Here is a 143623-nt window from a genome sequence, read left to right on the forward strand (position 1 = left end):
ACCGAGACCACCTCACACACTCCTCCCAGCTTCACTTCTTTGATCAACACCACCGAGACCCCCTCACACAGTAATCCTAGCTTCACTTCTTTGATCACCACCACTGAGTCCACTTCACAGGGCCCTCCAAGCTTCACTTCTGTGATCGCCACCACAGGGATCACCTCACACAGTACTCCCATTTTCACTTCTTCGATCGCCACTACTGAGAGCACCTCACACAGTACTCCCAGCTTCACTTCTTCAATCACCACCACGGAGACAACCTCACAGAGTTCTCCCAGCTTCACTTCTTTGATCACCATCGCTGGGTCCACATCCCACAGTATTGCCAGCTTCACTTCTTCAATTACCACCACTGAGTCCACCCCACACAGTCCTCCAAGCTTCACTTCTGTGATCGCCACCACAGGGATCACCTCACACAGTACTCCCATTTTCACTTCTTCGATCACCACCACCGAGAGCAACTCACACAGTACTCCCAGCTTCACTTCATCGATCACCAGCACCGAGGCCATCTCACGCAGTACTCCCAGCTTCTGTCCTTTGATCACCGCCACCGGGACCACATCCCACAGTACTCCCAGCTTAACTTCTTTGATCACCATCACCAAATCTACCTCACAGAATCCTCCGAGCTTCACTTCTGTGATTGCCACCACAGGGATCACCTCACGCAGTACTCCCATTTTCACTTCTTCGATCACAACCACCGAGAGCACCTCACACAGTACTCCCCCCTTCACTTTTTCGATCACCAGCACCAAGACCGCATCACACAGTACTCCCAGCTTCACTTCCTTGTTCACCACCATCGAGACCACATCCCATAGTACTCCCAACTTGACTTTTTCGATCACTACAACCAGGACCACCTCACACAGTACTCCCAGCTTCACTTCCTTAATCACCATCACCGAGTCCACATCCCACGGTACTACCAGCTTCACTTCTTCAATCACCACCACTGACAACACCTCACACAGTATGCCCAGCTTCACTTCCTCAATCGCCACCACTGAGATCGTCTCACACAGTACTCACAGCTTCCCTTCTTCAATCACAAACACTGAGACCATATCACACAGGACTCCCAGGTTCACTTCTGTGATTGCCAGCACCAAGAACACCTCACACAGCACTCCCAGTTTGACTTCTCCCATCACCACCACCGGGACCAGCTCACACAGTACCCTTGGCTTAAGTTCTTCGACTGCCACCACTGAGACAACCTCACAAAGTACTGCCAGCTTCACTTCTTTGATTGCCACCACCGAGACCACGTCACACAATACTCCCAGCTTCACTTCTTTGATCGCCACCACCGAGATCACCTCACACAGTTCTCCCAGCTTCCCTTCTTCAATCATGAACACTGAGACCACATCACACAGGACTCCCAGCTTGACTTCTGCAATCACCACCACTGAGATCATGTCACACAGTATTCCAGGCTTCATTTCTTCAATCACCACTACCGAGACTACCTCACACCTTCCTCCCAGGTTCACTTCTTTGATCACCACCACCGAGACCACCTCACACAGTCCTTCCAGCTTCACTTCTTTGATCACCAGCACTGAGACCGCCTCACACAGACCTCCCAGCTTTACTTCTTCAAGCACCACCACTGAGACCCCTTCACACAGTACTCCCGGCTTCTCTTCTTCGATTGCCACCTCCAAGACCACCTCAACCAGTCCTCCCAGATTCACCTTTGCAATCGCCACCACAAAGACCACCTCACACAGTCCTCCCAGCTTCACTTCTCCAATCGCTACCACCGAAACCCCCTCACACAGTCCTCCCAGCTTCACTTCTTGGATCACCACCACAGAGACCACCTCACACAGTACTCCCAGCTTCACTTCTTCGATTGCCACCACTGAGAACACCTCACACAGTACCCCCAGCTTCACTTCTGTGATCGCCACCACAGGGATCACCTCACACAGTACTCCCATTTTCACTTCTTCGATCGGCACCACCGAGAGCAACTCACACAGTACTCCCAGCTTCACTTCATCGATCACCAGCACCGAGGCCATCTCACGCAGTACTCCCAGCTTCAGTCCTTTGATCACCGCCACCGAGACCACATCCCACAGTACTCCCAGCTTAACTTCTTTGATCACCATCACCAAATCTACCTCACAGAATCCTCCGAGCTTCACTTCTGTGATTGCCACCACAGGGATCACCTCACGCAGTACTCCCATTTTCACTTCTTCGATCACAACCACCGAGAGCACCTCACACAGTACTCCCCCCTTCACTTTTTCGATCACCAGCACCAAGACCGCATCACACAGTACTCCCAGCTTCACTTCCTTGTTCACCACCATCGAGACCACATCCCATAGTACTCCCAACTTGACTTTTTCGATCACTACAACCAGGACCACCTCACACAGTACTCCCAGCTTCACTTCCTTAATCACCATCACTGAGTCCACATCCCACGGTAGTACCAGCTTCACTTCTTCAATCACCACCACTGACAACACCTCACACAGTATGCCCAACTTCACTTCTTCCATTGCCACCACTGAGATCATCTCACCCAGTACTCCCAGCTTCCCTTCTTCAATCACAAACACTGAGACCATATCACACAGGCCTCCCAGGTTCACTTCTGTGATTGCCAGCACCAAGACCACCTCACACAGCACTCCCAGTTTGACTTCTCCGATCACCACCACCGGGACCAGCTCACACAGTACCCTTGGCTTAAGTTCTTCGACTGCCACCACTGAGACAACCTCACAAAGTACTGCCAGCTTCACTTCTTCGATTGCCACCACCGAGACCACGTCACACAATACTCCCAGCTTCACTTCTTTGATCGCCACCACCGAGATCACCTCACACAGTTCTCCCAGCTTCCCTTCTTCAATCACGAACACTGAGACCACATCACATAGGACTCCCAGCTTGACTTCTGCAATCACCACCACTGAGACCATGTCACACAGTATTCCAGGCTTCATTTCTTCAATCACCACCACCGAGACTACCTCACACCTTCCTCCCAGGTTCACTTCCTTGATCACCACCACTGAGACCACCTCACACAGTCCTTCCAGCTTCACTTCTTTGATCACCATCACAGAGACCACTTCACGCAGTGCTCACAGCTTCAATTCTTCAATCGCCACTGCTGAGACTACCTCACACAGTCCTCCAGGCTTCACATTTCCCATCACCACCACCGAGACCACCTCAGACACTCCTCCCAGCTTCACTTCTTTGATCACTACCACCAAGACCCCCTCACATAGTAATCCCAGCTTCACTTCTTTGATCACCACCACTGAGTCCACCTCACACAGTCCTCCAAGCTTCACTTCTGTGATCGCCACCACAGGGATCACCTCACACAGTATTCCCATTTTCACTTCTTTGTTCACCACCACCGAGAGCACCTCACACAGTACTCCCAGCTTCACTTCATCGATCACCAGCACCGAGGCCATCTCACACAGTACTCCCAGCTTTAGTCCTTTGATCACCGCCACCGAGACCACATCTCACAGTACTCCCAGCTTAACTTCTTTGATCACCATCACCAAATCTACCCCACAGAATCCTCCGAGCTTCACTTCTGTGATTGCCACCACAGGGATCACCTCACGCAGTACTCCCATTTTCACTTCTTTGATCACAACCACCGAGAGCACCTCAAACAGTACTCCCCCCTTTACTTTTTCGATCACCAGCACCAAGACCGCATCACACAGTACTCCCAGCTTCACTTCCTTGTTCACCACCATCGAGACCACATCCCATAGTACTCCCAACTTGACTTTTTCGATCACTACAACCAGGACCACCTCACACAGTACTCCCAGCTTCACTTCCTTAATCACCATCACCGAGTCCACATCCCACGGTACTACCAGCTTCACTTCTTCAATCACCACCACTGACAACACCTCACACAGTATGCCGAGCTTCACTTCCTCAATCACCACCACTGAGATCGTCTCACACAGTACTCACAGCTTCCCTTCTTCAATCACAAACACTGAGACCATATCACACAGGACTCCCAGGTTCACTTCTGTGATTGCCAGCACCAAGACCACCTCACACAGCACTCCCAGTTTGACTTCTCCGATCACCACCACCCGGACCAGCTCACACAGTACCCTTGGCTTAAGTTCTTCAACTGCCACCACTGAGACAACCTCACAAAGTACTGCCAGCTTCACTTCTTCGATTGCCACCACTGAGACCACGTCACACAATACTCCCAGCTTCACTTCTTTGATCGCCACCACCGAGATCACCTCACACAGTACTCCCAGCTTCCCTTCTTCAATCACGAACACTGAGACCACATCACACAGGACTCCCAGCTTGACTTCTGCAATCACCACCACTGAGACCATGTCACACAGTATTCCAGGCTTCATTTCTTCAATCACCACCACCGAGACTACCTCACACCTTCCTCCCAGGTTTACTTCCTTGATCACCACCACCGAGACCACCTCACACAGTCCTTCCAGCTTCACTTCTTTGATCACCAGCACCGAGACCACCTCACACAGACCTCCCAGCTTCACTTCTTCAAGCACCACCACTGAGACCCCTTCACACAGTACTCCCGGCTTCTCTTCTTCGATTGCCACATCCAAGACCACCTCAACCAGTCCTCCCAGATTCACCTTTGCAATCGCCACCACAAAGACCACCTCACACAGTCCTCCCAGCTTCACTTCTTCAATCACTACCACCGAAGCCCCCTCACACAGTTCTCCCAGCTTCACTTCTTTGATCGCTACCACTGAGTCCACCTCACACAGTCCTCTGAGCTTCACTTCGGTGATCACCACCACAGAGACCACCTCACGCAGTGCTCACAGCTTCAATTCTTCGATCGCCACTGCTGAGACTACCTCACACAGTCCTCCAGGCTTCACGTTTCCCATCACCACTACTGAGACCACCTCACACACTCCTCCCAGCTTCACTTCTTTGATCACTACCACCGAGACCCCCTCACATAGTAATCCCAGCTTCACTTCTTTGATCACCACCACTAAGTCCACCTCACACAGTCCTCCAAGCTTCACTTCTGTGATCGCCACCACAGGGATCACCTCACACAGTACTCCCATTTTCACTTCTTCGATCGCCACCACCAAGAGCACCTCACACAGTACTCCCAGCTTCACTTCATTGATCACCAGCACCGAGGCCATATCACACAGTACTCCCAGCTTCAGTCCTTTGATCACCGCCACCGAGACCACATCGCACAGTACTCCCAGCTTAACTTCTTTGATCACCATCACCAAATCTACCTCACAGAATCCTCCGAGCTTCACTTCTGTGATTGCCACCACAGGGATCACCTCACGCAGTACTCCCATTTTCACTTCTTCAATCACAACCACCGAGAGCACCTCACACAGTACTCCCCACTTCACTTTTTCGATCACCAGCACCAAGACCGCATCACACAGTACTCCCAGCTTCACTTCCTTGTTCACCACCATCGAGACCACATCCCATAGTACTCCCAACTTGACTTTTTCGATCACTACAACCAAGACCACCTCACACACTCCTCCCAGCTTCACTTCTTTGATCACTACCACTGAAACCCCCTCACACAGTCCTCCCAGCTTCACTTGTTTGATCACTACCACTGAGTCCACCTCACACAGTCCTCTGAGCTTCACTTCGGTGATCACCACCACAGAGACCACCTTACACAGTGCTAACAGCTGCAATTCTTCGATTGCCACTGCTGAGACTACCTCACACAGTCCTCCAGCCTTCACGTTTCCCATCACCACCACCGAGACCACCTCACACTCTCCTCCCAGCTTCACTTCTTTGATCACCACCACGGAGACTCCCTCACATAGTAATCCCAGCTTCACTTCTTTGATCACCACCACTGAGTCCACCTCACACAGTCCTCCAAGCTTCACTTCTGTGATCGCCACCACAGTGATCACCTCACACAGTACTCTCATTTTCACTTCTTCGATTGCCACCACCGAGAGCACCTCACACAGTACTCCCAGCTTCACTTCATCGATCACCAGCACCGAGACCATCTCACACAGTACTCCCAACTTCAGTCCTTTGATCACTGCCACCAAGACCACATCCCACAGTACTCCCAGCTTAACTTCTTTGATCACCACCACCGAATCTACCTCACAGAATCCTCTGAGCTTTACTTCCACGATTGCCACCACAGGGATCACCTCATGCAGTACTCCCATTTTCACTTCTTCAATCACAACCACTGAGAGCACCTCACACAGTACTCCCACCTTCACTTTTTCGATCACCAGCACTGGGACCACATCGCACAGTACTCCCAGCTTCACTTCCTTGATCACCACCATCGACACCACATCCCACAGTACTCCCAGGTTGACTTATTCGATCACTACAACCAGGACCACCTCACCCAGTACTCCCAGCTTCACTTCTTTAATCACCATCAGCGAGTCCACATCCCCCAATACTACCAGCTTCACTTCTTCAATCACCACCACTGACAACACCTCACACAGTATGCCCAGCTTCACGTCTTCTATTGCCACCACTGAGATCATCTCACACAGTACTCCTAGCTACACTTCTTCAATCACCACCACCGAGACACCCTCACACAGTACTCCCAGCTTCCCTTCTTCAATCACGAACACTGAGACCATATCACACAGGACTCCCAGCTTGACTTCTGCAATCACCACCACCGAGACTACGTCACACAGTTTTCCAGGCTTCATTTCTTCAATCACCACCACCGAGACTACCTCACACCTTCCTCCCAGGTTCACTTCTTTTATCAACACCACGAAGAGCACTTCACAGAGTCCTCCCAGCTTCACTTCTTTGAACACCAGCACTGAGACCACCTCACACAGTCCTCCCAGCTTCACTTCTTCAAGCACCACTACCGAGACCCCTTCACACAGTACTCCCAGCTTGTCTTCTTCGATTGCCACCTCCAAGACCACCTTAACCAGTCCTCCCAGATTCACCTTTGTGATCGGCACCACCGAGACCACCTCAGACCGTACTCTCAAGTTCACTTCTGTGATTTCCAGCACCAAGACCACCTCACAGAGTACTCCCAGTTTGACTTCTCTGATCACCACCACCGGGACCAGCTCACACAGTACCCTCGGCTTAAGTTCTTTGATCGCCACCACTGAGACAACCTCACGCAGTACTGCCAGGTTCACTTCTTCGATTGCCACCACCGAGACCACGTTACACAATACTCCCGGCTTCACTTCTTCAATCGCCACCACCGAGATCACCTCACACAGTACTCCCAGCTTCACTTCTTCAATCATCACCACGGAGACAACCTCACAGAGTTCTCCCAGCTTCACTTCTTTGATCACTGGGTCCACATCCCACTCTACTGCCAGCTTCACTTCTTCAATCACCACCACTGAGACCACCTCACAGAGTACTCCCAGCATCACTTCTTCAATCACCACCACCAAGAGGACATCCCACAGCACTCCCAGCTATACTTCTTCGATCGCTACCAGTGAGAAACCCGCACACACTGTTCCCAGCTTCATTTCTTCGATGACCACCACGGAGGGCACATCTCACAGTAATCCCAACTTGACTTCTGCCATCACTACGACTGAGACCAGGTCACACAATCCTCCCATCTTTAGTTCTTCGATCACCACCACAGAGACCAACTCACACAATACTCCCAGCTTCACTTCTTCGATCACCCCCACCAAGACCACCTCATGCAGTCCTCCATGCTTCACTTTTTTGATCTCCACCCCTGAGACCACCTCACACAGTCCTCCCAGCTTCACTTCTTCAATCACTACCACCGAAACTTCCTCACACAGTCCTCCCAACTTCACTTCTTTGATCGCCACCACTGAGTCCGCCTCACACAGTCCTTTGAGCTTCACTTCTGTGATCACCACCACAGAGACCACCTCACACAGTCCTCCCAGCTTCACTTCTTTGATCACTACCACCGAGACCCCCTCACACGGTAATCCCAGCTTCACTGCTTTGGTCACCACCACCGAATTCACCTCACACAGTCCTCCAAGCTTCACTTCTGTGATTGCCGCCACAGGGATCACCTCACACAGTACTCCCATTTTCATTTCTTTGATCGCCACCACTGAGAGCACCTCACACAGTACTCCCAGCTTCACTTCATCGATCAGCAGCACCAAGACCATCTCACGCAGTACTCCCAGCTTCAGTTCTTTGATCACCGCCACCAAGATCACATCCCACAGTACTCCCAGCTTAACTTCTTTGATCACCACCACCAAGTCCACCCCACACAATCCTTCAAGCTTCACTTCTGTGATTGCCACCACAGGGATCACCTCACACAGTACTCCCATTTTCACTTCTTCAATCGCCACCACCAAGAGCACCTCACACAGTACTCCCACCTTCACTTCTTTGATTACCAGCACCCGGACCACATCGCACAGTACTTCCAGCTTCACTTCCTCCGTCACCACCATCGACACCACAACCCACAGTACTCCCAGCTTGACTTATTCGATCACTACAACCAGGACCACCTCACACAGTACTCCCAGCTTCACTTCTTTAATCACCATCACCGAGTCCACATCCCACAATGCTACCAGCTTCACTTCTTCACTCACCACCAATGACAACACCTCACTCAGTATGCCCAACTTCACTTCTTCCATTGCCACCACTGAGATCATCTCACACAGTACTCCCAGCTACAATTCTTCAATCACCACCACCGAGACACCCTCGCACAGTACTCCCAGCTTCCCTTCTTCAATCACGAACACTGAGACCATATCACACAGGACTCCCAGCTTGACTTCTGTAATCACTACCACTGAGACCATGTCACACAGTATTCCAAGCTTCATTTCTTCTATCACCACCACCGAGACTACCTCACACCTTTCTCCCAGGTTCACTTCTTTGATCACCACCACCGAGACCACCTCACACACTCCTCCCAGTTTCACTTCTTCAAGCCCCACCACTGAGACCCCTTTGCACAGTACTCCCGGCTTCTCTTCTTCGATTGCCACCTCCAAGATCACCTCAACCAGTCCTCCCAGGTTCACCTTTGCGATCGCCACCATGAAGACCACCTCACACAGTACTCCCAGGTTGACTTCTGTGATTGCCAGCACCAAGACCACCTCACACAGCACTCCTAATTTGACTTCTCTGATCACCACCACCGGGACGAGCTCACACAGTACCCTTGGCTTAAGTTCTTCAATCACCACCACCGAGACAACCTCACAAAGTACTGCCAGCTTCACTTCTTTGATTGCCACCACCGAGACCACATCACACAATACTCCCGGCTTCACTTCTTCGATCGCCACTACCGAGATCACCTCACACAGTACTCCCAGCTTCACTTCTTCAATCACCACCACGGAGACAACCTCACAGAGTTCTCCCAGCTTCACTTCTTTGATCACCATCACTGGGTCCACATTCCACAGTACTGCCAGCTTCACTTCTTCAATCACCACCACTGAGACAACCTCACACAGTACTCCCAGCATCACTTCTTCAATCATCACCGCGGAGAGGACATCCCGCAGCCCTCCCAGCTACACTTCTTCAATCGCCACCAGGGAGACACCCTCACTCACTGTTCCCAGCTTCACTTCTTTGATCACCACCACCGAGACCACATCCCACAATAATCCCAGCTTGACTTCTGCCATCACCACCGAGACCAGGTCACACAGTCCTCCCATCTTCACTTCTTCGATCACCACCAGAAAGACCACCTCACACAGTACTCCCAGCTTCACTTCTTTGATCACCACCACCGAGACCACCTCACGCAGTCCTCCAGGCTTCACGTTCTTGATCCCTACCACCGAGACCACCTCACACAGTCCTCCCAGCTTCACTTCTTCAATCACTACCACCAAAACCCCCTCACACAGTCCTCCCAGCTTTACTTCTTTGGTTACCACCACCGAGTCCGCCTCACACAGTCCTCTGAGCTTCACTTCTGTGATCACCACCACAGAGACCTCCTCACACAGTACTCCCAGCTTCACTTCTTTGATTGTCACCACTGAGAACACCTCACACAGTCCTCCCAGCTTCACTTCTTTGATCACTACCACCGAGACCCCCTCACACGGTAATCCCAGCTTCACGTCTTTGATCACCACCACCGAATCCACCTCACACAGTCCTCCAAGCTTCACTTCTGTGATCGCCACCACAGGGATCACCTCACACAGTACTCCCATTTTCACTTCTTTGATTGCCACCACCGGGAGCACCTCACACAGTACTCCCAGCTTCACTTCATCGATCAGCAGCACCAAGACCATCTTACGCAGTACTCCCAGCTTCAGTTCTTTGATCACCGCCACCAAGATCACATCCCACAGTACTCCCAGCTTAACTTCTTTGATCACCACCACCATGTTCACCCCACACAATCCTTCAAGCTTCACTTCTGTGATTCCCACCACAGGGATCACCTCACGCAGTACTCCCATTTTCACTTCTTTGATCACCACCACCAAGAGCACCTCACAGAGTACTCCCACCTTCACTTCTTTGATCACCAGCACTGAGACCACATCGCACAGTACTCCCAGCTTCACTTCCTCCGTCACCACCATTGACACCACATCCCACAGTACTCCCAGCTTGACTTATTCGATCACTACAACCAGGACCACCTCACACAGTACTCCCAGCTTCACTTCTTTAATCACCATCACCGAGTCCACATCCCACAATGCTACCAGCTTCACTTCTTCCATCACCACCACTGACAACAGCTCACTCAGTATGCCCAACTTCACTTCTTCCATCGCCACCACTGAGATCATCTCACACAGTACTCCTAGCTACAATTCTTCAATCACCACCACCGAGACACCCTCACAAAGTACTCCCAGCTTCCCTTCTTCAATCACGAACACTGAGACCATATCACACAGGACTCCCAGCTTGACTTCTGTAATCACCACCACTGAGACCATGCCACACAGTATTCCAAGCTTCATTTCTTCTATTACCACCACCGAGACTACCTCACACCTTCCTCCCAGGTTCACTTCTTTGATCACCACCACCGAGACCACCTCACACACTCCTCCCAGCTTCACTTCTTCAAGCACCACCACTGAGACCCCTTCACACAGTACTCCCGGCTTCTCTTCTTCGATCACCACCTCCAAGACCAGCTCAACCAGTCCTCCCAGATTCACCTTTGCGATTGCCACCACGAAGACCACCTCACACAGTACTCCCAGGTTCACTTCTGTGATTTCCAGCATGAAGACCACCTCACACAGTACTCCCAGTTTGACCTCTCTGATCACCACCACTGGGACCAGCTCAGACAGTACCTTCGGCTTGAGTTCTTCGGTCGCCACCACCAAGACAACCTCACACAGTACTGCCAGCTTCACTTCTTCGATTGCCACCACCGAGACCATGTCACACAATACTCCCGGCTTCACTTCTTCGATTGCCACCACTGAGATCACCTCACACAGTACTCCCAGCTTCACTTCTTCCATCACCGCCACTGAGACCCCCTCCGACAGTACTCCAGTTTTCACTTCTATTTCCACCTCCAAGACAACCTCACACAGTACTGCTGGCTTCACTTCTTCAATCAGCACCACCGAGACCACCTCACACAGTACTCCCATGTTCACTTCTTCTGTTGCCACCACGGAGACCACTTCACATAGTACTCCAAGCTTCACTTCTTCAGTCACCACCACTGAGACCACCTCACACAGTACTCCCAGCTTCACTTCTTCGATCACCACCACTGAGATCATCTCACATAGTACTCCCAGCTACACTTCTTCAATCACGACCACTGAGACCACATCACACAGTACTCCTAGCTTGACTTCTGTGATCACCATCACTGAGACCATGTCACACAGTATTCCAGGCTTCACTTCTTCGATTACCACCACCGAGACCACCTCACACCTTCCTCCCAGGTTCACTTCTTCAATCCCCACCACCGAGATCACCTCATACAGTGCTCCCAGCTTCACTTCTTTGATCACCAGCACCACGACCACCTCACACAGTGCTCCCAGCTTCTCTTCTGTGATCGCCAGCACTGAGACCACCTCACACAGTACTCCCATCTTGACTTCTCCCATCGCCACCACCAAGAACATCTCACACTGTACTCCCAGCTTCAGTTCTTCAATCGCCACCACTGAGACCACCTCGCACAGTACTCCTAGCTTCATTTTTTCGATCACCACCACCGAAACCACCTCACACAGTATTCCCGGCTTCACTTCTTCAATCACCACCACTGAGACCACCTCACACAGTACTCCCAGCTTCACTTCTTCTATCACCACCTCCAAGACAACCTCACGGAGGACTCCTGGCTTCACTTCTTCGATCGCCACCACCGAGATCACCTCACGCAGTACTCCTGGTTTCACTTCTTCGATTGTCATCACTGAGACCACCTCACCCCATACTCCCGGCTTCATTTCTTCAATCACCACCACCGAGAGAATCTCACAGAGTACTCCCACCTTCACTTCTTTGATCACCACCAGCGAGATCACATCCCACAGTACTCCCAGCTTGACTTTTTCAATCACCACCACCAAAAGCACATCCTACAGTACTCCCAGCTTCACTTCTTCAATCACCACCACAGAGAGCACCTCACACAGTACTCCCCCCTTCACTTCTTCAATCACCACTAACGAGACCACCTCACACAGTACTCCCAGCTTCACTACTTCAATCACCAAAACCAAGACCACATCCCACAGTACTCCCAGTTTCACTTCTTCAATCAGCATCACTGATTCCAGGTCACATAGTACTCCCCACTTCACTTCTTCAGTCACCACCCCGGAAATGACCTCACACAGTACTCCCAGTCTCTTTTCTTCAATCATCACCACCGAGACCACCTCACACAGTACTCCCAGCTTCACTTCTTCAACCATCTACTCCACAGTCAGCTCATCCACAACTGCCATCACCTCACCTTTCACTACCTCAGAGACTGGGGTGACTTCCACACCTTTATCCCCATCTTCTCTGAGTACAGACATCCCGACCACATCCCTAAGAACTCTCACCCCCTTATCTTTACGCACCAGCACTTCATTGACTACAATCACAGACCTTCCCTCTATACCCACTGATATCAGTAGCTTACCAACCCCAACACACATCATTTCATCTTCTCCCTCCGTCCAAAGTACAGAAACCTCATCCCTTTTGTGCACAACCTCTCCCACCATGTCCACTGTGAGAGCGACTCTCAGAAGTACTGAGAACACCCCAGTCAGTTCCTTTAGCACAAGTATTGTTGTTATGCCTGAAATCCCAACACAGACCCCTCCTGTACTGATGTCTGCCACTGGGACCGAAACATCCCCAGTACCTACTACTGTCACCTTTGGAAGTATGGATTCCTCTATGTCCACTCTTCATACTCTTACTCCATCAACAGCCTTGAGCAAGATCATGTCAACATCACAGTTTCCTGTTCCTAGCACACATTCCTCCACCCTTCAAACAACTCCTTCAATCCCCTCTTTGCAAACTTCACTCACATCTACAAGTGAGTTCACTACAGAATCTTTCACTAGGGGAAGCACATCTACAAATGCAATCTTGACTTCTTTTAGTACCATCATCTGGTCCTCAACACCCACTATTATCATGTCCTCTTCTCCGTCTTCTGCCAGCATAACTCCAGTGTTCTCTACTACCACTCATTCTGTTCCTTCTTCACCATACATTTTCAGTACAGAAAATGTGGGCTCCGCTTCTATCACAGCCTTTCCTAGTCTCTCTTCCTCTGCAACTACCAGCACTTCTCCAACCAGCTCCTCCCTGACCACAGCTCTCACTGAAATAACCCCCTTTTCTTATATTTCCCTTCCCTCCACCACACCCTGTCTAGGAACTATAACAATTACCATAGTCCCTGCCTCTCCCACTGATCCGTGTGTTGAAATGGATCCCAGCACTGAAGCTACTTCTCCTCCCACCACCCCACTAACAGTCTTTCCCTTTGCTACCGAAATGGTCACCTGTCCTAGCTCCATCAGTATGCAAACTACTCGTGCTACATATATGGGCACTTCTTCCATGACGCCAGAAAGTGAGTCCAGCATCACACCCAATGCTTCCAGTTCCACTGGCACTGGGACTGTACCCACAAACACAGTTTTCACAAATACTCGACTGCCCACCAGTGAGACCTGGCTGAGCACCAGCTCTGTGGTCCCCCCACCTCTTCCTGGCGTCTCTACTGTCCCGCTCACCACAAAGCCAAGCAGTAGCCTTCCGACCATCCTGAGGACTTCAAGCAAGTCAACACACCCCTCCCCACCCACCACCAGGACTTCAGAGACACCAGTGGCCACTACCCAGACTCCTACCACCCTTACGTCGCGCAGGACAACTCGCATCACTTCTCAGATGACCACACAGTCCATGTTGACCACCACTGCAGGTTAGACCTTCTGCCTCTCTGTTCCCCTCCTTCCTCCCCTGCAAAATTCCTGTGTCGCTGAGGTCAGGCTTCATCCCGAGCTTCCCTTTCTTCCTGTGTTTTCCAGGCACCTGTGACAATGGTGGCACCTGGGAACAGGGCCAGTGTGCTTGCCTTCCGGGGTTCTCTGGGGACCGCTGTCAGCTCCAGACCAGATGCTATAACGGGGGTCAGTGGGATGGCCTCAAGTGCCAGTGCCCCAGCACCTTCTATGGTTCCAGTTGTGAGTTTGCTGTGGAACAAGTGGATCTAGGTGAGTCGCCAGAGCTATGCCTTCTGCACTTCCTCCCAGAGGGTGTCACTGACTCTCCCCAGACTTATCCCTCTGTGGGGCCTGGAGGCACCCATGCCTTTTTGCCCGGTCCTTCCCTCCCTGCCATCTCTCCCATGCCCTCCGCTGCCCTGTGTCATGCTCCTCTCCGTCCTCACCCTTAGGAGGTGGCTGGCACCACCCTCCCTCCTGGGGCCATCTCCTGACTTGGGCTGCTTGGAGCTGTATCAGTTTCCAACTGCTGCCGGACCAACAAACACAAACGTGGCTGCTGGAACAACACGACATTATCATGTTAGAATTCTGTAGATTAGAAGTCTGATGTGGGTGTCACTGGGCTGAAATCAAGGCATCACCAGGGCTGTGTTGTCTTTCAGAGGCTCCAGGGAAGAATCCATTTTTTTTGCCTTTTGCAGCTTCTGGAGCCTCCCACATTTCGTGTGCCAGGGCCCCTGGCTCCATCTTCCAAGCCAGCAAGGCTGCATCTCTCTGTGTCTTTCTCTCATAGCCTCATCTCCCTCTGATGAACTCTGGCCTCCTCAATTGCTTCTCCCACTGTTAAGGACCCTTGTGATGACTTTGCCTCCTCCCCAAATAGTCTATGTTAATTTTCTTAAGATCAGCTGATTAGGCCGGGCAGGGTGGCTCACACCTGTAATCCCAGCACTTTGGGAGGCCAAGGCGGGAGGATCACCTGGGGTCAGGAGTTCGAGACTAGCCTGGCCAACATGGTGAAACTGTCTCTACTATTAGTTGGGCATGGTGACAGATGCCTGTAATCCCCACTATTCAGGAGGCTGAGGCAGGAAAATCGCTTGAATCCAGGAGGCGGATGTTGCAGTAAGCTGAGATTTAGCCACTGCACACTAGCGTAGATGACAGAGGGAGAGCGAGACTCTGTCTCAAGAGAAAAAAAAAAAAAAATCAGCTGATTGTCTTATAATCCCTGCACTTTGGAAGGCCGAGGAGGGAGTATCGCTTGAGGCGAGGAGTTCAGGACCAGCCTGGGCAATTAAGCGAGACCCTCATCTCCACAAAAAATTAAAAAACTTACCTGGGCATGGTGGCTCATGCCTGTGGTTCCAGTTATTTGGGAGGCTGAGGTGGGAGGATCACTTGAGCCTGGGAGTTCAAGGCTGCAGTGAGCTATGATCCCCCTATTGCACTCCAGCCTGGATGACAGAATGAGACCCTATCTCAACAATAAAAAAAAGTTAGGCTGATTAGCAATCTAATTCAATCTGCACCCTTGATCCTCCCTTGTCATGTAGTATAGCATAGTCACAGTTCTGGGGATTAGGACATGGACATCCACCCACTATGGGGGTAGCCAGGAGGGACCACAGGCTGACCGCTGTCTTCCTGCCTGCTTTCACTCATCTCCACACAATTCATTCCTTCCCTCCTTCCTCTCTCTCTCTTCTTTTCTTTTGTCCCTCTTTCTTTTCTTTCTTTCTTTCTCTCTCTTTTTCTTTCTTTTTCTTTTCTTTCTTTCTTTTCTTCTTTCCCTCATCTTCACACAATGCTTTCTCCCTTTCTTTCTTTTTCTTTCTTTCTCTCTCTCTCTTTATCTTTCTTTTTCATTTTCTTGAGAGAGAGTCTCGCTCTGTGGCCCAGGCTGGAGTGCAGTGATGCAATCTCGGCTAACTACAACCTCCGCCTCCTGGGTTCAAGTGATTCTCCTGCCTCAGCCTCCTGAGGCATAATGCATCCTGGAATTCCTACATCTGTTCCTGCCTCTTGGCATCAGTCCTCAGGGATCTTGGAGGGGAATAGCAGGAGGAGCTTGCGGGTTGGGGTGGTGGTGGTATTGGCGGCTTCAGACAAAAGCAGACAGAGAAGTGACTGGGGACACGCATGCTCTGTGCAGCTGTGGTGGAGACCGAGGTGGGCATGGAAGTGTCTGTGGATCAGCAGTTCTCGCCGGACCTCAATGACAACACTTCCCAGGCCTACAGGGATTTCAACAAGACTTTCTGGAATCAGGTAAAGGGCAAAGAGAGGGGATTTTTTTTTTTTTTTTTTGAGATGGAGTCTCGCACTGTCATCCTGGCTGGAGTGCAATGGTGCGATCTTGGGTCACTGCAACCTCTGCCTCCCAGGTTCACATGATTCTCTTGCCTCAGCCTCCCAAGTAGCTGGGATCACAGGTGCACACCATGACACCCGGCTAATGTTTTGTATTTTTAGTAGAGACAGGGTTTCACTATGTTGGCCAGACTGGTCTTGAACTCCTGACTTTGTGATCCGCCTGCCTCGTCCTCCCAAAGTGTTGGGATTATAGGCGTGAGCCATGGCACCTGGCCGGGGAGGGGAATTGAAGGGTCTCCCCTGGAGCTGGGGTTGGGCATCTGGGTGCCCTCAGGTCTGCAGGTTCGGACGTGAGCCCAGGGATCTTTGGTTTTTCAGATGCAGAAGATTTTTGCAGACATGCAGGGCTTCACCTTCAAGGGTGTGGAGATCCTGTCCCTGAGGTAGGAGACCCATCTGGGGATGCGGAGGCAGTGTTGGGTGGGGGAAATGTGTGCACACAAAAAATCTATTCCTTTCTTTTGTAATCATCAGATTTTATAAAGAGACGGGTGGAGGGGTTACATAAGGAATCACTTCCTGGGTATTTTTTCGGATCGTTTTCTGGGGCCATTTATCTGGAGGAGGGGTGGCACCTCTCTTCTTCCGCACACTGGAAGGAGAGAAGTTGCAGGGACGTGTGGGAAGGTGGTGCCTGGATTGGTGACTTCGTCCCCCTCTGGCTGGGCCCTGCTCTACTGAGTGGGTCAGCGTTAGACAGAGAGAGAGAGAGAAAGAGAGAGAGGGACAGAGAGCGCATCCAGGGGCGCCTGGTGGATGATGGCTTGATGCAACACAAAGCGAATGTCAGGCCAGATGTGGTGGCTCACACTTGCAATCCTAGCACTTTGGGAAGGCTAGGCGGGTGGATCACCTGAAACCAGTTCAAGACCAGCCTGGGCAACATAGTGAGAACCCATCCCTACAACAATAAAAATAGTAATAATAATAATAATGATAATAATGATAATAATAATAATAGTAAAATGATTAGCCAGGCATGGTAGTGCACACCTGTAGTCCCAGATACTTGGGAGGCTGAGGAGAAAGGATCACTTTAGCCCAGGAGTGGGAGGCTGCAGTGAGCTATAATTATACCACTGCACTCCAGCCTGGGTGACAGAGCAAGACTTTGTCTCTGTAAAACACACAGAGAGAGGAAGTCAATCATGTCAGTCATTCCTTGTCCTGCCTTCCCAGGCGGACCAAGTCAGGAATGCTGGCAGCCCCTTCTGAAAAGGATGCACGTGGCATCCCAACTCATGACCTCTGCCCCCTTTCCCCCTTCTGGTGCACTTTGGGTTGCTTCTGGAGGTGCCCCTCCAAGGACCCATGTGTCCCTGGCTGGGGCACTCTCTAAGGCCGTGGACCCCTCAGGAATGGCAGCATCGTGGTGGACTACCTGGTCCTGCTAGAGATGCCCTTCAGCCCCCAGCTGGAGAGCGAGTATCAGCAGGTGAAGACCACGCTGAAGGAGGGGCTGCAGAACGCCAGCCAGGATGCGAACAGCTGCCAGGACTCCCAGAGTGAGCCCAGGCTGGAGGGAGGGGCCAGGGCCTGAGTTGCCACCCCAGCCCACTCCAGCTCAGCCAGGGGCCCACTGGGCTCAGGTGGCAGCCCTGTGGTACCTCTGGCAGGTTGGGAGAAGGGGAATGAGTCCACACACAACGGTGTCAAGGGTGGGGCTAGGGAGGGTCTCCCCCGAACCTCAGTACTGGGAAAGAGACCCCCTGATTGTCATGCTCAGCATCTCCTGGATGGCTGAAGACCTCGGATTATTCAGGGGAGATGAGGCAGGCAACAGGAGTCTTCCCTTGTGGCTCCTCCACACTCCCCCAGACGGAGAGAGCCGTCACTGCCCTCCCTGTGCCTATCCTGCTTCCTGGCGCTAACCCCTTGACCTTAACCCCTCGACCTGCCCTGCCCATTCCATCCGCGCCTGTGTTCCCGCAGCCCTGTGTTTTAAGCCTGACTCCATCAAGGTGAACAACAACAGCAAGACAGAGCTGACCCCGGAAGGTGAGGGTCGGGTAAAGGGTTGAGTGATCTCCCGTGGCTATGATCCGGGCTACCAGGGACGTTTGCCCATTGAAGCCGGGGGGCAGGGAGAGAACTCTGGGGGAGGCAAGTGATGGGGCCCAGGGCGGCCCTTCCTGGCGCTGGTTAGTGGCTTCCACCTGAGGACAGCAGGGGCCACCAGGAGAGGGTGAGGGTGCTGGGGCTGGACTCCCCTCATCGAATCCCAGGGTCTACCCGACAGCACCCCACCTCGGAAATGGAATCCACCTCGCGCATATTCAGAGGCACCATTATCAGGCCCCTGAATAGAATGGATGAGGTCCTTGTCTCTGTGCATCCCCCTCCCCAACCCCCAGCCATCTGCCGCCGCGCCGCTCCCACGGGCTATGAAGAGTTCTACTTCCCTTTGGTGGAGGCTACCCGGCTCCGCTGTGTCACCAAATGCACGTCGGGCGTGGACAACGCCATCGACTGTCACCAGGGCCAGTGCGTTCTGGAGACGAGCGGTCCCGCGTGTCGGTAAGGCCCCGCTCACCATCAGCATCAGCCGGACCCCGCCCACTCTTTCTAGGATGAAGCCCCGCCCCATGCTCCGCCCTGGCTCTGCCCCCAAGCCCTACAGTGGAGCCTCGTCCCCAGAGTCCCGCTTCAAGCCCATCTCCCTTGCCCTACGGTGGAGCCCTGCCCTGGAGCTCTGCTCCGTCGCCCTAAGGTGGAGCTCCGCCTCCTTGATGGGGTTGAGTCCCGTCCCCTGGTTCTGGGATAGAACCCCGCCCACTCATTCTAGGGTGGGTGGTGGGGCCCCGCCCCCTCGTTCTAGGGCTGAACCTCGCCCCCTCCTTCAGGGGTGGGGCCCTGCCCACTTGATCTAGGGTGGAATACCGCCCCTTGCCTAGGGTGGAGCCCCGCCCCCTTGTTCTAGGGTGGAGCCCCGCCCCCTCCTTCTAGGGTGAAGCCCTGCCCACTTGATCTAAAGTGGAATCCCGCCCCCTCACCTAGGGTAGAGCCCCGCCCCCTCGTTCTGGGGTGGAGACCAGTCCCCTTGTTCTACGGTGGATTTCGGCCCCTTGTCTAGGGTGGAACCCCCCAGCTTGCACTAGGGTGGAAGCCCCCGCCGCCCTAGGCTGGAGCCCCGCCCCCTCACCCGCCCCCGCGGGGCCCAGGTGCACGCGTGGACCCCGAGCTCGGAGGTGAAGAGAGTCTGACCCTGCGATCTCCCGCAGCTGCTACTCTACCGACACGCACTGGTTCTCTGGCCCGCGCTGCGAGGTGGCCGTCCACTGGAGGGCGCTGGTCGGGGGCCTGACGGCGGGCGCCGCGCTGCTGCTGCTGCTGCTCCTGGCGCTGGGCGTGCGGGCGGTGCGCTCCGGATGGTGGGGCGGCCAGCGCCGAGGCCGGTGAGCGCGCGGGGGGCGGGGCTGGGGGGCGGGGCTGGGGGCGAGGGCGGCCAAGGGGTCCCAGGCGGGCAGGCTCTGTCTGACCGTGCGGCGGCCCCACCTAGGTCCTGGGACCAGGACAGGAAATGGTTCGAGACCTGGGATGAGGAAGTCGTGGGCACTTTTTCAAACTGGGGTTTCGAGGACGACGGAACAGGTGAGTCCTGCCTCCTGGGGAAGCAGGCAGGGGCTTTCCTGGGCACCACTGCGAGGGCAGACGCCCTCCCTGCCTGCCTCGCGTTTACTCCGTTCCCCTCTCCCTTCCGTCCCCTCCCTCTCCCCTTCTCTTTCTCCCCTCCTCTCTCTCTCCAGACAAGGATAAAAATTTCCATGTGGCCTTGGAGAACGTGGACACCACTATGCAAGTGAGGGGCTAAAGAGGGGGACCCCAAGGAACTCTCCCAGTCTCCATTCCAGAATCCCTCCCCGACTCCCACCAGGGCAGGGAGAGGGCTGGGCTCGGATCAGCAGTGACCTCCCTGTCAGCCCAAACCAGTGGCTCCGCGTTCCCGTCCCTCACTGTGACTCTGTGACAGGTGCACATCAAGAGACCTGAGATGACCTCGTCCTCAGTGTGAGCCCTGCAGGGCCCCTTCACCACCCCCTCCGCCCTGCCCCAACACAAGGATCTGCATTGCGTCCATTTCGAGAGGTGGCCCCAGGACGTGGGCAGCCCAGGCTCCTGCTGTTCTTGGGCAAGTTGAGACTGTTCCCCCAAATCCCATCCTTCTCTTTCCAACTTGGCTGAAACCCACCTGGAGATGCAGTTCACGTGCAGGCTCTTCCAGTTCGTTACTGCAGGCAAGTCAGTAACGAGCCTCAGTTTCCTCACCTGCAAAACGAGTACAACATTCCTGTATGATATCTCACGCCGTTGTTGTGAAAACCACATAGACTTGGTCAATTCTCGGTCCTACGCTGCCCTCCCGTCTCAGCCCTCGTGTTGCCATTGCCTCTCTCGGATCCTCCAATCCTCATGTCCTTCGTCTGGTCTCTGGCCCTGGTTCCTATTTTCTCTCAATTCCCTACTGCCTGTTTCTTACTTTGAACTGGACGCAGCCTGCAGCCCCATCCCATCTCCTGCCCTCTCCTGATCTAAGTCCCTGCTGCATCTCTTGCTCTCATTCCTTAGACGTCCTCCCCTTCTGACCCCGTTCCTTCATCCATCCTGCCCCCCAGTCCCCCAGCCCTAAATCCTCCCTCCTCTCCTCACATCCTGGTCCCTAGCAAGGTATAGATAGCCTCTGTGTCTTAGGATACCCCAGCTGCTGTTCCCCCCATCACCCCGTTGCCCAGTTCCCCGTTTCTCTTGCTCTCATTCCTTGTATCTTCTCCCCTTCTGAGCCCGTCCATTCATCAGTTCTGCCCCCACTCCCCCAGCCCTAAATACCCCAGCTGCTAATCCCCCCCTCACCCCGTTGCCCAATTCCTCATTTCTCTTGCTCTTATTCCTTGTATCTTCTCCCCTTCTGAGCCTGTCCATTCATGGGTTTTTCTGCCCCTACTCCCCCAGCCCTAAATACCCCAGCTGCTGTTCCTCCCCATCACCCAGCCACCCGATTCTCCATTCTCCACCCCTTTCTCTCACCCCTGGAGCCCCGTGGGTGGGGGCAGGGCATGAGTTCCCCAGTCCCCAAGGAAAGGCAGCCCCCTCAGTCTCCCTCCCCCTCATTCCCTTCCATCTCCCTCCCCTCTCACCTCACCACTGCCTTTTAAACCCATCCCCTCCGTTTCCCCTCCTTCCCCCTCTCTCCCTGGTGTCAACTCGATTCCTGCAGTAACTCTGAGCCCTGAAATCCTCAGTCTCCTTGGCCGGGAAGATCAGATTTGGGGACAGGAAGTCGGCACATCTCTGGGTCTCCATGTGAACACAATATAGAGTTTATTGTAAAAAGCAGCTGCTCTCTGTCTGTCTCCTTTTCACCCCCCCCCCCCCCCCCGGTGGTCTCCACTTGGTTGGAGAACAGGGATTTCCAGAGGCGGCGTTGTAGGAGGATCCTGGGAGCACCCGTGTCTCCCAGGGAGGAAGGAGGGGGGTCTGTGGGCAGCCCTTGGGGGCCAAGACTTTCCTCATAGAAAACACAGAGGTTGGGGGGTCCCATTTTGTTGGAGAGTGACTCTGGGCAGGGGCCCCTTGGACTTTGTCATCTGTGCTCTCCCCATCCCCACCACTGCCCTGACCTTGACACTGGGGTCTTAGGGAGCAATTAGACCCCTGGTGTTGGGTCAGGGAGTTGGATGGCTCAGGGGCTAGGGCTGCCTGGTCCAGCCACCTTTTGCAAGGATGGGTAAAGCTGAGCCTCCCCAAAGATCTTGATCCCCCACAAGGCCCCCAAACCCTGATAGCAAACTCACACAGCACAGCCTGTCTATGCTGATGCGGGGCCCTTCTGTTCCTGCTGTTGCGGGCAGTCAGGCCTGCCTGAGGAGTCGAGAGCGATCAGAAATAATGTGTCCCTTTGGGTCTTTGGGTGCGGGCTTGGGAGAGGCCCCTGTGATCTTTGCCCTGGGCAGAGACAGGCCATGGCCTTTCATCACCTCTGTGTCTGGCCAGGGGTGGGGACCAGGACCATAAAGTCTCAGGTGTGAGTGGGCACCCCACCCAGGAGAAGGGCTGGAAACTGGGGACCCCAGGGAAAGCCCTGGACATTTGGCAAAGACCATGTTGAGGTGGGGGATAGGGAGGGATGGCTGGAAGAGAGAGGGGCTTCTCGGGGGTGGGAGTGGAGGGTCCTTCACTTGGTCTGGCCTGTTGCCAGCTGCCCCTTCCATGGTTCTGAACTTCTCCCTCCGTGGTCACCCGCTCCCCGGCGCTTCTTGGCCTCCACCTCTTGTCACCAGTGGTGTGCTCACACCTCTAGCCTCCGTCCCTCCCTCCTGCGCTGCCCCACCCCCAGTGGCTCTGACTTCCGCTGAAAGAGAGGGACCCTGGCTCAGGGCGGTCACTGCTCCAGGACTTATAAGGGAGGAGGGTGGACAGGCTGCCCTTTGTCCAACTCCCCGTGGTCACCACGCGCCACCCGCCCAACAGCATCACCTCACCTCTACCCTGGGACAGGCACTGCCCTGCTTCAAGGCAAAGTTCTCTGGGGTCCTTTTTATAGCTGATCCCTTCCTGGGAAGCTTTCATTTCTTGGTCCCTCCTGACGAGGGAAGACGGGCAGCCAGGGGCCCGTTCCCCAGGAGATGCTGGTGATCTGGATTCTGACGCTGGCTCTCCGGCTCTGCGCGTCTGTTACTACAGCGACACCGGGTGAGTGCTCCTGGGCTGATGCTCTGGGTCCAGTGCTCCCAGGTGGTCATAGTACACGCCCCTGCCTCAGGCAGCAGGGCTGCAGGTGGCCTCCTCCCCTTTGCACGGCAAGGGGCTGCCACAGGGCTGGAGGCCCGTGCTGTGACCCCATCTTGCCTTGGGGGTGCTGAAGGGGTCACTGTGGAGAACTGTGGGTGCCTGTGGTTGTGCAGGGTATGGTCTGCACACAGCTCCTGGCCGAGGGGCGGCTGAAATCCACAGCTTCTGCTCTCTAGGCTCCCCCTGGGAGGATGAAGGGGCTTTTGTCACATAGACAGTCATCTCTGCCTGCCCTCATCCTGGGGGCTTTATCTGCTGGAGGGATAGGTCTTTCCAAACCTCACGGAGGCACTGCACATGCTGCCAGCCCTGGTCGGGAGAGAGGGAGTCCAGAGGGGTGTGTGACAGTATCCTCCCTTGACTTGGAGTAGCCGCAGGTGCACCTGGGGAATCCCCACCAGTTAAATGGCTGACGGGGCCAGGCGCGGTGGCTCATGCTTGTAATCCCAGCACTTTGGGAGGCCAAGGTGGGTGGATCACCTGAGGTTGGGAGTTCGAGTCCAGCCTGGCTAACATGGTGAAACCCTGTCTCTACTAAAAATACAAAAATCAACCAGGCATGGTGGTGTGCACCTGTAATCCCAGCTACTTGGGAGGTTGAGGCAGGAGAATCACTGGAACCTGGAAGGTGGAGTTTGCAGTGAGGCAAGATTGTGCCACTGCACTCCAGCCTGGGCAATAAGAGCAAAACACTGTCAACAAAAAAAAAAAAAAAAGAGAAAGAAAGAAGGAAGGAAGGAAAGAAAGAAAAAAGAAAGAAAGAAAGAAAAAGAGAAAGAAAGAAAGAAAGAAAGAAAGAAAGAAAGAATATGGCTGCCAGTTGCGGTGGCTCGCCTGCAATCCTAGCACTTTGGGATGCCGAGGCTGGCAGATCACGAGGTCAGGAAATTGAGACCATCCTGGCCAACGTGGTGAAAGCCTAACTCTACCAAAAATATAAAAATTAGCTGGGCGTGGTGGCACACGCCTGTAATCCCAGCTACTCAGGAGGCTGAGGCAGGAGAATCACTTGAACCCCGGAGGCAGAGGTTGCAGTGAGCCGAGATTGCACTACTGCACTCCAGCCTGGCAACAGAGCGAGACTCTCTCAAAAAAAACACAAACAAACAGCAAAAAAACAAACAAAAAAATCAAACCATGGCTGAGGGGCTGTGGGAGGAGACAGAGGCTCGGGGATCCTTGCTCAGCCTGGTCGTGGCTGTGTCTGAAAGATGACTCTGACCCGCTGATTTCCCTCATACAGAACAGACTTTCTGATTCCTTTCTGGCAGGGGTGGACAGGGATGAGGAGAGGCGAGAGAGGGAGACCTTGAGTTGAAGGCTGTGGGGTGGGCAGAAGGGGTGGTGAGGGGGCAGGGGAGCTGGGGTGGGGGTCTCTGGAGCCCTGCAGGACACCTTCGAGGTAACCCACCAGAGAAGTTCCACCATCCTCCCAGCCAGGGACTCAGGCCCTCTGAGGCTGCCTCTGCCAGCCAAGCCTTGACAGATGAGACCTCTTTTACCCCACCCGGACATGTTGGGAGAGAGGTACAGGTAGGGAGGAGCTGAAGGGAGAGTTTCAAGGGCTGGAGTGATGAACTCTGTGGATTTGGGGACATTACGAGAGTTTGTTAATAACACATAGATTCCCTTTAAGTTCATATACAGGAGTGGGAAGCTGTGGGCCTGGATGGGTCTTAGGAGGGGTCCTCCCCATCCCTGCTCCCAAGGCCTGGCCCAGCGGATCTCTGTAGTCAGATTATTCAAGGAGAGGGTAATGGAGGTGATGACAGCGATGATGAAGGCCCCAGGAATCAGTAGGTGGCATTGCCTCTGTGTACCCAGCCGAGTGTTAGAGACGGCCCCCAAGCAACCAAAAGCCCCCGTCCCTTAGGTGCTTATAATTGTGTGGCAAAGATAACACAGGTGAATCCCTTTGTGTGCAAAACAGTCAGAAAAACATCTATCTATGGCCAGTGCAGAGAGCAGGAGGGAGTGAGGCCAGGCAAGTAGAGCCACTCTGGAGGGCTCCAGAAGATCTGATTAGATCCAGAGACCCCCTGCCCTCCTCTTGCAGAGGGCTCTGCTGTTCACAAAGCCATTGCCCGGCAGGTAGCTCATATGATTCTCATGAGATCTGTGTAAGGAAGTCGGGGCAGATGAGGATATGTAGAGACTCAGAGAGAGGATGAGTGATTTGCCTGGGTCCACACAGCAAATAATGAACACGGCCACCACTTGACAGTGGATTTGTGCCCTGCGCCTCTCCTCCCCTAGAAGACCCCAGTTCTCTGCACCTGCACCTCTCCTTCCCTAGAGGACCCAGTTCTCTCCACCAGCGCTCCTCCACCAGCGCTCCTCCACCCGTCTAGAGGAACCCAGTTCTCTGCAAATCATCCCCTGCTCTGGGAATGGATTCTGGGTCCTTGGGGAGCAGTTCAGATGTCAGATCAGAGACGACCAGTGGCATTTGTAGCATTTTCTTTTTTTTTTTTGAGACAGTCTCCTCCGTCACCCAGGCTGGAGTGCAGTGACATGATCTCCACTCATTGCAACCTCTGTCCCCAGGGTTCAAGAGATTCTCCTGCGTCAGCCTCTAGAGTAGCTGGGACTGCAGGTGTGCGCTAACATGCCCAGCTAATTTTTTTTGTGTGTTTTTGGTAGAACAGGGTTTCACCATGTTGGCCAGGCTGGTCTTGAGCTCCTGGCCTCAAGTAATCTGCTCACCTCGAACTCCCAAAGTGCTGGAATGACAGGTGTGAGCCACTGCACCTGGCCCAGCATCTGTAGCTTTTCTTCCTACTCTCTCCACCCTCTTCTGGGTACTCCAGGGCACACTGTGGACTGGTGAGGTTTCGGAGAATCAGACAGTCGAGCAAGGGAAGAGCAGTCTAAGAAGGTAGAAAAATCATTTCCACAGCTCTGCGGGGGAGCTACAGTGTAGGAATGCCCTGAAAGATGAGGGGGCATGTGCTGGATGGAGCATGATGTTTGCTGGGGAGAGTGTGGTGGTGCTGGTGCATTTGTGGATGACAGGAGCAGTAAGACCAAGCTGAGATGTTTAGACATCACAGGAACCTCTGTGGGCTGAGTAGGGCTGGGGATGCCTCTGTAGGGCAGACCAGCATCAGAGAGGCCATTGAGAGGCACCCAAAGCCATCCTGGGAGGAGGACATGAAGGCCCAGCTGAGAACCGAACTCCCCTGGAAATGGCTCCACCTGATGGTTGGCTGGGGGACACTGAGATAGATGGTCTAGGAGGCTGTGTTAACTGGGAGAGGAGCCTCTTTTTGCTGGATGACAAAGGTCTCCAGTTGAGGCTGTGGAGTTTGGGGTAATGGTGAAGTTTCTGGGTGGAGCTGTCCTGGGCTTCTAGGATGGGTCCAGTGCCATTGCCCCAGCCCCTACTACAGGCTGAGGTATGAAAATGTGAGTGCTCACCACGAACTAAATCAGCCGGCACCTTGGTCTTGAACTTTGCAGCCTCCAGAACTGTGAGAAATAAATCTTTCTACTTGTTTTAAAATTTATTTTAAGAGATGGGGGTCTTGCTTTGTTGCCCAGGCTGGTCTTGAACTCCTGGGCTCAAACCATCCTCCCACCTCAACTTCCTAAAGTGCAGGAACTACAGGCATGAGCCACCACACCTGGCCAATTTCTATTGTTTAAGCAATCCAGTCAATGGTATTTGCTGTGGCAGCCCAAGACGACTAAGACAGGCTGCCTTCAAGATTTTCTCTTCACCAGCTGGGTGTAATGGTTCATGCCTATAATCCCAGTGCTTTGGGAGGCCCCAGCCTGGGCAATGTAGACACCCCATCTCTAAAAAAAAAAAAAAAAAAAAAAAAAAATTAGGCTGGGTGTGGTGCTCATGCATGTAATCCCAGCACCTTGGGAGGCCAAGGCAGGAGGATCCCTTAAGCCCAGGAGTTCGAGACCAGCTTGGGCAACATAGGGAGACCCCATCTCTTAAAAAAAAAAATTAGCCAGTCATAGTGGTGCATGCCTATAGTCTTAGCTACTTGGGAGGCTGAGGGGAGAGGATCTCTTGAGTCCAGGAATTCGAGACTGCAGTGAGCTGTGATTGCACCATTGCACTTCAGCCTGGGTGACAGAGTGAGGCCCTGTCTCAGAAAAAGCTTTTCTCTATTTATCTTTGGTTTTCAGGAATTTGACCCAGACTATAATGTCTGTGGTTTGTGGCCCTTTGTTTATTTTTGGAAATTCTTAGTGCTTATTGTCTTCAAATATTTCTCCTGCCCTGTTCTCTCTCTCTTCTCCTTCTGAGACTGCAATGAGATGTATGTTAGACCATTCCGTATTGGACTACAGCTCTTGGATACTGTTCTGCACACATCCCCACCACCCCTTTCTGTGTTTCAGTTTGGGTAATTTTTATTGACTTATCAATTGACTGAAGATAAAAACTGACTTATTTTCAGTTTTTATTGACTTATCTTCACTAATTCTTTCCTCTACTGTGTCTTATCTGCTGATCATCCTGTTGAAAAGAAGTCTTTGGCCAGGTGCAGTGGGTCACACCTGTAATCCCAGCACTTTGGGAGGCTGAGGTGGGAGGATTGCTTGAGCTCAGGAGTTTGAGGCCAGCCTGAGCAACATAGGGAGACTCTGTCTCTACAAAAAATACCAGAAAAAAATTAGCTGGGTGTGGTGGTGTGTGCCTGTAGTCCCAGCTACTTGGGAGGCTGAGATAGGAGGAATGCTTGAGCCCAGGAGGTCGAGACTGCAGTAAGCTGTGATTGTGCCACTGCATTCCAGCCTGGGCAACAGACACCTTGTCTCAAATAATAATAATAATAATAAATTTAAAAATCAGAAAAGAACTCTTTATCTCTGATATTACGGTTTTTATTTCTACCATCTTCCTTTGAAAGAGGCCTCTTGAGAGGCACCGAGAGCCACCCTGGACTAGGAGATGGACAGTCCAGGACGCTGTATTGACCGGGAGGACAGGAGCCTCTCTTTGGTGGAAGACAAGGGTCTCCAGTTGGGCCTGCTGAGTGTGGAATGACCATGGGGTTTCTGGGAGGAGCTGTCCTGGTGGTCTGGGGCTCCTGGAATAGGGACACAGTCTAGAATTCTACTTTTCCAACTGCTGCAGAGGACACAAAAGCCAGAAAATGCCAGAAAAATGCCAGGGATCTACATGATGACTGGAACCGGTATCCTGTTTTATGTACATGAAGTTGCACAGTGTTCCCAGTAAGGGTCGGGGAGGGGATGGGCTAGGGGACAGGGACCAACTGTCTGCCCTGGAGGGGCGGGGCCAGGGGTCTGAAGGGGTCAGCGCTCTTTAGCTTAGAAAGGTGAAGCTGGGGGTGGAAATGGTTAACATCTATAAAATTGGGAAGAGAGCGGTGGAGGTGAGAACACATTTGTTCACAATAGACAAAGGGGCAACCTTTGAAACTCAAGTGATGTAAAAATTGACGCAATTACAAGGAATGCAGTTTTATACAAAGAGTAATAAACTTACTCATTCAGCAAACACCAAAGGCTGGCTCTGCTTGAGCAGGTGCTCTGGATGAGGCAGGGTGAATAAACAGTTTATAGTAGAGTTAATGAGATGGGATTGGGGCAGAAACGGCCACAGCCCAATCTGCTGCTGGAGCTACGAGAGGGGGCCTCCGGGGCCCTTCCACCTGGGCTGATGAGGGTGCAGGGAGAGGCAGTGTTTGAGTTTGGTGGCGGTTGAGTCGTACAGGAAGGAAGTATTACATTAACAGATGCTCAAAGGCCTTAGACAAATTCAGAACGGCATTGTCTGAACTTCCACGGAGCTAGGGAGAGAATTGGGATGTTGGTAATCAGATTCCCTCGGGAAGATCAAATCTTGGGGTGGTAGTGGGATGAGCTGGGGTCACCCATAGCTATTTGGGGTGTGGAAAGGCCCAGAGACCCCCACACCCCAGTTGGAGAAGTCAATAGAGACCCGATAGTCTGAGTATCATATTAATATTAAAAATGGGCCAGGCGTGGTGGCTCACTCATGCCTGTAATCTCAGCACTTTGGGAGACCGAGGTGGGAGGATCGCTTGAGGGCAGGAGTTCAAGACTAGCCTGGGCAAAAATATTTTTTAAATAAAAAAATTAGCTGGGTGTGGTGGTGTGTCTCTGTAGTCCCAGCTGCTCAGGAGGCTGAGGGGAGAGGAGCTCCTGAATCTAGCAATTCCAGGCTTCAGTGAGCTAGGATCACACCACTGCAACCCAGCCTGGGTGACAGAGCAAGACATTACCTCTTAAAAATAAAAATAAAAAATATATGTATTAAAAATTGCAAATATTCAGCCAGGCATGATGGCTCACGCCTGTAATCCCAGCACTTTGGGAGGCTGAGGCGGGTGGATCACGAGGTCAGGAGATCGAGACCATCCTGGCTGACACAGTGAAACCCCGTCTCTACTAAAAATACAAAAAATTAGCCAGGCATGGTGGCGTGTGCCTGTAGTCCCAGCCACTTGGGAGGCTGAGGCAGGAGAATGGCATGAATCCAGGAAGTGGAGACTGCAGTGAGCTGAGATAGCGCCACTGCACTCCAGCCTGGGTGACAGAGCAAGACTCTTTATCAAAAATAAAAAATAAAATAAAATAAAATAAATTGCAAATATTCATTGAGGGTTTGCTATGTGCTGGACACTTTTATAATATTATCTCATTTAACTTTCACAACATTCCTAAGAAGAAGGATGTGTTACTGATTTTGGGTTTTTATACACAGGGAAACAGGCACAGAGATGATAAATAATTTGCTCGGTGGGGCGTGGTATCTCACGCCTGTAATCCCAACACTTTGGGATGTCCAAGCAGGCAGATCACGTGACGTCAGGAGTTCGAGACCAGCCTGGCCAACATGGTGAAACCCCATCTCTACTAAAAATACAAAAATTAACTGGGCATGGTGGCAGGTTCCTGTAATCCCAGCTACTCCAGAGGCTGAGGCAGGAGAATCACTTGAACCCTGGAGGCAGAAGTTGCAGTGAGCCGAGATCGTGACACTGCGCTCCAGCCTGGGTGACAGACCAAGACTCCATCTCAACAACAACAACAAAAAAAGTAGGAATTGCTCAATGCCACCCATTCATCAGTTGGAGGAGCCAGGATTTGAACCTAAGCCTTCCAGCTCCAGGGTCCTCATTCTTTACCACTTGCTGTAATTGGGGATGCCTATGTGTATGCGTTCCCTAGGTCTGCCACAATAAATTAACAAACACTACTTGGTAGCTTCAAGCAACATAAATTTGTTCTCTTACAGTTGTGGAGGCCAGAAGCTTAAAGTCAAGGTCATCATGAGTGCCACATTCCCTTCAAACGCTCTAGAGGAAGATCTCTCCTTGCCTTTTCTAGCTTTTTTTTTTTTTTTGAGACGGAGTGTCTTTCTATTGCCCAGGCTGGAGTACAGTGGTACGATCTCGCCTCACTGCAACCTCCGCCTGCCGGTTCAAGCAATTCTCCTGCCTGAGCCTTCTGAGTAGCTGGGATTACAGGCACGCGCCACCATGCCCGGCTAAGTTTTGTATTTTTAGTAGAGACGGGGTTTCACCATGTTGGTCAGGCTGGTCTCGAACTCCTGACCTCGTGATCCACCCATCTTGGCCTCCCAAAATGCTGGGATTACAGGCATAAGCCACCATGCCTGGCCAGCTTCTTCCTTTTTAAAAAAATGTTTATCTCATTATTTAGAGGCTGGATTATGAGACTGGCTAATGTTTGTATTTTTTTTCTTGTAGAGATGGGGTCTTGCTATGTTGCCCAGGCTGATCTCAAACTCCTAGACTCAATCGATCCACCGGCCTCGGCCTCTCAAAGTGCTGGGATTACAAGCGTGAGCCACCGCGCCTGGCCAGCCTTTTCTAGCTCCTGTTGACTCCTGGTGTTCCTTGGCTTGTGAAAACATCACTCCGATCTCTGCCTCATTGTCTCTGGGCATCTTTCCTGTATGTCACACCTCTCTCTCTTTTCTCTGACAGGTATTCGGATTTAGGGCCCATCCTAAATCTGATCTTGAGATCCTTGACTTAATGACATCTGGAAAGCCCCTGTTTCCAAAGAAGGTCGAGTTCCCAGGTACCAGGAGTTAGGACTTGAGGATATATTTTGGGGTGATCTTATTCAATGTGCCATACCATGCTTTAGCCTCAACTGGTGGCTCTTGCTGTTAAGAAGCAGTGACTGCCTGCTGGCACTAGAAAGCCAAGAAGTCCATCCACCACCATTGGTGTGTGCATGGGTTGGGGTGGCCCCAGCTCTATCTCAACCTCCACAACTCAGCCAGGAGCCAGTGACCTTATGGAAAAGGAATAGACCCAGGCTACCTAGCTCTTGTGTGGCAGAGCAGAATGTGCACCTAGGACTGGGGGACCCCAGCTCATCCCAGTGCCTCCCATAACATTGTAGAATATTCTAGAGTGATCAGGGTGGCCAGAACAGGCATCATTTACTCTCATTTTCCAGGGGGAAATGGAAGTTCAGAGAAGTTCGCTGGATTGCACAAGGTCATAGAGCGGTGTACAGGTTGGTCTTGGAGACATAGCAAGGACCCTCCCTCCACACCCCATGGGGGCTCCCCACACTGCCACTGCCTCTTCAGGGGAGCTGCCACTATGGACTTCATTGACTGATTTTGTCACAAGCAGAAATATGTCCTGGAGGTGGCAGGAGGAGACAGTTTCAAAGCTTGGTGATGGTCTTCAGACTTGTCCTTGAAGAGCCTTCTAATGTGTGTCCCCAAGAATGCCACGATGTGAAAGATTTGCCTGAAAAACCAGCTGCCTTAATTAAATAATATCTATTTTATTTTAGAGACAGGGTCTTTCTCTGTTGCCCAGGCTGGAGTGCAGTGGCACAATCATAGCTCACTGCAACCTTGACCTCCTGGGCTCAAGTGAGCCTTTTGTGTCAGCCTCTTAAGTAGCTGGGACTACAGATGTGCACCACCATGCCCAGCTAATTTTTAAATTTTTTGTACAGGTGGAGGTCTCGCTATGTTTTCCAGGCCGGGGCTTGAACTCTTGGCCTCAAGCAAACCTCCTGCCTCAGCCTCCCAAAGTGCTGGGATTACAGGTGTGAGCCATTGTCCCCAGCCTTAATCTTTTTAAAGAAAAATCCAAATACATGTGGAATGTAGAAGCAGTAAACACTGTAAATGGGCAAGAAAGGACTCAACTTAATTCATTTAATGAGATACCATGTCATTACTTTCACACAGAAAAAAGCCACCAAACTTTACCTGCTTAGCAGGAGAGGGAGATGGCATCTTTAATGACCAGTGGCTGCAATGTAGGCAAATAGGCAATTTTTGTTAAGCATTTTGACTACAAAGGTCTGGGGAATCCCAGCTTGGAAATTGTTACCAGTGAATGATTTTCCATGGGTTCTCCAAGGGGTGACATAAGGCATACCTATAATAAAATAAAATAAAATAAAATAAAATAAAATAAAATAAAATAAAATAAAACAATAAAATAAAGTAAAATAAAATAAAATAAAATAAAATAAAATGTATATAGGCAGGGCACGGTGGCTCATGCCTGCAATCCCAGCACTTTGGGAGACCAAGGCGGGCAGATCACGAGGTCAAGAGATCGAGACCATCCTGGCCAACATGGTGAAACCCCATCTCTACTAAAAACACAAAAATTTAGCTGAGCCTGCTGGCAGGGGCCTGTAGTCCCAGCTACTCGGGAGGCTGAGGCAGGAGAATCGCTTGAACCTGGGAGACAGAGGTTGCAGTGAGCCAAGATCGCACCACTGTGCTCCAGCCTGGGTGACAGAGCGAGATTCCTTCTCAAAAAAATAAAAATAAACTAAAATAACGTGTGTGTGTGTGTATATATATATATATACAACATATATACATATACACACATACATTTATATATTGACACACATTTATTGTGTTTTACAAATTATAAAACGAGTTGTGGTGGTACACGTCTGTAGCCCCAGTACTCAGGAGGGAGGGAGGATCACTTGAGCCCAGGAGTTCCAGGCACAGTGAGCTAGGATCTCACCACCGCGCTCCAGTCTGGGGGCACATTGAGAACTAGCCTCTCTCTCTTTTTGTTGTTGTTGTTGTTGTTTTGTTTTTGAGATGAGTCTCACTCTGTCGCCCAGGCTGGAGTGCAGTGGTGCCATCTCTGCTCACTGCAAACTCCACCTCCCAGGTTCAAGTGATTCCCCTGCCTCAGCCTCCCGAGTAGCTGGGTCTATAGGCGCGCCACCACACTCAGGTAAATTTTTGTATTTTTAGTAGAGATAGGGTTTCACCATGTTGGCCAGGATGGTCTTGATCTCTTGACCTCGTGATCCCGCCCGCCTTGGCCTCCCAAAGTGCTGGGATTACAGGCGTGAGCCACCATGCCTGGCCAGAGACCTTGTCTCTTAAAAGAAAAATTATAAGATGAAAACATATTCATCTTGGAACATTTAGAAAATATAGACAAACACAAAGAGGAAAACCTTCCTTTTTTTTTTTTTTTTTTGAGATGGAGTCTCTCTCTGTTGCCCAGGCTGGAGTGCAATGGTGCCATCTTGGCTCACAGCAACCTCCACCTCCCGGGTTCAAGCGATTCTTGTGCCTCAGCCTCCCGAGGAGCTGGGATTACAGGCATGTGCCACCATGCCTGGCTAATTTTTGTATTTTATTAGAGACAGGGTTTCACCATGTTGGCCAGGCTGGTCTTGAGCTCCTGACCTCAGGTGATCCACTTGCCTCGGCCTCCCAAAGTGCTGGGATTATAGGCATAAGCCACCATGCCCAGCCTGAAAAAATACCCCCTTAACCTTAACATTCAGGTAAACATTGTTAACATTTTATTTCTATGTATTTAGATTTATTCTATGGACGGTTTATATTTTAATGGCTGATTACTATTCTGTTCTATGGAATACCACAGTCATATAACCAGTCCCCTATTTGTCTATTCTTGGACATGTGTACCTCTGTTTTTTACTATAATAAGTAACGAGGCAATAAACAGTCTTGTATAAATTTTATTTTATATCTGCATGAGATTAATTTAGGATGAATAACTAGAAATGTCATCGTTAAAATGATATCAGCAGCTGGGTGTGGTGGCTCATGCCTGTAATTCCAGTGCCTTGGGAGGCTGTGGTGGGACAATCACTGGAGGTTGGGAGTTGAGACTAGCCTGGGCAAGATAGTGAGACCCCCATCTCTACAAAATGTAAAAAATTAGCTGAGTATGGTGGGGCCTGTAGTCTCAGGTACTCTGGAGGCTAAGGTGGGAGGATCATTTGAGCCCAGGAGTTCAAGGCTGCAGTGAGCTAAGGTTGTGCCACTGCACTCCAGCCTGGGTTACAGAGTGAGACCCCCAACTCCTGAAAAAAAAATGGTATGACTCTTCCAATGGTCCCTGATGCATATTTTCAAATTATCCTTTAGAACTGTGATGCCAAGTCAACATCACATGAAAAGGCCCCAACCAACACCAGCTATTATAGTCATCTATCATCATGATGGGTGCAATTTGATAGACGAAGAAGAAATCATATTTTGCTGTATTTTGGATTTCTTTGCTTCCTGGTGAAATTTATATGCTTTTTCCTTCTCTTGGGCTTGTTGGCTATTTGAGTTTCTTTGGAGAAGAAGCTCAGTTTTCCTTTGCCCAGCTTCCTTGTGGAGCACCCTGACCCTGGAGGTTGACCTGGGGAAGGACCGCCACACTTGCTCCGTTACATCCTTTGGGGACACCGTTGCCACCAGAATCCCAGGCTGGGAGGAGTCTGAATCTCTTCACCCAGAGCACGGTTCCCTTGTCCCTCCTGCAGCGAGTGAAGAACCTTGGCTTGGTGGAGTTTGCCAGCTCGGGGGACGACGGGGAGGGCAGAGCCGAAGCCTTTAGCCTGGGGCTCCCACTTAGTGAGCAGGCAAGGGCTGCAGGAGCCGGAGAGAAGGAGCGTCAGGAGGTAAGGGTGTCCTAGGAACTGAATGTGAGATTTCAGAAAGAGGAAGGGCAGCTAGATGAGATGGATGGGGATTCGGTCACTTAGAGCTCAAGCTTGGTGTGACCTGCGAGGGCAACTGTTGTGGAGATGTGAGTGGTTAAGGACAAATTGAATGGTAACAAATCGGAGAAAATGGTATGAATCCAGGAACAAAGGCAAAAGAGAGCAGGAATGTTCAGAACGGTCCCCTGCATTCCACAGAGTGTCCCTGCCTTCTTTGGGTCCCTCAGTGGCCCACCATGTCACTGCCTTGGCCTCACCAGCCTGTGTCCCTCCATTGCCCCTTCTTCTTGCAGCCTCCAGGGCACAGCTGCTGCTGCTTTTTTTTTTTTTTTTTTGAGATGGAGTCTCACTCTATTGTCCAGACTGGAGTGCAGTGGTGCAATCTCAGCTCACTGCAACCTATGCCTCCTGGGTTCAAGCGATTCTCCTGCCTCAGCCTCCAGAGTAGCTGGGACTACAGGTGCCCGCCACCATGCCCAGCTAATTTTTACATTTTTGTAGAGATGAGATTTCACCGTGTTGGCCAGGCTGGTCTCGAACTCCTGACCTCAGGTGATCCTCCTGCCTTGGTCTCCCAAAGTGCTGGGATTATAGGCGTGAGCCACCATGCCCAGCCTCCAGGGCACAGCTTCTAAGGCACAGTTGGGATCATGGCTTTTTACTGAACTTAGTCAAGTCCAAACCCCATTTCTAGGCTGGTTCACACCCATTTTCCTAGCTTCCTTCTGCCTTACTGTCTTCCCTCACCCCAAACACACAGTGAACACTTTTACTCACCTCTGGGACCCCACACATGGTGTTCTCCTGCCCTGAAAACTTCCCCTTCCTCCTCTTTATTCCTCTAGCCCTTTACTGGAGCTAAAAGTAAAAGTCATTTTTCTTTCTTTCTTTTTTTTTTTTTTTTAAGAAACAGGGTCTTGCTCTGTTGCCCAGGTTGGAGCGCAGCGGCCCAATCATAGCTCAGTACAGCTCTGAATTCCTGGGCTCCAGTGATCCTCCCACCTCAGCCTCCCAAGTAGCTGAGACTACAGGGACACAGCACCATGCCTGACTAATTTTTTGTTGAGATGGGGTCTTATTATAATGTCCAGGCTGATCTCAAACTCCTGGGTTCAAGCAGTCCTCCCCCGCTTGGCCTCTCAAAGTCCTGGGATTACAGGCATGAGCTGCCATATCTGGCCTTTTTGTTTTGTTTTGTTTTGTTTGAGATAAGGTCTTTCTCTGTTACCCAAGCTGGACTGCAGTGGTGCAATCATAGCTCACTGCAGCCTTGAGCTCCTGGGCTCAAGCAATTGTCCTGCCTCAGCCTCCTGAGTACCTGGAACTGACTACAGGTGCATGTACCACACTGGGCTAATATTCAAAATTTTTTTGTAAAGACAGGATCTTGATATGTTGCCCAGGTTGGTCTTGAACTCCTGGCCTCAACTAATCTTCCCACCTTGGCCTCCCAAAATGCTGGGATTACAGGTATGAGCCACCACACCTGGTCAAAAGCCATCTTTAGAATGTGCTTGAATTCTATGTTATAATCTGAGTGACCTTGGAAATTATTTATCCTTAGAACCTTGATTCCTATGTAAAATAGAAATAGCGGCCGGGTGCTGTGGCTCACACCTGTAATCCCAGCACTTTAGGAGGCCAAGGTGGGTGGATCATGTGAGGTCAGGAGTTCAAGACCAGCCTGGCCAACATGGCAAAACCACGTCTCTACTAAAAATACAAAAAGTAGCCAGGTTCTGTGGTGGGCACCTGTAATCCCAGCAACTTGGGAGGCTGAGGCAGGAGAATTGCTTGAACCCAGGAGACGGAGGTTGCAGTGAGCCGAGATCCTGCCACTGCATTCCAGCCTGGGCAACAGAGCAAGACTCTGTTAAAAAAAAAAAAAAAAAAAGAAAGAAAGAAAAAGAAATAGCCGTGTCCACCTTGCAGACTTGTTGTGATGTTGTGATGTTTATATTTGGTAACTAAGAAAAAGCATGCTTTAGATTTTCCAGCATTCACTGACTCATTCACTGAGAAAGTCTAATTGAGCCTCTACAGGGCCAACTGAACAGGGCCGAAATGTTCTCTACCCTCACGAAGTCCACAGCCTACAAGGGCAAAGATATTCCCAGGCAGTTACAGAATCACTGAGTTCCGGTTAATATGTCCTGTGATAGGGTGAGTACAGGAATCTGATCCATAACCAATAAATGCCAGCTCTCCCCACCCCGTTCATACCTCCTGAGTCGTTATGGAGATGACCATAAACTTCCTTTATATGCTTTTTCATTGTTTGACTTGTGACAACAGACACATTCTACTTTTATAACTTAAAAATTCCAGTAAAATTTATGAGTAAACCCAAGAGACTCCCATTTTTAAAAGAAGGAAAAAATGACAAGTCAAGTATCACCTCCTCCTGGAAGCCTCCCTTGATGACAGGCAGGAAAGTCCACAAGTCCACCCTGCTGCATTGAGCCCTGCCCTGCCTTCATGTGGGCCTCTGCTGTCTCCTCGTTGTACTGAGGGTCTAGGAGCCTCCATGAGGGGCGGGGGGTACATCTGCCTTTGATCTCAGCATTACCAGATGGCACCATGCTCTTGGTGTCCCAAACAAAGAATTGGATATGACACATACAAATAGCAAAGCAAGCAGCAAAAGTTTGTTACGTATAGTATTACACTCTCAAAGAGGGGAGAGCGGACTGATCTCTGTGAGGTGAGATCAGCATCAGTTTGGTGTACTTTGCATCTTTTTTTCTTTTTTTTTGACAGAGTCTCGCTGTGTCACCCAGGCTAGAGTGCAGTGGCATGATCTTGGATCACTGCAACCTCTGCCTCCTGGGCTCAGGCAATTCTCCTGCCCCAGCCGCCCAAGAAGCTGGGATTACAGGCGCCCACCACCATACCTGGCTAATTTTTATATTTTTAGTACAAACAAGGTTTCACCATGTTGGCCAGGCTGGCCTCGAACTCCTGACCTCAGGTGATCCTCCTGCTTTGGCCTCCCAAAGTGCTGGGATTACAGGTGTGAGCCACCATGCCCGACCACTTTGCGTCTTTTTATGTGTTTTTTTTTTTTTTTTCCTTCTCTTCCCAAGGCTGTCTAATCTTTAGCCAGCTTCTGCCTTTTGATTGATAGGTGTGTTACTTAGTAACTTTGGCCTCTGTGTGCTTGCACATCGCCTCCATCTCATAATCTTAAGTACAGGCATGATATGCAGTCCACGTAGGTGAGCTGTAATGAGCTGATTATCATACAGGGTTACGTTAAAGAAACTTTTTCTCTCTAACGGACATGCCTAGCCCTGAGGAGCTACCCCTTACTGGTTTGGTCTGGATCTTGCTGGCCATGGGATCTCCTTTTTATTTTTTTGAGATGGAGTCTCACTCTGTTGCTCAGGCTGGAGTGTAGTGGCTCACAGTCTCGGCTCACTGCAACTTCTGCCTCTTGGGTTCAAGAGATTCTCCTGCCTCAGCCTCCTGAGTAGCTGGGGATTACAGGCACCCACTACCACACCCAGCTAATTTTTGTATTTTTAGTAGAGATGGGGTTTCACCATGTTGGCCAGGCTGGTCTCAAACTCCTGACCTTAAGTGATTGAGGGCCTTCCAAAGTGCTGGGATTACAAGCATGAGCCACTGCACCCGGCCAAGGGGAGCAGAGTTTTAAAGGATAACTTGGTGTGTCAGGGGAGCCAGTGAGTCAGGAGTGCTGATTGGTCAGGGATGAAATCACAGGGAGTAGAAGCTGTCTTCTTGCACTGAGTCAGTTCCTGGGTGGGGGCCACAAGATCAGCTGAGCCAGTTTATTCATCTGGGTGGTGCCAGCTGATCCATCAAGTGCAGCGTCTGCAAAATATCTCAAGCACTGATCTTAGGAGCAGTTTAGGGAGGGTCAAAAATCTTGTAGCCTCCAGCTGCATGGCTCCTAAACCATCATTTCTAATCTTGTGGCTAATGTTAGTCCTACCAAGGCAATCTAGTCCTCAGGCACGAAGAAAGTCTGCTTTGGGAAAGGGCTGTTACCATCTTTGTTTCTTCCAAAGTTAGTTCAGCCTGCTCCCAAGAATGAACAAGGACAGCTTGGAGGTTAGAAGCAAGGTGGAGCCGGTTAAGTGAGATCTCTTTCACTGTCTCAGTCATAATTTTGCAAAGGCGGTTTCAGCTGGAGGGCTGAGTTTTCCTGTGGGTGCAGAAAGGCAGGGTGGCTGAGGATTGTGGTGGCCTCTGGACGAGACACAGAGGAGGTTTCTGAGAGGTGACTGGGGGAGGTGACCTCAGAGACCAGGAGGCCAGAGGGGTCCCTCGCTCAAGTGAGGGAGGAAGCCTGTGGGAAGGAACGCCTGCGTGAGCCTGTTTTGAACCCTGCCACCCTCACTTTGGTGCCGGCCTATCCTCTGCCATCCTCTCTGACCCTTGTATTCAGGGCTCAGAGATGCCCCACCTCCACCTTGGCAGCCCCTGGAGCACAGCCCCTCCACTTCCATCAGGTTGAACTAGACAAAACTTAGCTCATAAACGAGAGGATTGGGCAAAACCACAAATGTCCACCGACTTCAAAACAAACATGTGGCCGGTGTGTGCCTCAAGCCTGTAATCCCAGCACTTTGGGAGGCCGAGGTGGGAGAATCACGAGGCCAGAAGTTTGAGACTGGCCTGGGCAACATAGCAAGTTCCTATCTCTAAAAAAACAAAATTTTAAAATTAGCGGGGCATGGTGGCACACCCCTGTAGACCCAACGATTTGGGAGGCCGAGGCAGGAGGATCGCTCCAGCCTAGGAGTTTAAGGCTGCAGTTACTCCAGCCTAGAAGTAGCATGGTGATATAGTTTGAATATTTATCCCTTCCCAGATCTCACGTTGAACTGTAATCCCCAGCCTAGGTAACAGAGTGAGGCTCTGTCTCAAAAAAAAAAAAAAAAGAAAAAAGAAAAGCCATCAAAACCCAAAAATCTCCCCCAAACACCAAGCAATCTTTTCCATCTTTTTCATGAAGTTACAATTCCACAAAATCTTAGGCATCATTGCCTTTGACCCGAACTGTATTGATCAATGATTTGATAGTGCTCTGTCTACCCCTCCACCCCGGCCTTCCATCCTGGTCCAGCTTCTAGCCTCTCCCTGTGACTGTGTGTCTTTTTCATGACTCGGTAAAACTGGGGCCATCTGGGATGGCGGAGGGTGCCTCTGCTCTGGAGCACTGAACTGTCTCCTCTGCCAGGGGCCAAGGTTGGCCCTCCTGAGACAAGTGAGAAAAATGCAGCTCCCGGCATCTTGGAGATTGACAGATGGGACAAGAGGCCACACAACCTGTCCTCTCAAGGAAGTCCCTTATACATCATCCTGTAGAATTCCTAGTAACTCCTGGGCTGATGGCACTTCTCTCACAGATTCTGTGCATATACAATCTGATTCATTTCATAGGCAGGATGAAGAAAGCCAGGGATTATATGTCCGTCTTACATAGGAAAATGGAATCCTACATGTACTGTCCCATGTTCTAAGTAGCACAGAGAAAATACAGTAGCCCCTCCAGTCCAGGGCCAAGATAATGCTTTTTTTTTTTTTTTTTTTTTTTTTTTTGAGATGGAGTCTCACTCTGTCACCGAGGCTGGAGTGCAATGGTGCAATCTCGGCTCACCGCAACCTCTGCCTCCCTGGTTCAAGCGACTCTCCTGTCTCAGCCTCCCAAGTAGCTGGGATTACAGGCGCATGCTACCATACCTGGCTAATTTTTATATTTTTAGTAGAGACGGGGTTTCGCCATATTGGCCAGGCTGGTCTTGGGCTCCTGACCTCAAGTGATCTGCCTGCCTCAGCCTCCCAAAGTGCTGGGATTACGGGCGTGAGTCACTGCGCCTAGCCTAGTTAGTGATTTTTTTTTTTTTACAGTTGCAGCCTTTTGAGTGGGCCTGAACCAGAGTGCAGGAGGCACTCCATGGGCAGGCTACGAGGGCTGCAGGATGACCAGGTAGAGGTGGCAGTGTTCCAAGAAGGGTAATGATAGCCTTTGAATATTTGTCCTCACCTAAATCTCATGTTGAGTTGTAGTCCCCAGTGTTGTAGGCGGGGCCTGGTGGCAGTTGTTTGGATCATGGGGGCAGATCCCTGCTGAATGGCTTGGACCATCCCCTTGGTGATGAGTGAGCTGTCATTCTGAGTTCACACAAGATCTGGTCTTTTAGAAATGTGTGGGCTGGGCGCGGTGGCTCATGCCTGTAATCCCAGCACTTTGGGAGGCCGAGGCAAGCAGGTCACCTGAGGTCAGGAGTTTGAGACCAGCCTGACCAACATGGAGAAACCCCATGTCTACTAAAAATACAAAATTAGCTTGGCATGGTGGTGCATGCCTGTAATTCCAGCTACTTGGGAGGCTGAGGCAGGAGAATCGCTTGAACTGGGGAGGCAGAGGTTGCGGTGAGCCAAGATCGTGCCACTGCACTCCAGCCTGGGCAACAAGAGTGAAACTACGTCTAAAAAAAAAAAAAAAGGAAAGAAAAGAAAAAAAGAAAAGAAGCGTGTGGCATTGGCTGGGCTTGGTGGCTCACGCCTGTAATCCCAGCACTCTGAGAGGCCAAGGCAAGCAGATCATTTGAGGTTAGGAGTTTGAGATCTGCCTGGCCATCATGGTGAAACTGTCTCTACTAAAAATACAAAAATTAGCCGGGTGCAGTGGTGGGTGCCTGTAATCCCAGCTACTCAGGAGGCTGAGTCAGGAGAATCACTTGAACCCAGGAGGCAGAGGTTGCAATGAGCCGAGATCACGCCAATGCACTCCAGCCTGGGTGACAAGCTGTCTCAGAAAAAAAAAGAAAGAAAGAAATGTGTGGCACCTCCCCTACCCTCTTTGCCTCTCTCTTGCTCCTGCTTTCCCCATTTGACCAGCCTGTTCTCCCTTCATCTTCCGCCATGATTGGAGGCTTCCTGAGGCCTCCCTAGAAGCAAACACCAGCACCATCTTCCTGTACAGCCTGCAGAACTGTGAGCCAATTAAATCTCTTTTCTTTATAAATGACCCAGGCTCAGGTATTTCTTTATAGCAATGCAGGAAAGGCCTAATAGAGGTGGCTAGCTCTTGTGTATGTAAATGCATCTGGAGAGAAAGGACAGAGAGAATTGTCCATGGAATGGGTGACTGCCTTAGCTCTTCTGTTTTTCCTGGGTTGGTGGTGGGTTGGTGGTGGGTTGGTGGCAGCTGCAGGGTTAGAGGTCAAAGGGGTCTCTCAGATGTCAAGGATGAGGAAGAGAGACTTGTCAGACCAGATATGGTTTGGCTGTGTCCCCACCCAAATCTCATCTTGAATTGTAGCTCCCATAATTCCCATGTGTTGTGGTGTTGTGAGAGGGACCCAGTGGGAGATAATTGAATCATGGGGGCAGTTTCCCCCATACTGTTCTTGTGGTAATGAATAAGTAAGTCTCACGAGATCTGATGATTTTATAAGGGGAAACCCCTTTCACTTGGCTCTCATTCTCTCTGTTGCCTGCTGCCATGTAAGATGTGCCTTTCACCTTCCACCATGATTGTGAGGCCTCCCCAGACATGTGGAACTGTGAGTCCATTAAACCATTTTTTCTGTATAAATTACCCAGTCTCTGGTATGTCTTCTTCTTCTTCTTCTTCTTCTTCCTTCTCCTTCTCCTTCTCCTTCTCCTTCTCCTTCTCCTTCTCCTTCTCCTTCTTCTTCTTCTTTTTTTGAGACAGAGTCTCACTCTGTCACCCAGGCTGGAGTGCAGTGGTGCGATCTCAGCTCACTGCAACCTCTGCCTCCTGGGTTCAAGTGATTCTCCTGCCTCAGCCTCCCAAGTAGCTGGGATTACAGGTGCCTGCCACAACACCCGGCTAATTTTTGTATTTTTAGTAGAGATGGGTTTCACAATGATGCCCAGGCTCATCTCGAACTCCTGACCTCAAGTGATCTGCCACCTCGGCATCCCAAAGTGCTAGAATTATAGGCATGAGCCACCACACCTGGCCTTGGGTATGTTTTTATCAGCAGTGTGAAAATGAACAAGTACGATGTGTGAGCCAGACAATACAAGGTCTGCAAAACGCAGAATGTGAGGAACAAAAGGAATGTGTGTGGGGGCATTTGTGGGAGTACAACCTTCTTCTGGAATTGATGCCTGAGCATCTTGATAGATGAACATGTCCCAGTGTGGCTAGGGTGGAATGAGCAGGCAATACTGGACAGAGACATATAAGTACAGTTCTCCACAACCATACAGATGTGAAAACCCAGAGCCATACTACTAACAATTCAAGTTCATTTTTTTTTTTAGATGGTGTCTCACTCTTTCACCAGGCTGGAGTGCAGTGTCATGATCTCAGCTCACTGCAACCTCCACTTCCTGGGTTCAAGCGATTCTCATGCCCTAGCCTCCCAAGTAGCTAGGATTACAGGTGTACACTACCACACCTGGCTAATTTTTTTGTATTTTTAATAGAGATGGGGTTTCACTATGTTGGCCAAACTGGTCTTAAACTCCTGACCTCAAGTGATCTGCCTGCCTCGGCCTCCCAAAGTGTTGGGATTATAGGCGGGAGCCACCTCACCTGGCCCTAAAAATTCAAGTTACAAATTACAGTCAAGACTCAGAAAATTATCTAGTGATACCTTGCCCACTAGCCAAACCGTTATATTCCACAGAAGACACAGGGGTCTATAACAGGGGTCCCCAAACCCCTGGCCCCAGACCAGAACTGGTCCATGGCCTGTTAGGAACAGGGACACATGGCAAGAAGTGAGTAGCGGGCCAGCGAAGCTGAGCTCTGCCTCTTCTTGGATCAGCAGCGGCATGAGATTCTTCCAGGAGGACAAAGCCTGTTGTGAACTGTGCGTGCAAGGGATTTAGGTTGCACTCTCCTTATGAGAATCTAATGGTAAATGTAATGTGCTTGAATCATCCCAAAACCATTCCTCCAATAGCCAACAGCTCAAGTCCTTGGGAAAATTGTCTTAGATGAAATCGGTCCCTGGTGTCAAAAAGGTTGGGGACTGCTAGTTTACACCATCAGTAAAATTTGTTCAAATCTACAGATTCACCTTACCCTTCCTATGCCCCTGAAAGGGAAACTTGAGCTTCAATAACATGGGCTGACCAGGTGTCTTCCAGCCCGGATGTGTCAGGATTGACTGCCACCAAACGTAAGGAGAGAGCCATAAATCATAGCACTTTCTCTGGTTTCTCTCAAATCACAGGCTCAACAGTAAACACCAGTATTGGAGGTAATACAACTTCTGCATCCACATCCCGTTCAAGTGACCTTTTTAACACCTTTAGTAGCCATGGGGTGGCAGTCACATTTACCATGGGCTCAACTGCAACAACACACCTCCCTGACAGCTCCACAAACTCAGGCCAAAGAGAGGAATCAACAGTAACACACAACAACCCAGAAGCAACAGGAACAACACTCTTCCCTACCCGCTCCACAACCTCAGTTCTTCTTGGAGAACCTACAACCTCACCCAGCAGTTCAGCCTCAATGGAAACAACAGCGTTACTTGGCAGTACCACAACAGCAGGCCTGAGTGAGAAATCTACCACCTTCTACAGTAGCCCCAGATCACCAGACACAACACTCTCACCTGCCAGCACGACAAGCTCAGTCGTCAATGAAGAATCCGCCACCTCCCACAGCCGACCAGGCTCAACGCACACAACAGCGTTCCCTGGCAGTACCACCATGCCAGGCCTCAGTCAGGAATCTAAAGCTTCCCACAGCAGCCCAGGCTCCACAGACACAACACTGTCCCCTGGCAGTACCACAGCATCATCCCTTGGTCCAGAATCTACTACCTTCCACAGCAGCCCAGGCTCCACTGAAACAACACTCTTACCTGACAACACCACAACCTCAGGCCTCCTTGAAGCATCTACGCCCGTCCACAGCAGCACTGGATCGCCACACACGACACTGTCCCCTGCCGGCTCTACAACCCGTCAGGGAGAATCTACCACCTTCCAGACCTGGCCGAGCTCAAAGGACACTACGCCTCTACCTCCTAGTACCACATCAGCCCTTGTTGAGCTATCTACAACCTACAACAGCAGCCCGAGCTCAACTCCAGCAACCCACTTTTCTGCCAGCTCCACAACCTCGGGCCGTAGTGAGGAATCGACAACAGTCCACAGCAGCCCAGTTGCAACTGCAACAACACCCTCACCCGCCCGATCCTCAACCTCAGGCCTTGTTGAAGAATCTACAACCTACCACAGCAGCCCGGGCACAACTCAAACAATGCACTTCCCTGAAAGCTCCACAACTTCAGGCCGTAGTGAAGAATCAACAACTTCCCACAGCAGCACAACACACACAATATCTTCACCTCCCAGCACCACACCTGCCCTTGTTGAAGAATCTACAAGCTACCACAGCAGCCCGGGCCCAACTGCAACAACACACTTCCCTGACAGCTCCACAACCTCAGGCCGTAGCGAGGAATCAACAGCATCCCACAGCAGCCCAGACGCAACGGGAACAACAGCCTTACCTGCCCGCTCCACAACCTCGGTTCTCGTTGGAGAATCCACGGCCTCACCCATCAGTTCAGGCTCAATGGAAACAACAGCATTACCCGGCAGTACCACAACGCCAGGCCTCAGTGAGAAATCTACCACTTTCTACAGTAGCCCCAGATCACCAGACACAACATTCTCACCTGCCAGCACGACCAGCTCAGGCGTCAGTGAAGAATCCACCACCTCCCACAGCCGACCAGGCTCAACGCACACAACAGCATTCCCTGACAGCACCACCACGCCAGGCCTCAGTCGGGAATCTGCAACTTCCCACAGCAGCCCAGGCTCAATGGATACAACCCTGTTACCTTCCAGCACCACCAGCTCAGGCCCCAGTCAGGAATCAACAGCTTCCCACAGCAGCCCAGGTTCAACTGACACAGCACTGTCCCCCGGCAGTACCACAACTTTATCCTTTGGTCAAGAATCTACAACCTTCCACAACAGCCCAGGCTCCACTCACACAACACTCTTCCCTGACAGCACCACAAGCTCAGGCATCGTTGAAGCATCTACACGCATCCACAGCAGCACTGGCTCACCACACACAACGCTGTCCCCTGCCAGCTCCAGAAGCCCTGGCCTTCAGGGAGAATCTACTGCCTTCCAGTCCCACCCAGCCTCAACTCACACAACGCCTTCACCTCCTAGCACCACAACAGCCCCTGTGGAAGAATCTACAACCTACCACCGCAGCCTGGGCTCGACTCCAACAACATATTTCCCTGCCAGCTCCACAGCTTCGGGCCACAGTGAGAAATCGACAGCATTCCACAGCAGCCAAGGTGGAAGTGGAACAACACCCTCACCTGCCCACTCTACAAACTCAGATCGTGGACAATCTACAACCTCACCCATCAGTCCAGGCTCAACTGAAATAACAACGTCACCTGGCAGTGCCACAACACCAGGCCTCAGTGAGACATCTACCACCTCCTACAGCAGCCGCAGATCACCAACCACAACACTCTCACCTGCCACGATGACAAGCCTAGGCATCAGTGAAGAATCCACAACCTCCCGTAGCCAACCAGGCTCAGCTCACTCAACAGTGTCACCTGCGAGCACCACCACGCCAGGCCTCAGTGAGGAATCTACCACCGTCTACAGTGGCAGCCCAGGCTCAACTGAAACCACAGTCTTCTCTCACAGCACCACAACCTCAGTTCGTGGTGAAGAACCTACAACCTTCCACAGCCGGCCAGCCTCAACTCACACAACACTGTTCACTGAGGACAGCACCACCTCGGGCCTCACTGAAGAATCTACAGCATTCCCCGGCAGCCCAGTCTCCACCCAAGCAGTGTTACCTGCCACCCTCACAACCACAGACCTCGGTGAGGAATCAGCAACCTTCCCCAGCAGCTCAGGCTCAACTGGAACAACACTCTCACCTGCCCACCCCACCACCTCAGGCCTTGTTGGAGAATCTACACCCTCACCCCTCAGTCCAAGCTCAACCAAAACAACAATTTTACCCGGCAGTCCCACAACACCAAGCCTCAGTGAGAAATCAACCACCTTCTACACTAGCCCCAGATCACCAGATGCAACACTCTCACCTGCAACCACAACAAGCTCAGGCGTCGGTGAAGAATCCAGCATATCCCATAGTCAACCAGGCTCAACGCACACAACAGCGTTCCCTGACAGCACCACCATGTCAGGCCTCAGTCGGGAACCTACAACTTCCCACAGCAGCCAAGGCTCAACAGACGCAACACTGTCCCCTGGCAGTACCACAGCCTCATCCCTTGGCCAACAATCTACAACCTTCCACAGCAGCCCAGGCGCCACTGAAACCACACTCTTACCTGACGACACCACAACCTCAGGCCTCGTGGAGGCATCTACACCCATCCACAGCAGCACTGGCTCCCTACACACAACACGGACCCCTGCCAGCTCCACAAGCGCTGGCCTTCAGGAAGAATCTACCACTTTCCAGAGCTGGCCAAGCTCAAGTGACACAACACCTTCACCTCCTAGCACCACAGCAGCCCCTGTTGAAGTATCCACAACCTACCACAGCCGCCCGAGCTCAACTCCAACAACATACTTTTCTGCCAGCTCCACAAACTTGGGCCATAGTGAGGAATCAACAACAGTCCACAGCAGCCCAGATGCAACTGGAACAACACTCTTCCCTACCCGCTCCGCAACCTCAGTTCCTCTCGGAGAACCTACAACCTCACCCAGCAGTTCAGCCTCAATGGAAACAACGGCGTTACCCGACAGTACCACAACAGCAGGCCTGAGTGAGAAATCTACCACCTTCTACAGTAGCCCCAGATCACCAGACACAACACTCTCACCTGCCAGCACGACAAGCTCAGGCGTCAGTGAAGAATCCGCCACCTCCCACAGCCGAACAGGCTCAACGCACACAACAGCGTTCCCTGGCAGTACCACCATGCCAGGCCTCAGTCAGGAATCTAAAGCTTCCCACAGCAGCCCAGGCTCCACAGACACAACACTGTCCCCTGGCAGTACCACAGCATCATCCCTTGGTCCAGAATCTGCTACCTTCCACAGCAGCCCAGGCTCCACTGAAACAACACTCTTACCTGACAACACCACAACCTCAGGCCTCCTTGAAGCATCTACGCCCGTCCACAGCAGCACTGGATCGCCACACACGACACTGTCCCCTGCCGGCTCTACAACCCGTCAGGGAGAATCTACCACCTTCCAGACCTGGCCGAGCTCAAAGGACACTACGCCTCTACCTCCTAGTACCACATCAGCCTTTGTTGAGCTATCTACAACCTACCACAGCAGCCCGAGCTCAACTCCAGCAACCCACTTTTCTGCCAGCTCCACAACCTCGGGCCATAGTGAGGAATCGACAACAGTCCACAGCAGCCCAGTTGCAACCGTAACAACACCCTCACCCACCCGCTCCACAACCTCAGGCCTTGTTGAAGAATCTACAACCTTCCACAGCCGGCCAGCCTCAACTCACACAACACTGTCCACTGAGGACACCACTACCTCGGGCCTCACTGAAGAATCTACAGCCTTCCCTGGCAGCCCAGTCTCCACCCAAGCAGTGTTACCTGCCACCCTCACAACCGGAGACCTCGGTGAGGAAACAGCAACCTTCCCCAGCAGCTCAGGCTCAACTGGAACAACACTCTCACCTGCCCGCTCCACCTCCTCAGGCCTTGGAGAATCTACAACCTCACCCCTCAGTCCAAGCTCAACCAAAACAACAATTTTACCCCGCAGTCCCACAACACCAAGCCTCAGTGAGAAATCAACCACCATCTACACTAGCCCCAGATCACCAGATGCAACACTCTCACCTGCAACCACAACAAGCTCAGGCGTCGGTGAAGAATCCAGCATATCCCATAGTCAACCAGGCTCAACGCACACAACAGCGTTCCCTGACAGCACCACCATGTCAGGCCTCAGTCGGGAACCTACAACTTCCCACAGCAGCCAAGGCTCAACAGACGCAACACTGTCCCCTGGCAGTACCACAGCTTCATCCCTTGGCCAACAATCTACAACCTTCCACAGCAGCCCAGGTGCCACTGAAACCACACTCTTACCTGACGACACCACAACCTCAGGCCTCGTGGAGGCATCTACACCCATCCACAGCAGCACTGGCTCCCTACACACAACACGGACTCCTGCCAGCTCCACAAGCGCTGGCCTTCAGGAAGAATCTACCACTTTCCAGAGCTGGCCAAGCTCAAGTGATACAACACCTTCACCTCCTAGCACCACAGCAGCCCCTGTTGAAGTGTCCACAACCTACCACAGCCGCCCGAGCTCAACTCCAACAACATACTTTTCTGCCAGCTCCACAACCTTGGGCCATAGTGAGGAATCAACAACAGTCCACAGCAGCCCAGATGCAACTGGAACAACACTCTTCCCTACCCGCTCCGCCACCTCAGTTCCTCTTGGAGAACCTACAACCTCACCCAGCAGTTCAGCCTCAATGGACACAACAGCGTTACCCAGCAGTACCACAACAGCAGGCCTGAGTGAGAAATCTACCACCTTCTACAGTAGCCCCAGATCACCAGACACAACAATCTCACCTGCCAGCACGAGAAGCTCAGGCGTCAGTGAAGAATCCGCCACCTCCCACAGCCGAACAGGCTCAACGCACACAACAGCGTTCCCTGGCAGTACCACCATGCCAGGCCTCAGTCAGGAATCTACAGCTTCCCACAGCAGCCCAGGCTCCACAGACACAACACTGTCCCCTGGCAGTACCACAGCATCATCCCTTGGTCCAGAATCTACTACCTTCCACAGCAGCCCAGGCTCCACTGAAACAACACTCTTACCTGACAACACCACAACCTCAGGCCTCCTTGAAGGATCTACGCCCGTCCATAGCAGCACTGGATCGCCACACACGACACTGTCCCCTGCTGGCTCTACAACCCGTCACGGAGAATCTACCACCTTCCAGACCTGGCCGAGCTCAAAGGACACTACGCCTCTACCTCCTAGTACCACATCAGCCTTTGTTGAGCTATCTACAACCTACCACAGCAGCCCAAGCTCAACTCCAGCAACCCAATTTTCTGCCAGCTCCACAACCTCGGGCCGTAGTGAGGAATCGACAACAGTCCACAGCAGCCCAGTTGCAATCTCAACAACACCCTCACCCGCCCGCTCCACAACCTCAGGCCTTGTTGAAGAATCTACAACCTACCACAGCAGCCCGGGCACAACTCAAACAATGCACTTCCCTGAAAGCTCCACAACTTCAGGCCGTAGTGAAGAATCAACAACTTCCCACAGCAGCACAACACACACAATATCTTCACCTCCTAGCACCACACCTGCCCTTGTTGAAGAATCTACAAGCTACCACAGCAGCCCGGGCCCAACTGCAACAACACACTTCCCTGACAGCTCCACAACCTCAGGCCGTAGCGAGGAATCAACAGCATCCCACAGCAGCCCAGACGCAACGGGAACAACAGCCTTAACTGCCCGCTCCACAACCTCGGTTCTCGTTGGAGAATCCACGGCCTCACCCATCAGTTCAGGCTCAACGGAAACAACAGCGTTACCCGGCAGTACCACAACGCCAGGCCTCAGTGAGAAATCTACCACTTTCTACAGTAGCCCCAGATCACCAGACACAACATTCTCACCTGCCAGCACGACCAGCTCAGGCGTCAGTGAAGAATCCACCACCTCCCACAGCCGACCAGGCTCAACGCACACAACAGCATTCCCTGACAGCACCACCACGCCAGGCCTCAGTCGGGAATCTGCAACTTCCCACAGCAGCCCAGGCTCAACGGATACAACCCTGTTACCTTCCAGCACCACCAGCTCAGGCCCCAGTCAGGAATCAACAGCTTCCCACAGCAGCCCAGGTTCAACTGACACAGCACTGTCCCCTGGCAGTACCACAACTTTATCCTTTGGTCAAGAATCTACAACCTTCCACAGCAGCCCAGGCTCCACTCACACAACACTCTTCCCTGACAGCACCACAAGCTCAGGCATCGTTGAAGCATCTACACACGTCCACAGCAGCACTGGCTCACCACACACAACGCTGTTCCCTGCCAGCTCCAGAAGCCCTGGCCTTCAGGGAGAATCTACCGCCTTCCAGTCCCACCCAGCCTCAACTCACACAACGCCTTCACCTCCTAGCACCACAACAGCCCCTGTGGAAGAATCTACAACCTACCACCGCAGCCTGGGCTCGACTCCAACAACATATTTCCCTGCCAGCTCCACAGCTTCGGGCCACAGTGAGAAATCGACAGCATTCCACAGCAGCCAAGGTGGAAGTGGAACAACACCCTCACCTGCCCACTCTACAAACTCAGGTCGTGGACAATCTACAACCTCACCCATCAGTCCAGGCTCAACTGAAATAACAACGTCACCTGGCAGTGCCACAACACCAGGCCTCAGTGAGACATCTACCACCTCCTACAGCAGCCGCAGATCACCAACCACAACACTCTCACCTGCCACGATGACAAGCCTAGGCATCAGTGAAGAATCCACAACCTCCCGTAGCCAACCAGGCTCAGCTCACTCAACAGTGTCACCTGCGAGCACCACCACGCCAGGCCTCAGTGAGGAATCTACCACCGTCTACAGTGGCAGCCCAGGCTCAACTGAAACCACAGTCTTCTCTCACAGCACCACAACCTCAGTTCGTGGTGAAGAACCTACAACCTTCCACAGCCGGCCAGCCTCAACTCACACAACACTGTTCACTGAGGACAGCACCACCTCGGGCCTCACTGAAGAATCTACAGCCTTCCCCGGCAGCCCAGTCTCCACCCAAGCAGTGTTACCTGCCACCCTCACAACCACAGACCTCGGTGAGGAATCAGCAACCTTCCCCAGCAGCTCAGGCTCAACTGGAACAACACTCTCACCTGCCCGCCCCACCACCTCAGGCCTTGTTGGAGAATCTACACCCTCACCCCTCAGTCCAAGCTCAACCGAAACAACAATTTTACCCGGCAGTCCCACAACACCAAGCCTCAGTGAGAAATCAACCACCTTCTACACTAGCCCCAGATCACCAGATGCAACACTCTCACCTGCAACCACAACAAGCTCAGGCGTCGGTGAAGAATCCAGCATATCCCATAGTCAACCAGGCTCAACGCACACAACAGCGTTCCCTGACAGCACCACCATGTCAGGCCTCAGTCGGGAACCTACAACTTCCCACAGCAGCCAAGGCTCAACAGACGCAACACAGTCCCCTGGCAGTACCACAGCCTCATCCCTTGGCCAACAATCTACAACCTTCCACAGCAGCCCAGGCGCCACTGAAACCACACTCTTACCTGACGACACCACAACCTCAGGCCTCGTGGAGGCATCTACACCCATCCACAGCAGCACTGGCTCCCTACACACAACACGGACCCCTGCCAGCTCCACAAGCGCTGGCCTTCAGGAAGAATCTACCACTTTCCAGAGCTGGCCAAGCTCAAGTGACACAACACCTTCACCTCCTAGCACCACAGCAGCCCCTGTTGAAGTATCCACAACCTACCACAGCCGCCCGAGCTCAACTCCAACAACATACTTTTCTGCCAGCTCCACAAACTTGGGCCATAGTGAGGAATCAACAACAGTCCACAGCAGCCCAGATGCAACTGGAACAACACTCTTCCCTACCCGCTCCGCAACCTCAGTTCCTCTCGGAGAACCTACAACCTCACCCAGCAGTTCAGCCTCAATGGAAACAACGGCGTTACCCGGCAGTACCACAACAGCAGGCCTGAGTGAGAAATCTACCACCTTCTACAGTAGCCCCAGATCACCAGACACAACACTCTCACCTGCCAGCACGACAAGCTCAGGCGTCAGTGAAGAATCCGCCATCTCCCACAGCCGACCAGGCTCAACGCACACAACAGCGTTCCCTGGCAGTACCACCATGCCAGGCCTCAGTCAGGAATCTAAAGCTTCCCACAGCAGCCCAGGCTCCACAGACACAACACTGTCCCCTGGCAGTACCACAGCATCATCCCTTGGTCCAGAATCTACTACCTTCCACAGCAGCCCAGGCTCCACTGAAACAACACTCTTACCTGACAACACCACAACCTCAGGCCTCCTTGAAGCATCTACGCCCGTCCACAGCAGCACTGGATCGCCACACACGACACTGTCCCCTGCCGGCTCTACAACCCGTCAGGGAGAATCTACCACCTTCCAGACCTGGCCGAGCTCAAAGGACACTACGCCTATACCTCCTAGTACCACATCAGCCTTTGTTGAGCTATCTACAACCTACCAGAGCAGCCCAAGCTCAACTCCAGCAACCCACTTTTCTGCCAGCTCCGCAACATCGGGCCCTAGTGAGGAATCGACAACAGTCCACAGCAGCCCAGTTGCAACCGCAACAACACCCTCACCCGCCCGCTCCACAACCTCAGGCCTTGTTGAAGAATCTACAACTTACCACAGCAGCCCGGGCTCAACTCAAACAATGCACTTCCCTGAAAGCTCCACAACTTCAGGCCGTAGTGAAGAATCAACAACTTCCCACAGCAGCACAACACACACAATATCTTCACCTCCTAGCACCACACCTGCCCTTGTTGAAGAATCTACAAGCTACCACAGCAGCCCAGGCCCAACTGCAACAACACACTTCCCTGACAGCTCCACAACCTCAGGCCGTAGCGAAGAATCAACAGCATCCCACAGCAGCCCAGACGCAACGGGAACAACAGCCTTACCTGTCCGCTCCACAACCTCAGTTCTCGTTGGAGAATCCACGGCCTCACCCATCAGTTCAGGCTCAACGGAAACAACAGCGTTACCCGGCAGTACCACAACGCCAGGCCTCAGTGAGAAATCTACCACTTTCTACAGTAGCCCCAGATCACCTGACACAACATTCTCACCTGCCAGCATGACCAGCTCAGGCGTCAGTGAAGAATCCACCACCTCCCACAGCCGACCAGGCTCAACGCACACAACAGCATTCCCTGACATCACCACCACGCCAGGCCTCAGTCAGGAATCTGCAACTTCCTACAGCAGCCCAGGCTCAACGGATACAACCCTGTTACTTGCCAGCACCACCAGCTCAGGCCCCAGTCAGGAATCAACAGCTTCCCCCAGCAGCCCAGGTTCAATTGACACAGCACTGTTCCCAGGCAGTACCACAACTTTATCCTTTGGTCAAGAATCTACAACCTTCCACAGCAGCCCAGGCTCCACTCACACAACACTCTTCCCTGACAGCACCACAAGCTCAGGCATCGTTGAAGCATCTACACGCGTCCACAGCAGCACTGGCTCACCACACACAACGCTGTCCCCTGCCAGCTCCAGAAGCCCTGGCCTTCAGGGAGAATCTACCGCCTTCCAGTCCCACCCAGCCTCAACTCACACAACACCTTCACCTCCTAGCACCACAACAGCCCCTGTGGAAGAATCTACAACCTACCACCGCAGCCCGGGCTCGACTCCAACAACATATTTCCCTGCCAGCTCCACAGCTTCGGGCCACAGTGAGAAATCGACAGCATTCCACAGCAGCCAAGGTGGAAGTGGAACAACACCCTCACCTGCCCACTCCACAAACTCAGGTCGTGGACAATCTACAACCTCACCCATCAGTCCAGGCTCAACTGAAATAACAACGTTACCTGGCAGTGCCACAACACCAGGCCTCAGTGAGACATCTACCACCTCCTACAGCAGCCCCAGATCACCAACCACAACACTCTCACCTGCCACGATGACAAGCCTAGGCATCAGTGAAGAATCCACAACCTCCCGTAGCCAACCAGGCTCAGCTCACTCAACAGTGTCACCTGCGAGCACCACCACGCCAGGCCTCAGTGAGGAATCTACCACCATCTACAGTGGCAGCCCAGGCTCAACTGAAACCACAGTCTTCTCTCACAGCACCACAACCTCAGTTCGTGGTGAAGAACCTACAACCTTCCACAGCCGGCCAGCCTCAACTCACACAACACTGTTCACTGAGGACAGCACCACCTCGGGCCTCACTGAAGAATCTACAGCCTTCCCCGGCAGCCCAGTCTCCACCCAAGCAGTGTTACCTGCCACCCTCACAACCACAGACCTCGGTGAGGAATCAGCAACCTTCCCCAGCAGCTCAGGCTCAACTGGAACAACACTCTCACCTGCCCGCCCCACCACCTCAGGCCTTGTTGGAGAATCTACACCCTCACCCCTCAGTCCAAGCTCAACCGAAACAACAATTTTACCCGGCAGTCCCACAACACCAAGCCTCAGTGAGAAATCAACCACCTTCTACACTAGCCCCAGATCACCAGATGCAACACTCTCACCTGCAACCACAACAAGCTCAGGCGTCGGTGAAGAATCCAGCATATCCCATAGTCAACCAGGCTCAACGCACACAACAGCGTTCCCTGACAGCACCACCATGTCAGGCCTCAGTCGGGAACCTACAACTTCCCACAGCAGCCAAGGCTCAACAGACGCAACACTGTCCCCTGGCAGTACCACAGCCTCATCCCTTGGCCAACAATCTACAACCTTCCACAGCAGCCCAGGCGCCACTGAAACCACACTCTTACCTGACGACACCACAACCTCAGGCCTCGTGGAGGCATGTACACCCATCCACAGCAGCACTGGCTCCCTACACACAACACGGACCCCTGCCAGCTCCACAAGCGCTGGCCTTCAGGAAGAATCTACCACTTTCCAGAGCTGGCCAAGCTCAAGTGACACAACACCTTCACCTCCTAGCACCACAGCAGCCCCTGTTGAAGTGTCCACAACCTACCACAGCCACCCGAGCTCAACTCCAACAACATACTTTTCTGCCAGCTCCACAAACTTGGGCCATAGTGAGGAATCAACAACAGTCCACAGCAGCCCAGATGCAACTGGAACAACACTCTTCCCTACCCGCTCCGCAACCTCAGTTCCTCTCGGAGAACCTACAACCTCACCCAGCAGTTCAGCCTCAATGGAAACAACGGCGTTACCCGGCAGTACCACAACAGCAGGCCTGAGTGAGAAATCTACCACCTTCTACAGTAGCCCCAGATCACCAGACACAACACTCCCACCTGCCAGCACGACAAGCTCAGGCGTCAGTGAAGAATCCGCCATCTCCCACAGCCGACCAGGCTCAACGCACACAACAGCGTTCCCTGGCAGTACCACCATGCCAGGCCTCAGTCAGGAATCTAAAGCTTCCCACAGCAGCCCAGGCTCCACAGACACAACACTGTCCCCTGGCAGTACCACAGCATCATCCCTTGGTCCAGAATCTACTACCTTCCACAGCAGCCCAGGCTCCACTGAAACAACACTCTTACCTGACAACACCACAACCTCAGGCCTCCTTGAAGCATCTACACCCGTCCACAGCAGCACTGGATCGCCACACACGACACTGTCCCCTGCCGGCTCTACAACCCGTCAGGGAGAATCTACCACCTTCCAGACCTGGCCGAGCTCAAAGGACACTACGCCTCTACCTCCTAGTACCACATCAGCCTTTGTTGAGCTATCTACAACCTACCACAGCAGCTCGAGCTCAACTCCAGCAACCCACTTTTCTGCCAGCTCCACAACCTCGGGCCATAGTGAGGAATCGACAACAGTCCACAGCAGCCCAGTTGCAACCGCAACAACACCCTCACCCACCCGCTACACAACCTCAGGCCTTGTTGAAGAATCTACAACCTTCCACAGCCGGCCAGCCTCAACTCACACAACACTGTCCACTGAGGACACCACTACCTCGGGCCTCACTGAAGAATCTACAGCCTTCCCCGGCAGCCCAGTCTCCACCCAAGCAGTGTTACCTGCCACCCTCACAACCACAGACCTCGGTGAGGAATCAGCAACCTTCCCCAGCAGCTCAGGCTCAACTGGAACAACACTCTCACCTGCCCACTCCACCTCCTTAGGCCTTGTTGGAGAATCTACACCCTCACCCCTCAGTCCAAGCTCAACCGAAACAAGAATTTTACCCGGCAGTCCCACAACACCAAGCCTCAGTGAGAAATCAACCACCTTCTACACTAGCCCCAGATCACCAGATGCAACACTCTCACCTGCAACCACAACAAGCTCAGGCGTCGGTGAAGAATCCAGCATATCCCATAGTCAACCAGGCTCAACGCACACAACAGCGTTCCCTGACAGCACCACCATGTCAGGCCTCAGTCGGGAACCTACAACTTCCCACAGCAGCCAAGGCTCAACAGACGCAACACTGTCCCCTGGCAGTACCACAGCCTCATCCCTTGGCCAACAATCTACAACCTTCCACAGCAGCCCAGGTGCCACTGAAACTACACTCTTACCTGACGACACCACAACCTCAGGCCTCGTGGAGGCATCTACACCCATCCACAGCAGCACTGGCTCCCTACACACAACACGGACCCCTGCCAGCTCCACAAGTGCTGGCCTTCAGGAAGAATCTACCACTTTCCAGAGCTGGCCAAGCTCAAGTGACACAACACCTTCACCTCCTAGCACCACAGCAGCCCCTGTTGAAGTATCCACAACCTACCACAGCCGCCCGAGCTCAACTCCAACAACACACTTTTCTGCCAGCTCCACAACCTTGGGCCATAGTGAGGAATCAACAACAGTCCACAGCAGCCCAGATGCAACTGGAACAACACTCTTCCCTACCCGCTCCGCAACCTCAGTTCCTCTTGGAGAACCTACAACCTCACCCAGCAGTTCAGCCTCAATGGACACAACAGCGTTACCCAGCAGTACCACAACAGCAGGCCTGAGTGAGAAATCTACCACCTTCTACAGTAGCCCCAGATCACCAGACACAACACTCTCACCTGCCAGCACGAGAAGCTCAGGCGTCAGTGAAGAATCCGCCACCTCCCACAGCCGACCAGGCTCAACGCACACAACAGCGTTCCCTGGCAGTACCACCATGCCAGGCCTCAGTCAGGAATCTACAGCTTCGCACAGCAGCCCAGGCTCCACAGACACAACACTGTCCCCTGGCAGTACCACAGCATCATCCCTTGGTCCAGAATCTACTACCTTCCACAGCAGCCCAGGCTCCACTGAAACAACACTCTTACCTGACAACACCACAATCTTAGGCCTCCTTGAAGCATCTACGCCAGTCCACAGCAGCACTGGATCGCCACACACGACACTGTCCCCTGCTGGCTCTACAACCCGTCAGGGAGAATCTACCACCTTCCAGACCTGGCCGAGCTCAAAGGACACTATGCCTCTACCTCCTAGTACATCAGCCTTTGTTGAGCTATCCACAACCTACCACAGCAGCCCAAGCTCAACTCCAGCAACCCACTTTTCTGCCAGCTCCACAACCTCGGGCCGTAGTGAGGAATCGACAACAGTCCACAGCAGCCCAGTTGCAACCGCAACAACACCCTCACCCGCCCGCTCCACAACCTCAGGCCTTGTTGAAGAATCTACAACCTACCACAGCAGCCCGGGCTCAACTCAAACAATGCACTTCCCTGAAAGCTCCACAACTTCAGGCCGTAGTGAAGAATCAACAACTTCCCACAGCAGCACAACACACACAATATCTTCACCTCCTAGCACCACACCTGCCCTTGTTGAAGAATCTACAAGCTACCACAGCAGCCCGGGCCCAACTGCAACAACACACTTCCCTGACAGCTCCACAACCTCAGGCCGTAGCGAGGAATCAACAGCATCCCACAGCAGCCCACACGCAATGGGAACAACAGCCTTACCTGCCCGCTCCACAACCTCGGTTCTCGTTGGAGAATCCACGGCCTCACCCATCAGTTCAGGCTCAACGGAAACAACAGCGTTACCCGGCAGTACCACAACGCCAGGCCTCAGTGAGAAATCTACCACTTTCTACAGTAACCCCAGATCACCAGACACAACACTCTCACCTGCCAGCACGACCAGCTCAGGCGTCAGTGAAGAATCCACCACCTCCCACAGCCGACCAGGCTCAACGCACACAACAGCATTCCCTGACAGCACCACCACGCCAGGCCTCAGTCGGGAATCTGCAACTTCCCACAGCAGCCCAGGCTCAACGGATACAACCCTGTTACCTTCCAGCACCACCAGCTCAGGCCCCAGTCAGGAATCAACAGCTTCCCACAGCAGCCCAGGTTCAACTGACACAGCACTGTCCCCTGGCAGTACCACAACTTTATCCTTTGGTCAAGAATCTACAACCTTCCACAGCAGCCCAGGCTCCACTCACACAACACTCTTCCCTGACAGCACCACAAGCTCAGGCATCGTTGAAGCATCTACACGCATCCACAGCAGCACTGGCTCACCACACACAACGCTGTCCCCTGCCAGCTCCAGAAGCCCTGGCCTTCAGGGAGAATCTACCGCCTTCCAGTCCCACCCAGCCTCAACTCACACAACACCTTCACCTCCTAGCACCACAACAGCCCCTGTGGAAGAATCTACAACCTACCACCGCAGCCCGGGCTCGACTCCAACAACATATTTCCCTGCCAGCTCCACAGCTTCGGGCCACAGTGAGAAATCGACAGCATTCCACAGCAGCCAAGGTGGAAGTGGAACAACACCCTCACCTGCCCACTCCACAAACTCAGGTCGTGGACAATCTACAACCTCACCCATCAGTCCAGGCTCAACTGAAATAACAACGTTACCTGGCAGTGCCACAACACCAGGCCTCAGTGAGACATCTACCACCTCCTACAGCAGACCCAGATCATCAACCACAACACTCTCACCTGCCACGATGACAAGCCTAGGCATCAGTGAAGAATCCACAACCTCCCGTAGCCAACCAGGCTCAGCTCACTCAACAGTGTCACCTGCGAGCACCACCACGCCAGGCCTCAGTGAGGAATTTACCACCGTCTACAGTGGCAGCCCAGGCTCAACTGAAACCACAGTCTTCTCTCGCAGCACCACAACCTCAGTTCGTGGTGAAGAACCTACAATCTTCCACAGCCGGCCAGCCTCAACTCACACAACACTGTTCACTGAGGACAGCACCGCCTCGGGCCTCACTGAAGAATCTACAGCCTTCCCCGGCAGCCCAGTCTCCACCCAAGCAGTGTTACCTGCCACCATCACAACCACAGACCTCGGTGAGGAATCAGCAACCTTCCCCAGCAGCTCAGGCTCAACTGGAACAACACTGTCACCTGCCCGCTCCACCACCTCAGGCCTTGTTGGAGAATCTACACCCTCACCCCTCAGTCCAAGCTCAACCAAAACAACAATTTTACCCGGCAGTCCCACAACACCAAGCCTCAGTGAGAAATCAACCACATTCTACACTAGCCCTAGATCACCAGATGCAACACTCTCACCTGCAACCACAACAAGCTCAGGCGTCGGTGAAGAATCCAGCATATCCCATAGTCAACCAGGCTCAACGCACATAACAGCGTTCCCTGACAGCACCACCATGTCAGGCCTCAGTCGGGAACCTACAACTTCCCACAGCAGCCAAGGCTCAACAGACGCAACACTGTCCCCTGGCAGTACCACAGCCTCATCCCTTGGTCAACAATCTACAACCTTCCACAGCAGCCCAGGCGCCACTGAAACCACACTCTTACCTGACGACACCACAACCTCAGGCCTCGTGGAGGCATCTACACCCATCCACAGCAGCACTGGCTCCCTACACACAACACGGACCCCTGCCAGCTCCACAAGCGCTGGCCTTCAGGAAGAATCTACCACTTTCCAGAGCTGGCCAAGCTCAAGTGACACAACACCTTCACCTCCTAGCACCACAGCAGCCCCTGTTGAAGTATCCACAACCTACTACAGCCGCCCGAGCTCAACTGCAACAACATACTTTTCTGCCAGCTCCACAACCTTGGGCCATAGTGAAGAATCAACAACAGTCCACAGCAGCCCAGATGCAACTGGAACAACACTCTTCCCTACCCGCTCCGCAACCTCAGTCCCTCTTGGAGAACCTACAACCTCACCCAGCAGTTCAGCCTCAATGGAAACAACGGCGTTACCCAGCAGTACCACAACAGCAGGCCTGAGTGAGAAATCTACCACCTTCTACAGTAGCCCCAGATCACCAGACACAACACCCTCACCTGCCAGCACGACAAGCTCAGGCGTCAGTGAAGAATCTGCCACCTCCCACAGCCGACCAGGCTCAACGCACACAACAGCGTTCCCTGGCAGTACCACCATGCCAGGCCTCAGTCAGGAATCTACAGCTTCCCACAGCAGCCCAGGCCCCACAGACACAACACTGTCCCCTGGCAGTACCACAGCATCATCCCTTGGTCCAGAATCTACTACCTTCCACAGCAGCCCAGGCTCCACTGAAACAACACTCTTACCTGACAACACCACAACCTCAGGCCTCCTTGAAGCATCTACGCCCGTCCACAGCAGCACTGGATCGCCACACACGACACTGTACCCTGCCGGCTCTACAACCCGTCAGGGAGAATCTACCACCTTCCAGACCTGGCCGAGCTCAAAGGACACTACGCCTATACCTCCTAGTACCACATCAGCCCTTGTTGAGCTATCTACAACCTACCAGAGCAGCCCAAGCTCAACTCCAGCAACCCACTTTTCTGCCAGCTCCACAACATCGGGCCCTAGTGAGGAATCGACAACAGTCCACAGCAGCCCAGTTGCAACCGCAACAACACCCTCACCCGCCCGCTCCACAACCTCAGGCCTTGTTGAAGAATCTACAACCTACCACAGCAGCCCGGGCTCAACTCAAACAATGCACTTCCCTGAAAGCTCCACAACTTCAGGCCGTAGTGAAGAATCAACAACTTCCCACAGCAGCACAACACACACAATATCTTCACCTCCTAGCACCACACCTGCCCTTGTTGAAGAATCTACAAGCTACCACAGCAGCCCAGGCCCAACTGCAACAACACACTTCCCTGACAGCTCCACAACCTCAGGCCGTAGCGAGGAATCAACAGCATCCCACAGCAGCCCAGACGCAACGGGAACAACAGCCTTACCTGTCCGCTCCACAACCTCAGTTCTCGTTGGAGAATCCACGGCCTCACCCATCAGTTCAGGCTCAACGGAAACAACAGCGTTACCCGGCAGTACCACAACGCCAGGCCTCAGTGAGAAATCTACCACTTTCTACAGTAGCCCCAGATCACCTGACACAACACTCTCACCTGCCAGCATGACCAGCTCAGGCGTCAGTGAAGAATCCACCACCTCCCACAGCCGACCAGGCTCAACGCACACAACAGCATTCCCTGACATCACCACCACGCCAGGCCTCAGTCAGGAATCTGCAACTTCCTACAGCAGCCCAGGCTCAACGGATACAACCCTGTTACTTGCCAGCACCACCAGCTCAGGCCCCAGTCAGGAATCAACAGCTTCCCCCAGCAGCCCAGGTTCAATTGACACAGCACTGTCCCCCGGCAGTACCACAACTTTATCCTTTGGTCAAGAATCTACAACCTTCCACAGCAGCCCAGGCTCCACTCACACAACACTCTTCCCTGACAGCACCACAAGCTCAGGCATCGTTGAAGCATCTACACGCATCCACAGCAGCACTGGCTCACCACACACAACGCTGTCCCCTGCCAGCTCCAGAAGCCCTGGCCTTCAGGGAGAATCTACTGCCTTCCAGTCCCACCCAGCCTCAACTCACACAACGCCTTCACCTCCTAGCACCACAACAGCCCCTGTGGAAGAATCTACAACCTACCACCACAGCCCGGGCTCGACTCCAACAACATATTTCCCTGCCAGCTCCACAGCTTCGGGCCACAGTGAGAAATCGACAGCATTCCACAGCAGCCAAGGTGGAAGTGGAACAACACCTTCACCTGCCCACTCCACAAACTCAGGTCGTGGACAATCTACAACCTCACCCATCAGTCCAGGCTCAACTGAAATAACAACGTTACCTGGCAGTGCCACAACACCAGGCCTCAGTGAGACATCTACCACCTCCTACAGCAGTCCCAGATCACCACCCACAACACTCTCACCTGCCGCAATGACGAGCCTAGGCATCAGTGAAGAATCCACAACCTCCCGTAGCCAACCAGGCTCAGCTCACTCAACAGTGTCACCTGCCAGCACCACCACGCCAGGCCTCAGTGAGGAATCTACCACCGTCTACAGTGGCAGCCCAGGCTCAACTGAAACCACAGTCTTCCCTCGCAGCACCACAACCTCAGTTCGTGGTGAAGAACCTACAACCTTCCACAGCCGGCCAGCCTCAACTCACACAACACTGTTCACTGAGGACAGCACCACCTCGGGCCTCACTGAAGAATCTACAGCCTTCCCCGGCAGCCCAGTCTCCACCCAAGCAGTGTTACCTGCCACCCTCACAACCACAGACCTCGGTGAGGAATCAGCAACCTTCCCCAGCAGCTCAGGCTCAACTGGAACAACACTCTCACCTGCCCGCTCCACCACCTCAGGCCTTGTTGGAGAATCTAAACCCTCACCCCTCAGTCCAAGCTCAACCAAAACAACAATTTTACCCGGCAGTCCCACAACACCAAGCCTCAGTGAGAAATCAACCACCTTCTACACTAGCCCCAGATCACCAGATGCCACACTCTCACCTGCAACCACAACAAGCTCAGGCGTCAGTGAAGAATCCAGCACATCCCATAGTCAACCAGGCTCAATGCACACAACAGCGTTCCCTGACAGCACCACCATGTCAGGCCTCAGTCGGGAACCTACAACTTCCCACAGCAGCCAAGGCTCAACAGACGCAACACTGTCCCCTGGCAGTACCACAGCCTCATCCCTTGGTCAACAATCTACAACCTTCCACAGCAGCCCAGGCGCCACTGAAACCACACTCTTACCTGACGACACCACAACCTCAGGCCTCGTGGAGGCATCTACACCCATCCACAGCAGCCCTGGCTTGCTACACACAACACGGACCCCTGCCAGCTCCACAAGCGCTGGCCTTCAGGAAGAATCTACCACTTTCCAGAGCTGGCCAAGCTCAAGTGACACAACACCTTCACCTCCTAGCACCACAGCAGCCCCTGTTGAAGTATCCACAACCTACCACAGCCGCCCGAGCTCAACTCCAACAACATACTTTTCTGCCAGCTCCACAACCTTGGGCCGTAGTGAGGAATCAACAACAGTCCACAGCAGCCCAGATGCAATGGGAACAACACTCTTCCCTACCCTCTCCACAACCTCAGTTCTTCTTGGAGAACCTACAACCTCACCCAGCAGTTCAGCCTCAATGGAAACAACGGCGTTACCCGGCAGTACCACAACAGCAGGCCTGAGTGAGAAATCTACCACCTTCTACAGTAGCCCCAGAACACCAGACACAACACTCTCACCAGCGAGCATGAGAAGCTCAGGTGTCAGGGAAGAATCCACCACCTCCCACAGCCGACCAGGCTCAACGCACACAACAGCATTCCCTGGCAGTACCACCATGCCAGGCCTCAGTCAGGAATCTACAGCTTCCCACAGCAGCCCAGGCTCCACAGACACAACACTGTCCCCTGGTAGTACCACAGCATCACCCCTTGGTCCAGAATCTACTACCTTCCACAGCAGCCCAGGCTCCACTGAAACAACACTCTTACCTGACAACACCACAACCTCAGGCCTCCTTGAAGCATCTACGCCCGTCCACAGCAGCACTGGATCGCCACACACGACACTGTCCCCTGCCGGCTCTACAACCCGTCAGGGAGAATCTACCACCTTCCAGACCTGGCCGAGCTCAAAGGACACTACGCCTGCACCTCCTAGTACCACATTAGCCTTTGTTGAGCTATCTACAACCTACCACAGCAGCCCGAGCTCAACTCCAGCAACCCACTTTTCTGCCAGCTCCACAACATCGGGCCCTAGTGAGGAATCGACAACAGTCCACAGCAGCCCAGTTGTAACCGCAACAACACCCTCACCCGCCCGCTCCACAACCTCAGGCCTTGTTGAAGAATCTACAACCTACCACAGCAGCCCGGGCTCAACTCAAACAATGCACTTCCCTGAAAGCGCCACAACTTCAGGCCGTAGTGAAGGATCAACAGCTTCCCACAGCAGCACAGCACACACAATATCTTCACCTCCTAGCACCACACCTGCCCTTATTGAAGAATCTACAAGCTACCAGAGCAGCCGGGGCTCAACTGCAACAACACACTTCCCTGACAGCTCCATAACCTTAGGTCGGAGTGAGAAATCAACAGCATCCCATATCAGCCCAGATACAAATGGAATCACATTCTTACCTGCCCGTTTTACTACCTCAGGCCGCATTGCAGAATCTACTGCCTTCTACACCTCTCCAGGCTCAACGGAAACAACATTACCCGGAAGTACCCCAACGCCAGGCCTCAGTGCAAAATCTACCATCTTTTATAGTAGCTCCAGATCAGCAGACCAAACACTCTCACCTGCCAGCATGACAAGCTCCAGCGTCAGTGAAGAACCTACAGCAGGGTCAACACACACAACAGCATTCCCTGGCAGCACCACCACCTCAGGCCTCAGTCAGGAATCAACAACTTTCCACAGTAAGCCAGGCTCAACTGACACAACACTGTCCCGTGGCAGCATCACAACCTCATCCTTTGCTCAAGAATTTACCACCCCTCAAAGCCAACCAGGCTCAGCTCCGTCAACAGTGTCACCTGCCAGCACCACAGTGCCAGGCCTTAATGAGGAATCTACCACCTTCTACAGCAGCCGAGGCTCAACTGAAACCACAGCGTTTTCTCACAGCAACACAACGTCCATTCATGGTCAACAATCTACATCCTTCCTTGGCAGCCCAGGCTTCACCCAAAGAGTGTTACCTGCCACCCTCACAACCACAGACATTGGTCAGGAATCAACAGCCTTCCCCAGCAACTCAGATGCAACTGGAACAACACCCTTACCTGCCCGCTCCACAACCACAGACCTCGTTGGAGAATCTACAACTTTCTACATCAGCCCATCCCCTACTTACACAACACTCTTTCCTGCCAGTTCCAGCACATCAGGCCTCACTGAGGAATCTACCACCTTCCACACCAGTCCAAGCTTCACTTCTACAATTGTGTCTACTGAAAGCCTGGAAACCTTAGCACCAGGTACTGCTCTTTCCATTTCATCCACGTTTAGCTTCTTCTCCAGGACTGTCCATGAGTCTTCTTCACCTGTTACAAACTCTCTTGGTTCATTTCCTCTATCTTCCACTTTACTTGGGTCTACTGATTATCCAGTTTCTGAGTTCGATACCACTTCCAGTGTTCATGTGCCATTCACTGGTCCCCACACATGTATGATGACAATCTCTCCTTCCTGTATGACTCCAGGGTGGTTTTATTTATTTATTTATTTTTCGTCCTTCCATGAACCCCTCCTCTCTGGATTTTTTTTTGTTTGTTTGTTTGTTTGTTTTTGAGACAGAGTGTTGCTCTGTTGCCCAGGCTGGGGTGCAATGGCACGATCTTGGCTCACTGCAACCTCTGCCTCCCGGGCTCAAGCAATTCTCCTACGTTGTCCTCCCGAGTGGCTTGGATTACAGGTGCCCACCCCCATGCCTTGCTAATTTTTGTATTTTTAGTAGAGACGGGTTTTTACCATGTTGACCAAGCTAGTCTCAAACTCCTGACCTCATGTGATCCACCCACCTCAGCCTCCCAAAGTGCTGGGATTACAGGCGTGAGCCACCGCGCCCGGCCTCCTTCTGTCTGTTATCATGAGTATCCGTGTCTGCTTTGGCCTCCTGTGGTTTTGTTCCACATTTCCAACTCTTTCTCCTCCCTGTTCCAGGTGATCCCATGGGTAGAGTTGTCTTCTTTTGGTACATTAGAGTGCTTTTTTCATAGCTGGACCTCTTGTATCTTTTGTTTCCTTACTCTCTGCTGTTCCTCCTCCCTTTCTTACTATCTCCCGGGGGCAGGGGTGGCAGCAGAGGTGTCTTCGTTGCTGTGCGGTCATCTGGCATCGTCCTGCTCTCCAGTGCAATGCTGAGTGACTGGACCTGGAATGGGAGTGCGTGTTTTTGCTCTTTTGGCTCCCACAGTGACTGCTGTGGATTCTATCTCTCCACAGGGTTGTGCCAGGAAGGACAAATTTGGAATGGAAAACAATGCATCTGTCCCCAAGGCTACGTTGGTTACAAGTGCTTGTCCCCTCTGGAATCCTTCCCTGTAGGTAATGACCTTTTCTGAGACCTGCAGCTCTTTGCAGGCCCTTTCACCCCTGAAAACAGCATGGCAGTGTTGGAAGGATCAGCCACTGCCTCACTTGCAGGTGGAGGTGTGACTCTTCCCAGCAACACTGTAGGGAGAGCACGAACCATCTACCTTTGCCTTCAGGGGCAAAAGTAGAAGGTAGAAAAATGGGGTGGTCGATTTTTTTATTTTTAATTTTTAGGGGTACACAGTAGATGTATATATTTACGGAGTATACATGAGATGATTTGTTACAGGAATGCAATGTGTAATAATCACAGCATGGAGAATGGGGTACACATTCCCTCAAGCATTTAACCTTTATGTTACAAACAATCCAATTGTACTATTTTAGTTATTTTATTTTATTTTTTGAGAGGGAGTCTTGCTCTGTCTCCCAGGCTGGAGTGTGATGGCACGATCTTGGCTCACTGCAACCTCCACCTCCTGGGTTCAGGTGATTCTCCTGCCTCAGCCTCCTGAGTAGTTGAGATTACAGGCATGGGCCACCATGCCTGGCTAATTTTTGTTATTTTTAATAGGGACGGAGTTTCACCATATTGGCCGGGCTGGTATGGAACTACTGATCTTAGGTGATCCTCCTGCCTCGGCCTCCCAAAGTGCTGGGATTACAGGCATGAGCCATCGCACCCAGCTATTTTAGTTGTTTTTAAATGTACAATTAAATTATTATTGACTATAGTCATGCTGTTGTGTTAAATACTAGGTCTTATTCATCCTTTCTAACTATACATTTTTTGTACCCATTAACCATGCCCACCTCCCTCTCACCTCCACCCTACTACCCTTCCCAGCCTCTGGTAGCCATCCTTCTACTCTCTGCCTCCATTAGTTCAATTGTTTGGACTTTTAGATTCCACTAATAAGTGAGAACATGCAATGTTTGTCTTTCTGTGCCTGGCTTATTTCACTTAACAATGACCTCCAGTTCCATCCATGTTGTTGCAATTGACAGCATCTCATTCTTTTTGATGGCTGAATAGTACTCCATTGTGTATATGTACCACATTTTCTCTATCCATTCATCTGTTGATGGACACTTGGGTTGCTTCCCAAGTCTTGGCTATTGTGAACAGCAACAAACATGGGAGTGCAGAGATCTCTTCGATGTACTGATTTCCTTTCTTTTGGGTATATACCCAGCAGTGGGATTGCTGGGTTGTATGGTAGCTCTATTTTTATTTTTTATTTTTTGAGATGGAGTCTTGCTCTGTTGCCCAGGCTGGAGTGCAGTGGCACGATCTTGGCTCACTGCAAGCTCCACCTCCCAGGTTCACGTCATTCTCCTGCCTCAGCCTCCCGAGTAGCTGGGACTACAGGTGCCTGCCATCACGCCCGGCTATTTTTTTTTTCTTTTTTCTTTTTAGTAGAGATGGGGCTTCACCGTGTTAGCCAGGATTGTCTTGATCTCCTGACCTCGCGATCCACCCGCCTCGGCCTCCCAAAGTGCTGGGATTACAGGTGTGAGCCACCGCGCCTGGCCGGTAGCTCTATTTTTAGTTTTAGGAACCTCCATTTCTTTTGAGATAGGGTCTCACTCTGTGGCCCAGGCTGGAGTGCAGAGGTGCAGATCATAGCTCACCACAGCCTCGAACTCCTGGGCTCAAGTTATCCTCCGGCCTCAGCCTCCCGAGTAGCTGGGACTACAGGTGTGCACTACCACGCCTGGTTAATTTTTTTATTTTTGTGGAGACAGGGTCTCGCTTTGTTGCCCAGGCAGGTCTTCCCATCTCCCCAATGCACTGGGATTACAGGTGTGAGCCACAGCACCTGGCCCAGGGCCCTTTCCATTAGCTCACCTGCCCCCCTCATCAGAGGGCTTCTGTACTTAGTTCTGTCCCTTTCCCTCCTGGCCACTGGCTCCTCAGGGTTTTGGGAGACAGGGAACAGTGACCCCACCTTCCTCTTAAGTTTCTTTCACCTTCAAGACACCCACAGGCAGAGAATGTATCAATCCTGGGGGACATTATTGGGAGGTCGCTGTCTCACACATACCATGGCCTTTTCCCACAGAAACCCCAGAAAAACTCAACGCCACTTTAGGTATGACAGTGAAAGTGACTTACAGAAATTTCACAGAAAAGATGAATGACTCATCCTCCCAGGAATACCAGAACTTCAGTACCCTCTTCAAGAATCGGGTAAGACTAGGGCACACCCAGACACACCAGGGTGATGTCCCACGTGACAGGAAATTGGGGGGTGCACCCCAACTTAGTGATCTGAGTTCTTCTGCTCATGAGCCCCCTCCCTACCAGTCTCCCTAAGTCTTGAAAGGAGGTCCTCTGAGAGCTTCCAGCCTTCAGCCCCACGTGACCCACATTACGGCAGAGGGAGCTTCCTGGGTTGGTGGTTCTTCCTATGGGACCTTACCTGGGCTCCACAGAAAGGTGCCTAGGGCTGCCTCAAGAAGGGGAGGGAACAGGAGAGTCTTCACGCTCTAGCTCTGTGTGACCTTCGCTACCTTGTTTCTTTCAGATGGATGTCATTTTGAAGGGCGACAATCTTCCACAGTATAGAGGGGTGAACATTCGGAGATTGCTGTGAGTATATTGGGGGGCAGGTTTATAGATGTGGAGAAATCCTCCTTGTCCCTGCTTTCCTGCCTCCTCCTATCATGAATGGCTAGAATATCAATACTGGTTGGGTCAGAGAGGCCTGCAGCCGCTAGGTAACACCGGGGGCTGTGACACCTTTCATTCTTCATTTATTCATCCACTCAACACACATTTGTTGAAAGCCAGCCCTCTGCTGGGTGCTGGGAACACAGTAGTCCCAGTTTTCCTGGAGCTCAGAGTGGCAGAACACAGATAGAAAAGTGGCTAAGCAGTCTGCTTAGAGTTTCAGTGAGAGGTCCCAAAAGCAAAGCTTGGTGAAGCAAAAGGAATTCTTCCTGGAAAAACTGGCAACAGGCTGGGCATGGTGGTTCATGCATGTAATCTCAATGCTTTGGGAGGCCAAGGGGGGAGCATCACTTCAGGCCAGGAATTCAAGACTAGCCTGGGCAACATAGTGAGACCCCGTCTCTACAAAAAGAAAAAAAAATGTAACAGCAAAACTGAGGCTTGAAGGATGAGGAGGAATGATCCAGAGAGAGGGAAGGGAAGGAGAGGCAGTTGCAGCAGAGGGAATCGATGAGAAGCAGCCCAGAGGGGAGAGAGAGGAGGGCAGATTCCAGGAACCTAAAGACGCTCGGAACAGCTGGGTGCTTAAGAGCAAAGGAGTAGTGATGGGGGAGGAGGCTGGAAAGATGGCTCATGCCAAGTTAGTTAGACTTTCGGCATCAGCAGTGTAGGCCCATGAGGGATAGTGTCTGGTCTGCAGAGTAGACAGCTCAGTCTGGCTGTAGGGTGGAGACTGCGTAAGCAGAAGTCTGTACTGGAGATGATGGTGGCCTACACCAGATAGGTGACAGTATAGGAGAAAACAGGTCCAGTGTGAAAGGTCTTTGGGAGGCAGGACCAGCAGATCATGGGATTTGCTGCAGGAGACGAGGGAGGGAAGAAAGAGGAACGAGAGCAGATTTCTGGGCTGCTGGAGGTGTGGGGTGCCCTGTGCTGGGTCGAGGAATGTCACGAGGGGTAGAACAGGGGAAGGAGATGATGAGTTCAGTGTGCACCACATCAAGTTTCAAATGCCCAGGGCCCAGACACATGGAGTGGTTGTGTGATGCAGCAGTGGAATATGCCCTAAAGGGTCTTATTTTGGGGGGATTGGGGGGCAGGGTCTCGCTCTCTTGTCCAGGCTGGAATGCAGTGGCATAATTATGGCTCACTGCAGGCTCAACCTCTCGGGTTCAAGCAATCCTCCCACCTCAGCCTCTCAAGTAGCTGGGGCTACAGGCCTGCGCCATCGTGCTTGGCTAATTTTTGTAATTTTTTTGTTTTGCTTTTTTTGAGACAGAGTCTTGCTCTGTCGCCTGGGCTGGAGTGCAGTGGTGCAATCTCAGCTCACTGCAGCTTCCACCTCCCAGGTTCAAGTGATTATCCTGCCTTAGCTTCCCGAGTAGCTGAGACTACAGGCACATGTCATCACACCCGGCTAAATTTTGTATTTTTAGTAGAGACAGGGTTTCACCATGTTGGCCAGGCTGGTCTCGAACTCCTGACCTCAAGTGATCCACCCGCCTTGGCCTCCCAAAATGCTGGGATTGCAGGTGTAAGCCACTGCCCCTGGCCTAATTTTTGTAATTTTTGCAGAGATGGGGTCTTGCTATGTTGCCCAGGCTGGTCTCAAACTCCTGGGTTCAAGTGATCCTCCCGCCTCGGCCTCCCAAAGTGCTGGGATCACAAGTGTGAGCCACCACACCCAGCCTCTAAAGGGTCTTATGAGAGACACAGGCATTTGTATCCCCAGATGGATGTCACTGGAAGTCCTGGGAGTGGGATGAGATGGCCCAGGTCGGGAGCGAGGGAGGGTCATGGCACAAAACGAGGGTCTCCCAGGAATGAAGCTGGAAAGCACCAACATTTAAGATCTAGCCAGAGCCCCCAGTGGAGAATGGAAAGAGGCAGATAGAGGGGTGGGAAGGGTGCCGTGTCCTTGCAGCAGGGAAGAGAGGGTCCCAGTGCCCCAACCTTGCCCCTGGCTCAGCATCGGCACCCTGGTCTTTCCATTTTGGCTCAGGAATTTTTTTGTCCAAGTCCTCCTGAGTCCTACTACTGACTTATCTTTCAAAATGACAGTGACAGATGACTTGCCTTGTCTCAAGATCTCTCCCCGCAGCTGCATCATTGGCTATTGAAGGAGTAGCTTCTAGGTTAGAAACTTACCTTTTTCTTTCTTTTTTAAATTTAAAAAAATGGGGTCTTGTTCTGTTGCCTGAAGTGCAGTGGTGCAATCATAGCTCACCACAGCCTCAAACTCCTGGGCTCAAGCGTTCCTCCTGCCGCAGCCTCCTGAGTAGCTGGGACTACAAGCGTGCACCAACTTGGCTGGCTAATTTTTGTATTTTTTTAGAGATGGGGTCTCATCATGTTGCCCAGGCTGGTCTTGAACTCCTGGCCTCAAGCAGTCCTCCCACCTCGGTCTCCCAAATTGCTGGGATGATAGCCATGAGCCACCGCACTTCCTGCCCTGTCCTTCCTTTTTAAGGCTAAATAATATTCCACAATAGACCACATTTGTTTCTCCATTTGTCTGTTGATGGACCCTTGATTTGCTTCCACCTTTTGGCTATGGTAAATAATGCTACTAAAAACACGAGGGTACAAATATAAATTCAAGACCTGCTTTCAGTTATTTTGTGTATATACCCAGAAGTAGAATTGCTGGATCATGCATTAATTTTATTTTAAATTTTTTGAAGAGCTCCATACTGTTTTCCATAGCAGCTGCACTATTTTACTTTCACATCAACAGGACACAGGGATACAAATTTCTCTACCTATTCATCCAAGAGCCTCTAGTTTGTGAGAGATGAATTTCACTCATTGGCATTTATTGTGATCACTGATATTTGAGATCTTGAATCGTTTTGCTCTCCTCCCTATGTCTGGGTGGTTAGCTGCTGGAGGGAAGACTCTGTATTCTTTCTCACCTCTGGGTCACATGGCAGCTTCATCTCCCATTACCACTCTGGGTGCTTGGGCTCCGCTTGCTGGCTGGGTGGTGACATGGGTAACTGATGAAACGATTCCCACTTCCAGCAATGGTAGCATTGTGGTCCAGAGCGATGTCATCCTGGAGGCAGACTACACTTTAGAGTATGAGGAACTGTTTGAAAACCTGGCAGAGATTGTAAAGGCCAAGATTATGAATGAAACCAGAACAACTCTTGTTGATCCTGATTCCTGCAGAAGTAAGCTCACCTAAAACCCCTTGACACCTGTGGGTGTCTTGGAGATCGTGACCTTGACCTCTCCCTCCCCTGTCTTCTTTCTTCTGGGACTCCGAAGACTTCTGCCACAGGAACCCAGAAGCCAGGCCCAGGGTGCCTTCCCCAGATCCCAAAGCTGCTCCCAACAGCCCCCTCTCGGTCCCAGGCTGAGGCTGTCATATCCCCATTTGAGCCTCCTCACAAGCCCAGCTGCATGTCTAGGGTGGGCAAAGACCCCCACAGGCATTGGCCCAGGGGAGGGCATGGTATAGAAGAGAGAGGCCTGGCTACCCCCAGGGAGGCAGAAGGAGGTGTTTCTGTTCCATCTTCCTTCCCATCCACTCTCGGCAGAGGCCATACTGTGCTATAGTGAAGAGGACACTTTCGTGGATTCATCGGTGACGCCGGGCTTTGACTTCCAGGGTAAGCGACTACGTGGAGCGTGGGCACTAAGAGTGGGGGCTGGGGTGCTTTGGCCAGGCTCATGCATGCTGCCCGCCCCTCTCCCCCAGAGCAATGTACCCAGAAGGCTGCTGAAGGATATGCCCAGTTCTACTATGTGGATGTCTTGGATGGGAAGGTGGCCTGTGTGAACAAGTGCACCAAAGGAACGCAGTCGCAAATGAACTGTAACCTGGGCACATGTCAGCTGCAACGCAGTGGCCCCCGCTGCCTGTGAGTGTCCCCACAAGCCCAGCACCCGCTCTGTCCTGGTGATAGGGCCCTCCCCCTCCCCAGCAGTCACCCACAGGGTTGGGGGATTGAGTAGAGCTTGGGAGGTGCCTCCTCCCCACTCCTGGACATACCTCTCCCCTGTAACCTCATTCCCACCCCCCCACACCCACAAGAGTGAGGAGTAGGAGTAGATTATAGACACAGAGGTCCCAGAGCCGGGCAATCCCTTCCTGAGAAAGTTCATGCTGTCAATTTCCAAATCTATCTCTATCTCTATCTTTGTCTGTATCTGTATCTCTATCTCTATCTCTATCTTTGTCTGTATCTCTATCTCAATCTCTATATCTGTCTATATTGTTAATTTCTCTTATGTCATCTCTGCCATGCTGTCAAGATTACCTCTAGCTGCAGCCAGAGCACTAAGTCCACAGACCATAAATTAAAGTGCAAAATAAAAAACATGATAACAGGCCCATTTAGGTGGCAGATGCTTAGAGATTAGGCGGGTGAATGGTACGTGTCTGGGACAAGCCACCCAACACTCTCAGGTCCCCCTGAGCCCTAGTCATTTGAATTCCTGATATACAGTCTCCAGGTCTCCAACTGCCTCAGTGCCCATCAGCCTGAGGAAGTCAGGGACCCAGGCTCTCTGGGGGCTGAGCTCCAGCCCTTGGAGTGAGGGAGATCTGGTTCCCTGTGCTTAGGAGAGTGGGTTAGCCCTTGGGATATTGGATGTGAGGGATCCCGGGGGATCAGCCTGAGCTTGTCTGTGTCCCCAGGTGCCCAAATACGGACACACATTGGTACTGGGGAGAGACCTGTGAATTCAACATCGCCAAGAGCCTCGTGTATGGGATCGTGGGGGCTGTGATGGCGGTGCTGCTGCTCGCATTGATCATCCTAGCCATCTTATTCAGCCTATCCCAGAGAAAACAGCACAGGTGAGCTTGTGGGGCCAGCACCGCAGGCCCAGACAGAGGGGACAGATCCTGGGGTGGCCACTGTCTGAATGTCCTAAGACTCTGCTCCTTCCAGGCCAGCAATCAGAGAGGTCAGCTGAGGCCAGATGGGGTGCCCAGACCCTCCCAGCCCTGGGTGCAGCAAAGGGTGGCCTTCCTATAGGATACATCAATTTGGCAGAGTGTTTTAGTCTATTTTGTGCTATTATAGCAGAATACCACCACTGGGTAATTGATAAACAATAGAAGTTTATTTGGCTCACAGTTTTGGAGGCTGGGAAGTCCAAGATCAAGGGGCTGCATCTGGTGAGGACTTTCTTGCTGCATCACAGCATGGCAACATGGCAGTCTGCATCACATGGACAGAGAGGAAGAGAGCGCTGAACTCACTTTTTTTTTTTCTTTAAGAGACAGGGTCTTGCTGTCACCCAGGCTGGAGTGCAGTGGCATGATCTCGGCTCACTGCAACCTCTGCCTCCCAGATTGAAGCGATTCTCATGCCTCAGCCTCTCGAGTAGCTGGGATTACAAGTGCATTCCACCATGCCTGGCTAATTTTTGTATTTTTAGTAGAGACAGGGTTTCACCATGTTGGCCAGGCTGGTCTCGAACTCCTGACCTCAAGTGATCCACCCACCCTGGCTTCCCAAAGTGCTGAGATTACAGGTGTGAGCCACTGTGCCTGGCCTTAAATTAAATTAAATTAAATTAAATGTGTTGTAGAAATAGGGTCTCACTATATTGCCCAGGCTGGTCTGAAACTCCTGGCCTCAAGCAGTCCTCTCACCTCAGCCTCCAAAGTTGTTGGGATTACAGGTGTGAGCTGCCACCCCTGGCTGTCTGAACTCGCTTTTATTACACACCCACTTTCAAGATAATGACGTTACTCCATTCACAAGGACAGCACCTTCATGACCTAATCATGTCTTCAAGGTCCTACCTCTCAGCATTGCTGCCTTGGGGATTAAATTTCCAACACATGAACTTTAAGGGACACATTCAAACCATAACACAGAGAATGGAAACAGAAGCTTATGTGTGGAAATTAGACTATGTAATGACATTCCCCGCAGTTAGTTATCACTCCCTTGGCCACCACAGAGCACAGCACCACATGGGGAAGCTGAGATGGAGCGTCTGGGTCTCTCTTTTCCCAGCTGTAGAATGGGATAAGACGCACCTGTGAAGGTTGCTGGGAAACCCTGGCACAGTACCTGACCCGAAGTCAGCAACTGAAGGGAGCTATCCTATGCCCCCATCTCATGGATATGGAAACTGAGGCCCACTAAAGGGAGTGAGGGGCAGCCAGGAGGCCTGGCCAGTGCCTGCCTTGGTAGAGGGGAAGCCATGGTGATGCTACTTTTTGTTCTCTGCCATCATCGCTGCCATCTCTGACTCGGGGTGTGGTTGTGACTGTCCCCTCGAGGGAAGCTGAAGGTCAGGGTCCACCAAGTCCCTCCTCAGCCTCCTTGCCTACAGCTGCTCACGGCATTTCTGTCTGCAGGGAACAGTATGATGTGCCTCAAGAGTGGCAAAAGGAAGGCACCCCTGGCATCTTCCAGAAGACGGCCATCTGGGAAGGTACCTCTAGTTAAGGTCAAGGAGATGAGCAGAGCTGGAGGGTGAAGAAAGGCAGGGCGGTGCCTGTGCCTGTGGGGGTGACATGGGGTCCTGCCCCCCTTCGGGGTAGCTGTGGCTGACAGCCTGTTCCCCACCTGCCGCTGCAGCCCTGGACCCAGACACCACCCCTGCTGTGTGCAAGGGTGCAGGAGTGGTTGAGAACGAGATCCTGCCCCCAGAGACCAACTCAGTGAGGGCATCCAATGCACACTCAGATAAGCGGGGTGATAGGGCCATTCCCAGGGCAGAGGGAGCAGAGGGGTGGACCTGACCCAGCCTGGGTGGGGATGGGGGGTCAGATAAGCCCCCAGGTGAGACTGACACTTGAGCAGGTGAGTAAGCAGGTGTGCTTCCTCCTTTAACACAGTGGGAGCCCAGTAAGCAGGGAGGCCTTATCCCAGTGAGGACAAGGGAAAGGGCACCCCAGGCAGGGGGCACTGCATGAGAAACGCCTGCAGTTGGGAAGGAACTTGCTTTTGGCGGGGAAGGGAAGGCAGGTCAATCTCACAAAGAAAGAGTGAGGGACGTGAGGTTGGCAGGGCTTTGGGAATGGGGTGGGGGGGTTGAGGGGCTTTGGCCACCCACCTTTTTTTGTGAGACAGAGTCTCGCTCTGTCGCCCAGGCTGGAGTACAGTGGCGCGATCTTGGCTCACCGCAACCTCTGTCTCCCAGGTTCAAGCGATTCTCCTGCCCTCAGCCTCCCTAGTAGCTGTGATTACAGGCATGCCACCACGCGTGGCTAATTTTTGTATCTTTAGTAGAGACGGCAGAGACAGGGTTTCATCATGTTGTCCAGGCTGGTCTCGAACTCCAGACCTTAGGTGATCCGCCCGCCTTGGCCTCCCAAAGTGCTGGGATTACAGGCGTGAACCACCATGCCCGGTCACATTTTGAATTTTTTTTACTCAAAAGGCCACTCAGGGAGCACTAAAGCAGGGAGACCAGGTGGAGGAAGTGAGGCTGAGGGGGTGGGGGGAGGGAGAGGAGAGGCAGCCTGGTGGAGATGAGGCTGAGGAGGTGGGGGAGGGAGAGGGAGTGAGGGAGGATTTCTAGGATTGTCTGAGCTGACCCTTGGGCCCCGAAGGATGGGGGAGAAGCAGCCGGTGGAGCACACTGAGTTGGGGGGGCTGGTGGGTGCTGAGGGGGAGGCTGCAAGGCTCGTGCCTGTCTGAAGCTCCGGGAGGGGTCTGCAGCCTGAACCACCTACTGGAATAGAGGTTTGTCCGTTCATCGGGGAGAATGCAGAGTGAGAAGTGAGGAGGGTGAAAGGGGAACCCCCCCCCCAGGAGCCTCCGTAGAAGGACAGGTAGGGTATAGGACCCCGATCTAGGAGGACGCAGGAAAAGAGGGGTCAGAGGTGCAGGGAGAGCCCCGGAGTCCAGAGAGTGAGTGGTTCTGCGGGACCAGGAAGTAAGTGATCGCTGTGCTCCGGGAGGATGCTGGAAGAAGATTCCAGACGCAGCTTTTTTGCCTGCTATGGTTACCGTTGCTATGAGGGAGGGCGGCCCTGCTGACCCAGAGCCAGCCCTGTCTCCCGCTCCACTCTGACGTCACCCCTGAGTCCAGGGCTGAATGCACGCTCTTCCGTGGCCCCCCCTCACCCCGTGCATGTGGGGGGCTTCTGCTCCGCTCCCTCCTGTTCCGGGGTCCAGCTGGCGGCTCCCCAGGCAGGCTCGGCACTTACCCCCAGCCCAGTGATGCAGGGTCGGAGGGGTGGTCGGCAGTGGGAAAGGGTGTAGGGCAGATGCCGGGCTGACTCTTCCTTTTGCTAGAGGAAATCCCCTCTGCCTCCTAGTCCTCCCCCACCAATGCTCCCATCACTCATCACGGCCTCTCCCTACAGACCAGAATCTGAGGGAGAGCAGATTCGGCCTTGAGAACGCCTACAACAACTTCCGGCCCACCCTGGAGACTGTTGACTCCGGCACAGAGGTGACTCAGCTGCGAGCTGCCCCCACCCCCTGAGGCTGCTCCACTTCCTCTGGGGTTCCCTCTTCCCCCTGGGACTCCCTCCTCCCCCCGGGACCCCCTTCCCTTCCCCCCGGGACCCCCTTCCCTTCCCCCCGGGACCCCCTTCCCTTCCCCCCGGGACCCCCTTCCCTTCCCCCCGGGACCCCCTCCCTTCCCCCCGGGACTCCCTCCCTTCCCCTAAGACTCCCTCCCTTCCCCTTGGGACTCCCTCCCTTCCCCTTGGGACTCCCTCCCTTCCCCTGAGACTCCCTCCCTTCCCCCTGAGACTCCCTCCCTTCCCCCTGAGACTCCCTCCCTTCCCCGAGACTCCCTCCCTTCCCCCTGAGACTCCCTCCCTTCCCCTGAGACTCCCTCCCTTCCCCCGGGACCCTTCCTTTCCCCCTGGGACCCCTTCCCTTCCCCCGGGACTCCCTCCTTCCCCAGGACTCCCTCCTCTCCCTAGGACTCCCTCCCTTCCCCTGAGACACTCTCCCTTCCCCTGAGACTCCCTCCCTTCCCCTTGGGACTCCCTCCCTTCCCCTGAGACTCCCTCCCTTCCCCCTGAGACTCCCTCCCTTCCCCTTGGGACCCCCTCCCTTCCCCTGAGACACTCTCCCTTCCCCTGAGACTCCCTCCCTTCCCCTGGGACTCCCTCCTCCCCCAGGACTCCCTCCTCCCCCAGGACTCCCTCCTCACCCTGGGGCTACCCCTTCCCCTGGGACTCCCCCCTCCCCCCTCACTCCCTCCTCTCCCTAGGACTCCCTCCCTCCCCCGGGACTCCCTCCTCCCCCTGGGGATCCCTCCTCCCCCCAGGGCTCCCTCTTCCTCCTGGGGCTCCCCCTTTCCCGGGTCTGCCCCTTGGCCTCACCTTTTCTGTCTTGCCCCCCAGCTCCACATCCAGAGGCCGAAGATGGTAGCATCTGCTGTGTGAGCCAACTGGGGCCTCCCACCCTCATCTATCTCTGTGCAAGAGAGCTGCACACACAGAGCCCACCACTGGCCTCCGGGGTTGGTCAAGAGGAGACCGAAGTCAGGCCCTGAAGCCGGTCCTGCTCTAAGCTGACAGACTTGGCCAGTCCCCTGCCTGTGCTCCTGCTGGGGAAGGTTGGGGGCTGTAAGCCCCTCCATCCAGGAGTTTCCAGACTCCCAAAAGCCTTGGCACCTCTGTCTCCTCCTGGGTGGCTCCCCACTCTGGAATTTCCCTACCAATAAAAGCAAATCTTAAAGCTCAGAATGAGAAGTGAGAGGTTTCCTTCCCCTCCTTCTGCAGTTGGGGTCAGGTTGGGGGTCAGAGCCCTCCTGGGACAGGATATCTCCCAGGACTGGCTGCTGAATGGGGCATGGAACGAATGCTCTGGGCCCCTTCCTGTGTCCTGGCAGGGAGCCCCCTCCCCTGCTCCAGTCAGGACAGGGCTAGGCCTACCTCTGCTGAGGTCCCTGTGGCAGAAAAGCCTAATGTCAGGTTCTGGGGTCAGGAGAGGACCTCAGGTTCAACCCCAGTTGGTCAGGGAGTGAGCGCTTGGCTCTGCTGAGCTTGCACAGGGCAGGGTCACTCCAGATGGCCATGGAGCCGTGCTTACCTCAGAACCCACAGACCAAACCCAAGAACTCCCTTCCCAGGCATGGCTATGTCTTCAGGGCATACTCATAGGACAATAAGAAGGGTTATTTTATTTATTTATTTTTTCTGAGACAGAGTCTTGCTCTGTTGCCCAGGCTGGAGTATGGAGGCACGATCTTGGCTCGCTGCAACCTCCGCCTCCCAGGTTCAAGCGATTCTCCTGCCTCAGCCTCCTGAGTAGCTGGGATTACAGGTGCCCGCCACCATGTCTGGCTGATTTTTGTATTTTTAGTAGAGATGGGGTTTCATCATGTTGGCCAGGTTGGTCTCAAACTCCTCATCTCAAGTGATCTTCCCGCGTCAGCCTCCCAAAGTGCTGGGATTACAGGTGTGAGCCACCATACCCGGCCAATAAGAAGGGTTAGAAAAGAGACAAAGGGGGTGTCCCTGCTAGGGGTTAGGGTCAAATGCAGGTGGTACTCTCCTCCTTTCCCAGCTCAGGCCCGGTCCCTCTTGCCCGTCTCCCACCACCCTCAGTCAGGGGATCTCATCAGCTCCCTGCTGGCTCCTATAGGCCCCCTGGGCTGCCCGTCTGTTGGGGTGATAAAGCTGATAACCCTCATGCCTATGGGCTGCAGGGCCAGGGAAAGGCACCCCCTCCCTCTGCCCTTTGGCCTGAAACAGGCCCTGCGCCCCAAGTCATGAGGGAAGCTTCCAGACTGACTCAGGCTCAGGCTGGCCCCTGATTCCCAGTGTCTCAGGGACCAAAGGTCTCTGGCACCCATTTATTTATGAGTTTCCTTCTCTGAGGCTCATTTCGCCAGCTCCTCTGGGGGTGACGGGCAAGTGAGACGTGCTCAGAGCTCCGATGCCGAGGCCAGGGACCATGGCTCTGTGTCTGCTGACCTTGGTCCTCTCGCTCTTGCCCCCACAAGCTGCTGCAGAGCAGGGTGAGTGACCCCCACATCCCGCTGCCCACCAGGCCCCCATCCCAGGGGCCAGCCTGCTCTGTCTGCCCATCCCCGAGGGAGGGCTGCCTCCAGGACACCAATGGGGGGTGCCCTCTGCCTGGAGCTCAGCCCTGTGCCCACCCCCTGGACTTCTCTTCTCTCCCCAGCGAGCTTTGGGGGAAGAGCCAGGGCATTGGAGCCTCTTCCAGTTGAGGTCTCTGAGCCTTAGTTTCCCCTTCTGAGCCTCAGTCTCCCCTCCGGAAAGTAAGAATAATAACACCTGCTTTTTAGGGCAGCTGCTAGGATTGAAAAGAGCTCCCCCAGGCATGATCCCTGGCACAAGACTGGTGCTCAACCCATATTAGAGTCTATCCTTACCCAGTGAATGTTCCCGCCAACTCCCTGTCGCCTCCCACACCAGCACACCCTGCTGTGTGCCCCAGGAATATTTCCGGGACATAGCCAAATGGGCATAAAATGGCGTTTCAGCAACCCCAGATTCTAATCCTGCCATGAACCAGTTGTGCACCCTGGGGCCGCTCAGTTCATCTCCTGCCTCAGTCTCCCCAAAAGACAAGGCATTAGGACCTCTGAGGATCGTTCCAGCTCAGCTGCTTTGGGCTTCATGGCTATGGGGACCCGGGGGGCTCAGGGCAGGAGGGATGACAGTGGGTTCCAGTTGGACTCTCTGGGAGCTCCCTCTGCCCCTCACCTGCCCCCAGAGAAGGGCGCAAGGGAACCAAGGCAGAAACTGGACCCATAGACCTCAGGGTCCCTGCCCCTCGAGATGTCACCCTGTGGCGATGTCACCCAGACCTGCCAGCCCATTTGTCGTAATGAAAACATTCCCTTCCTTGCGCTTTCTGTGCCTTCCAGACCCTTGGTGATGTATGTCTAATAACAGCATCTTAGACGTGATCTTTTGTTTTCCTCCCCAACCCTCACCCCCCATCTATCTCTTCCTTTTTTTTTTTTTGAGACGGAACCTTGCTCTGTCACCCAGGCTGGAGTTCTGTAGTGCTATGTCAGCTCACCGCAACCTCCACCTCCCGGGTTCAAGCGATTCTGCCACCTCAGGCTCTTGAGTAGCTGAGATTACAGCCACGTGCCACCATGCCCAGCTAATTTTTGTATATTTTTAGTAAGAACAGGGTTTCACCATGTTAATCGGGCTGGTCTCAAACTCCTGACCTCAGGTAGTCCTCCCACCTTGGGCTCCGAAAGTGCTGGGATTACAGGGGTGAGCCACAGCTGCTGGCCCCCTCCTTTCTTTCTCTCTCCTCTCTCTTCCCTCTTCCTGGGTTCTTCTAGCCCCTTCCTTCCCCCCTCTTCTCTTTCTTCTTCTCCCCACTTCTCCTCGGCCCCCTCCTGGCCTCTCCCTACTTTCTGCATGTTATCATTGATTTCATCCCTAGCCTCAGTCTCTGACTCTGTAGAGTGTGACTTTTCAGACCCTGTTCCTACTCTCCAGGATTCTGTAGCTCCTCCGTCTCTGTGCCTGGCATTGGCTGTCCTTTGGGACCCTGGCCAGCTTTGAGCAGCCTCTGACCCTTTCCATGTCCCTTCTCCACGGACCCAGAGCCTCACCCCTGCTCAAGTCATGGGGCTGGGGATACCAGGGCAGGGCGTGGGTCTAGAGAGAGAGCTGCAGTGGCCTCAGCCTGGTCCTTCCCAGCAGACACACCCTCTCATCCTGCAGATCACCTGGTTATATTGCTTGTCAACAAAACACAACGTCCTGTCTGTTCGCCCAGCCCGGCCCTGCCATCACACATGCCCTCTCACCCCTACACCCAGCATGAAGGCCACCAAGGCCTGGGTGCTCAGTCACCTGTCCATGGCAGATATCCCTCTGCCCTTCCCCCATCCCTGTCTAGGGCTCTGTCCCCATCTAGCACTTCCATCACCATCCCACTCTTATCTTCCTCCAGAGAGATTTTTTTTTCTTTTCTTTTTTTTTTTTTTGAGACAGAGTCTCGGTCTGTCGCCCAGGCTGGAGTGCAGTGGCGACATCTCAGCTCACTGTAACCTCCACCTCCCAGGTTCAAGCAATTCTCCTGCCTCAGCCTCCCGAGTAGCTGGGATTATGGATGCTCGCTACCACACCCAGCTAATTTTTATATTTTTAGTAGAGACAGGGTTTCACCATGTTGGCCAGGGTGGTCTTGAACTCGGAACCTCAGGTGATCCACCTTCCCAAAGTGCTGGGATTACAGGCATGGGCCACCGCACCCAGTACCCTCCTGAGAGATTCTAGGAAACTTCAAATGTCTTCCCCAGCTCCCTACTCCCATCAATAAGGCTCCCCTCCCAGGCCAGGTGCAGTGGCTCATGCCTATAATCCAGGCATATTGGGAGGCCAAGGTGGAAGGATCACTTGAGCCTAGGAGTTTGAGACCATCCTGGGCAACATAGCAAGACCCCATCTCTACAATAAATTAGCTGGAAATGGTGGTGCACGCCTGTGTCCCACCTACCTGGGAGGCTGAGGTGGGAGGACTGCTTGAGCCTGGGAGGTCGAGGCTGCAGTGAGCTGTGATTGCACTACTGCACTCCAGCCTGGATGACAGAGTGAGACCCTGTCTCCAAAAAAATCAAAAACACCCACCTCCTCCAGGGAGCCTTCCAGGAATCTGCACTAACTCTCCTTGCCTCAAACCCACCCCTGCAACCACAGGGGACCAGAAAAAACTGTAGTTGTTGCTCCCTGCGGCTGTCATTATAAAGCACAGCAATCTCCGTGCCTTACGATAACAGAAATGGATTGCCTTGCGCTGTCCTGGAGGCCAGAATCTAAAACCGAGGTGTCACAGGGCCATGATCCCTCTGAAGTTGCCAGGGAAGGGTCTGTCCCAGGCCTCTATCCTGGCTGCAGGTGGTTGGTGGCAGTCTCTGGCGTTCCTGGGCTGGTAGATGCTTTGCCTCCACCTTTACCTCATCTCGCTGTGGGTGTATCTGTCTCTGTGTTGGGTTAGGACCCATGCTAGTGATCTCAGTTTAACTCAATCCCCTGCAAAAACCCTATCTCCAAATAAGGCCACCTTCTGGGGCACTGGGGATTAGGGTTTCAGTTCAGCTCACAACAGAAAGGAATGAGAGGAGACCCTGCCGGGGTGGGGCATGAGGAGCAGACCTTTCAAAATTAAAAAGAAATATTTTTGGTTTTTATTTTTTTTTAAGGCAGGGTCTCACTCTGTCCCAGGCTGCAGTGCAGTGACACTATCTCGGCTCATTGCAAACTCTGCCTCCCAGGTTCAAGTGATTCTCCTGCCTCGGCCTCCTGAGTAGCTGGGATTACAGGCGCCCACCACTATGCCTGGCTAATTTTTGTATTTTCAGTAGAGATGGGGGTTTCGCCATGTTGGCCAGGCTGGTCTTGAACTCCTGACCTCAAGTGATTTGTCCACCTCGGCCTCCCAAAGTGTGGGGATTACAGGCGTGAGCCACTGCACCTGGCTGATACAGTGACTTGTTTTCTTTTGATTAGATACCCAGTAGTGGGATTGCAGGATCAAATGGCAGATGTACTTTGAGTTCTTTGAGAAATCTCCATACTGTTTTCTACAGAGGTTTTCTACAGAGGTTGTACTGATTTACTTCCCGTCAGCAATGTATAAGCGTTCCCTTTTCACCACATCCATGCCAACATCTATTTGTTTTTTTTTTTTTTTTGGCTTTTTAATAATGATCACTGTGACTGGGATATATTCTGTATCTCATTGTGGTTTCAGTTTGCATCTCCCTGATGATTAGTGATGTTGAGCATTTTTTCATATGCTTGGTGGTCATTTGTAGATCTTCTTTTGAGAAGTGTCTGTTCATGACCTTTGCCCACTTTTTGATGGGAGGGAGCAGGCTTTTTTTTTAAAAAAAAGAGAAATTGCTGACCAGGAGCAGTGATTCATGCCTGTAATCCCAGCCCTTTGGGAGGCTGAGGCGGGTGGATCACTTGAGGTCAGGAGTTCAAGATCAGCCTGGCCAACGTGGCAAAACCCCATCTCTACTAAAAATAGAAAAATTAGCTGGGCATGGTGTGACAAGCCTGTAATCTCAGCCCCTCAGGAGGCTGAGACATGACAATCGCTTGAACCTGGAAGGCAGAGGTTGCAGTGAGCCGAGATGGCATCACTGCACTCCAGCCTGGGCGACAGAGTGAGACTCTATCTCAAAAAAAAAAAAAAAAAGAAAAAGAAGAAATTGCTAATAGCTGGAAAAAAACAGCAAGGGAGGAAACAAGTGAGGAGAAGGGGGGGTGTGACCCCAACTGCTTCTGCCTCCTTCTCTTCCATCCCCATCCTCCTACCTCCCATGGCGCTCCAGTGAGGAGGTAGTTGCCTGGTCTGCGGGGCCTCAACCCAACCCATTTCCCTAACCTTCTGAGATCAGATGAATGCCTTGGCTTCAACATGAACAATCTGTTTCTCTGTAATTGGTCAAAATTAATGGAGAACAGCACTTAGGCACTGATCTTTTATTTCCCTCCCAAATCTCCTCCCCGCTCTGTCTCCTCCTTTTTTTTTTTTTTTTTTTTTTTTTCTGAGATGGAGCCTTGCCCTGTCGCCCAGGCTAGAGTGCTGTAGCACGATGTCAGCTCACTGCAACCTCCACCTCCATCTTGATGGGAGGGAGCAGGCCTTCTTTTAAAAAAAGAAATCGTTGACAAGGAGCAGTGGTTTATGTCTGTAATCTCAGCATTTTGGGAGGCTGGCACATTCTGTCTTAGGTAACCGACCGCGGCCACCAGCACCCCAGTTGAGCACTGCACTGCAGCCTGGGTGACAGACAGAGACCACGTCTCTAAAAAACAGAAAAATTTAATGGGGTTGGGGAGAACAGAGCCAACATAAAAACAACTAGAGGACCAGGCATGGGTGGTACATGCCTCGAATCCCAGCACTTTGGGAGGCTGAGGTGGGAGGATCGCTTGAGCCCAGAAGTTTGAGACCAGCCTGGGCAACAAAGGGAGACTTTCATCTCTACAAAAAAATGTAAAAATTAGGCATTGTGGTGTGCGCCTGTGGTCCCAGCTACTTGGGAGGCTGAGGTAGGAGGATCACTTGAGGCCAGGAGGCAGAGGCTGCAATAAGCCATGTTTGCACCACTGCAATCCAGCCTGGGTGACAGAGGGAGACTCCGTCTCAAGGAAAAAAAAAAAAAAAAAAAAAAAAAGAGGCTGGGCATGGTGGCTTACACCTGTAATCCCAGCACTTTGGGAGGCCAAGGCAGGCGGATCACTTGAGGCCAGGAGTTCAAGACCAGCCTGGCTAACATGGTGAAAATCCGTCTCTACAAAAAATATAGGCCAAGCGCGGTGGCTCATGCCAGTAATCCCAGCAGTTTGGGAGGCCAAGGCGGGTGGATTGCATGAGGTCAGGAGTTCAAGACCAGCCTGGCCAACATGGTGAAACCCCGCCTCTACTAAAAATACAAAAAAATTAGCCAGGTGTGGTTGTGTGCCCCTGTAATCCCAGCTACTCAGGAGGCTGAGGCAGGCGAATCACTTGAACCTGGGAGGTGGAGGTTGCAGCGAGCCAGGATCATGCCACTGCGCTCCAGCCTGGGTGACAGAGCGAGACTCTCTCTCAAAAAAAAAAAAAAAAAAAAAAGCTGGGCATGGTGATGCATGCCTGTAGTCCCAGCTACTTGGGAGACTGAAGTTGAAGGATTGCTTGAACCCAGGAGGCGGAGATTGCAGTGAGCCAAGACTGCACTCCAGCCTGGGCAACAGTGAGACCTTGTCTCAAAAAAGAAAGAAAGAAAAAACTAAAAATAAAAGAAAGCAGTTATGGAGGAGCCCACATGGTGGATGTTGTGGAACTGAGTGCTTGCTGTGTGTGGCGGACTCACCCCAATAACACTGTCCAAGTCCGAGTCCCTTCTCTCCCCTTATCTCCTATACTTACCCCTGCAAAGCCTTCTTACTTCCCTCTGACTCCATCCTCTTCCCACCTCTTGAGGGTCAGTGGGTCAGGGCCTACCGGGCACAAAGGAGTGAAGATGCTCACGGGGAGCCCTCGGCCTCCTATATCTGCCTGGATTTACCTGCAGGGGCCAGGCCCAGGCAGGTACAGGGGTATGCTGTTTCCAGGAAGTCCTGCTGTGGGCCTGGGCCTGTGGCCTGGCTTTGCCATAAGGAGGGCTGGCTATGGGAGCCATGAAGCCTCGTTGGCCTTAGTCACTTGGCCTTGCCACTCCATCCCTGGCACAGTCTGTCTTAGGTAGCCGACCCCAGCCACTAGCACCCCACAGACTAAGCGACTTCACGCAGCTCATAGTGCTGAGATAATGGGGCTGAGACCTGTCATCTGGTTCTAGATGAAACTGGTTACATAATTTTAGGGCCCAGAGCAAAATGGACATGCAAGGCCATTTGTTCAAAGATTTCTTGTGGTTTTTAAGAGATAGGACCTCGCTCTGTTGCCCAGGCTGGAGTGCGGTGGCACCATCATAGCTCACTGCAGCCTTGAACTCCTGGGCTCAAGTGGTCTTCCCGCCTCAGCCTCCCAATTAGCTGGGAGTAGAGGTATGCACCACCACGCCCGATTAATTTTTTTTTAGTAGAGGTAGCATCTCACCATGTTGCCTAGGCTGATCTCAAACTGTGGCCTCAAGTGATCCACCTACCTCAGCCTCTTGAGTACCTGGGACTACAGGCACGCACCACCACGCCCAGCTAATTTTTTTAATTTTTAGTAGAGATGAGGTCTTGCTATGTTTCCGAGGCTGGTCTCAAACTCATGGCCTCAAGCAACCCTCCCCACCTGGCTTCCCAAAATGCTGGGATTACAGGTGTGAGCCATCACATCCGGCCTATTTCATTTTTTCATTATTGAAAGATAATATGCCAGACACAGTGGCTCATGTCTGTAATTCCAGCATTTTGGGAGGCCGAGGCTGGAGGATCACTTTGGACCCAGAGCCTGAGACTATCTGGGCAACATAGCAAGACCCCATCTCTATGTCTATTAAAAGTAATAAAAAGAAATTATATTATATTATATTATATTAATTTGCATGAATCCAGTGTGGATGAAAGGTAGTAAGTGAGGTTGGGGGTGGGGCAACTAGGGCCCACGCCCAGCCCTAATTTTTATATTTTATATTTCTTGTAGAGATGAGGTTTCTCTCTATTGCTCAGGCTGGTCTCTAACTCCTGGTCTCAAGTGATCCACCGCCCCTCGGTCCCCTAAAGGGCTGGGATTACAAGCATGAACCACCATGCCTGGCCAATCTATTTATTCTCAAGTGAGCTTTTCTAGTTTGCGTCTTCCAGAGAATTTGTTCATTTCATCTAAGTTGTCAAATTTATTGGCATAAAGTTGTTTACAGATCTCCATTTTAATATCTGTAGAATCTGAGTGCCCTGGTAGTTTTTTTCACGTTTCTTGTGTTTGGAGTTGAACTTTTTCGAGCTGTGGGCTTATAGTTTTTATCAGTTTGAAAATTTGGGGCCATTGTTTCTTCACATATTTTTTAGTTACCCCTTTTTCTCCTTGCCTTTAAGGACTCCTATATATTAGGCTGCTTAAAGTTGTCCCAACACTTACTGATAATCTTTAAAAAAAAATTTCTTTTTTTTTTGAGACAGGATTTCATTCTATTGCCCAGACTGGAGTGCAGTGATGCAATCTCAGCTCACTGTGACCTCCGCCTTTCGGCTCAAGCAGTTCTCCTGTCTCAGCCTCTCAAGTAGCTGGTACTACAGGTGCATGCCATGATGCCCAGCAAATTTTTGTATTTTTTGTTGAGACGGAGGTTTCATCATGTTGCTGCTGGTCTCGAACTCCTGGGATCAAGTGATCTGCCTGTCTGGGCTTCCCAAAGTGCTGGGATTACAGGTGTGAGCCACCACACCCCACCCTTAAATTTTTTTTTAATTCTTTTTTTTTTTTTTGAGATGGAGTCTTGCTCCGTCACCCAGGCTGGAGTGCAGTGGCGCGATCTTGGCTTACTGCAACCTCCGCCTCCCGGTTCAAGTGATTCTTCTGCCTCAGCCTCCCGAGTAGCTGGGACTACAGGTGTATGCCATCATGCCCAGCTAATTTTTGTATTTTTAGTAGAGACAGGGTCTCACCATATTTGCCAGGCTGGTCTCGAACTCCTGACCTTGTGATCTGCCCGCCTCGGCCTCTCAAAGTGCTGGGATTACAGGCATAAACCACCGCGCCCAGCTCATTTTTTGTTTACGTCTTTCAGTGTGGATAGTTTCTATTGCCATCCCTTCACATCATTATTTATTTTCTTCTTCAATGTCTAATCTGTCCTTAATCCCATCTGGTGTATTGTTTTATCTCTAGAAGTTCTGTTTGTTTATATACACATTTTTCCATGTTGCTATTGGATTATTGCACATATGGAACACAGTTATAGAAGCTATTTTGGACTGGATGTGGTGGCTCATACCTGTAATCCCAGCACTTTGGGAGGCTGAGGCAGGAGGATCCCTTGAGGCCCAGAGTTCAAGACCAGCCTGGGCAGCATAGTGAGACCCCTATCTCTACCAAAAAAAAAACTTTTAAAAAATTGGCTAGGCGTGGTGGCTCATGCCTGTAGTCCCAGCTACTCAGGAGGCTGAAGTGGAAGAATTGCTTGAGCCCAGGAATTTGAGGTTGCAGTAAACTATGATTGCCCCACTGCACTCCAGCCTGGGCGATAGAGAGAGACACTGTCTCTTAAAAAATAAATAAATAAGTCCAGACGTGGTGGTTCATGCCTGTAATCCCAGCACTTTGGGAGGCTGAAGCCAGCAGATCACCTGACATCGGGAGTTCGAGACCAGCCTGACCAACGTGAGAAACCCCATCTCTACTAAAAATACAAGATTAGTTGGGGTGTGGTGGCGCATGCCTGTAATCCCAGCTACTCGGGAGGCTGAGGCAGGAGAATCACTTGAACCCAGGAGGCAGAGGTTGTGGTGAGCCAAGATCACACCATTGCACTCCAGCCTGGGCGACAAGAGCAAAACTACATCTCAAAAAAAAAAAAAAAAAAATAGCTGGGCACGGTGGCAGGTGTGTGTAATCCCAGCTACTCAGAAGGCTGAGGCAGAAGGATTGCTTGAACCCAGGAGGCAGAGGTTGCAGTGAGCAGAGATCGCGCCACTGCACTCCAACCTGGGTGACAGAGCAAGGCTCTGTCTCTAAAGAAATACATACATACACACATATATACATACATACATACATACTACTTAAATGCCTTTCTCTGAAGATTCTTATGTCTGTGTCCATTCTGGGTAGGTTTCCATAGGCTGATTATTTTTCTCTCCATGGGTCATGTTTTCTTGACTGTTCATACTCAGTAATGATTCATGCCAGATGTTGTGAATTTTACCTTGTTGGGTGCTGGGAATTTTTGCATTCTGTTTATTTATTTATTTATTATTATTATTATTATTTGAGACAGAGTCTCACTCTGTTGGCCAGGCTGGAGTGCAGTGGCACGATCTCAGCTTACCGCAACCTCTGTCTCCCAGGCTCAAGCAATTCTCCTGCCTCAGCCTCCCGAGTAGCTGGGATTACAGGTGCACCCCGCCGCGCCTGGCTAATTTTTGTATTTTTAGTAGAGACGGGGTTTCACCATATTGGCCAGGCTGGTCTTGAACTCCTGACCTCAGGTAATCCACCCGCCTCGGCCTCCCAAAATGCTGAGATTACAGACGTGAGCCACCGTGCCCAGCCTCTTTTATTTTTTTTTTTAGTAAATTTTCTAGCTAAGAATATGTGACTGTACATTGTATTTTCTATTGAAGGACTTCAGTTGTCTGATTAATAAATTAAACTTCCCAAGTACTTAAGAAATTCCATAAATCTAACAAATTAAATGTATATATTTTTAAAACTTCCCCACACATAGATGGTTCTATGGGTCTAATTAAATGTTTACGTGTGTTGAATCTTAAGTTCTCTTAAATGTTTTAACAGTTTACAATCTTAGCAATGTTCTAATGGAAAATCACAAATCTAAATCAACCACTCACTTATATATTTCAAATTGCAATTACAATGTTGGCTTTTTTTTTTTTTTTTTTTTTTTTTGAGTCTTGCCTTGTCACCCAGGCTGGAGTACAGTGGTGTGATCTTGGCTCACTGCAACCCCTGACTCCCAGGTTCAAGTGATTCTCCTGCCTCTGCCTCCCAAGTAGTTGGGACTACAGGTGCACATGCCACCATGCCCAGCTAATTTTTGTATTTTTAGTAGAGGCAGGGTTTTGCCATGTTGGCCAGGCTGATCTTGAACTCCTGACCTCGTGATCTGCCTGCCTCAGCTTCCCAAAGTGCTGGGATTACAGGCATGAGCCACCACGCCCAGTCAGTTGGCATCTTATTCTAATAGGTCATATTCTCTCTTTTTAAAATTATTTATTTATTTATTTTAGAGACAAGGTCTCACTCTGTCACCCAGGCCAGAGTGCAGTGGTGCCATCACAGCTCATTATGAACATGATCTCCTGGGCTCGAGTGATCCTCCCTCCTCAGCCTCCCGAGTAGCTGGGATTACAGGCATGTGCCACTATCCCCAGCTAATTTTTATAAATTTTGTAGAGACAGGGTCTCACTCTGTCACCTAGGCTGGAGTGCAGTGGTGCAATCATAGCTCACTGTAGCCTTGACCTCCTGGGCTCAAGCGATCCTCTCCCCCCAGCCTCCCAAAGTGCTGGAACTACGGGCACACGCCACCTGCACAATTTGATATTGCTGGACCTCCCCCAGGCTGGGGAGCAAATCCCCTGCCCCATCTTCTTGCTTTACTTTCTGGGGCAGGATCCTCATGGCTGATTTCTAACTGAAATCAGCAGGCTGGTTCAGGGGCCAGGGACTTTCCAGGGCAGGGAGTAGAGACTCAGAGGCTTCAAAAGAATGAAGGGGGATCATGGCTCTGGAATACTAACTCCCCTTTGTCTCTTTCAGACCTCAGCATGAACAGGGCTGTGTGGGATGGAGGAGGGTGCAGCTCCCAAGGGGACCTCTGGAACCCTCAGTGCCAGCAGCTGTCTCAGCACATTAGGATAGGTAAGGCAATAGACTCCAAGATCTGGGAAGGTGGCTTACCTGAAAAAGGGCTAGAGCGACCCCTGCCAGGCTGATGAAGCTGCCACATTTTACAGTGTGTGACGGCTTGAGATCTGGGGCCAGGAATTACAAGGCAGATGTGGAATCACCCAGGCAGGGACTGTGGAAGAAAGGGCGTTCAGGTCAAGTTCAATTCCTAACAGCGCAGAAGGGAAGGCAGGACAGACTAAGACACTGGAGAAACTGATTCCACTTCTTCCTGAAAATGGATAATGACATCACTCATCTGAACATATTTTCAGTGTAAAGCCCAACTACAACAATCACTCCTGACATAGAGAACCCTAAGAAACTCCTAAAGAAAATATCATTGTATCTTAAACAGGTTCTGCGGCAAACACCGCCACAGGTACAGCACCCATAAACCTCTGGAAGCAAGGAGAATATTCCCATTACAGCGAAAACTCTGAGATGACCTTGATTGAGTCCAGTAGGAATTTAGACACTCCTGGTGCCTCCGGTACCAGAATGAAAAAAACACAACCCAGAACAACTTCAGAATCTACCAGTGACAGCACCATACCTTTTCCCGGTTCTACTGAAGACACTTCATTTAGTGCAACTCCTGAAAGCACCGACGTGCCCATGTCAACACCGAGTGAAGAAAGCACTTCATCAACAATGGTTTTTGTCAGCACCACACCTCTAAACAGTCCTGAGACCAGCACGTCTTCAACAATTAAGGGTGATAAGAGCAAAACTCTGACCCCTTCTACTCAGGCCAGTTCATCTCCTACTACTCCTGAAAGCACCACCACGCCCAAATCAACTAACAGTGAAGGAAGCACTCCATCAACAAGTATGCCTGTCAGCACGATGCTGGAGGCCAGATCTGAGGGAAGCACCTTTTCAACACCTCCTGTTGACAGCAGCACACCTGTGACCACGTCTACTGAAGCCAATTCAACTCCTCCAACAGCTGAAGTTACCAACATGCCAACATCAATTCCTAGTGAAGGAAGGAATCCATTAACAAGTATGCCTGTCAGCACCACGCCTGTGGCCACTTCTGAGGCTAGCACTTTTTCAACAACTCCTGTTGACACCAGCACACCTGTGACCACTTCAAATGAAGCCAGTTCATCTCCTACAAATGCTGAAGATACCAGCATGCCAACCTCAACTCCTAGTGAAGGAAGCAATCCATTAACAAGTATGCCTGTCAGCACCAGACCGGTGGCCACTTCTGAGACTAGCACTTTTTCAAAAATTCCTGTTGACACCAGCACACCTGTGACCACTTCTACTGAAGCCAGTTCATCTCCTCCAACTGCTGAAGTTACCGGCATGCCAACTTCAACTCCTGGTGAAAGACGCACTCCGTTAACAAGTATGTCTGTCAGCACCAGGCCGGTGGCCAGTTCTGAGGCTAGCACCCTTTCAACAACACCTGCTCACACCAGCACACCTGTGACCACTTCTACTGAAGCCAGTTCATCTCCTCCAACTGCTGAAGTTACTGGCGTGCCAACTTCAACTCCTGGTGAAAGACGCACTCCATTAACAAGTATGTCTGTAAGCATCAGGCCAGTGGCCAGTTCTGAGGCTAGCACCCTTTCAACAACTCCTGCTGACACCAGCACACCTGTGACCACTTCTACTGAAGCCAGTTCATCTCCTCCAACTGCTGAAGTTACCGGCATGCCAACTTCAACTCCTGGTGAAAGACGCACTCCATTAACAAGTATGTCTGTCAGCACCAGGCCGGTGGCCAGTTCTGAGGCTAGCACCCTTTCAACAACTCCTGCTGACACCAGCACACCTGTGACCACTTCTACTGAAGCCAGTTCATCTCCTCCAACTGCTGAAGTTACCGGCATGCCATCTTCAACTCCTGGTGAAAGACGCACTCCATTAACAAGTATGTCTGTCAGCATCAGGCCGGTGGCCAGTTCTGAGGCTAGCACCCTTTCAACGACTCCTGCTGACACCAGCACACCTGTGACCACTTCTACTGAAGCCAGTTCATCTCCTCCAACTGCTGAAGTCACTGGCGTGCCAACTTCAACTCCTGGTGAAAGACGCACTCCATTAACAAGTATGTCTGTAAGCATCAGGCCAGTGGCCAGTTCTGAGGCTAGCACCCTTTCAACAACTCCTGCTGACACCAGCACACCTGTGACCACTTCTACTGAAGCCAGTTCATCTCCTCCAACTGCTGAAGTTACCGGCATGCCATCTTCAACTCCTGGTGAAAGACGCACTCCATTAACAAGTATGTCTGTCAGCACCAGGCCGGTGGCCAGTTCTGAGGCTAGCACCCTTTCAACAACTCCTGCTGACACCAGCACACCTGTGACCACTTCTACTGAAGCCAGTTCATCTCCTCCAACTGCTGAAGTTACTGGCGTGCCAACTTCAACTCCTGGTGAAAGACGCACTCCATTAACAAGTATGTCTGTCAGCATCAGGCCAGTGGCCAGTTCTGAGGCTAGCACCCTTTCAACAACTCCTGCTGACACCAGCACACCTGTGACCACTTCTACTGAAGCCAGTTCATCTCCTCCAACTGCTGAAGTTACCGGCATGCCAACTTCAACTCCTGGTCAAAGACACACTCCATTAACAAGTATGTCTGTCAGCACCAGGCCGGTGGCCAGTTCTGAGGCTAGCACCCTTTCAACGACTCCTGCTGACACCAGCACCCCTGTGACCACTTCTACTGAAGCCAGTTCATCTCCTCCAACTGCTGAAGTTACCGGCATGCCAACTTCAACTCCTGGTGAAAGACGCACTCCATTAACAAGTATGTCTTTCAGCACCAGGCCGGTGGCCAGTTCTGAGGCTAGCACCTTTTCAACGACTCCTGCTGACACCAGCACACCTGTGACCACTTCTACTGAAGCCAGTTCATCTCCTCCAACTGCTGAAGTTACCGGCATGCCATCTTCAACTCCTGGTGAAAGACGCACTCCATTAACAAGTATGTCTTTCAGCACCAGGCCGGTGGCCAATTCTGAGGCTAGCACCCTTTCAACAACTCCTGCTGACACCAGCACACCTGTGACCACTTCTACTGAAGCCAGTTCATCTCCTCCAACTGCTGAAGTTACCGGCATGCCATCTTCAACTCCTGGTGAAAGACGCACTCCATTAACAAGTATGTCTGTCAGCACCAGGCCGGTGGCCAGTTCTGAGGCTAGCACCCTTTCAACAACTCCTGCTGACACCAGCACACCTGTGACCACTTCTACTGAAGCCAGTTCATCTCCTCCAACTGCTGAAGTTACCGGCATGCCACCTTCAACTCCTGGTGAAAGACGCACTCCATTAACAAGTATGTCTGTCAGCACCAGGCCGGTGGCCAGTTCTGAAGCTAGCACCCTTTCAACGACTCCTGCTGACACCAGCACACCTGTGACCACTTCTACTGAAGCCAGCCCCTCTCCTCCAACTGCTGAAGTTACCGGCCTGCCAATCTCAACTCCTAGTGAAGGAAGTACTCCAATAACAAGTATACCTGTCAGCACCACACCGGTGGCCAGTTCTGAGGCTAGCACCCTTTTGACAACTCCTGTTGACACCAGCATACCTGTCACCACTTCTACTGAAGTCAGTTCCTCTCCTACAACTACTGAAGGTACCAGCATGCCAATCTCAACTCCTAGTGAAGGAAGTACTCCATTAACAAGTATACTTGTCAGCACCATGCCAGTGGCCAGTTCTGAGGCTAGCACCCTTTCAACAACTCCTCTTGACACCAGCATACCTGTCACCACTTCTACTGAAGCCAGTTCCTCTCCTCCAACTACTGAAGGTACCAGCATGCCAATCTCAACTCCTAGTGAAGGGAGTACTCCATTAACAAGTATGTCTGTCAGCACCAGGCCGGTGGCCAGTTCTGAAGCTAGCACCCTTTCAACGACTCCTGCTGACACCAGCACACCTGTGACCACTTCTACTGAAGCCAGTTCATCTCCTCCAACTGCTGAAGGTACCGGCATGCCAATCTCAACTCCTAGTCAAGGAAGTACTCCATTAACAAGTATGTCTGTCAGCACCGCACCGGTGGCCAGTTCTGAGGCTATCACCCTCTCAACAACTCCTGCTGACACCAGCACACCTGTGACCACTTCTACTGAAGCCAGTTCATCTCCTCCAACTGCTGAAGTTACCACCATGCCAACTTCAACTCCTGGTGAAAGACGCACTCCATTAACAAGTATGTCTTTCAGCACCAGGCCGGTGGCCAGTTCTGAGGCTAGCACCCTTTCAACAACTCCTGCTGACACCAGCACACCTGTGACCACTTCTACTGAAGCCAGCCCCTCTCCTCCAACTGCTGAAGTTACCGGCATGCCAATCTCAACTCCTAGTGAAGGAAGTACTCCATTAACAAGTGTACCTGTCAACACCACACCGGTGGCCAGTTCTGAGGCTAGCACCCTTTCGACAACTCCTGTTGACGCCAGCATACCTGTCACCACTTCTACTGAAGTCATTTCCTCTCCTACAACTACTGAAGGTACCAGCATGCCAATCTCAACTCCTAGTGAAGGAAGTACTCCACTAACAAGTATACTTGTCAGCACCATGCCAGTGGCCAGTTCTGAGGCTAGAACCCTTTCAACAACTCCTGCTGACACCAGCACACCTGTGACCACTTCTACTGAAGCCAGTTCATCTCCTCCAACTGCTGACGTTACCGGCATGCCAACTTCAGCTCCTGGTGAAAGACGCACTCCATTAACAAGTATGTCTTCCAGTACCAGGCCGGTGGCCAGTTCTGAGGCTAGCACCCTTTCAACAACTCCTCTTGACACCAGCATACCTGTCACCACTTCTACTAAAGCCAGTTCTTCTCCTACAACTGCTGAAGGTACCAGCATGCCAATCTCAACTCCTAGTGAAGGAAGTACTCCATTAACAAGTATATTTGTCAGCACCATGCCAGTGCTGAGTTCTGAGGCTAGCACCCTTTCAACAACTCCTGTTGACACTAGCACACCTGTGACCACTTCTACTGAAGCCAGTTCATCTGCTACAACTGCTGAAGTTACCGGCATGCCAACCTCAACTCCTGGTGGAAGAAGCACTCCCTTAATAAGTATGTCTGTCAGCACCATGCCAGTGGCCAGTTCTGAGGCTAGCACCCTTTCAACGACTCCTGTTGACACCAGCACACCTGTGAGCACTTCTACTGAAGCCCATTCATCTCCTACAACTGCTGAAGCTACCGTCGTGCCAATCTCAACTCCTAGTGAAGGAAGTACTCCATTAACAAGTATGCCTGTCAGCACCACGCCGGTGGCCAGTTCTGAGGCTAGCACTCTTTCAACAACTCCTCTTGACACCAGCATACCTGTCACCATTTCTACTGAAGCCAGTTCTTCTACAACTGCTGAAGGTACCAGCATGCCAATCTCAACTTCTAGTGAAAGAAGTACTCCATTAACAAGTATACTTGTCAGCACCATGCGAGTGCCCAGTTCTGAGGCTAGCACCCTTTCAACAACTCCTGTTGACACCAGGACACCTGTGACCACTTCTACTGAAGCCAGTTCATCTCCTCCAATGGTTGAAGGTACCATCATGCCAACCTCAACTCCTGGTGCAGGAAGCATTCCATTAACATGTGTACCTGTTAGCACCACACCGGTGGCCAGTTCTGAGGCTAGCACCCTTTCCACAACTCCTGTTGACAGTAGCACACCTGTGATCACTTCTACTGAAGCCAGTTCCTCTGCTACAACTGCTGAAGTTACCAGCATGCCAACCTCAACTGCTGGTGGAAGAAGCACTCCATTAACAAGTATGCCTGTCAGCCACATGCCAGTTGCCAGTTCTAAGGCTAGCACCCTTTCAACAACTCCTGTTGACACCAGCACACCTGTGATCACTTCTACTGAAGCCCATTCATCTCCTACAACTGCTGAAGGTACCGTCGTGCCACTCTCAACTCCTAGTGAAGGACGTACTCTATTAACAAGTATGCCTGTCAGCACCACGCCGGTGGCCAGTTCTGAGGCTAGCACCCTTTCAACAACTCCTGTTGACACCAGCATACCTGTCACCACTTCTACTGAAGGCAGTTCATCTGCTCCAACTGCTGAAGGTACCAGCATGCCAACCTCAACTCCTGGTGAAAGAAGCACTCCAGTAACAAGTATACCTGTTAGCACCACACTGGTGGCCAATTCTGAGGCTACCACCCTTTCCACAACTTGTGTTGACACTAGCACACCTGTGACCACTTCTACTGAAGCCAGTTCCTCTCCTACAACTGCTGAAGGTACCGTCGTGCCAATCTCAACTCCTACTGAAGGAAGTACTCCATTAACAAGTATACCTGTCAGCACCACACCGGTGGCCAGTCCTGAGGGTAGCACCCTTTCAACAACTCCTGTTGACTCCAACAGTCCTGTGGTCACTTCCACTGAAGCCAGTTCATCTCCTACACCTGTTAAAGGTACCAGCATGCCAACCTCAACTTATAGTGAAGGAAGCACTCCATTAAGAAGTATGCCTGTCAGCACCACACTGGTGGCCAGTTCTGCAATCAGCACCCTTTCAACAACTCCTGTTGACACTGGGACACCTGTGACCACTTCTACTGAAGCCAGTTTATATCCTACAACTTCTGAAGGTACCAGCACACCAATCTCAACTCCTAGTGAAGGAAGCACTCCATTAACAAGTATGTCTTTCAGCACCATGCCGGTGGCCAGTTCTGAGGCTAGCACCCTTTCAACAACTCCTGTCGACACCAGCATACCTTTGACCACTTCTACTGAAGCCAGTTCTTCTCCTACAACTGCTGAAGGTACCAGCATGCCAATCTCAACTCCTAGTGAAGGAAGTACTCCATTAACAAGTATACATTTCAGCAGCATGCCAGTGGCCAGTTCTGGGGCTAGCACCCTTTCAACAACTCCTGTTGACTCCAACACTCCTTTGACCACTTCTACTGATGCCAGTTCATCTCCTCCAACTGCTGATGTTACCAGCATGCCAACCTCAACTCCTGGTGAAAGAAGCACTCCATTAACAAGTGTGTCTGTCAGCACTACGCCGGTGGCCAGTTCTGAGGCTAGCACCCTTTCAACAACTCCTGTTGACACCAGCACACCTGTGACCACTTCTACTGAAGCCAGTTCATCTCCTACAACTGCTGAAGGTACTGGCATGCCAATCTCAACTCCTAGTGAAGGAAGTACTCCATTAACAAGTATGCCTGTCAGCACCACGCTGGTGGCCAGTTCTGAGGCTAGCACCCTTTCAACAACTCCTGTTGACTCCAACACTCCTGTAACCACTTCTACTGAAGCCAGTTCCTCTCCTACAGCTGCTGAAGGTACCGTCATGCCAACCTCAACTCCTAGTGAAGGAAGTACTCCATTAACAAGTATGCCTGTCAGCACGACACCAGTAGCCGGTTCTGCAATTAGCACCCTTTCAACAACTCCTGTTGACAGCAGCACATCTGTGACCACTTCTAGTGAAGCCCATTCATCTCCTACAACTTCTGAAGGTACCAGCATGCCAACCTCAACTCCTAGTGAAGGAAGCACTCCATTAACAAGTGTGCCTGTGAGCACAACGCCGGTAGTCAGTTCTGAGGCTAGCACCCTTTCGGCAACTCCTGTTGACACCAGCACACCTGTCACCACTTCTACTGAAGGCAGTTCATCTCCTACAAGTGCTGAAGGTACCAGCATCCCAACCTCAACTCCTAGTGAAGGAACCACTCCATTAGAAGGTATGCCTGTCAGCACCACGCTGGTGGTCAGTTCTGAGGCTAACACCCTTTCAACAACTCCTGTTGACTCCAACACTCCTTTGACCACTTCTACTGAAGCCAGTTCTTCTCCTCCAACTGCTGAAGTTACCAGTGTGCCAACCTCAACTCCTGGTGAAAGAAGCACTCCATTAACAAGTATGTCTGTCAGTACCACACCAGTGGCCAGTTCTGAGGCTAGCACCCTTTCAACAACTCCTGCTGACACCAGCACACCTGTGACCACTTCTACTGAAGCCAGTTTCTCTTCTACAACTGCTGAAAGTACTGGCATGCCAATGTCAACTCCTAGTGAAGGAAGTACACCATTAACTAGTATGCCTGTCAGCACCACGCCAGTGGCCAGTTCTGAGGCTAGCACCCTTTCAACAACTCCCATTGACACCAGCACACCTGTGACCACTTCTACTGAAGCCAGTTCCTCTCCTACAACTGCTGAAGGTACCGTCATGCCAACCTCAACTCCTAGTGAAGGAAGTACTCTATTAACAAGTATACCTTTCAGCACCACACTGATGGCCAGTCCTGAGGCTAGCACCCTTTCAACAACTCCTGTTGACTCCAACACTCCTTTGACCACTTCTACTGAAGCCAGTTCATCTTCTCCCACTGCTGAAGGTACCAGCATGCCAACTTCAACTCCTAGTGAAGGAAGCACTCCATTAACAAGTATGCCTGTCAGCACCACACTGGTGGCCAGTTCTGAGGCTAGCACCCTTTCAACAACTCCTGTTGACACCAGCACACCTGTGACCACTTCTTCTCAAGCCAGTTCATCTCCTACAACTGCTGAATTTACCAGCATGCCAACCTCAATTGCTAGTGAAGGAAGCACTCCATTAACAAGTATGCCTGTCAGCACCATCCTGGTGGCCAGTTCTGAGGCTAACTCCCTTTCAACAACTCCTGTTGACTCCAGCACTCTTGTTACCAGTTCTAGTCAAGGCAGTTCATCTCCAGCAACTCTTCAGGTCACCACTATGCATATGTCTACTCAAAGTGAAGGAAGCAGTTCATTAACAACTATGCCCCTCAGCAGCACACATGTGACCAGTTCTGAGGCTAGCACAACTTCCACACCTTCTGTTGACAGAAGGACATCTGTGACCACTTCTACTCAGACCAGTTCTACTCCTACACCTCCTGAAGGTACCACCCTGCCAATGTCAACTCCTAGTGAAGTAAGCAGTCCATTAACAATTATGCCTGTCAGCACCACATCAGTGCCCACTTCTGAGGCTGGCACACCTTCAACACCTCCTGTTGACACCAGCACACCTGTGACCACTTCTACCCAAGTCAGTTCATCTCCTATGACTCCTGAAGGTACCACCATGCCAATCTGGACGCCTAGTGAAGGAAGCACTCCATTAACAACTATGCCTGTCAGCACCACATGTGTGACCAGCTCTGAGGGCAGCACCCTTTCAACACCTTCTGTTGTCACCAGCGTACCTGTGACCACTTCTACTGAAGCCATTTCATCTTCTGCAACTCTTGACAGCACCACTATGCCTGTGTCAATGCCCACGGAAATAAGCACCCTTGGGACCACTATTCTTGTCAGTACCACACCTGTTATGAGGTTTCCTGAGAGTAGCACCCCTTCCGTACCACCTGTTGACACCAGCATGTCCATGAACACTGCCTCTGAAGGCAGTTCATCTCCTACAGCTCTTGAAGGCACCACCATGTCTATGTCAACAATGAGTGAAAGAAGCACTTTATTGACAACTGTCCTCATTAGCCCTATATCTGTGATGAGTCCTTCTGAGGCCAGCACACTTTCAACACCTCCTGGTGATACCAGCACACCTTTGCTCACCTCTACCAAAGCCGGTTCATTCTCCATACCTGCTGAAGTCACTACCATACGTATTTCAACTACCAGTGAAAGAAGCACTCCATTAACAACTCTCCTTGTCAGCACCACACTTGCAACTAGCTTTCCTGGGGCCAGCACACCTTCAACACCTCCTCTTGACACAAGCACAACTTTTACCCCTTCTACTGACACTGCCTCAACTCCCACAATTCCTGTAGCCACCACCATATCTGTATCAGTGACCCCAGAAGGAAGCACACCTGGGACAACCATTTTTATTCCCAGCACTCCTGTCACCGGTTCTACTGCTGATGTCATTCCTGCAACAACTGGTGCTGAATCTACCTCTGTGATAACTTCCACTGAACTAAACACACCATCAACCTCTAGTAGTAGTACCACCACATCTTTTTCAACTACTAAGGAATTTACAACAACTGCAATGACTACTGCAGCTCCCCTCACATATGTGGCCATGTCTACTGCTCCCAGCACACCCAGCACAACCAGCAGAGGCTCCACTACTTCTGCATCAACGCTTTCTGCAACCAGCACACCTCACACCTCTTCTTCTGTCACCACCCGTCCTGTGACCCCTTCATCAGAATCCAGCAGGCCGTCAACAATTACTTCTCACACCACCCCACCAATATTTCCTCCTGCTCACTCCAGTACACCTCCAACAACCTCTGCCTCCTCCACGACTGTGAACCCTGAGGCTGTCACTACCATGACCACCAGGACAAAACCCAGCACACGGACCACTTCCTCCCACACGGTGACCACTAACACTGTCCCCATGACTCCTCCTACAACTAAGAGCAACCCCACCTCAACTCCTATTGTGCCAACAACCACAACATGTAAGTGATTTCTTGAATTTTCCTTTTTTAAAAAAATTATACTTTAAGTTCTAGGGTACATGTGCACAATGTGCAGGTTTGTTACCTATGTATACATGTGCCATGTTGGTTTGCTGCACCCATTAACTCATCATTTACATTAAGTATTTCTCCTAATGCTATCCCTCCCCCATCCCCCTACCCCATGGCAGGCCCTGGTGTGTGATGTTCCCTGCCCTGTGTCCAAGTGTTCTCATTGTTCAATTCCCACCTATGAGTGAGAACATGTGGTGTTTGGTTTTCTGTCCTTGCGATAGTTTGCTCAGAATGATGGTTTCCAGCTTCATCCATGTCCCTACGAAGGACATGAACTCGTCCTTTTTTATGGCTGCATAGTATTCCATGGAGTGAACAGGCAACCTACAGAATGGGAGAAAATTTTTGCAATCTACTCATCTGACAAAGAGCTAATATCCGGAATCTACAAAGAACTTAAACAAATTTACAAGAAAAAAATCAAACAACCTCATCAAAAAGTGGGCAAAGGATAAGAACAGACACTTTTCAAAAGAATTTTCCTTTTTGAAACTGACCTTTCTTTTCAATCTCCACTCACTACTTTTTGTGGTTTTCTCCTTAAACATTTACTCCTAAACTCCTTTTGCTCTGATTTACTTGTTTTCCCTTTGATAAAACCTGCATCAAGGTTTTCTGTCTCAGCACTCTCTCACTTCTCCGCTGTCATGGTTTCTTGCACAAGTTCCCCTTTTTTGAACAAAGCATTACCTCTCTTTGCCTGGGCACCTCAATCTCTAGTATTCTGTACACAAGTCCTGTTTTCTGTCTTTTGTATTCTGCAGGTCTCTGTTCCATTGCACTTTGTATGCCATGATGTTATTAACTCTGAGTGGTTTATTTATCTTTTCTTTTAAACTTTTTAGTTTACTTTGTAAACTTTCTAGTGGATTTTCTCATTGATTTTGTTCATGCTAAAGTGCAAACTTTTTTTTTTTTTGCAGAAGGTTTTTGCCAATTCATTCATGTGTACCTTTGTCAAGTATCTCTGCCACCATTCACTTTTATTTTGATTCATCTTATCTCCTGAGCATGCACTAAAGAAGCAAAAGAAGATTCCTTCACTTCTGTCAGCTCTGAATTCTACCTCCAATGCCTACAAGTGTTTTGCTGTCCTTACGTATCCCTCTCCTTTCTCTGACTCAAGAACTTTCAGTCAGCCTTCTTCTCTCTTGTTAGGGTGAGCGTTGCACCATTCAATACCTGCTATTATAATATCCTGTATACTGTATTACATGAATCATGTAATACACTAATAGACCTGTGAGTACGACTCCCAGATTAAGAATATTTTGCATACGTTTTTTAAAGTGTGCTAATTAAAATACTTGAAAGCACTGATTTATTTAGATGAATAGGCTCACAGGTATATGATCTCTGTCTGCCCACAGAACTGCCCAATCCCATCTTGAATTGATGATGATGAAGTGTGGTTCTTCAGCTTTTGACCACTACGTTTTCCCCGGACTTTGTGGTTTTTTTCCTTTGCTGAATTCTACTTTGCCTGAACTTTTCTTTTCTTTCTTTTTTCTTTTTTCTTTTCTTTTCTATTTTTTTTTTTTTTTGATGGAGTTTCACTCTTGTTGCCCAGGCTGGAGTGCAATGGCATGATCATGGCTCACTGCAACCTCCACCTCCTGGGTTCAAGCGATTCTCTCACCTCAGCCTCCTAAGTAGCTGGGATTACAGTGCACACCACCACACCCAGCTAATTTTTGTATTTTTAGTAGAGACAGGGTTTCATCATGTTGGCCAGGCTGTTCTTGAACTCCTGACCTCAGGTGATCCACCCTCCTCAGCTTCCCAAAGTGTTAGGATTACAGGTGTTAGCCACCGCGCCTGGCTGGATTTTCTATCATATGGCTTTTTTCTCTGGATTCTCTCCAATATATCTTTGTCTTCTTGAGCTCTCTGATTCTCAAATGAGTGGTCTGAGCATTTTCAGGTGGGAGATCTGGATCTTGTATTTCCAGGAAGCCTCATAGGTGTCTCACAACAAAGGCCAGGTGGCTGCAATGCCACTGGACCCACCATCTGGTGTCGGTAGCATCTTTGAAGCAGATTGTCCTTCTGTCTTCCTCCTCTTCCCCAGAGATTGGCCTTCCCTTTAGACTGTTGAGCAATGGGTGAACGCGCCCCAGCATCTGCTTCTGTTGTTTCTCGCTAGCCTGTGTTTTGGCACTTAGCTCAGGTCTGGACATCTTCAGTAGTGAAAGCGGGAGAGAGACAGAGGGAGGACACTGATTTAGGATGTATGGGTTTCCAGTGTGCCCAGGACTCTTGACTTCTCTCTTCTATTCTTTCCACACGTCTTGGAGCAAAAGCCCATACATAGAGGCTGCATGCTGTGACTTTCATGAGTGTGGATCCTGCTCTCTGAGTCTGTTTAGGGTAAACCGGAAGGCAGAGGTGAGGCAGGTCTTTGCAGAGTCTATACATACTTCGTGCACTTCCCCAGACAAAATACACCTTGAATACTGATCTACCCAGGCACAGTGATTTTCAAGAAAAGCCAAAGAAAACAGAGCTTTAGATTTTCCAGGTTGATTGGCACAGATATTCTAGAGTTGGCTACCACTACTTCCTACCTATTTAAACTAAGAGGAGTTTATTTGTTGAATTGCAATTTAAAAAGGAGTTGTTAGGCTGGGCATGATGGCTCACACCTGTAATCCCAGGATTTTGTGAGGCTGAGACTGGAGGATTTGTTAAGGCCAGGAGTTTGAGACCAGCCTGAGCAACAGAGCAATACCCCGTCTCTACAGAAAAATTTTAAAAATTAGCCAGGCATGGTGATTCATGCCTGCAGTCCCAGTTACTTGGTAGGCTAAGGTGGGAGGATTACTTAAGCCCAGGAGGTCAAGGCTGTAGTGAGCTATGATTGCACCACTGCGCTCCAACCTGAACCAGATGGTGAGGCTCTGTCTCAAAAAAAATAATAAAATGCCGGGTGCAGTGGCTCACACCTGTAATCTCAGCACTTTGGGAGGCCGAGGCGGGTGGATCACGAGGTCAGGAGATGGAGACCATCCTGGCTAACATGGTGAAACATCGTCTCTACTAAAAATACAAAAAATTAGCCGGGCGTGGTGGCGGGCGTGCCTGTAGTCCCAGCTACTCGGGAGGCTGAGGCAGGAGAATGGCGTGAACCCGGGAGGCGGAGCTTGCAGTGAGCCGAGATCGCGCCACTGCACTCCAGCCTGGGCGACAGAGCAAGACTCCATCTCAAAAAAAAAAATAAAAATAAATAATAATAAAATAAAATAAGATCTAAACTCCTCCCTCAACCTCCACATCCCAGTAAATTAAAAAAGAATCAGAATGAGTCATAAGAGTAACGATTACCAGTATGGGCTTTTCCAAAGCGCGTGGTGAGGAACAACAACCATCTAATTCTCAACCTGGGTGGAATCTAGACTGTTCAAGTTCACCTGGGTTCTCCCTTCCTCAGCCCTGACTGTGTCGCTCACCTCTTACAATACCAGGTTTCTCTTTCTTCACGTTTTTTGGGGTAAAGTCAAGCATGCTGGACTAGGACTGGGTGGAGTGTAGCCTGCACGTGGACCCATCAGGAGGTGGCTTAGCCTCTCTCTGACTCACTTTGCGTATCTGTGAAGTGAGGATAATAGTAACTGTCCTGTGCACCCCTGGGGTCTCATGAGAGTATCAAATTAGGCAGTGTTGGAGCCAGGCGCGGTGGCTCACACCTGTAATCCCAGCACTTTGGGAGGCCGAGGTGGGCAGATCACCTGAGGTCAGGAGTTTGAGACCAGCCTGGCCAAACTGGTGAAACCCCATCTCTACTAAAAATACAAAAACTTAGCTGGGTGTGGTGGCACGCGCCTGTAATCTAAGCTACTCGGGAGGCTGAGGCAGGAGAATCGCTTGAACCTGGGAGGTGGAGGTTGCAGTGAGGCAAGATCACGCCATTGCACTCCAGCCTGGGCAACAAGGGTAAAACTCGGACTCAAAAAACAAAAACAAATTAGGCAGTGTCCGTGCAAACACATTGTAAGCTGTAAAGTGCTGTGCTCAACATGTTAACCACAGTAGATCCCTGCTCCTTCCAGTGAGGTGCCTCAATGGAGGAACGTGGAAAGAAAACTTCTGTGATTGTTCCACAGGCTTTGGAGATCAGTGCCAGACTACGGCCTCTCGCTGCAAGAATGGAGGCACCTTGGATGGGCTCAAGTGCCAGTGTCCCAACCTCTATTACGGGGAGTTGTGTGAGGAGGTGGTCAGCAGCATTGACATAGGTGAGTGCAACCCAGGCCTTCCCCCACCCCATGCCCTGGGACCCGACCTCCATACAGGCACCAGTCCCTGCCCCACCTTGATGTGAGGCCAGGAATAGGGCCTCTTCTGGGCTGTGGTGTTTTTTGTTTTGTATTGTTTTGTTTGTTTTGTTTCCACCCAGTGCTACGAATGCTAAAGCATTACAAAATGAATAAAATAGGCCAGGCACGGTGGCTCTCGCCTGTAATTCCAGTGCTTTGGGAGCCTGAGGCAGGATCACTTGAGGCCAGGAGTTCAAGACCAGCCTGGGCAACATAGTGAGATCTCATTTATTTATTTAAAAAAAAAAAAAAAACCTGACTGGGTGTGGTGGTGCATACTTGTAGTCTTAGCTGCTTGGGAGGCTGATGTGGGAGGATTTCTTGAGCCCAGGAGGTCAAGGCTGCACTGAGCTATGATCTCACCACTGCACTCTAGCCTGGGCAACAGAACAATACCCTGTCAAAAAAAAGAAGGAAGGAAGGAAGGAAGGAAAAAAGAAAGAAAGAAAGAGAGAAAGAAAGAAAAGAAAATGAATAAAAGAGAAAGAAAATAAAATAAGAAGGTGTATTTTGGATACAAATTTGGCACAAAATTTTACCATAAAATACAATGGAGGTCACTCCCTCCACCCAGACTGGGGGGGCAGATCTTCTGAGTAGGAAACTCAGAGATGCTTTGCTCAGTAAGTCTACCCACCTCAGGGCCACCGGAGACTATCTCTGCCCAAATGGAACTGACTGTGACAGTGACCAGTGTGAGCTTCACCGAAGAGCTAAAAAACCGCTCTTCCCAGCAATTCCAGGAGTTCAATCAGACATTCACGGAACAGGTAAGTCTGGGAGAGCAAGGCCCCATGGCTACTCAGTTCCCCCAAGAGCAGAGTCTGTAGGGTAAGAAGGCAGCTGGGGGCTGTTCCCTTGTTAGATGTGCGGGAGTTCTCTCAGGCCCCCATGTCCTCAGGGCTTGCCAGTGGAGGAGGGAAGAGATGAGGCCAGGTTTTACCTGGGAGCTACAGGAGGCCCCTGGGGCAGAGCAGGTCTCTGGAAAGAAACCACTCCATTTGATGAGTGTGCTACGATGCTGTGGGACAGGAGCATCCCCTGGTCCTGTGACCTCCTGATGTCCCACGGAAAGGCCCCGTGGTCCCTCTGGGATGACACAGTGTCCCCTTGCCTTTCAGATGAACATTGTGTATTCTGGGATCCCTGAGTATGTCGGGGTGAACATCACAAATCTACGGTAAGTGTCTGGGCCTGTGGGAAGAGGGTCTGTGGCGTGGAAGGAGCAGTCATAATTATAAAGGCAATTAGAACTGTGCCCCCTGCGTTACTGTGCTCAGGCAGCTATTGCAGAATATCACCGATGGGGCGGCTTAAACAACAGAAATCTATTTCTCCCAGTTCTAGGGGCTGGAGGTCTAAGATGAAGGTGTGGGTGGGTGTGGTTTCTCTGGAGGCCTCTCTCCCTGGCTTGTGGATGGCCGCCTTCTTGCTGTGTCTTTGCATGGTCTTTCCTCTGTGCACATCTCCCTGCTGTCTCTGCATATCCAGATTTCCCCTTCTTATAAGGACACCAGTCAGACTGGGTGAGGGCCTACACTAATAGCCTCATTTTAATTTACTCACCTCTTTAAAGACCCTATCTCCAAATATAGTCACATTCCGAGGTTCTGGAGGTTAGGGCTTCAATATATAAATGTAGGAGGCACCAGGTGCAGTAGCTCTCACCTGTAATCCCAGCACTTTGGGAGGCCGAGGTGGAAGGATTATTTGAGGCCGGGAGCTCAAGACCAGCCTGAGCAACACAGCAAGACCTTGTCTCTACAAAAAATACAAAAATTAGCAGGGCATGGTGGTATACACCTGCAGACCTAGCTACTCAGGAGTCCGAGGCAGGAGGATCACATGAGCCCAGCAGTCAGAGGCTAGAGTAAGCCAGGATCGCACCATTGCTCTCCAGCCTGGGCAGCAGAGTGAGACTCTGTCTATAAAACAAAAAACCCCAAAACCTCAAGGATGGCCTCTTCTGTGGTTTCCATTCCTCCATCCATCTTCATCGCTGAGGCTTCCCTAAGACCTCCCGGAGACTCCCTTTGTAGAAAGTTCTCTTAGGCACAGGCTGCTGGGAGAACTCCTATAGCAGGGGGCCCAATGCAGTGCATAGGACAGAGCCATCACCCCAAACTGTCCTGCCCCAAGTGCCTAGGACAGAGTCATCACCCCAACTGTCCTGCCCCCAGCTCTGCCTTCCCTTGGGATCAGAGAGGGTGAAACCTGCCTGGTACAGATTCGAGAGGTAAGCACCCAATTCTGACCCCAGGATGTCTTCCCTTCCCTCTTCAGTCTTGGCAGTGTGGTGGTGGAGCATGACGTCCTCCTAAGAACCAAGTACACACCAGAATACAAGACAGTATTAGACAATGCCACCGAAGTAGTGAAAGAGAAAATCACAAAAGTGACCAAGGAGCAAATAATGACTAGTGATAATTGCTCAGGTAAACTCTGGGCTTCCCGGGAGGGAAGGGAGAAGGCATCAGAGCTGGGGCATGACTTCCTTAATAGACAGGAGGGCTGGGAGTGAGGATGGTTAATGGGTGGGTGCAAGAGTCCCTGTGGGGTCCTAGGGGTTGCAGCCCAAAGAAACCCCAGGATTGGGCCGAGAGAGTCTTTAACCTTCATCATCCTCTGGCCCATTTTTTCCCTGGGGTAGAGGAAGTGACAAAGGCAAATGGAGAGAGTAGGAGAACATGGAGATCCAGGAATTCATCCCGGAACCTGCAAGGCCAGACATACAAGCAGACCACATCTTGCAGGGTGCCAGGACTAAGGGCTATAGGACAGGGGAGTCTGCTGGAAATGAGGACCCATGGGCCTCGTTACACAGGGGTTCATCTAAGTGTGTGGATCATGGCAGAAGACGGAAGAAGGAGGCATTGGGCAGGCATGGTGGTTCACGCCTGTAATCCCAGCACTTTGGGAGGCTGAGACGGGCAGATCACTTGAGGCCAGGAGTTCGAAACCAGCCCTGTCAACATGGTGAAACCCCATCTCTACTACAAATACAAAATTAGCCAGGCATGGTGGCAGGCGCCTGTAGTCCTAGCTACTTGGGAGGCTGAGGCAGGAGAATCGCTTGAAACCGGGAAGCAGAGGTTGCAGTGAGCCGAGATTGCACCACTGCACTCTAGCCTGGGTGACAGAGCAATACTCCATCTCAAAAAAAAAAAGAAAGAAAAAGAAAGAAAATAAGAGAGAAAAGGGAGGCATAGGACAAAAAGGCTCAGGACACTTGGAGGGTCACAGGACGCGAGGCTGATGCTGCCCCTCTGCCGGGGCCAGATTCCCACCTCCCCATCACAGCCCACCCCCTTCTCACACACACACATGCCTTAGCTCCCTGAGGATGCAGAACAAGCGTGTATGTGTCATGAGGGGTTTTATGTGTGTCTCTTTCACAGCTATAATGTGTTTCAACACCACTGGCACCCAAGTGCAAAACATTACGGTGACGCAGTACGACCCTGAAGGTAGGTGATAACACAAGGGGTTTGGGGGAAGGCTGGAGAGGTGGGGAGCCCAGGAGGAGTGGGACAGTGCCTCCCCAGCCCCCTGATCATGGCTGCTGCCCGTCCCTGCGCCCCCCACCAGAGGACTGCCGGAAGATGGCCAAAGAATATGGAGACTACTTCGTAGTGGAGTACCGGGACCAGAAGCCATACTGCATCAGCCCCTGTGAGTCCGGCTTCAATGTCTCCAAGAACTGTAACTTTGGCAAGTGCCAGATGTTTCGAAGTGGACCCCGGTGCCTGTGAGTGCTCCCCCCATCTCCTCCAGCCCAGCCCAGACGTCCTGGTCCTCCCCTCCCCTGCAGGGCTTTACCCCAGGCATTGCCTGGAGACCGAGGTCATGGGACTAGGTCCCAGCGTCTCCTGAATGTGTCCAGCTGCAGAGGAATTGGGTTGGGGATAAGGGAAAAACATGAGTAGTTGAGCTCCAAGGCTGCCTCCAGAACAGCCTAGCCATGTCTTCTCTGTGTTAAGGAGGGCTGAGGACGGTGACAACTTCCTGGGAAGGTTGTCCGACAGGGGGAACAGAGACAGAGCCTTGCTCTCTCTCCAGAGAGAGAACAACGTCCTCTGCTGGTAAAATAGAAACAGAAGGTTACACACCCATATGGGGAGTGGGGAGAACCCCTCTAGCCCAGTCAGAGGTAGGAAAGCGAAGAAGAATGTTGTCACTTGAAACAGAACCAGAGAGAGAACAGCTGGAGCATCAGGTGCGGGAAGAAGCCACATGTGGGCAAACACCTGAGTAGTTAGTCTGGGAAGGCTTCCTGGAAGAGGGGGTCACAAGCTGGAAAGGGGAAGAAAAGAACAGGGTTTAGAGAGGGCATCTCAAGGCAGCAGGGAGGAGGAAGAGCTTCAGCGGTGTAACGGGAGCTCTGGATCAGGGCTGCAGCCTGGCTTTCTTGACAGAGAGGAGGGCTGGAAGTGAGGAGGTTAATGGGTGGATGCAAGATCACTGTGGGGTCCTGGAGTCCCTGGGAGTGCAGCCCAAGGAAGACCCAGGGTTGGGCCAACCATCCTAGGTCCTGGGTTGCAACTGGAGGCAAAACCTAAAAGCTTGGAGTGGGAATTGAGCTCATTTGAGGACCACCTCCAGGGATGCTGGTGTTCATCTCTGTTCATCCCCTCGGGGTGCCTTGCTTTATGCCCCCTGGCAATCTCTTCTCACCTCCTCTTCATTAAACACCCACTGGGCACGGCCTGGGTCTGAAGCTGGTGCTGACTCTGTTCTCTCTCCCCAAACCTGCCGCTTCTCACCCATCTCAGCTGTGTGACCACGGAAACTCACTGGTACAGTGGGGAGGCCTGTAACCAGGGCATCCAGAAGAGTCTGGTGTACGGCCTCGTGGGGGCAGGGGTCGCGCTGGTGCTGATCATCCTGGTAGCTCTCCTGATGCTCGTTTTCCGCTCCAAGAAAGAGGTGAAACGGTGAGCAAGCCCCTACCACCCCCTCTTCCAACTCCCTCCAGCTCCTCCTCTTCCTCTGAACCCTCTGCCTCTAATCAATTCATCATCGAGGTGGACAGTGGGGGGAGCTAAAAATGGGGATACAGCTTGTCCGTGGTCCTTATTCCTGTTCCCCAATCCTAATGGGGTCTCTCTGGTGTTTCCATCAATAGGCAAAAGTCCAGATTGTCTCAGTTGTACAAGTGGCAACAAGAGGATGGTGGACCAGCTCCTGGGACCTTCCAAAACATTGGCTTTGACATCTGCCAAGGTATCGGCCTTCCTCTCTGAACTCAGAATGGCTCAAAATGTGGAAACAGGCTGGGTGGGGTGGGCTCACGCCTGTAATCCCAGCACTTTGAAAGGCCGAGGCAGGAGGATTACTTGAGGCCAGGAGCTCAAGATCAGCCTGGGCAACAACACAGCAAATCTCTATCTCTTAAAAAAAAAAAAAAATTAAAAAGGGAGGCTGAGGCAGGTGGACCACTTGAGGTCAGGAGTTTGAGACCAGCCTGGACCACATAGTGAAACCCTGTCTCTACTGAAAATACAAAAAAATTAGCTGGGCGTGGTGGCAGGTGCCTGTAATCCCAGCTACTCGGGAGGCTGAGGCAGGAGAATCGCTTGAACCCAGGAGGCAGAGGTTGCAGCTAGCCGAGATTGTGCCATTGCACTCCAGCCTGGGCAACAAGCACGAAACTCCGTCACAAAAAAAAAAAAAAGAAAGAAAAAAAATTTAAATTATCTGGTCATGGTGGCATGCACCTGGAGTCCCAACTACTCGGGAGGCTGAGGCAGGAGAATTGCTTGAGCCTGGGAGATGGAGGCTGCAGTGAGCCGTGATTGCACCACTGCACTCCAGCCTGGGCAACAGAACAAGACCCCGTCCAAAAAAAAAAAAAAGAGTATATAGGAGGCACCTGGGAAGACCCTGGGGCTTAAAGCGTGAAGGGGGAAAATATTTCCCACTCCAAAATGTTTGGCTCTACAGCTAAAACCTTATTTCCATTACTGACTCCTGCGAGACCCTGGATGGGGCATAGTGAACTGAACCACTGGGGAAACACAGGTTCCTTGAGGGTGGTAGATTTCTCTAGTGCACAGATTAGTGCTTGGGAGTGGGTGAGCTCATTAGCAGGGGAGTACCTCAGTAAAGAGACTAACATTAGATTTTGCTAGGTTAAAGGCACATGTTAAAATTTCTAAAAATAGAGTCTTTAAATTCTAAAGAAGGAAATATGTGGAATGAGAAATTTCTCAAAATAGTCTTTAAATTCTAAAGAAGGGGAAGATTAGAATGAGGAAAAAGTCCAGTCAACCCACAAAGAGGCAGGAAAGGGAGAAAAAGAAAAAGGAGGTGGGATGCAGTGGCTCATGCTTACAGTCCCAATGCTTTGGGAGGCCGAGGCTGGAGGATTGCTTGAAGCCAGAAGTTCAAGACCAGCCTGGGCAACATAACGAGATCAAAAAATTAAAAAAATTAGCCAGGCACAGTGGTGCATGCCTGTAATCCCAGCTACTCAGGAGGCTGAGTCAGGAGGATCACTTGAGCCCAGGAGGTCAAGGCTGCAGTGAGCTATGATTGCACCACTGCACTCCAACCTGGGCAACAGAGCAAGACCCTGTCTCTTAAAAAAAAAAAAAAAAAATTGTGGCTTATGCCTGTAATCCTAGCACTTTGGGAGGCCGAGGCTAGTGGGTCACCTGAGGTCAGGAGACCAGCCTGGCCAACATGGTGAAACCCCGTCTCTACTAAAAATACAAAAATTAGCTGGACATGGTGGCATGTGCCTGTAATCCCAACTACCTGGGAGGCTGAGGCAGGAGAATCGCTGGAACCTGGGAAGTGGAGGCTGCAGTGGGCTGAAATCGCACCACTGCACTCCAGCCTGGGCAACAGAGCAAGATTCCATAGAAGGAGGAGGAGGAGAAGGAGGAGGAGGAGGAAGGGGAAGAAGAAGAGGAGATAGGACACATAGAAAATAGAAAATAAAATGATAGGAAGTAATGCAAATATATCACAAATCATAATACGTATAAGTAGATTAAACTCTAGTTTAAAAAGAATTTTTTAAAAAAATCTAGGTATCCACTGTGGGTGGGAGGTACATGTTAAATAGAAACACAAAGGTTAGAAACAAAAGTGTAGAAAAGACAAAACAGGATAATACTAAACAAAGTGTCTGTTGTTTTGTGTATAGCTGTACTCATTGCAGGCACATAAACTTTAAAGCAAAAAGAATTCCTAGGGATAAAAATGATCAATATTAGGAAATGGCTTACTCTGTTAGACACAAGTCTAATTTGTATGCTCTGTACAATCTCGAAATAGATAAAGCAAAAATTGACAAAGCTACAAGAAAAAATTAACAAATCCACCAACATGGTGAGAGATTTTTAAAACGCCTCTCTTAGTAATTGACAAAAGTCATTGAGGATTACAGAACTTTTATACAAAATAATTAGCCTTAATACAATACAGAACACCGCATTCAACAAATAGAGGGTATACATTTATTACCTGAGTCCACAAGAAAACTTTTAAGGATGGCCATACACAGGCCATTAAAAAAGCCTTAACAAACTTATAAAAAATTATTTAAATCAGACAATATTATCTGACCATAATGCAAGTATGTTAGAAATCAATAACAAAAATATTTTTGGAAAACAGAAACAAAAATCCAGTATCTTTGGAAATTTTTTTCAAGCGTCTAAATAATGTATGGATCAGATAAGAGATTATAGTGAAAGTGAGAAATTAGTATCAAGACTTGTGGGATGCAGCTACAGCTGTACTCAGAAAATTCATAGCCTTAATATGCCTGTATTAGGGAGCTGCTGAGTCAGGTAATGCTGACAGTTTGTCACATTTTCAAGGGTTTGCAGTTTCCTAGGGGTAGAGACAAACTGTCTCATCCTCCATTGGATGGGATTAAAGGGAGAGATGAAAGTTTGTCCTTCTAACCTCCTGTTTCCATGGTGCTTTCCATCCCTCCAGAAGATGATGATTCCATCCACCTGGAGTCCATCTATAGTAATTTCCAGCCCTCCTTGAGACACATAGACCCTGAAACAAAGGTAAGAAGGGCCTGGATGGGATGCTGGCCTCCCCCAACCCTGCGACTTTCTTCTCTTCCTTTCCTACGTGGTAGGACCTTCAGAAAAACAGAACCATGTTTACAGTTTATTGGTCCAGGTGATCCTCCCAGGTCCATACTGCCAGGAAACAAGCCTAACTCAGGGGAAGAATAAAAGCTAAGTAGCAAGGTGGAGTCACTTTCCCTTGACCCCTGAGGCTTCAGGTTTGGAGGTTTCCTTCCCTACTCTAAGTACATCCTTCATGGCCAACTTCCTTAGTTATTTTAATTTGTAAACACAGATAAAAGTCAAAATAGCAGTGCAGTAAATACTTACGTATTCCATCTAGCTCAACAAAGCTTAATATGCCATATGTTTCTTTCTTTGTATTGATCTATTCACTAATTTTTGCGGAATAATTTGGAAGTCAGCTGCCAACATTGTGACACTTGATCCCTAACCATTTCAGCACACACTTCCCAATACCATGATTATATCCAATACATTGATCATAACTTCACAATATCATCTGGTACCCAATTTTTCCAATTAGCCCAAGGACATCTTTTATTACTAGTTTTTTTTTTCTCAGATGTAGATACAACAGATTTCACTCACTGACTTCTGTTATGTCTCTTTGGTCTTTTAATCTAGAATGGGCTCCTACATTTTTTAACATATTGCTTTTTTTAAGAGTCTAGGATGGTTGTCTTGAAAAATGTCTCACACTCCTGGTTTGTTTCACGGTGTCATCTAACTTGTCCCCCCATCCTTAGTATCAGAGGTATTAGAGGTATTCTAGGATTGGAAATACTGGAAGTTGGGTCTAGAGGCTTAATTGGAATCAGATTAAACATTTTTGTTATATCATAGATAATGCTATCGCCTCACTTCAACAAGTATATAACGTCAGGTTTTCCCCTCATGATTAAGGCCAAGATTGGTCACTTGGGCAAAAAGTGACCACTCCTTGATCACTGCCTTAATATGAGTTAAACTGGATGGATATTTGAGGGTAGGAGAAATAACAAGTGTGAACGTCTTCAGGTGCTATGCTCCCTTGACAGCCCTTTGGGGCAAGGATGAAATCTCCAGCAAGGATACCTGTAAACCTACCTGGCAGGGAGGGGAAGGCACAATTGGTTTGTGCTAGAATCCAGGTAATGGGACAAGTTCTAAACCAACCACTTAGGCCAGGTGTGGTGGCTCATGCCTGCAATCCCAGCACTTCGTGAGGCCAAGGCAGGAAGATTGTCTGAAGTCAGGAATTTAGGACCAGCCTGGGCAACAAAGTGAGACTCTGTTGCTATAAAAGAAATAATAATCATAGCCAGGTACAGTGGCTCACACCTGTAATCCCGGCACTTTGGGAGGTCGAAGTGGATGGATCGTTTGAGCCCAGGAGTTTGAGACCACCCTGGGCAACATAGTGAAACCTCATCTCTACAAAAAATTTAAAAATTATTCAGGTGTGGTTGTGTGCACATGTAGTCCCAGCTACTTGGGAGGCTGAGGTGGGAGGATCGCTTGAGCCCAGAAGTTACAGGCCACAGTGAGCCGTGATTGTGCCACTGCACTCCAGCCTGGATGGCAGAGTAAGACCCTGTCTCAAAAAAAATAAAAAATAAAAATAATTAAACAGAACACTTCCTATCCCAATCCTCCTTATGCTTCCAAGATCCCAAATTCCTCAAGGGCTGAGCCCTCACCTGGTTTTATCTTTCTTTTCAGATCCAAATTCAGAGGCCTCAGGTAATGACGACATCATTTTAAGGCATGGAGCTGAGAAGTCTGGGAGTGAGGAGATCCCAGTCCGGCTAAGCTTGGTGGAGCATTTCTCCATTGAGAGCCTTCCATGGGAACTCAATGTTCCCATTGTAAGGACAGGAAACAAGCCCTGTACTTACCAAGGAGAAAGAAGAGAGAGACAGCAGTGCTGGGAGATTCTCAAATAGAAACCCGTGGAAGCTCCAATGGGCTTGTCATGATATCAGGCTAGGCTTTCCTGTTCATTTTTCAAAGACGCTCCAGATTTGAGGGTACTCTGACTGCAACATCTATCACCCCATTGATCGCCAGGATTGATTTGGCTGATCTGGCTGGGTAAGCGGGTGTCCCCGTCCTCCCTCGCTGCCCCATGTGTGCCCCTCCTAAAGCTGCATACTCAGTTGAAGAGGACGAGAGGACGACCTTCTCTGATAGAGGAGGACCACGCTTCAGTCAAAGGCATACAAGTATCTGGACTTCCCTGCTAGCACTTCCAAACAAGCTCAGAGATGTTCCTCTTCTCATCTGTCTGGGTTCAGTACCATGGACAGCGCCCTCGACGCACTGTTTACAACCGTGACCCCTTGGACACTGGACTGCATGCACTTTACATTTCACAAAATGCTCTCATAAGAATTATTGCATACCATCTTCGTGAAGAACACCTGTGTTTAAATATAGAGCATTTACCTTTGGTATATAAGATTGTGGGTATTTTTTAAGTTCTTATTATTATGAGTTCTGATTTTTTCCTTAGTAAATATTATATATATTTGTAGTAACTAAAAATAATAAAGCAATTTTATTACAATTTTCATGGTTCCCAGATATTTTCCTCCTATTTCCCATAGCTCCTGTTTCTAACCTCCCAGACTCTCTCTCTCTCTCCTTCTCTCCTCCAGAACATAAAATCGGATGCTTTTGGGGTTCAAGACAACAACAGAGAGATTTGCAGTGGAAAGAGGACCATTCCTTGAACTCCACTGACACCATTTGCTGGTGTCCAAGAGGCAAGGCAGACAGACAGACAGACAGACACACACACACACACACACACACACACACACACACAGGGGGAGAGAGAGAGAGAGAGAAACTCACTTCCTACCAAAGAAAACCAAATTTTCCAAGCTCTCCTTCTGAAAACGGGCTTTTATTTCTTTCCACGCATCTAAAGAGATAGAGACCTGGGCTCTATTTCCAGCTTTCTCGTGAATTCCTTGGGTTAAATCTGGGAAAAATCTATTTGGACTCAGTCTTGCCTTCTGCCGAATAAGGACTAGGTTGTTTCTAAAGCCTCTTTCATCGCTGTCCTTCTTAATATTCCTAGGACGCTTTTTAAAAATTATTATTATTCCAGCCATGCCGCTCAGGATTCACTGTATTCTTGAAAATCTCTCCCACCGGCCACCCGCTTCAAAGCCTAACCTGAGACAGAACCTGGACTCTGCTGTCCCCTACTGGACGCTCTGAGCACCTGCAGGCACCATGCCGTTTCTCAGCGGTCCGCTTCTGGCCTCTCCTGCGACAAAAATATTCCGTTACACTTGATCATTTCCATGTTTGCCATCAAAATTCTGTTTCTTTTCTTTTCTTTTTTTTGAGACAAGGTCTCACTCTTTCGCCAAGGCCAAAGCACAGTGGTGTGATCACTGCTCACTGCAGCCTTGAGCTCCTGGGCTCAAGAATTCCTCCAGCCTCAGCCTCCCAAGTAACTGGGACCACAGATGCCGGCCACCATGCCCGGCTAATTTTTAATTTTTTCGTAGAGACGGGGTTTCGCTGTATTGTCCAGGCTGGTCTTGAATTCCTAGTCTCAAACGATCCAACCACTTCTGTCTCCCAAAATGCTGGGATTCCAGGCGTGAGCCACTATGCCTGGCCTTTTTTTTTTTTTTTTTTTTTTTTTTTTTTAATTTTGGAAATTTGCAAATCTACAGAGAAGTTAAAACAATAAAGTTAAAAAAGTGAACCATACCTGGGCGTGGTGGCTCACGCCTGTAATCCCAGCACTTTGGGAGGCCGAGGCAGGTGCATCACCTGAGGTCAGGAGTTCAAGACCAGCCTGGCCAACACGGTAAAACCCTGACTCTATTAAAAATACAAAAACTAGCCGAGAATGGTGGTGCATGCCTGTAATCCCACTTACTTAGGAGGCTGAGGCAGGAGAATGGCTTGAACCTGGGAGGTGGAGGTTGCAGTGAGCGGAGATTGCACCGCTGCATTCCAGCCTGGGTGACAGAGAGAGACTCTGTCTTAAAAAAAAAAAAATTACACATATATATGTATATATAACAGTGAACCCCATATAACCTTCACCTGGAGTTATCAGTTGTTAACATTGTGTCCTATTTGCTCTAAAGTGGTATGTATTTTTTTGAATTAAGCAAAATTGGAAATTAAAAATCAGAAATAAAAAATTACCACGAACCTGACCTTTTTTTTTTTAAATTTTAGACTCAAGGGTACATGTGCAGGTTTGTTACAAAGGTATATGGTGTGGTGCTGAGGCTTAGAGTATGAATAAATCTGTCACACAGATAGCGAGCATAGTACCCAATAGGTAGTTTTTCTTTTTTTTCATTTTTTTTTTTTTTTTGAGACTGATACTCACTGTCACCCAGGCTGGAGTGCAGTGGCACAATCTCAGCTCACTGCTACCTCTGCCTCCCAGGTTCAAGTGATTCTCCTGCCTCAGCCTCTCGAGTAGCTGGGATTACAGGTGTGCACCACCATGCCTGGTTAATTTTTATATTTTTAGTAGAGACGGAATTTTGCCATGTTAGCCAGGCTGGTCTCGAATGCCTGACCTCAAGTGATCTGCCTGCCTTGGCCTCCCAAAATGCTGAGATTACAGGCATGAGCCTCCGTATCCGACCCCAATAGGTATTTTTCTGACCCTTGACCCCCTCCCTCCTTCTCTGATTTTGGGGTCCCCAGTGTCAACTGTTCCCATATTTGCATCCATGTACACTCAACGTTTAGCACCCACTTATAAGCGAGAACATGCAGTATTTGGTTCTCTGTCTTTGTGTTAATTCATTTAGGATAATGGCCTCTGGTTGCATCCATGTTGCTGCAAAGGACATGATTTCATTGTTTTATTTATGGCTGCATAGTAGTCCATGGTGTACATGTACCACATTTTCTTTATCCAATCCACCATTGATAGGCACCTAGGTTGATTCCATGTCTTTGTTATTGTGAATACTGCTGCAATAAACACACAGGTCCAGATGTGTTGGGGGTAGAATAATTTATTTTTCCTTGGAGTACATACCCAGTAATGAACAATCCTCAGTTCCCAAGACTGAGCTGAATTCATACATCTTCACTTTCAGACCTGCCTCCTGCCTCCCATAGGCATCTGTGGCCATGGGAGGGGGGACTTAACAGGGCTAGAGACCCCACATCCCATCTGGAACTGAAATCTCAGCACCTTCCCACTCTCTCTTCCTATCTGTGAAATGGAGAGGCAGGACAGAGCACCCAGACCCATAGGCTGCCCAGGTTCACTCTTGGTGAGCCATTTACTACCTGCGTGAGCTTGGGAAAGTAACTTCTTCTCTCTGAACCTCTGCTCCCTCAGCTGTAAAAAAACAAAAAACAAACAAAAAAAAAAACAAAAACCAACAAAAAAAAAAACAACCACACTGAGTAGCTGGGCGTGGTGGCTCATACCTGTAATCTCAGCACTTTGGGAGGCTGAGGCGTGGATCACCTGAGGTCAGGAGTTTGAGACCAGCCTGGCCAACATGGTGAATCCCTGTCTATACTAAAAATAGGAAAATTAGCCAGGTGTGGTGGCACATGCCTGTAACCCCAGCTACTTGGGAGGCTGAGGCAGAAGAATCACTTGAACCTGGGAGGCAGAAGTCACAGTGAGCCGAGATTGCACCATTGCGCTCCAGCCTGGGCAACAAGAGCAAAACAACTCTGTATTAAAAAAGAAAAATAAACCCAATGATCACCTACCATGTGCAAAGTACCTTTCATCATTCCCAGTCCACCAATGAGGGTAACTGAGGCAGACATCCTAGCAACTTGCCCAAGATCATGAAACCAATGGGTATGAGGCTGGGATTAGAAAACAGGGTGGCAACTGGTCAAGCCCGTGTTCTTTTTTTTTTTTTTTTTTTTTTGAGACAGGGTCTTGCTCTGTTACCCAGGCTGGATTGCAGTGGTGCGATCATGGTTCACTGCAGCCTCAAACTTCTGGGCTCAAGCAATCTTCTTGCCTCAGCCTCCTAAGTAGTTGCCGGTGTGCACTGCCATGCTCAGCTAATTTTTAACGTTTTTAAAATAGAGACAGGGGTCTTGCTACGTTGCCCAGGCTGGTCTCGAACTCCTGACTTCAAATGATCCTACCACCTCGGCCTCTCAAAAGTTCTGGGATTACAGGTGTGAGCCACAGTGCCCGACTCAAGTCTGTGTTCTTATCTGTCACTTATGTGCCCTCCCCGTGGGACCACTGTTGGGATAAACTGGGTTAATACATGTAAAATGCTTGGAACAAATTCTGGCATATAAAAAATTCTAAAAGAGAGTGGGAGAGAGAAAACATGAGCTATTGCTACATCAGCTTCCCCGTCATAATTCTCTCTTTGCAGCTCATCCCTCTTAAGTTTCTTCTGCTCTCTCTTCCTCCAACCATACGAGAGTGATGGCTGGACTTGAAGCAAGACAGAAGGCTGGCCCTGTCACTTTGCAGAAACCAAGAAATCCAAATGCATAGAGATGCAAGGAGATAGTTGGAGGCAGATACACTAAGTCACAGAGAGAGGGGTCTGGTGGGGGCTTGATATGGCTTGGATGCGTGTCCCTTCCAAACCTCATGTTGAAATGTTATCCCCGATGTCGGTAGTGGGGCCTAGTGGCACTGAGTCATGGGGGAAGATCCCTCAAGAATGGCTCAGCACCATCACCTTGGAAATGAATGAGCTCTGACTCAGTCAGTTAGTTCATGGGAGATCTGGTTGTTTAGGCCAGGCAAAGTGGCACATGCCTGTAACCCCAGCACTTTGGGAGGCCAAGACGGGAGGATCGATTGAACCTAGGAATTTGAGACCAGCCTGGGCAACATAGTGAGACCTCCCTGCCCCCATCTCTACCAAAAGTTAAAAAAATTAGCTAGGCATGGTGGCGTACACCTGTAATCCCAGCTACTCAGGAGGCTGAGGTGGGAGGATTGTATGAGCCTGGGAGGTTGAGGCTGCAGTGAGCTATGATCGCACCACTGCACTCCAGCGTGGGTGACAGGGGGAGACCCTGTCTCCAAATAAGCCGGGCATGGTGGCTCATGCCTGTAATCCCAGCACTTTCGGAGGCCGAGGCAGGTGGATCACTTGAAGTCAGGAGTTCGAGACCAGCCTGGCCAACATAGAGAAACCCTGGTCTCTAATAAAAATACAAAAATTAGCAGGGTGTGGTGGCCCGCACCTGTAATCTCAGCAACTCTGTAGGCTGAGGCAGGAGAATCGCTTGAGCCTGTGGAGGGGTGGGGGTTGCAGTGACCCGAGATTGCACCACTGCACTCCAGCCTGGGCGACAGAGCGAGACTCCATCTCAAAAAAAAAAAAAAAAAAGAAAGAAAGAAAGAAAAGAAAAGCACTTTCTCTGTCTCTTTCTCTCTCTCTCTCTCTCTCTCTCTCTCTCTCTCTCTCTCTCTCTATCGCGCGCGCGCGCCATGTGACTGGCTCCCTCTTCCCCTTCCTCCATGTTTGTGAGCCTTCTTAAGGCCCTCAACAGAAGCAGATGCCGCTATGCTTCTCAGACAGCCTGCAGAACCGACAGCCAAAATACAACCTCTTTTCTTGAGCAATTACCCAGCCCCAGGTGTTGCTTTATAGCAATGTAAGAACGGACTAACACAGGACCTAAAGGCAAAGAGGCACTCAGGGACCACCCCTCCGGGCTCACCTCAGGCCATCTGCACCGTTCCTCACTGTCACGCAGGTGCACACGTACCACCGCTTGACCTTCAGCGCCGTTCCTGCCGACCCATGAGTCTGTTCACAGGCATCTCCTTGCACCCAGCCCATGGCGTCCACCAGCTGCTCTCCCTGTGGTCTGTCCCACTGCTAATCACTGCTTCCTGCCGCAGCCCACCATTGCCTTCCCAGTTATGCGGTTCACCTGCTCCAACACTAACGCCCTGGCCCTCTGATTAAAGCAATATCTCCACCTCAGCATGGTTTTCAATGTCCCTGGAATCTGGTCTCATTTTCCTCCTGACTCCATCTCTTCCCCCACCCACCCATGTCCCAGGCCATGTGGCACGTGGGTTGCCGAACTGCCACCCCGCAGCTACTGCTTCTTCTTCTTTTTTTTTTTTTTTAGACAGAGTCTCACTCTGTCGCCCAGGCTGGAGTGCAGTGGTGTGATCTCGGCTCACTGCAACCTCCACCTCCCAGGCTCAAGCGATTCTCCTGCCTCAGCCTCCCCAGTAGCTGGAATTAACAGGCACACGCCACCACACCCAGCTAATTTTTGTATTTTTAGTAGAGACCGGGTTTCTCCATGTTGGCCAGGCTGATCTCGAACTCCTGACCTCATATGATCCGCCCACCTCGGCCTCCCAAAGTGCTGGGATCATAGGCATGAGCCACTGCACTTGGCCTCCTGGCAGCTTCTCTACCCTCCTCTTCCCACATATCTCTCTCTAGAACCTGACCCATCCTGCAACTCCAATTCCACTTCCTCCAGGAAGCCCTCTCTGATACCACCTTTGTCTACTTCTCTCATTGCATTCATCATTTCCCCTTGTTCGCTCCAGGGTGGGGATGAGGCTTTGTTACTTTCTGTACCCCACAGCACCTAACACCGTGCCTTGTGCATAGAAGATGCCGTGAATGCTTGTTAACTTTAATTAAAACTTCTCTCCCTTGGCCAGGCACAGTGGCTCATGCCTGTAATCCCTCCCCTTTTTGGGAGGCCGAGGCAGGAGAATTGCTTGAGCTTGGGAGTTCAAGACCAGCCTGGGCAACATGGTGATGATACTCCATCTCTACAAAAAATTTTAAAATTAGCTGGGCATGGTGGTGTGTGCCTGTAGTCCCAGCTACTCAGGAAGCTGAGGGGAGAGGATTGCTTGAGCCTGGACTGTCGAGGCTGCAGTGAGCTGAGATCACACCACTGCACTTCAACCTGGGTAACAGAGTGAGACCCTGTCTCAAAAACAAACAAACAAACTCATCTGTCTTGGCCAGGCACAGTGGCTCATGCCTGTAATCCCAACACTTTGGGAGGCCAAGGCAGCAGGATTGCTTGAGCCCAGGAGTTCAAGACCAGCCTGGACAACATAGCAAGACCCCATCTCTACAAAAAATTAGCCAGGCGTGGTGGTGCACACTTGTAGTCCCAGCTACTCGGGAGGCTGAGGTGGGAGGATCACCTGAGCCCAGGAGTTGGAGGCTGCAGTGAGCTATGATCATGTCACGGCATTCCAGCCTGGGCCACAGAGCAAGATCTCATCTCAAGACAAAAAACAAAAACAACTCATCTCCACAAAGTTGTTTTTGTTTGTTTGTTTGTTTTGCTTTGTTTCTTAAGACAGAGTCTCACTCTGTCACCCAGGCTGGAATGCAGTGGCATGATCTCAGCTCACTGCAACCTCCACCTCCCAGGTTCAAGCAATTCTCCTGCCTCAGCCTCCCTAGTAGCTGGGATTACAAGCATCTGCCATCACACCAGCTAATTTTTGTTATTTTTAGTAGAGATGGGGGGTTTCACCATGTTAGCCAAGCTGGTCTCAAACTGCTGACCTCAAGTGATCCGCCCGCCTCGGCCTCCCCAAAGTGCTGGGATTACAGGCGTATCCACAAAGTTTTTTAAACATCCACTGGCTGGGCGTAATGACTCACGCTGTAATCCCAGCACTTTGAAAGACCGAGGTGGGTGGATCACCTGAGGTCAGGAGTTCAAGACCAGCCTGGCCAACATGGTGAAACTCCGTCTATACAAAAATTAGCCGGGCATGATGGCGGGTGCCTGTAATCCCAGCTACTTGGGAGGCTGAGGCAGAAGAATTGCTTGAACCTGGGAGGCAGAGGTTGCAGTGAGCCAAGATCATGCCACTGCTCTCCAGCCTGGGCGACAGAGGGAGACTCCGTCTCAAACAAAAACAAAAAACCGTCTCCTGTTACATTCACCCTGTCCTTCTTATAATCCTTTTGGGCTTGTATCAACACGACGTGACCAAATTCTCACTTGTTCTGGTTACTTCACGCATGCTTACTCTTACCCCACAGAAAGCCAGTCCCTGTGGGCCACAGAGCCCACCTCAGGCAGTGCAAGCTGTGGGCCCCCTGGGGCTCTCTGTCTTCTCCTTTCCTCCCAGGGCCACGGAGCCTCTCCCTTTCTGGAAGGGATCAAGACAAATGGAATGGTAAGCAGAGCTTATTTCTGCATCCCAGGGGGCCCTTGGCTTGAGCATAAACACAGCGTCTGATCTTTCTCCTTCTCTTCCTCTGAGTCTTTTCAGGTCATCCTCAGTCACCAGACACCCTGGGGGTGGGGCAAGAATGACAGGAGGCTGGAAGTTCAAGGACCATCTCCTGACCAATAAATGAAAATGTATGCCTCTCCCTGGCCCCGGAGATGCATGGAGATGAGGGAAATCATTTTCCAATGCATCTTGTAAAATTCAGCTCTCTTGCAGGCAGATTATAACACGGCTTTTGAAGAACAGGAGGGGTCTTGCCGTTTAGATCTCCGGAGGTTGTGCTAGACCCGGGGGAAGATGTGACCAGTCGTGCTTTGCTACGGTGGGTGATGTGACTCTGTAGGGCCTGTTGAAATGACACCCCCAAGGTAGGCAGGCCTGATTCATCTGCGATGATACAGCAGGTTGGGGAGCTGGCGGCTTCCTAAGTCAGGCCGCCTGACGAGAGGCAGCACTCACAGGGGAGCCAGGAAGCTAAGGAAATTTACAGCATGTCGTAGCCGGGAAAAGTGGAATTGAACCTGGGTGATCATCAGCCTGATTAGCTCAGTGCCTCCTGGTGGGAGCCAAGGGCGGGAGGCAGCGCAGGGGAAGAGGGGGCAGGCAGTCAGGTCAGCATCATCAAGGCGGAGTTCCAGGAGCTGTGGTTTGCTAAGGTCTAGAGCAACTGGGCCAGGTGCGGTGGCTCACCCCTGTAATCCCAGCACTTTGGGAGGCCGAGGCGGGCAGATCACGAGGTCAGGAGATCGAGACCATCCTGACTAACACGGTGAAACCCTGTCTCTACTAAAAATACAAAAAAAAAATTAGCCGGGCGTGGTGGCAGGCATGTGTAATCCCAGCTACTCGGGAGGCTGAGGCAGGAGAATGGCGTGAACCCAGGAGGCGGAGCTTGCAGTGAGCCGAGATCACACCACTGCACTCCAGCCTGGGCGGCAGAGCGAGACTCCGTCTCAAAATAAATAAATAAATAAAAATTCAAACTGTGAATCTTTGGGAAAAGAGGGCCCGTAATGCCAGGTGAGGACTGTATGACTTTATTCTCCGTGACCAACACAGGCCACTGATAGCCTCTGCCAGGTGGAGGCATTTCCCATGCCTTCCAAAATTGCCCTGATTGCAATAATCATGCAACCCTTTGTGAGCCATTGGTATAAGTCAGGGCTGGTACCAGGATTCATGCATACACATTAACTTATAACTCCCCAACCTCGGTTTCTCAACCCAGCATGCCCTGAAAGGGTTCCAGACTTCCAGAGAGAGTGAGGCCACAGCCCTCAGGCCACCATGCAGGGCTTGCCAGGGGCTGAAGCCCTGTCATCCCTGGTAACTGTGGCCTCCAGCCTAGCAGATGCAATCATATTTCCCTTGATTTTTTGTTTTTTGGTTTTTGGTTTTTTTTGGTTTTTTTTTTTGAGACAGAGTTTCACTCTTGTCGCCCAGGCTGGAGTGCACTGGTGCAATCTCGGCTCACTGCAACCTCTGCCTCCTGGGTTCAAGTGATTCTCCTGCCTCAGCCTCCCGAGTAGCTGGAATTACAGGCATGTGCCACTGCACCCAGCCTTATTAATATAGTTTGTTGTTGTTGTTGTTATTTGAGACGGAGTCTCACTCTGTCACCCAGGCTGGAGTGCAGTGGCGTAATCTTGGCTCACCGCATCCTCCGCCTCCCGGCCAGACATGAAAAAGGGTTGAAACTACAGCATTCCTTTATTTGATCTTCACATCTCTGTGGAGCAAATATGTTTATCTTCCTTGTACTGATAGGAAAGTGAAGAGTTAAGTGGTTTGTCTGGGGTAGACTTGCAATGTGCATTTTTTGTTTGTTTTTTGGTTTTTTTTTAGACAGAGTTTCACTCTTGTCACCCATACTGGAGTGTAGCGGCACGATCCCGGCTCGCTGAAACCTCCGCCTCCCGAGTTCAAGCGATTCTCCTGCCTCAGCCTCCCAAGTAGCTGGGATTACAAGCACCCACCACCATGCCCGGCTAATTTTTATATTTTTAGTAGAGACAGAGTTTCACCATGTTGGCCATGCTGGTCTCAAACTCCTGACCTCAGGTGCCCACCTTGGCCTCCCAAAGTGCTGGGATTACAGGCGTGAGCCACCGGGCCCGGCCCTGTGCATGTTTGCTTCCCACTATGATAGCACACTCAGGCAAGCGGACTGCCCGTCTCTAATACCAGTCCAAGCCCAGGCCACTCATGGCTGGCAGAGCCAGCTTTCTCCTGACACATATACAGTGTTGGGATTCTCTGCCCTGAGCAGGGAGGAGCCTCTGTCAACAGCACTGGAAGTATCTCTTTCTATGCTGCAGAGGTAGACCAGATGGACGCAGCAGAGACGACCTCTTGGGCATTCTCCTGTCAGAGTTGAGAGGCCCAAGCATTCAGCATTTTCTCATCTTCCTTCCTTACAGAAAGAGGCTGCATTGCAGACACCCGCGTTGAGAATATCCAGGCCTGAAATTTGGTTCAATAAGTCAGAGATGCCCCAGAGCACCACTGCACTGATTTGATGCTAAAACAGCCAAGGGTTTGCTGTGGCTTCGCTGCTTAAACCTGGAGGGCAGGCTGAGCCCAGGAGCCTGAGGGTGAGCCCGGCTGTCCCCACAAGATTCATCCTCCAGGCACCAGATCACACCTCAGGGCGGAGCTAACTGCTCATACTAGTTCCCTGGGGCCGCCATCACAAAGTACTACACTGATGGTCTTAAACAAAAGAAATCATTGTCCCGCAGTTCTGATGGCCAGAAGTCCAAGACCAGGGTATCTGCGGGGCTGGTTCTCTATGAGGCCCATAGGGAGAATGTGTTCATGCCTCTCCCCCAGCTCCCGGTGGTCTGCTGGCAATCTTTGGCATTCCTTGGCTCGTAGAAGCATCACTCCTATCCCTGCCTTCGTCTTCATATGGTATTGCCACTGCAGGCCTGTCTCTGTGAATCAATTTCCCTCTATTTGTTTTATTGTTTTTGAGACAGAGTCTCGCTCTGTTACCCAGGCTAGAGTGCAATGGTGCAATCTCGGCTCACTGCAACCTCCACCTCCCAGGTCCAAGCGATTCTCCTGCCTCAGCCTCCTGGGTAGCTGGGATTACAGGCGTCTGCCACCACACCCAGCTAATTTTTGTATTTTTAGTAGAGACAGGGTTTCACCATGGTGGCCAGGCTGATCTCGAGCTCCTGACCTCAGGTGATCCACCTGCCTTAGCCTCCCAAAGTGCTGGGATTACAGGCGTGAGCCACCACTTCCAGCCAATTTCCTTCTGTTTTTTTTTTTTTTTTTTTTTTTTTTTTCCGAGATGGAGTTTCAGTCTTGCTGCCCAGGCTGGAGTGCAGTGGCATGATCTCGGCTCACTGCAATCTCCACCTCCTGGGCTCAGACGATTCTCCTACCTCAGCCTCCCGAGTAGCTCCCATGTGCCACTATGCCCAGCTAATTTTTTTGTATTTTTAGTAGAGACAGGGTTTCACCATGTTGGCAAAGTTGGTCTCGAACTCCTGACCTCAAGTGGTCCACCCACCTTAGCCTCACAAAGTGAGAGATTACAAGCATGTAATGCTGGGATTGCAAGCATTACCACACCCAGCCTATTTTTTTTTTCTTCTTCCTTTGAGACAGAGTCTTGCTCTGTCACCCACTCTGGAGTTTAGTGGCATGATCTCGGCTCCCTACAGCCTCCACCTCCCAAGCTCAGGTCATCCTCCTGCCTCAGCCTCCTGAGTAGCTGGGACCACAGATGCACGCCACTACAGCCAGCTAATTTTTAAACTATTTGTAGAGATGGGGGCTTTGGCATGTTGCCGAGGTTGGTTGTGAACTCTTGGCCTCAAGGGATTCTCCAGAGTGCTGGGATTACACTCGTGAGCCTCTGCACCTGGCCTAGAGGACTTTTGACTGGCCCTCAGTGCAGAGGGCCGAGCTGGTTACACATCTCAGATCATTTCATTGCCAACAGTCTGAACAAGGCTCATCCCTCATCAGATTCCCCACTGCACTCCTGTGCCTTCTACCTCCCCTCCTCCATTGTTACCCACTCACTCCAATTCACTTAATATATATTAAGTATGCATTAATACATTAATAGGCCAGGTGTGGTGGCTCACACCTGTAATCCCAGCACTTTGGGAAGCTGAGGCAGGCGGATCACAAGCTCAGGAGATCGAGACCATCCTGGCTAACACGGTGAAACTCCATCTCTACTAAATATAGAAAAAAATTAGCTGGGTGTGGTGGTGCACGCCTGTAGTCCCAGCTACTCGGGAGGCTGAGGCAGGAGAATCGCTTGAACCCGGGAGGTAGAGGTTGCAGTGAGCTGAGATTGCGCCACTGCACTCCAGCCTGGTGACAGAGAGAGACTGTCTCAAAAAAAAAAAAAATATATATATATATATATATACACATATATGTGTATATTAATATAGTCTTTTTTTGAAACAGGGTCTCATTCTGTCACCCAGGCTGGAGTGCAGTGGTGCAATCACAGCTCACTGCAGCTTCGATCTCCTGAGCTCAAGTGATCCTCCTATCTCAGACCCCACAAGTAGCTGGGACTATAGGCGCGCACCACCACGCCCAGCTAATTTTTGTATTTTTTGTAGAGACAGGGTTTTGCCATGTTGCCCAGGCTGGTCTCAAACTCCTGGGCTCAAATGATCCTCCCATCTCAGCCCCCACAAGTAGCTGGGACTATAGGCGCACACCATCATGCCCAGCTATTTTCGTATTTTTTGTAGAGACAGGGTTTTGCCATGTTGCCCAGGCTGGTCTCAAACTCCAAGTTTGATCCCGCCCACCTCAGCCTCCCAAATTGCTGGGACTACAGACGTGAGCCACTGTACCCAGCCTTATTAATATAGTTTTGAAAGTTATATTATACTGTTTAATCTCTGTGTCTTAAGTTTATATACATGAATGTGTTCTGTGGATCTCATCTTTTCTGTTTCATTCTTTCAGGTTTTGCTTGTTTGTTTTTGAGTCAGGGCCTCAAGATGGCCTCATATGAGCCATTTACAGATGTTGACCATGTTCTGGGTTACAAGGAACCTCAGTAAATTGCAAAAAAATTTGCCTGGCAGAAATTATGGTTTTTCATTATCATAAACATTAAAAATCAATAGCAGGCCAGGCACGGTGGCTCACGCCTGTAATCCAGCACTTTGGGAAGCCGAGGCCGGCAGTTCACTTGATGTCAGGAGTTCAAGACCAGCCTGGTCAACATGGTAAAACCCCGTCTCTACTAAACAAAGAGAAAAAAAATAGCCAGGCATGGTGGTGAGTGCCTGTAGTCCCAGCTACTCGGAAGGCTGAGGAAGGAGAATCGCTTGATCCCAGGAGGCAGAGGCTGCAGTGAGCTGAGATTGCACGATTGCACTCCAGCCTGGGCAACAAGAGCAAAACTCTGTCTCAAAAAAAAAAAAAAAAAAAAAATTAGCCGGGTGTGGTGGTGGGCATCTGTAATCCTGGCTACTGGGGAGGCTGAGGCAGGAGAATCACTTGAACCTGGGAGGCAGAGATTGCAGTGAGCTGAGATCACGCCACTGCACTCCAGCCTGGGTGACAGAACAAGACTCCATCTCAAACACAAACAAACAAAAATCAATAGCAAAAGACTAACAAACACATCGCGGAGGTGAACTCCCAAAAGGCTCAGACCTAAATGTGAAACAGAAAAGTACAAAACTAACAGCCAAAAATGTAGGAGAATCCCTCTGAGACTTTTGTATAGGGAAAAAGCTGGATCCCCCGAACACAAACCATATGGAAAAATAAGTTTTCTGTTCAACAAAGGGCACTGTAGAAACAGTTAAGATACGAGCGTCTCCCTGGGAAAAGACCCGTGCAATATCTGACATTGACAAGCGATGAATATCCAAGAAACTCCCATAAATCAATAATGACAAGCAACCCAGCCGGGCGTGGTGGCTCACACCTGTAATCCCAGCACTTTGGGAGGCTGAGGCGGGTGGATCACTTGAGGGCAGGAGTTTGAGACCAGCCTGGGCAACACGGCAAGACCCTGTCTCTACAAAAACAAAAACAAACAAACAAACAAAAATTAGCCAGGTGTGGTGGCATGTGCCTGTAGTCCCAGCTGCTCAGGAGGCTGAGGTGAGAGAATCACTTGAGCCCAGGAGGTTGAGGTTCAGATTGCACCACTGCATTCCAGCCTAGGTAACAGGGCAAGAACCTGGAAAGAAAGAAAGAAAAAAAAGAAAAGAAAAGAAGAAAGGGAAAGGAAGGAAGGAAGGAAGGAAAGAAGGAAGGAAGGAAAGGAGGGAAGGAAGGAAGGGGAACAACTCAAAGAAAAATAAGCAAAGATAATTCTTTCTTTTTTTTTTATTTTTCTTTTAGATGATATTATTATTCTACTCACTAGACCACCAGGGAAGGCAAAGATTATGAGACCTAAATGGCTAACAAACATGTTAGAAGGTGTTCAGTCTCACCGGTAATTGGTAATTTTATACTCATCTGATGGCAGGGCGACTCTGGAGACATGGGAACTGACGGGAGCACAGGTGGACCAGTCATCCGGACAGCATCTGGCTCAGTAGTGAAAACTAAGTTATACGTAAACCGAATGACCCAGCAATGCACCTCCTAGAGAAACTCGCCTGTGGATAGGTCCTAAAAACCTAAAAGAAGACTGCCTGGCAAGGGGGCTCACGCCTGTAAGCCCAGAGCTTTCCGTGGCCAAGGCAGGAGAATCGTTCAAGCCCAGGAGTTTGAGACCAGCCTGGGCAACCTAAAGAGATTCTGTCTCTACAAAAAATTTAAAAATGAACTGGGCATGGCGGCAGGTGCCTGTAGTCCCAGCTACTCGGGAGGCTGGGGTGGGAGGATTGCTTGAGCATGGGAAGTTGGGGCCTCAGTGAGCCATGATGGCACCACTGCACTCAAGCCTGGATAACAGAGCAAGACCCTGTTTCAAAAAATATATGTATAAATAATTGTCATTAGTTCATGTTTTTCAATAGTTTATTCAAATATTCCATTTCTTGGCCGGGCGCAGTGGCTCACGCCTGTAATCCCAGCACTTTGGGAGGCCAAGGCGGGTGGATCACGAGGTCAGGAGATCGAGACCATCCTAGCTAACACGGTGAAACCCCGTCTCTACTAAAAATACAAAAAATTAGCCGGGCGTGGTGGCAGGCGCCTGTGGTCCCAGCTACTGGGGAGGCTGAGGCAGGAGAATGGCATGAACTTGGGAGGCAGAGCTTGCAGTGAGCTGAGATCGCGCCACTGCACTCCAGCCTGTGACAGAGCAAGACTCCGTCTCAAAAAAAAAAAAAAAAAAATTGCATTTCTTGATTAGGCTGAAGATGAATACTTCCTTAGGAGAAAGATATTAAAGGGAAATTGAGATCTTGAGGAACAGAAGGACTTTAAAGCAAAAAGCATTGTAATGATTTAAAGGCTTGACTGATGTGATATGATAATAGCATCATGGTAAAAATGTTCAGTGTACTGGAAAAAAAGTCACAGTACTAGCATGTGTACATTTAAAATAGCTTAAAATAAGGCCGGGCGTGGTGGCTCACGCCTATAATCCTAGCACTTCAGGAGGCCGAGGTCGGTGGATCACCTGAGGTCAGGAGTTGGAGACTAGCCTGGCCAACATAGCAAAACCTTGTTTCTACTAAAAATACAAAAATTAGCTGGGCGTGGTGTCAGGCGCCTGTAATCACAGCTACTCAGGAGGCTGAGGCAGGAGAATCACTTGAACCTGGGAGGCGGAGGTCGCAGTGAGCCGAGATCACGCCACTGCACTACAGCCTGGGTGACAGAGCGAGACTCCATCTCAAAAGATAAATAAAATAAAATAAAATAAAATAGCTTAAAATAAATAAGCACCAACTGGCAGAATTATAAAAAGAAATGGACATATTCATAGGTTTAGTGAGATATTTACATGTATTAGTGATTAATGTCTTTTTTTTTTTTTCGAAACAGTTTTGCTCTTGTTGCCCAGGCTGGAGTGCAATGGCAAAATCTTGGCTCACTGCAACCTCCGCCTCCCGGGCTCAAGCGATTCTCCTGCCTCGGCCTCCCAAGTATCTAGGGATTACGGGTTCGTGCCACCACTCCTGGCTAATTTTTTGTATTCTAGTAGAGATGGGGATTTCACCATCTTGGTCAGGCTGGTCTTGAACTCCTGACCTCAGGTGACCCACCTGCCTTGGCCTCCCAAAGTGCTGGGATTACAGGCGTGAGCTACCATGCCTGGCCAATTAATATCTTAAGCAGAAAAAAAATACATTAAGAATACAGGCCAGGTGTGGTGGCTTAAGCCTGTAATCCCAGCACTTTGGGAGACCGAGGCAGGTGGATCAATTGAGGACAGGAGTTCCAGACCAGCCTGGCCAACATGGTGAAACCCCGTCTCCACTAAAAATACAAAAAATTAGCCTGGTGTGATGGCACATGACTGTAATCTCAGCTACTCGGGAGGCTGAGGCACAAGAATAGCTTGAACACGGGGATGCAGAAGTTGCAGTGAGCTGAGATCACACCATTGCACTCCACCCTGGGCCATAGAGTGAGACTCTGTCTCAAAAAAAAAAAAGAATACCAAGGAATTAGGGAGGCAAAGGTGGGAAGATCACTTGAGACCAGCCTGGGCAACAAAGTGAGACCCCTGTCACTACAAAAAAATTTAAAAATTAGAGGCCGGGCGCGGTGGCTCACGCCTGTAATCCCAGCACTTTGGGAGGCCGAGGGGGGCAGATCATGAGGTCAGGAGATCGAGACCATCCTGGCTAACACGGTGAAACCCTGTCTCTACTAAAAAATACAAAAAATTAGCCGGGCTTGGTGGCGGGCGCCTGTAGTCTCAGCTACTCGGGAGGCTGAGGCAGGAGAATGGCGTGAACCCAGGAGTCGGATCTTGCAGTGAGCCGAGATCGCGCCACTGCACTCCAGCCTGGGTGATGGAGTGAAACTCTGTCTCAAAAAAAAAAAGAAAAAATTTAAAAATTAGCCCGGCATGGTGCCACACACCTGTAGTCACAGCAATTTGGGAGGCTAAGGCAGGAGGATGGCTTGAGCCAAGGAGGCTGAGGCTGCAGTGAGCTATGATTGCACCACTGCACTCTGGCCTGAGTGACAGAGCGAGACCCTGTCTCAATAACAATAATAACAAGAAGAAGAAGAAATAATAGAAAAGAATTAAACAAAACAGTTATAAATTTGATTTAGTGAATATATATATTCATTATATACACACACACATATATATATGTACATGTATACACACACACACACACACACACACACACACACAATTCTGGTCCCAGAAATTGAAAGAAGATGCATTTTTCTCAAGCACACATGAGATGTTTATAAGTCCATAATTAGTCCAATAAAATATATCTCAGTAAATATCAAAGGAAAGCCAGAACAAAAACACTCAAAGGCCAGTGAGGAGGTTACTGCACTTGTTCAAGCCAGAGGTGACAGTAGCTCTTCTCTGTGTGAGGTCGGTGGAGGAGGGGAGGAGAGGTTGGATGCTGGATGCATTTTGAAGGCAGAGCTGACAAGTTTGCTAATGGTCTGGGTACACACTGCAATGGAAAAAAGAGCAGTCAAGGATGACAACAAGAGATCTGGCCTGAGTACCTGGAAGGATGGATTTGCATTTCAGAGATGGTGATGTCTGGGAGAAGGGGGAGGGAGCAGTTTGGAGTGGAAGAGACTAGAGCTCCATTTGGGGGCATATTAAGAATGGGATGCCTGTTAGACCTACAAGTAGATAAGTCCAGTGGGGCCATCCGTGGGACATGAATCTGGAAGTCGGGGGGGTCTGGTCTGGAGATGAAAATTTAGAAATTACCATTCTAGGCCAGGCACAGTGGCTCACACCTGTAATCCCAGTACTTAGGGAGGCTGAGGCAGGCGGATCACCTGAGGTCAGGAATTCGAGACCAGCCTGGCCAATATGGTGAAACCTCATCTCTACTAAAAATACAAAAATTAGCCGGGTGTGGTGGCACGTGCCTGTAATCCCAGCTACTCAGGAGGCTGAGACACGAGAATCACTTGAACCCGAGAGGCGGAGGTTGCAATGAGCCAAGAATTCACTATTGCACTCTAGCCTGAATGACAAGAGCAAGACTTCTCGAAAAAAAAAAGAAATTACCATTCTATAAAGGATGGATATAACATCATTGTTATGGTTTGGGTGTTTGACGCCTCCAAACCTCATGTCGAAATCTGCTTTTTTTTTTTTTCTCTTTTAACAGGGTCTTGCTCTGTTGCCCAGGCTGGTGTGCAGTGGCATGATCATGACCCAGTGCAGCCTCAAACTCTTGGGCTCCAGTGATCCTCCCACCTCAGCCTGCCAAGTAGCTAGGACTACAGGCATGCATCACCACACTCAGCTAATTTTTGTATTTTTTGTAGAGATGAGGTCTCACTGTGTTGCCTAGGCTGGTCTCAAACTCCTGGGCTCAAGCTATCCATTCACCTTGGCCTCCCAAAGTGCTGGGATTACAGGCATGAGCCACCACGTCTGACCTCATGTTGAAATTTGATCCTAGTGTCGGAGGTGGGGCCTAATGGGTGGTGTCTGGGTCTTGGGTCAAATCCCTCATGAATAGATTAATGTCTTCCCTGAATGGGAGGTGAGTGAGTTCTTACTCTATTAGTTCCCTCAAGAGCAGGGTTGTTAAACAGAGCCTGGCACCTCTCCCCTGTCGCTCTTGCTTTCTCTCTCATGATGTGATTTCTGCACATGCCAGCTCTCTTTCACCTTCCTCCATCATTGGAAGCAACACTTTGGGAGACCAAGGTGGATGGATAGTTTGAGTCCAGCAGTCTGAGACCAGCCTAGGCAACGTAGTGAGACCTCATCTCTACAAAAGAGGCCCTCACCAGATACAACTGCCCAGTTTTGAACTTCCTAGCCATCGGAATCATGAGCCAAATAAAACTTTTTTCTTTATAAATTACCCGGCCTCTGACCAAGCAAGGTGACTCACGCCTGTAATCCCACTTTGGGAGGCCGAGGCGGGTGGATCACCTGAGGTCAGGAGTTCAAGATTAGCCTGGCCAACATGGTGAAACTCTGTCTCTACTAAAAATACAAAAATTAGCTGGACATGGTGGCACTTGCCTATAATCCCAGCTACTCAGGAGGCCGAGCAGGAGAATCACCTGAACTTGGGAGGTGGAGGTTGCAGTGAGCTGAGATCACGCCACTGCACTCCAGCCTGGGCAACAGAGTGAGACTCCATCTCAATCAATCAATCAATCACCCAGCCTCAGGTATTTTTTTTATAGCAACACAAAATGGACTACGGCAGTCATTTAAAGCCATAAGACTGGATGGGATCCCTCAGGGAGGGAGTGTGAACAGAGAGGAGGTCTAAACCCACGCTGATGTTTAGGGTCAGAATGGTAGAAGAACCCAGAAAAGGAATAGCCAGGGGATAGGAAGAGAAGCAATGGAGATGAGAGGTCAAGATACCAAGAGAAGAGAGTTTCAAGGAGGAAGCGACTTCCTCTGTCAAATACTACAGTTGAATAAGAGGAGCACACACAATAGGGAGGTGATTGATGACCTCGTCCAGAACAGCTTCCCTGGAGTGTTGAAAACAAGAGCCTGTCTGGAGTGGGTCCCAGAGAAAAAGGAGAACAAAGGCAGACATTGTTCACTGGCAGGGGCATGCCAGGTCAAGCAGGGAACTGGCTTTCTTGTGTTGTTGTTTTTTTAATTTTTATTTATTTATTTATTTTTGAGATGGGGTCTCACTCTGTCGCTCAGGCTGGAGTGCAGTGGAGCGATCTCGGCTCACTGCAATCTCCATCTCCCGGGCTCAAGCGATTCTCCTGCCTCAGCCTCCCGAGTAGCTGGGATTGCAGGCGCCCGCCACCACGCCCAGCTAATTTTTGTATTTTTGGTGGAGATGGGGTTTCACCATGTTGGCCAGGCTGGTCTCGAACTCCTGACCTCGTGATCCACTCACCTCGGCCTCCCAAAGTGCTGGGATTACAGGCATAAGCCACTGCACCCGGCCTCTTGTGTTTTTAAGATGGGAAATAGGCTAGGCACTGTGGCTCTTCTGTGACCCCAGCACTTTGAGAGGCCAGTGCGGGAGGATCACTTGAGGCCAGGCGTTTGAGACCAGCCTGGGCAACACAGTGAGACCCCCCATCTCTACAAAAGATAAAATAGCTGGACGTAGTGGCTCACTCCTGTAATCCCAGCACTTTGGACTTTGGGAGGCTGAGGCGAGTGGATTGCCTGAGCTCAGGAGTTTGAGATCAGCCTGGGGAACACGGTGAAACCCCGTCTTTACTAAAAATACAAAAAATTAGCCAGCTGTGGCAGCGTGTGCCTGTAATCCCAGCTACTCGGGAGGCTGAAGTGACAAAATCGCTTGAGCCTGGGAGTTCAAACCTGCAGTAAGCTATGGTCACAGCACTGCACTGCAGCCTGGGTGACAGAGCAAGACCCTGTCTCTAAAAACAAAAACAAAAACAAGAACAAAAGATGGAGAATATGCTAAAAGGATCTAGTGGCAAAAGGAAATCTTAGTAACTCTGACCCTGTCTTTACTTAAAATTGTGATATTATGTTTATTATGGATGTTTTGTAATTTTATTTTTTAAATATTGCATTAAAATATTAATTATTAACATATCCACAAAAAACGTATGCTGATTAGTAACATTTTTGGTGCTTCTTTAGATGTTATATCTGAGACCCTGCTGGAAGGAGTAGTAAAAGGAGAAAATGGAATCTTTGAGGGAGTTTTCCTGGTATAAACAGGAACTGGGGGCCGGGCACAGTGGCTCACGCCTATAATCCAAGCACTTTGGGAGGCTGAGATGGGCGGATCACCTGAGGTCAGGAGTTCAAGACCAGCCTGGCCAACATGGTGAAACCCCGTCTCTACTAAAAAATACAGCAATTAGCCAAGTGTGGTGGTGGACGCCTGTAATCCCAGCTACTCAGGAGGCTGAGGCAGGAGATGCTTGAACCCAGGAGGCAGAGGTTGCAGTGAGCCGAGATCACGCCACTGCACTCCAGCCTGGGCAACAGAGCAAGGCTCCGTCTCACAAAACAAAACAAACAGGAACTGAGGATGGGCCCCTGGGTCTGGCAGCCTAGAAGGGACACATAGGGCCTATGATGATTGGCAGGAGCAACCGCAGGCTGACAGGGACCTCCCCAGGCTCTGCCCGCTGGTCTATGCGCCATCCCTGCCCTTCTTCAGCTGCCTGGCACAGCTGAACATGCGGGGATATGGTATTGTCATGGGGTCTTATAAGAGCTGCTACGGACACTGATGGGGAGAGTGACCACGCGGGAACAGTCATTCTAGAATTAGTCCACAGAACTGACTAAGGAGGAAAAGACAAGGAAGGCAGTAGTTGCCTTGGCAACATTATGGTTTACTGGATGAAGGAAAGGTGGTTTTTATGGGTGACTGGGTAATTGACCATCGCCCAGAGCCAGCAGGCAGCGTTAGCAGGGGACAGAGCTCCCTCTAGTGGGCCTGGATGGCAAAGATGGTTCAGAGTGGATGGTGCTGTGGGCACTGGGGGCACAGGTATGCCTAGCAATTGGGGAACAGGCAGAGGAAGAGAAGCCAGCAGGGCAGAGGGGAGGGGGCAGAGGAGGAGGGGGAAGAGGGGGCGTCGACCTAGAAAGGCGTGAGTTTTGAGAAGGAAGTGATCGCAGCTTCAAATGTCAAAGAGGTTTATAGGATAAAAGGTGAAAAGAAGTTACCTGGGCTGCCACACATGTTTCGCTATCACTAGACATCCGATCCTGAGGCCTTGGCACTGGGAGAAGAGGGATGGGCCTAGGATTACGATTTTACTTTTTTTTTCCTTCTTTTCTTTCTTTTTCTTTTTCTTTCTTTCTTTTTTTTTTTTTTTTTGATGTAGAATCTCACTGTGTCGCCCAGGATGGAGTGCAGTGGTGTGATCTTGGCTCACTGCAACCTCTGCCTCCAGGGTTCAAGCAATTCTCGGACCTCAGCCTCCAGAGTAACAGACTACAGGCAGGCACCACCATGCCCAGCTAATTTTTGTATTTTTATTTATTTTATTTTATTTATTTTTTGAGGTGGAGTCTCTCTTCGTCGCCCAGGCTAGAGTGCAGTGGCACGATCTCAGCTCACTGCCACCTCCACCTCCCAGGTTCAAGCGATTTTCCTGCCTCAGCCTCCCAAGCAGCTGGATTACAGGCGCCCACCACCAGGCCTGACTAATTTTTGTATTTTTGTAGAGACGGGGTTTCACCATCTTAGCCAGGCTGGTCTCAAACTCCTGACCTCAAGTAATCCACCTGCCTTGGCCTCTCAAAGTGCTGGATTATAGGCATGAGCCACCACGCCTGGCCTAATATTTTATATTTTAAAATTAGCTTCATTGGGCTATAATTTATATAAACTAAAAACCATCCATTTAAGTATAGAGTTCAATGAGTTTTGACAAGTGTACATAGTCGAGTAATTGCCAACACAATCCTAATACAGTACATTATAAAAATAAAGAAATTGACATTGGTCCAATACTATTAACTAGACTACAGATCTTATTCAGATTGCAGTAGTTTTTACATGCACTTGTGTGTGTGTGTGTGCATGTATGTGTGTGTGTGTGTGTGTGTGTCTGCGTAGTTCTATGCAATTTTTAAAACATATTTTTTATTTTTTTGGCTGGGTGTAGTGGCTCACGCCTGTAATCCCTGAACTTTGGGAGGCCAAGGCTGAGGTCAGGAGTTCGAAACCAGCCTGGCCAACATGGTGAAACCCCATCTCCACTAAAAATACAAAAATTAGCCAGATGGGCGCCTGTAGTCCCAGCTTCTCAAGAGGCTGAGGAAGAAGAATCTCTTGAACCTGGGAGGTGGAGGTTCCAGTGAGCCTAGATCGTGCCACTGTACTCCTATTTTTTTTCTTTTTTTTTTCTTTTCTTTCTTTCCTTTGGGATTACATGTCTGTAATCCCAGCTGCTCGGGAGGCTGAGGCAGAAGAATCGCTTGAACCTGGGAGGCAGAGGTTGCGGTGAGCCGAGATCGCACCATTGCACTCCAGCCTGGGCAACAAGAGCGAAACTCCATCTCAAAAAAAAGAAAAAGAAAGGAAAGAAAAAGAGAAACAGGAAAAAGAAAATAGAAGAGAAAATATAAAATTAGAGGAATCACTCAGGAGGCGCAACTCTGACTGGTGAGAGCTCAGAGGAGGAAGCAGAGAAAACGGAGGGGAGAGAATTTCCACAAAATCCTTGAGAGAATTTCCCATACCTCAAGGCACATGTTGGCAGATTTTTTTTTTTTTTTTGAGACGGAGTCTCACTGTGTTGCCCAGGCTAGAGTGCAATGAATGCAATGGCACTATCTTGCCTCACAGAAACCTCCGCCTCCCCCGCTCAAGGGATTATCCTGCCTCAGCCTCCAGAGTAGCTGGGATTACAGACACCCCGCCACCACACCCGGCTAATTTTGTATTTTAGTAGAGACGAGGTTTCACCATGTTGGCCAGGCTGGTCTCGAACTCCTGACCTCAGGTGATCCACCCACCTCGGCCTCCCAAAGTGCTGAGATTACAGGCATGAGCCACTGTGCCCTGCCATGTTGGCAGATTTAAAAGAGCCACTACATGCCCAGCAGGACGTACTCACTGTGAAATTCCAAACACTAGGATCAAAGAACATTCCGAAAGCTTCCAAAGGGTACTGGATCCTTGAGAGCTCATTGCTTAGCACTCTGGGAGGCTGATGCGGGAGGACCACCTGAGGCCAGGAGTTCAAGACCACGCTGCCCAACATAGTGAGACCCTGTTTCAATAAGAAATAATAATAAAAATTATTTAAAAAAGAATTCTATGGGCTGGTTGTTAAATCAGTGGTGGTGCGCATGATGACATCAGCCACATGGAGAGTATTTACACCAAGTTTACATTATGAAAATTGGCAAAAGCTAAATACAAATCAGGGTTTTTTGTTTGTTTGTTTGTTTGTTTGTTTGTTTTTGAGATGGAGTCTCTCTCTGTTGCCCAGGCTGGAGTGCAGTGGTGCGATCTAGGCTCACTACAAGCTCTGCCTCCCAGGTTCATGCCATTCTCCTGCCTCAGCCTCCTGAGTGGCTGGGACTACAGGCACTTGCCGCCACGCCTGGCTAATTATTTTGTACTTTTTAGTAGAGACGGGGTTTCACCATGTTAGCCAAGATGGTCTCGATCCCCTGATCTCGTGATCCACCCGCCTCAGCCTCCCAAAGTGCTGGGATTACAGGCGTGAGCCACTGCGCCTGGCCCAGGGTTTTTTGTTTTGTTTTGTTTTGTTTTGTTTTGTTTTTTTTAAGAGGAGGGGACAGTTTACTAGCATATTACTAAATCATTAAGTAAATTATGGCAGATAGTTTATGAAGCCATTAATTCTAAAAACTACAAAGAATATGTAAAATCCTAGAAAATATTTTGTCAGCTGGGTGTCGTGGTTCATGCCTGTAATCCTAGCACTTTGGGAGGATGAGGCAGGCAGATCACCTGAGCTCAGCAGTTTGAGACCAGCCTGGCCAACGTGGTGAAAAAAAATTTTTAGTATCTCTACAAAAACATACAGAAATTAGCTGGGCATGGTGGCGTGTGCCTGTAGTCCCAGCTACCCGGGAGGCTGAGGCAGGAGAATTGTTTGAGCCTGGGAGGAGGAGGTTGCAGTGAGCTGAGATCGAGCCACTGCACTCCAGCTTGGGCAACAGAGCAAGACCTTGTCAAAAAAAAAAAAAAAAAAGAAAAAAGAAAAAGAAAAAAAAGAAAAGAAAATATTCTGTCAAATGACAACATTACAACAATTCTAGTTACAGATCTAGTGGGCTTTTCCCATTCATGAAAGGAGCCACCTGCCATTCTACGAAATAGGCTGAGATCTCACACTGTAACTGCAGAACAGTGAGTTTGTAAGGAAGGAACAAGGAAACAGAAGAATAGAAAAACAAGCTAATTGGTCAACCTTAGGTTACTTCATGTTGCTTTTTTGGAAGGTTAAAGCAGTGGGGACTTCCTTATTATGTTCACTCAAGTAGACTGGAATCCCTTGTTTTCAAGAAAAACTGGTCTGTTTGGGAATCTGTCTGCTTCCTCAAACTCTTGGTTTGATGATGTAGCATTTAACATGAGTGACTCCATTTTGGTTTGGTCTGTTTGGCAGGAGTCTAACGCAGGAGTTCAGTCCATACAATAGCCTCCCATAATTTTGTTTGTTATTATTATTATTATTATTATTATTTGAGACAGAGTCTCACTCTGTTGCCCAGGCTGGAGTGCAGTGGTGCGATCTTGACTCACTGCAACCTCTGCCTCCTGGGTTCAAGTGATTCTCTTGTCTTAACCTCCCAAGTAGCTGGGATTATAGGAGCATGCTACCACGCCTGGCTAATTTTTGTGTTTCTAGCAGAGACAAGGTTTTGCCATGTTGGCCAGGGTGGTCTCGAACTCCTGATCTCAGGTGATCTGCCCACCTCGGCCTCCCAAAGTGCTGGAATTACAGGTGTGAGCCACCGCCTGGCCTGTTTGTTTTTAGAGATGAGATCTCTCTATGTTGCTGTGGGATGCAGAGGACTAGAGAGATCAGTATGGGTGAATACAGGAGGATATTTATTTTAAGGTATGTGCTGGCTCAGTGGATTCACATCCAAAAAGCTGAGCCTTGAACAAAGACTGAGCAGGATTATTATAAGCAAACTTATAGAAGCAAAACAAAGACAGTTAATCATATAATGACAGGTCACATAATCTATAGCATAACTGATGACTTGGCATAACTCTTGGCCTTGCATAGCTGGTGGCCTTATAGCTGCATCGAAAGAAAAAACAAGAACTGGCTAAATACAGACATTTGTCCTTTTTTTTTTTCTTTTTTTTCCTTCACCTTGCTCCGGAGGGGGACTGTCTGGAGCCTATTCCTTTGGTTTCGACTTCTCGAACAGCGTTATCTTATAACTGTCCTTGAAGTGAGCTTGTTAGGCAGAGGAAAATTTGCTCTTCTTTTCTTTTTAACCCTTACCTTCCCACATTCTGGGCCTTGGCTTTTACTTTTCTTGGAGTGAATGAATGCAGTACTTATTATTACTATTATTTTAAAATTTCTGCCTC

General features: G+C 50.7%; 4 protein-coding genes and 1 long non-coding RNA gene across 5 annotated transcripts in view; 4 read left to right on the forward strand and 1 right to left on the reverse strand.

The window, feature by feature from the left end:
* The window catches only part of LOC129060561 (mucin-3B-like), a gene marked incomplete at its 5' end in the record, with an annotated part of 2012 nt that extends 1176 nt beyond the window's left edge, over positions 1-836 (forward strand). Inside the window, 2 exons of the mRNA XM_063725817.1 lie at positions 158-311; positions 413-836. Of these exons, the coding sequence (XP_063581887.1) occupies positions 158-311; positions 413-836 (578 nt within the window). The remainder of the gene's footprint in view (positions 1-157; positions 312-412) is intronic.
* A 10477-nt stretch (positions 837-11313) lies between these two features.
* Positions 11314-22208, forward strand: LOC129047298 (mucin-3A-like). The gene is made up of 12 exons (XM_054560117.1): positions 11314-12397; positions 12653-14512; positions 14619-14804; positions 16693-16808; positions 17232-17296; positions 18270-18418; positions 18846-18911; positions 19268-19430; positions 20135-20308; positions 20413-20504; positions 20660-20712; positions 20884-22208. Exons 1-12 carry the CDS (start codon positions 11314-11316, stop codon positions 20923-20925), a joined length of 4050 nt encoding a protein of 1349 aa, XP_054416092.1. The 3' UTR covers positions 20926-22208.
* Positions 22209-23533: 1325 nt separating this feature from the next.
* On the forward strand, positions 23534-80104 carry MUC12 (mucin 12, cell surface associated). Its single transcript, XM_054560320.2, has 16 exons — positions 23534-23600; positions 44861-46384; positions 48560-49015; positions 50846-56938; positions 57344-62774; positions 65445-66739; positions 67707-67808; positions 69863-69990; positions 70328-70392; positions 73498-73649; positions 74019-74090; positions 74180-74342; positions 75122-75283; positions 76805-76881; positions 78764-78852; positions 79760-80104. The coding sequence occupies exons 1-16, from the start codon at positions 23534-23536 to the stop codon at positions 79799-79801; spliced, it is 15918 nt and encodes a 5305-aa protein (XP_054416295.1). The 3' UTR covers positions 79802-80104.
* LOC129060595 (uncharacterized) lies at positions 71856-78837 on the reverse strand. Its single transcript, XR_008527394.2, has 4 exons — positions 78605-78837; positions 77506-77672; positions 75565-75650; positions 71856-73576 (listed from the first exon to the last, which is right to left on the reverse strand). It is a non-coding gene; the product is annotated as an uncharacterized LOC129060595 (long non-coding RNA).
* A 19003-nt stretch (positions 80105-99107) lies between the features above and the next one.
* MUC17 (mucin 17, cell surface associated) lies at positions 99108-117076 on the forward strand. Its single transcript, XM_054560118.1, has 14 exons — positions 99108-99216; positions 99571-99747; positions 99925-100254; positions 100783-102879; positions 107058-107189; positions 107913-108040; positions 108392-108450; positions 109554-109705; positions 110669-110737; positions 110859-111018; positions 112043-112204; positions 112396-112493; positions 115227-115303; positions 117035-117076. The coding sequence occupies exons 1-14, from the start codon at positions 99108-99110 to the stop codon at positions 117074-117076; spliced, it is 3792 nt and encodes a 1263-aa protein (XP_054416093.1).
* Positions 117077-143623: the final 26547 nt, after the last annotated feature.

The sequence above is a fragment of the Pongo abelii genome, chromosome 6 (assembly GCF_028885655.2).
Source record: "Pongo abelii isolate AG06213 chromosome 6, NHGRI_mPonAbe1-v2.0_pri, whole genome shotgun sequence".
NCBI lineage: Eukaryota > Metazoa > Chordata > Mammalia > Primates > Hominidae > Pongo > Pongo abelii.

Excerpts from the sequence above, each read along its gene's own strand:
- LOC129047298 (XM_054560117.1), top strand. The coding sequence starts at position 11,314 with ATGAAGACCACCTCACACAGTACTCCCAGTTTGACCTCTCTGATCACC. Across the intron at positions 14,805-16,692 it reads TGTGGAACAAGTGGATCTAG|CTGTGGTGGAGACCGAGGTG; the intron begins GTGAGTCGCCAG and ends TGCTCTGTGCAG. Across the intron at positions 16,809-17,231 it reads ACAAGACTTTCTGGAATCAG|ATGCAGAAGATTTTTGCAGA; the intron begins GTAAAGGGCAAA and ends TTGGTTTTTCAG.
- MUC12 (XM_054560320.2), top strand. The coding sequence starts at position 23,534 with ATGCTGGTGATCTGGATTCTGACGCTGGCTCTCCGGCTCTGCGCGTCT. Across the intron at positions 23,601-44,860 it reads TGTTACTACAGCGACACCGG|GCTCAACAGTAAACACCAGT; the intron begins GTGAGTGCTCCT and ends CTCAAATCACAG. Across the intron at positions 78,853-79,759 it reads CTGTTGACTCCGGCACAGAG|CTCCACATCCAGAGGCCGAA; the intron begins GTGACTCAGCTG and ends CTTGCCCCCCAG.
- MUC17 (XM_054560118.1), top strand. The coding sequence starts at position 99,108 with ATGCCGGTGGCCAGTTCTGAGGCTAGCACCCTTTCAACAACTCCTGTC. Across the intron at positions 100,255-100,782 it reads GACCACTTCTACTGAAGCCA|CCAGTTCATCTTCTCCCACT; the intron begins GTTCTTCTCCTC and ends CTTCTACTGAAG. Across the intron at positions 108,451-109,553 it reads GTGAACATCACAAATCTACG|TCTTGGCAGTGTGGTGGTGG; the intron begins GTAAGTGTCTGG and ends TTCCCTCTTCAG.